Genomic DNA, 144179 nt, shown 5'->3' on the forward strand with positions numbered 1-144179 from the left:
TGGGGGTGAAAATGATGTAAACACATTATTTATGTATGAAATAAATGTTAAAAAAAATAAAGTATGGACACAGTCATGAAACAGAAATCCTATTTGAATGACAGCATCTGTGAATTAGAATATATGATAAAAATTCACAATAGATGCCAGCCATTCCAAATGAGAAGTTGGTTGCTGAAGAAACAAACACTGAACTTCTTAGTCTTTTACGGAATGTTGCTAATACGGCAAAACTATGTTAATTACTTTCATGGACTTGGGCATGCAGAAAATACACAATCACTTTAGAATGCGCTTAAAACTTTGAGATGGCAGCACTTGTTTATTTGATAAGGTTTTTTCCTGAAGGCAATTTTTCCCTGAAGCTTATTTTTTAAGTGACTTGGACTAAGGGAAGGAAATTGTTTTCTTTTATGTCATGTGCTCACACATGGAATAAACTAATTAAATCTTACAGTGTATGCTCTTGTTCATTTATAAATAGCCAATAAGGAAGGATTTGAAAATGTGATTAAATGAAAATGTCATCTCAAGAATTAATCTTCAGTATATTTAATTTAAACATACTTAATCTATTGAACTTTGAATTCTTCTAACTCATTTTCATTACATGTTCATAAAGTGTTATTATTATTCACATGTGTGTGGGAGGGGGAGGGAGGGAGAGAGAAGGAGAGAGAGAGAGAGAGAGAGAGAGAGAGAGAGAGAGAGAGAGAGAGATGACACGATTGTGAGTATGCCTGCCATGATGCTTGTGTACAGGTCAGAGAAAAATTTTGTGAAATCAGTTCTCTCCTTTGACCTTCTCATGGGTCCTTGGGGTTCAACTCATTTTACTATGCTTGCATGCAATTACCTTGACTCATTGAATCACTTTGCCAGCCCTCACATTCATGTATTTTAAAAAGTTGAGTACTACAAGATTTTAGCAAGAAATAAAAGAAGAATCAGCTTCATTAATTCAAATATTTTCCTCCCCAAAGATACAATGACAGATATATATCACTTCTTCAGAACCTTTCAGTATTTTAAAGTAGAAAAGATAAAGATGTTCTCTCTATTTCACTGCCCACCTACACACCTCCCTTCTCCACCATCCCACCATATTCATTAGACTTTTGTCTGTCATTTGGTTTGCACATTATAATGACTCAGTGCATCCTATTCCCATACATCATTTTATTTTTTCTTATGGTTAGTCATGGTCTTGTATTTGATTGCTTAGCTTTGGTATTCTTGCTAAACTAACCTATTTCCCAATTATCTTCAAGTTGTATGCATTTCTCAAGACATTAGGACAATTTCATAAGTCCAGATAAGTTGCTTCAGAGTCTTTTGAGTTGCTGCAATCTGGCTCATTAGCCATTCCCACTTGCATTAACAATCTATTGTCACAATTTAGGGCCTTAAAATAGCACACATTGATCATTTCTCACTTTTCCTCAGTCAGGAATTCAGGCACAGCAGAGTTGAGTTCTCAATTCAGAATCTCACTGGGATGAAATCAAGGTGCTAGCCAGGGCTCAGTTCTCAACTAAGCACTGTGTCTTCTGGCAAGTTACAGGTTCTTGGAGGGATACAGTTCATTTAGTTGTGATTGTGGGGTTGAGGTCCTAAACTTCTGTAGATTACCACCCTCTATTCCCTCACAGACCTTCCTAGCCCTATAAGTTGCTATCTGCTCCTTGAAGGTGAGTAGGATGAAATCTTTGATGCCCAACTTCTTCCCTTAGCATACTTTGTAAAAAACAAAACATAACAACAATAAAACATATTAGAGTCTAAGAATAGGCTCATACAGTATTTTTCAGTTTACTTCATTTGTTTTGAATTGCTTTAATTATCAAAATGGATGTGACTTTGAGTTTTGTGGTTATATATTATTCCTCTGGGAGAGAAGTCAAGCTAAAAGATTTTCTGGTTACTGGCTCAAGAACATGCTATTTTGGAGAAAGGTTCTACTTTTGTGTTGAAAGAATAGGAGATTAGGTTCTGGACCCCTTCCAGAGTTATATGGATCAGATTTGACAGAGGGAGACCCCCTGAAGGACTAGAAAAATTCAAGAGAATCAAACAGCTAACAATTCTTTGTGCCATCCTTTACATGGAATAAATGGAGACTTATGATTGCTTATTATTAAAATTGGCTCATAAAAATGACAGCTGTCTTTTATATGTTCAAAGAAGGAGCAGAATTTCATCCTTAGCTAGTCTGTGCACCCTGCACAGACTAACATAATCCATGTAGATATCTTGTTGGTACTTAAAATATGTTTTGAGATTTGTATATTGTAGAAGGTACAGCTTTGTCGAGATTCATCCTAAATGATGTTCAATTGACCTTCTTAGACTCCCTGTGCATTGAATTCCAGGTCTTCTTGATTCATTCAACCTTTCAGATAGATCCAGTCAGACCTTCAGTCAAACCCTGGGCCTTCTCAGCATCAGTGACTGGATAACAATTGCTGGCTTGCCTTTTTTAAGGAGATTCTGTGCACAGCAATTGTGCTAGTTGGCAAATTCTAAAATAATAAGGCTGAGTATGTGCTTTTTATCCTTGGATTCAAATGTCTCAGGTGTGGCTGGTAAGGAAGCTCCTGGAAAAGGCCACCAGTTGACCATTGGTGGACTTAAGCCGGGAGGAATGGAGAAGTCAGGAGTAGGACCCTGGCAGTCAATCTTGGAGCCAAGCCAGGAGTGAGAGCTGTGGTCCCAGGCAAAGGAGGAATCATGATTTTTAAAATTGTATGCAACAAACAAGCAAACACCACATTCATTTGATTAGGTCAGGCCAGAAAAGATAATCTACTCTTAAAAAAAAACCTTAAAGTCAATTTATGTAAGACTTATCCTCAAAACTTCTTCATCACTACTGTACCAATCAATCTTGGAAGTGCTATCCTATCAAATTCACAGGCCTCACCCATACTTAGGGAGGGTATTATACAGCCGCATATACCAGGTAGTGGAATATTGGAATCCATTTAGCCACTATATCTAATAACTATAAACCACTCAGAGAGTCCATCTTTGATACTATCATAGGTATTCACTGAGTCTTTCTCCGAACTTGGAGTCCTAGTTTCAAAATTTCATGCTTATTTTTTTGGTTCACAACATGAGTTTGTATAGCTTGTCCTCCAATGGTTTCTTAAAGTGTTTATTTTTTGTTTTATTAGACATTGAATAAGGAATTGTTAGTTTGAAGTTGTTATTTTCTCTTCAGAATTCTGAACACTTCACTCTCCACTAGCCTGCACTATTGATACTAAATCTGTTACCTAATCGTTGATGTTTTTCATGAAACTAGTTTTTTTCCCCCTGAGGGTTTATAGACTGTATTTCCCTAACCCAGCTTTGTGAATTCTTTTGGTACTTTGCCTTGGAGGTTGTCTCCTTCATTTATTGTTCTTGGAACTTATCAACTTCCTTCACTCAAGACATTCATATTCTTCATAACTTCTAGAAAATAAACTGTTAAAGAATTATTTTATTGGTGATTTCCTTCCTTAGACATTCTTTGTCTTGTATTCATATGAGTTCTAATTAATTTACATTCTACATGTGTCTATTTTTTCAAAATAATATCTTTTCTACTCTATCTTCTTAACAGTAGATTCACTATTTTACTTTTTAGCAAGTTTTTGGTTTGGTTTTTTGAGACAGAATCTCTCTCTGTAGCCTTGTCTGTCCTTGAACTCACTATGTAGACAAGGGAGACTTCAAACTCATAGACATCTGCCTGTCTCTGTCTTCTGACTGCATGGTATTAAGTAGCACCATACCAGTTCTAATTTTGATGTTTTTAATCTTTGAGAAATCCATATATGTATGCAATGAAATATGTTCCTGTCCACTTCTCATTTTTTCCCTTTAATTTCCCCATGTCAACTCAACATATCCTCTAGCACATTGTGATATTTCGATTTCTAAAATTTTATGTTCACTAAATGCTTTTAAAATATATTATTTTTATTCTATGTATATATGTGAGTGCCTACATATACATTTGTACAGCACATGTATGTCTGGTATTTATGGAGACCTGATGAGGGCTTTGGATTCCTGGGAACTGGAATTCCATATGGTTATGGACCACTTGATATGGAAACTGAATTGAGATTCTCTAGAAGAGTAGCAAGTATTCTTAAATGTTGAACCATCTCTATAGGCCCTTCACCAAATGTTTCTCTTTTGTAATCTCTACTTCTTATTTGAGATTTTTATTTTATCTCTTTATTATGAAGTTTTATTCCAATTTTTATTGACATTTCATATTAGATTTTTTTCCCACAAAATCTCAGGTGTCCTTTGGTGCTTAGATGTGGAGCACTAAAGAGATGACATGAGGTTGGGGGTAGATAGAGCCTGTTAGCGATATACTCGTTAAGATGGTATGTGATAAGCCTCTTATTTGATTTGTCTTTACCTAATTTATCCTAGAAGTCAGGTTCTACAGTGAAAATGGTTTTGACATCATGCATAGAAGGTATATCTCTTAACTAAAAACATTCTTGAGCCATATGAGAGAAGACTGAACATATCAAATACTATATGAGTAGTTCCCCATATTAGCCCCCATGTCTTCTGTTTGGTGCCTCTGTTTTATGTTAGAAAAGATGACTGAAAATATCATATAGAATGTACTATATGAACTATATAGAAGTTCCTCATATTAGTCCCCATAGTGTCTGTTTGATGCTTTTGTTTTAGCTAAGCCCAGTACTGTTATACTCAGAGATGATCTTATGTTTATGGAGTTGACTTCAAGTCTCCTGTTAGAATGGTGGATGAATGTCTATACACATGCCTAAATTTAGAATGAAGATGTGAGGGACTAAATTTTAAAATATCCTAAAATATGTAAAATTCTTCTGCCTAATACAGCCTCCTCTTTTAGAATATTCTGTACATTAGGATATTTCTTTTTTCCAACTTTTTTTATTGGATATTATATTTACATTTCAGATTTTATCCCCTTACCCACATTCCCACCACCACCCAGGAACCTCTTATCCCATCGCCCTCCTCATGCTTCTATGAGGATGTGCCCTGACCTACCCCCCACTCCCACCTCCCCACCCTTGAGTTCAGCATTCATGGGACCAAGGATCTCCTCTCCCACCTATGCCCAACAAGGCCATCCTCCTCTACATGTACAGATGGAGTCATGGGTCCCTCCCTATGTGTTCCTAGGCTGGTGATTTAGATCCTGGGGAGCTCTGGTTGGTTGGTATTGTTGTTCTCCTCATGGGGCCACAAACCCTTTCTGTTCCTTCAGTCTTCTCCCTTACTTCTCCATTGGGAAACCCTTGATGAGTTCAGTGTTTAGCTGTGAGCATCTGCCTCTGAATATGTAAGACTCTGGCAGACTTCTAAGGAGACAGCTATATCAAGCTCTTGTCAGCATGCACTTCCTGACATCCACATCAGCATCTACCTTCGGTAACTGCACATGAGATAGATACCCAGGTGGAATGGTCTCCAGACAGCACCTCTTTCACTTTCTGCCCCACACTTTTTCTCCATATATGCTCTTTTGAGTATTTTGTTACTCCTTCTAAGTAAGACCAAGGAATCCACACTTGGTCTTCCTTCTTCATGAGCTTCATGTGGTCTGCGAGTTGAGTCTTGACTATTCCAAGCTTTTGGGCTAATATCCGCTTATCAGTGATTAAATGCCATGTGTGTTCTTTTGTGATTGGGTTAACTCACTCAAGATGATGTTTTCTAGTTCCATCCATTTACCTACAAATTTCTCAAATTCATTATTTTTAATAGCTGAGTAATACTCCATTGTGTAAATGTACCACATTTTTTGTATCCATTCCTCTGTTTTAGGACATCTGGGTTCTTTCCAACTTCTGGATATTATAAATAAGGCTGCTATGAACATAGTGGAGCATATGTACTTGTTATATGTTGGAGCATCTGCTGGGTATATGCCCAGGAGTACTATAGCTGGATTCTCAGGTAATTTTATATCCAATTTTCTGAGGAACCACCAGACTGATTTCCAGAGTGGTTGTATCAGCTTGCAATGTCACCAACAATGGAGCAGTGTTCCTCTTTCTCCACATCCTAACCAGCATCTACTATCAGCTGAGTTTTTGATTTTAGCCATTCTGACTGGTGTGAGGTAGTATCTCACGGTTGTTTTGATTTGCATTTCCCTGATGACTAAGGATGTTGAGCATTTCTTAAGGTGCTTTTTGGCCATTCGAGTTTCCTCAGTTGATAATTCTTTGTTTAGCTCTGTACCCCATTTTTAATAGGGTTATTTGGTTGTCTGGAGTATAATTTCTTGAGTTCTTTGTATATATTGGATATTAGCCCTCTATCGGATATAGGATTGATAATGATCTTTTCCAAATCTGTTGGTTGCCATTTTGTCTTATTGACAGTGTCCTTTGCCTTACAGAAGCTTTGCAATTTGATGAAGTCCCATCTGTCAATTCTTGATCTTAGAGCATAAGCCATTGGTGTTCTGTTCAGGAACTTTTCCCCTGTGCCTAGGTATTCCAGGGTTTTCCCCACCTTCTCTTCTAACAGTTTCAGTGTATCAGGTTTTATGTGAAGGTCCTTTATCCACTTGGACTTGAGCTTTGTACAAGGAGATAAGAATGGATTGATTTGAATCCTTCTACATGCCAGTTGAACCAGCACCATTTACTGAAAATGCTGTCTTTTTCCACTGGATGGCTTTAGCTCCTTTGTCAAAGATCAAGTGATCATAGGTGTGTGCATTCATTTCTGTATCTTCAATTCTATTCCATTAATCTTCCTGCCTGTCTCTGTACCAATACCATGCAGTTTTTATCACTATTGCTCTATAGTACAGTTTGAGGTCAGGGATGGTGATTCCCCCAGAAGTTCTTCTATTGTTGAGAATAGTTCTCACTATCCTGGGTTTTTTTGTTATTCCAAATGAATTTGCAAATTGCTCTTTCTATCTCTATGAAGAATTGATTTGGAATTTTGATAGTGTTTGCATTGAATCTGTAGATTACGTTTGGCAAGATGGCCATTTTTACTAAATTAATTTTGCCAAGCCAGGAGCATGGGAGATCTTTCCATCTTCTGAGATCTTCTTCAATTTCTTTCTTCAGAGACTTGAAGTTCTTGTCATACAGATCTTTCACTTGCTTGATTAGATTCACTCCAAGGTATTTTATGTTATTTATGACTATTGTGAAGTCTGTAATTTCCCTAATTTCTTTCTCAGCCTGTCTATCCTTTGAGTAGAGGAAGGCTACTGATTTGTTTGAGTTGATTTTATATCCAGCCACTTTGCTGAAGTTGTTTATCAGGTTTAGGAGTTCTCTCGTGGAAGTTTTAGGGTTACTTAAGTATACTATTATATCATCTGCAAAAAGTGAAATTTTGACTTATTCCTTTCCTATTTGTAACCCTTTGACATCCTTTTGTTGTCTAATTAATTGCTCTGGCTAGGACTTCCAGTACTATGTTCAATAGGTAGGGTGAGAGTGGGCAGCCTTGTCTAGTTCCTGATCTTAGTGGGATTGCTTCAAGTTTCTCTCCATTTAGTTTGAAGTTGGCTACTGGCTTGCTGTATATTACTTTTACAATGTTTACGTATGGGCCCTGAATTCCTGATCTTTCCAAGACTTTTAACATGAAGGGATGTTGAATTTTGTCAAATGCTTTCTCAGCATCTAGTGTGATGATCACGTGGGGTTTTTTTGAGTTTATTTATGTAGTGGATTACATTGATGGATTTCCAAATATTGAACCATCCCTGCATTCCTGGGATAAAGCCTACTTGATTATGATGGATGATTGTTTTCATGTGTTCTGGGATTCTGTTTGTGAGAATTTTATTGAGTATTTTTTGCATCAATATTCATAAGAGAGACTGGTCTGTAGTTCTCTTTCTTTGTTGTGTCTTTGTGAGGTTTAGATATGAGCATAATTGTAGCTTCATAGAACAAAGTAGGTATTGTTCCTTCTGTTTCTATTCTGTGGAATAGTTTGAAGAGAATTGGTATTAGGTCTTCCTAGAAGGGCTGACAGAATTCTGTACTAAAATCATCTTTTCTGGAACTTTTTTTGGTGAGGAGACTTTTAATGACTGCTTCTATTTCTTTAGGGGTTATGGGACTGTTTAGATGGTATCTGTCTAGAAAACTGTCCATTTCATTTAGATTTTCTAATTTTGTTGAGTATAGGCCTTTGTAGTAGGGTGTTACGATTTTTTTTAATTTCCCTAGTTTCTGTTGTTATGTCTCCCTTTTCAGTTCGGATTTTATTAATTTGAATACTGTCTCTGTGTCCTTTGGTTAGTCTGGCTAAGGGTTTATCTATCTTTTTTATTTTCTCAGAAAAAACAGCTCCTGGTTTTGTTGATATTTTGTATAGTTCTTTTTATTTCTACTTGGTTGATTTCAGACCTGAGTTTGACTATTTCCTGCCTTTTACTCCTCTTGGGTATATTAGCTTCTTTTTGTTCTAACGCTTTCAGGTGTGCTGTCAATTTGTTAGTGTATGCTCTTTCCAGTTTCTTTTCATAGGCACTTAGAGCTATGAGATTTTCTCTTAGTACTGCTTTCATAGAGTCCCAAAAGTTTTGGTATGATGTGTCCTCATTTTCATTAAATTCTAAAAAGTTTTAATTTATTTCTTTATTTCTTCATTGACCAAGTCATCATTGAATAGAGCGTTGTTCAGTTTCCATGTGTATGTGGGCTTTCCATTGTTTTTGTTTTTATTGAAGACCAGCCTTAGTTCATGGTGATCTGATAGGGTGCATGGGATTACTTCCATTTTCTCCTATCTGCTGAAGTCTGTTTTGTGACCAATTATATGGTTTATTTTGGAGAAGGTACCATGAGGTGCTGAGAAAAAAGGTCTATTCTTTTGTTTTAAGCTGAAATGTTCTATAGATACCAGTTAAATCCATTTGGTTTATAACTTCTGTTAGTTTCATTGTGTCTCTGTTCAGTTTCTGTTTCCATGATCTGTCCATTGCTGGGAGTGGGGTGTTGAAATACCCCGCTATTATTGTGTGAGGTGCAATGTATGCTTTGAGATTTAGTAAAGTTTTTTTTTGTTTGTTTGTTTGTTTTTTTTGTTTTTTTTTTTTATGTATTTGGGTACCCTTGCATTTGGCGCATAGATGTTCAGAACTGAGAGTTCATCTTGGCAGATTTTTCCTTTGATGAGTATGAAGTGTCCTTCCTTATCTTTTTTGATTACTTTTGGTTGAAAGTCGATTTTATTTGATATTAGAATTGCTACTCCAGCTCATTTCTTGGGACCATTTGCTTGGAAGATTGTTTTCCATCCTTTTACTCTGAGGTAGTGTCTGTCTTTTTCACAGAGGTGTGTTTCCTGCATGCAGCAAAATTCTTTGTCCTGTTTATGTATCCAGTCTGATAGTCTATGTATTTTTATTGGAGAATTGAGTCCATTGATATTAAGAGATATTAAGGAAAAATGAATGTTGCTTCCTGTTATTTTTGTTATTAGAGGTGGAATTATGTTTGTGTAGCTATCTTCTTTTGGGGTTGTTGGAAGATTAATTTCTTGCTTTTTCTAGGTTGTAGTTTCTCTCCTTGTCTTGAAGTTTTCCATCAATTATCCTTTGAAGTGCTGAATTTGTGGTAAGATATAGTGTAAATTTGGATTTGTCATGGAATATCTTGGTTTCTCCATCAATAGTGATTGAGAGTTTTGTGGGTTATAGTAGTCTGGGCTGACATTTATGTTCTCTTAGGGTCTGTATGATATCAGTCCAGGATCTTCTGGCTTTTATAGTCTCTGGTGAGAAATCTGGTGTAATTCTTATAGGTCTGCCTTTATATGCTACTTTACCTTTTTCCCTTACTGCTTTTAATATTTTTTCTTTGCTTTGTACATTTGATGTTTTGATTATTATGTGACAGAAGGTATTTCTTTTCTGGTCTAGACTATTTGGAGTTCTGTAGGCTTCTTCTATATTTATGGACATCTCTTTCTGTAGGTTAGGAAAGTTTTCCTCTATAATTTTGTTAAAGATATTTACTGGCCCTTTAAGTTGGGAGTCTTCACCCTCATCTATACCTATTATCTTTAGGTTTGGCCTTCTCATTGTGTCCTGGATTTCCTGGATGTTTTGGGTTAGTAGCTTTTTGCATTTTGCATTTTCTTTGACAGTTGTGTCAATGTTTTCCATGGTATCTTCTGCACATGAGATTCTCTCTTCTATCTTTTGTATTCTTTTGGTGATACTTGTGTCTATGACTCCTGATATTTTTCCTAGGTTTTCTACCTCCAGGGTAGTCTACCTTTGTGATTTCTTTATTGTTTCTACTTCCATTTTTAGATCCTGCATGTTTTTGTTTAATTCCTTTAGCTGTTTGGTTGTGTTTTTTTTGCAATACTTTAAGGGATTTTTGTGTTTCCTCTTTAAGGGCTTCTATCTGTCTACCTGTGTTCTCCTCGAATTCTTTGAGAGTGTTATTTATGTCCGTCTTAAAGTCCTCTATCATCTTCATGAGAAGTGATTTTAATTCTGAATTCTCCTTTTTCTGGTGTGATGGGGTGTCCAGGGCTTGCTATGGTGGGAGAGCTGGGTTCTGATGATGTCGAGTACCTTTGGATTCTGTTGCTTATGTTCTTGTGCTCGCCTTTCACCATCTGGTTAACTATAGTGCTACCTGCACTCACTGTCTGACTGGAGCCTGCCTTTCCAGTTATCTTGCTTGTGTCTGAACTCCTCAGGTTCCAGAGATCTCTGTGATCTTGTAATCCTGAGCTCCAGATGCTCTGAGTACATTGGCTCCTCTAGGATGTCTCAGGATATGGTGTCTCCAAGGTAGCTAGGTGTCTGCTGCTCTGGGTACAGTGTCTCCTCTAGGATGTCTCAGGATAAGGTGTCCACTGCTCTGAGTGCAGTGGCTCCTCTAGGATGTCTCAGGATATGTGTGCCTGCTGCTCTGAGTTCAGTGTCTCCTCTAGGATGTCTCAGGGTATGTTGTCCACTGCTCTGGGTTCAGTGGCCCTTCTAGGATGTCTCGGGATATGGTGTCCACATGGGAGGAGACCAGCTGGGTGTCTGCTCCAGGCACCAGGCCCAGGCGAGGGGCGGAAGGGGAGTGGTATTCCGCATGGGCGGGATTTGAGTGTCTGCTGGGTCCTGAGCACTCCCTGCACCCAGTTATAGCTCTGGGGCAGGCATAGGGCAGTGGGTGAGTGGCCTTACCTGCTGCTCTGAGTTCAGTGGCCCCTCTAGGATATCTCGGGATATGGTGTCCACACAGGAGCAGACCAGCAGAGAAAGAGGAGGAGGAAGAAGCAGGAAGTTTCTATTGTTTATGTGTAAAACCAAACATTAGGACAACAAAAAAGAAGGAAGAAGAGGAGGAAGAGGACAAGAAGGAGGAGGAGAAGGAAGAGGAGGAAAAGGAGGAGAAAAAAGGAGAGGGATAGAGCAAGAGTGAGAGTGAGAGCAAGCACAAGAGCAAGACAGACAGACAGACAGGGAGAACAAACAGTTAACCTCTTGATCAGGCTAAGATGACCTTATGGCTTCATAGTTGAGAGAGAAGTGCTAATGAAATCATTGATTTATCAATTAGCTTTGATTTAGTTTAAAGTAATGGATGAAATCTAGACAATCACCAACAAGTTCAACCAGAACCCTTCTTCCTACCACCACCAAAATAAAAAGAATGACTAGTGTAAATGCATTTTCATTAGCATATTATTTACTAAAAGTGCACCATTAACATCTCCTGTGGCAAACATACCAACAAAACAATACAGGGCAATGCATAAACATGAGTGACAGGACAGGGTATTATTTTGGTTTCACTTCAAATAAATCATTTTGCATTACTTCTCTATTGAAGTAATTTATTGAAGACCAGCTCATTTGCTGTTTCTACTAAACATAAACCACATTATTAAGATGCACCACTATTTGTCTCCTAGCTACACTGAGCTATATATTTGTGGTAGCACTTCATTTTTTACTATCATTATTATACTTTAAACATTCATGCCCATGAACTTTTAGCAATTACATGTCTATTTTTTTTCTTTCAGGAACTGAGGATTCTGCTTAGAGAATCTTGACACATAGAATAATTTCACTTCCATTAGATATTATATGATAGGTATTTAATGACCCAATGCAAATTCAAGTTTTTTAGTTAATCACATGTCAAAAGCAGTACAAGAGTAGTTTTCAAACTCCATAGATGATGCATTTGCATCCAAAGTTGGAATAAAGCGGTTCAAGAAAATGCTGCTTGAAAAATGGCTTCCTAAAAAATTGACTTGGAGCTTTGGCTGTTCCAAAGATTTGAACTAACTAAGCAAGCTTTGTACAGTTAATTGAACAGTTGATTTTTCCCTTAATAAAATAATTTAATGATGGCCTCACATTTCTTGGGAATAAGAAACATGGCACATTTAATTCTAAAGTCAGACTTTGGCTAATGAAATGTCCTGGAAAATTTATTAGAAAAAGCAATTCCTAGAGGTTCCCTTAAAACTATAAAAGGTCTCACAGAACTAAGTAGGACTACATGGGTCTGACCAAGGACCTCTGCATATATGTTATAATTGTGTATTTGATCTTGTGAGACTTTTAAACATGAGAACAGGGTCTGTCTCTTTTGCTTGCTTTTGGGAGCCTTTTACTTCTACTGGCTTGTCTTATCCACCCTTGATTATGAGGGTTTGTACTTAGTCTTACTGTAACCTGTAATGCCATGGTTGGTGGATATTCTGGGAGAGGCCTCCTTATTCATTTGTTTGTTTGTTTGTTTGTTTGTGTTTATTGCAAACTGTGGATTAGATCTGAGGGAGAGAAAAATTGGGGGAGGAACTTGGAGGAGTGAAACAACGAGAAACTGCAATTGCAGTTAGGATATAATATATGACAAAAGAACAACCAATTTTAAAGATATGGGGCCGTACCTTATAATTTATACTTTATAGGGGGCAATGTTGAAAGAAGACCTCATTTGATAGCCCATGCTGGTCTAGAATGCACTGTATAACATAGGCTGGCCTCAAACTCATGGCAATATTTTTCTTACCATACCAGGCTTAGACTTTGCATTTTTCACAATGGCCCCATGTGAAACTAATTAGAAAGGATTAAATAATTCAGATAAATTTTTTCTAATTTGAATAATTTAATAAATAGTCCTAACCATATGTAAACATTCATTAACTCATTTAGTCCTCTACTAGTGAAAATATTATCGTCCAAGCAGTTTATTATAAACATTATAGATAAATACATAAATAAATATTATAAACAAGGAACCTAAAATCACAAAGAGGTCAAGAACTCAGAGGTGAACTTAGGTAGTCTGGCTCCAAAGTTTATATTCTTCAAGACGTAAATCACAATCATGAAAATAGTCTTTAGAACTACCAACTACAAGTTGTAAGTGCCTTTCTTTCTAAGCCCTTTCACTAGGAGTTACCATTGTAGATTCCATGTAACTGAACTATCTTACAAAGAAATAATGAATATATCACACCAAATCCCACAACCAAGAGAAAAACAATGCTATTCAACTGATCTTGCAATTTCCATCATGTTTCGAAATCATCTTTACAAGTTTTCTACCAGCACTGTTGGAAGCCTTCTTACGATATCATAGAGCTGGTAATAACCCACCCATTGGTTCTTGCCAATTGTGTGCCTGAGTGAGAGGGATGCCATTTCCCACATACCCACAACTAATGTCAAGGAGAGGTTCTTCTATAAGGGCTTATCATCTACCACCATAAAAATTATCATTCCTGTGCTTATCACTCTGACTCAGCAACCAGACCACATTTCTGGAGATAAAATCACTGTCTAGAACCAAACCTGTATCTTTCCTAGGCTTGATGTCCTCAGCTTCATACTTCAAAACACCTCATATCCAACAATGAGAGAATCTACTCCACATGGGTGCTTTACAGAGACAATGCTATATCCTAATATCTAGAAACAAGTTGATATTTCATGTAACTACACTTAAATTTACTTTTTTGTTTCTTTCTCTGAAGATGAGAACAAGTTCCAACTAAAAGTTTACATAGAAATAATTTATGATGTATTTGAATTACTCATTTTCAGCTTCTACCTTAAATATATTGCAACTGACAGATCTCACAAGCTGGCGTTAAAAGTTTAACTCCACAAACTGACTTTATATAAAATATTGATAAGCATTAGAGATGTATTACTGAAGGAAAGTTCATGATGGCCCTACTTGCTCATCATGGGTTACATTTGGAAAGCAGGCCCCATTCTTAGTTGATAGCATGAAATATGAATAGGTAACTGGAGAAATTTTTCATTTTTTAGACACTTGGCTCATACAAAATTAATTGATATTATATGTTTTTTTATTTTTTGCTCAACTCCATGTATTTACCATGGAAAATATCATAAAGAATTTCAATTATTCATTCTTAAATCAAAATTTGAAAAGAATGATAATAAGTCAAGGTCTTAAGATGAAACTAGAAAATATTATCATCTGAGGAGTTGGAGCTATGAAAGCACAAATTAAGTTCTACATGTCCAAGTTACTTAGCTTTTCACGGCTGCGGACAAGTTCATGCTCTTATTGCCAATATAGAACTGAGATATAAATAACACTAACTAAAAAAGTTGGTATCTTAAAATATGCTTTGAATCTTACAAAGGAATGAAACAGGTGCACACCATGTAGATTTTCCCAGATGTCTGATTTTATTTTGGAATTCAATGGCATCTGATAAGCTTAATATGGTGGTTTTAATATTCGCTATAATGTCAGGTAAGTAAAAGGGGGACTGGCTTTACTATGGTTGTTAAATGATTACACAGTTCGGTTTATATTCCCTGCCATACTCTATTAAAAAGTCAGTGGGAAATGACCAGATGACATGGGTATAAGTTGTAAGCTCAAACAATTAAATCCACTGGCTTGAAGAGTGTAACTTGGAGAGCTACAGATGTGGACCTCAGAGGTACACTAGGAAGGATAAAGTTGTTATATTAAAAGAATCATTCAGGGAGCCCTTTTGACAGATACTCTAGAGGGGAAAGGCAGAATGATAAAAACAAAGATCCTAGTAGTAGTAGTAAGTCAATTTGAAAGACTCAACTTCTCTCCTTGTACTTGAGTTTTAAATTCTATCTTAAGCTCACTCATTTTTCACTTCATATCTACTCAAGTGCCTGACTTTTGGTCAACAGAAAAAGACCTGTCTACCTAACCCATGCCCTCTCTATCATGCCTTCCCTTCTCAGCTTTGTCAAGATTTTCTCCCAACAGACCAATTTTCCCTTCCAGAAGTTTTCCAGGACAGGTTTGTTTTTACTTCCTGTTGGTCTATTTATGCTTTATGCTCCATTTTCTCCTCCAACTTCTAAATGAAGGTAAACATTTCAGCACCATTTTGAGACTTCTTTTTTTTTTAAATATTCATGCTTTTATAGTTATTTCACTAATCTTCCTGCTTCAAACTTTGACCAACTGCTTTACAGTGTTTCAAATTTATAAATTCCTTGTACACACACAGTCCCACTTTCCCACAAAATGACACACTACGCTTCCCTTTGCTGGTTGACTTAACCCCAAATTATCAACCCAACCTATATCACTTAAGATGTCCAGGTTCCCAAACTCAAGGTTTCTTTTGATATTTTCTTTTCATTCACCATCACACAGATTCTAAGTCTGTACAGTCTGTCTCTCCATGACTTCAATGTGTGTGCCATTCATCCAGTCCTTGCAGACTGACCTTCCTTTTTCTTGCCACCAAGACCTCATGCCCATAACAAATATATTCCCAGAGAAACACAGATCAAGGGGACTAGGTGATCAGATGACACTATTAATTTGTGAATGGATTATTCACATGCATGTTCCAGATGGCACAATCTAAGAAAACATGGAATGATTACGACTCTATAGAAAAGCACTTCAAAGTGTTCCAAAAGACTAAAATGAATGTTATATCTTAAACAGAAGCTAATTCATATGAGAAGAGTGATATTTACATGGATGGGAATCTTTGTAAAAAATAGACAAAGAAAGAGGAAAACCAGCAACTTCTTTGGTCTTTTAACTAGTCAATATACAGTAACAATATGATAGCACCATAAGCATGTGTACAGCAAAAGAAATGACCTAGAAAATTGTATCATGATATAAAACACAAGTACTTTTTGATACTTGTTTATATTTTAAAATATTTTGTATTTGTATAATAAAACTAATGTATGATTTTTAAATCAAAGCTCTCTCTCTGAAATTTTGGTGAAATATGTCAAATATTAACTGAGATAAATTATTTCAAATAATTAAGAAAAATCCATAAAAGGAGAAGATATTGAGATAGAACTTAACCATATATTTTCAAAACTACTATTGAACTCAAGGGGAACCTAAATAATCTAATAGCTTTTTTTTTTATTCAAGAAGTTTTCAAAATTCCAGATGTGTAGGAAAAAGATAATAAAATTATAATACCATTGTTATTTAAAAAACTTGAGTTCTCTTGCTAATAGTTAAGGATACTGATTTATTTAAAACATAACATGTTTCTGCTTCATAACAACATCTGTATTATTTTACATTTTTATTGGCAACTTCCACTGTACCCTGGTGATTTCTAGAAATCCTCATATTTCCCTGCTGCTCAGAGTTTCCAAAAAATAATAAACAAATGATTATTAACTATGATCTTTTTATTCTATGACCATGTACTCTATAAGAAGCATTTGAAAAGGCTGAGCTATTAATTTGAGGGGGGGAATTAGGTCCACAGCCCAGATCTCAACTGCAGAGATATTTTGTGAGGTAGGCTGACCATCTAGCATAGATAGTAAAACACCCAGCATAAATATATTGTACCCAAGAGAGAGCCTCAGCATCTGGACTTCCACTAATATTATACAGAGTCCTTGTGGAATGTCCATTGTTCACAGAGAAGCTGCTATTGTGGGCTGTGTTGCCTGTTGTTAAAAGACAGATCCAGGATTTCTTAGCTCAGGATGATTTAGATTCCCATGGAACATGGTAATGACTAGAGATACTTTTGGCTATCACATCTTGAGGATGATCTAGTGGGTAGAGCTAAAAAGTTCTATTAAAAAAGAATACAAAGCACAAGACAGCCCCTTCATCAAGGAATTTTCATGTCCAAAATGTCAGTAGTGCCCAGGTCAAGAAGCCCTATACCAAGTTCATAGTTCCATAAGTCGGTGCCTGGGCACTATGGACATTTTGCACAGAAATATCTTTTACCTAGAAAATTGAAACTACAGAGGAGTTGCTGGTAGCCTTCAGAAAAGATATGATTAAGGAGTTTTAAAATAGTGTAACTACTGGGCAATTGGCAGCTCCAGTCACTGCACATAGGTAAAAAGTAAGGTTCTTTCACTTATTTTACATTGTAGTATCTCACCCAGCCTGTTCACCCTGGAACTTACCTCATATCCCTAGAACATTTTACCACTCACCCTCTAACAAGACTTGCTCCCAAAGCCTTTAATCATATAGTAGTTTATATGATTCCTATAAAAAATTTTTAAAACGTTACCTAATGGAAATGGTTTTTCTTTCATTTTTTGCTTTGATCTGAATTCTTTTTTATTGATTATTTTATTTATTTACATTCCAAATGTCTCCCTTCCTGGTCTCCCCTCCATAAAACCTGTATCCCATCCCCCTTCCCCTTTGCCTCTAAGAGGATACTCCCTCACCCACCCACCCATCCACTCCCACATCACCCCTCTAGCATCCCCATTTGCTGGGGCAACAAGCCTCCAACAGGACCAAGGACCTCCCCTCCCACTGATGCTACATAAGGCCATCCTCTGCTACATATGATTTAGGAACCATGGACCCACCCATGTGTACTCTTTGGTTGGTGGTTTAGTCTCTATGAGCTCTGAGGGGTCTGGTTAGTTGATATTGTTGTTCTTCCTATGGGTTTGCAATCCCTTTCACCTTCCCCATCTCTTCCTTTGGAGACCTTGGGCTCAGTCCAATGGTTAGCTGTGAGCATCGTCATCTGTCTTACTCAGGTGCTGACAGAGCCTCTCAGAGGACAGCTATACTAGGCTCCTGTCTGAAAGCACATCTTGGCATCAGTAATAGTGTCTGATGTAGTGTCTGTGGATGGGATGGATCTCAAGGTGGGGCAGTCTCTGGATGACCTTTCCTTCAGTCTCTGCTCCATTTTTTGTCCCTGTGTTTCCTTTAGATAGGAACAATTCTGGGTTAAAATTTTTGACTTAAATGAGTGGCCCCTTCCCTGAAATTAGGGCCATGCCTATCTACTAGGAGTGATCTCTGTAGGTTTTATTTCCCCTCTGTTGATTATTTTGGCTAATGTCATTTCCACTGGGTCCTGGGAGCCTCTTGAATCCCTAGTATCTGGGACATTCTAGTGGTTTCCCCAGTTCACCACTCCCTACTGCTACATATTTCTATTCATTCTCCTGGCCCTCTGGACTTCTCTCTTGTCTCTTCCCATACCTGAACCTACCCCCCTCTGCACCCAGATTTTCCCTCTCCCAAATGGAGTTTTTCATTCAACCTTGATTCAAGCTGGATTAAAGAATCAGCTTGGCATTAGAGACTATTTGAGGATATTAGGGACCTTCCATGCACAAACGTATGTTAACAGAAACAGTGCTATGATCTCATCAAATTCTGTTTTCTTGTCATTGTGGGACCAATTTAATAAATGTCTTTGCCTACTCTTTGATGCAAGCAGGCCGTATCCCTGATTTTGTTCCACATGTGTATATCTTGCACTCTTATGCAGAATTCTTACCACTCCCACACACACATATCTTCATATACATTTTCCTTTATGCTTAGTTACAAATGATGTAATTGAATTCTGAAGCATCAAGTATAGTGTTGCAATATGAATGGAGCAGTTTGCCTGAAAGGTTGAATGTTGTAGGACCTTCTTCTATACCATATCAACTTTACTTACCTTACCTTACTTACCTTGTCATTTCAAATATTAATGCCTACCTTAATGTATTGAATCTAGCTGCTCTTAAATGACCTCATAAGAACAAGATTTATTAGCAATTTCCTAAACAGTTTAGAAACTCTAACTTTGTGAAACTACATATAACAGTATCCTAGAAAATTTGGGAATGAGAAAAGACTTCTCTGCATAGGCATAGCAAGCAGAGACAATTTAATTAAAGGCATAACCACTTAAAAATCAACAAACTGGCATCCGGTATTTAGCTATGGAAGCTATAAATGGGTCGTGTAATTGTATTCACTAATACACATTATACACACCACTGATTATGTGTTAATGTGTTGATTTTGTTTCAAAAACAAAATATACTGCCAGAATGCTCTGGGTAAACAGATGTTTGGCCAAAATGATGAACAATGTTTTGGAGGAGAGAAAGAAAATTTAAGCAAGATACAATAATATTTTCAACTTGAAAGAAAAAAATCCAAAAGGTATGAAGCTGGTTAGATAAATAGAGAAATTATATATACAGACAAGAACTTTAATAAGCACGTATTATAAAAGCCAACATAAGCCAAACATGTTGAATATTATCTTGCTTTCCAGATGCTTCTATTCCATATTTGGAAGTGAAAGTGATGAAGTGAAACAGGATGAAGTTGCTTTTTGCTATTAAGTGATTTTTTTCTATGTTGAGGGATTTGGCTACGCTTCAGTTCTCTGGAGAAACTCTATTAAAAGAAAACAACATATTTTTTTAAAATCTTTTAAACCACAAAGGGCTGAAATTTGAAGTAGTAAGAAATTTTGATTTAAAACCTAGAAACGCATCTGATTTTATTTTATTTTAAATTTTATCCTCAAGGAGCACATTACACATTTTAAGACATTCTTGAAGACAGCTTCCAAAAGTCTTTCAGTTCATAGGAGTATTTGCTACACTGCAACATTTTCATCTATTTACTAATGTCTGAATGAGACCAACACTTACGGTTAGTTCAATCTACTGTGTGTTGTGTATGTTTTGCTTATTTTGTTGCAACAGATACAGCTTTATATACCTTTTGTATGTATGAAATTCTCCATCATGTCAGGACAAAAGTGTATTAGATAGGCTAGCAATCTGTAGCTAAGCCGCTACACAGTCACACTCAAAAGTATGGCAGTAGATGTGTATGTCCTCTAAATATAGCATAGAGGTAAACTCTGTTCTCTTGATTTCCATGAAACTGCAAAAAATATGATGTATTTATTGTCATACTTGAAACATTATCATGCACTTTTCTAGTGGCTATGATTGTGACGTTAAACAAGTATTACTATGAACCAATCTAGTACATATAATTCTACACTTCTGATAACTAGAAAAATTCTCTAGGAACTAGATTCTGCCCTCATACACTTTAAATCTTGTTTGTCTTTACTACCTACAAGCATCATCAGCAATTATCCTGGAGCATACTTATGTATCAGTAGAGTTTCTGGTCCTAGGCCTTCAATCATGACACAAGGTATCTCATCACAAATGGGTAGTATTTCCAGAAGATTTCTCACTTCTCACACTGGACAAAACAACAAATGATAACATATACAATAGGCCTAGTTAAAAAAAATCAATTTGGTGGATGTCAAAATGTACTTCCTTGCTAGGTATTTTAAACTTTCGTCTGAGCATAAAGGCAAATGACAGTATTTACATACTGAACTCTCTTTGACCTCAGCCACATCCACCCCTCCCCAAAGCCTAGGTTATCACAAAAGTCTCATACCACAAAAAGAATTGAAATGGGGTCAAACTTTGGCTAAATTATCTCATTTATTTGAAGTTATACAAAGCATTTGAGACATCTCAGGATTCCTTCCACAATATCCTGGCAGAGAGATGTCCAATAGTATGTTCTCGATCTTAAGCCTCATCACAGTCACAGTGCTTCTACTTCTATATATCAGTATTCTTTGTTGGTGAAAATAATTGTATCATGGCAATTTGCTAACATGTAGATGTTAGAACATAAAAAAAAAATACTGTGCATTTATTTTGCGTCAATAGCTATCAGCTAGGACTTTGTCTTATTTCTTCTTCCCTACTATCTCTAAACCTAGGACATATTTCCAAGTAAACCAGAAGTGTACTATTTCACCAATAATTAAAATATATGCATATTTGTGGTTAAGTTTATATTTCCTTTTTAAAAAAATTTTGAGACAGTGTATCATTATGTTGCTCAGGCTAACCTGGCACTTCCTAGTTAGCCCAGACTTGCCTGGAACTTATAGTCCCAGCTTCCTGAATATTGGAAATAAAGCCATGAGAATACTGTGCCAGCTCTAAGTTTACATTTCTACTGTAAGGTTTTATGACAAATGTATCAGTAGTCATAATTAAAAATGAATATTTGTTTTGATTTCTGCAAGAAATCTTGCATTTATCTTCACTGTTTTCATAATAGAGCCTAACTATTCTATATCATTATTTTTTACTGTTTGCAAAAAATGAGATTTCATGTGAACTGACAATGACCCTCTTTGTTTGCAAAACTGTGAATGAAATTCTGCTCCATTCATTCTGCTTTTTTTCTCATTGTTAATAATAGTCATTGATCTATTGTGATACATACTAACATACAAATACACACAAAAGGAAACATGTGATTCTTCATCTTATTTCTCATTGCCCCAGCCTAAACCAAACTGGAATTTCTAATCATGAAGAAAAATGAACATATAAGGCATGGAGAAAAGAACTATGAAAATACACAAAAAAATTTATCTAAAATGCTATCTACTAAAGGAATCCAAGTAATACTTATTCCATAAGGCATGCTTAAAATTAAAAAAAAAAAAAGCTTGAAAAATCTCACCACTTGTGTTCAGTTGAAATTGAGAGAAAATTTAAGTTGATGTCTTTAGTTCATGAGGAAATTTATAAGATTTCACTAATCTTATTAAGAAAATAAAGCCTGTTGAGATACTATTCCTTGGGGAATTTTCATTTAGAGTCATAAATGTCCTAGCATAAGGTGAAAAAACGTAGTATATTAGTGAGAATATTGGTACGTGCCTTGGCTCAGGAATTGCTATAACATTAAACAGTATGATAAATTCTTTTATAACTGGGAAGTCCAGTCTGGGCTACAATCCAAGGGTTCTGGAGTAGCCTATTCTCATAGAACTTATGATCTATGAAACAGACAACTGTATAAGGAGACACAGCATGATATGACTGTTATTACCACTGAGGACTAACTGAGGCTTTCATAGTATAGAGTAACAGTGAAACCAGAACATCCTGGGACATGAAAATAAAGGTGAGATTCAGTATCCTTCTTGGTGTAATCTTGTTGTATTAAAGGCATTGCTCTGAGAAGTATGCAGAGATTTGGAGAACACAGCAAAAGCTGGTATAATGTTTAGATTGCAAAAGATGTTGTCACTGTGAATCAGGGTAATGTCTAGGAGGATGGTTACATGAGCAGAAATTGAGGAAGTGTTTTAGAATTAGTATCCATTGGGGTTTGGTGATCAACTTGTCTGTATTGGAAGAAGACGCGAAGAACTAACTTTATATCTCAGAATGAGCGATGCTAATATTATGAAACTAACAATACAGGTGAAGAAGCAAAGATATGTGCATATCTGTGAGGGATTGACTAGATTACGTTATTTAAAGTAGGAAGATCCACCTTAGATGTGAGCAATTACATTCCACAGTACCAATCGTTGGGTTCCAGACTGATTAATATGAGCTAAGAACCAGTCATTCCATCTCCTATCTAACCCCCTCCTCCCCATGCTTTCATCTCTCATCTCATCTCTTCTGTTACCCCTGTCTTTTTCCCATGACTGGCCCTGATCCTGATTGTACATTCAACATGACCAGATGTTTTAAGGTTTTGCTGCCATTACATCTCCTTAAATACACTATTTCTTATTCAATATACTTTTGTCAGGTATTTGGTAAAAGCAATGAAAGAAGGAACTAACACAGAATGAAAGGTGGCATTAACAATGGTTTGTGAATTAGGAAAGTGAGTTGAGCTGTGTGGTTTCTAGACATGCTCCTGGTTGGTGGCTCAGTCTCTGGAAGCTCTAGTCTTCCAATGGGGACACTCCCCATTTCAGCTTCTTTAATCCTTCCCCTAATTCAAACTTACAGGTCCCCAACTTCAGTCCACTGGTTGGATGTAAATATCTGCCTCTGTCTCAGTCAGATGCTCAGTCTGGCCTCTCAGAGGACAGCCATGCCAGGCTCCTGTCTGTAAGCACATCATAGCATAAGTAATGTCAGGCCTTGGTGCCTCCCCATGAGATGGAGGCTAAGTTGGGCTGATCATTGGACTGCCTATCCTTCAGTCTCTTCTCCATTTTTGTCCCTGCAGTTCTTTTCAACAGGAACAATTCTGAGTCAGAAATTTTGACTCTGGGTTACTAGCCCTGTCCCTCTGCTAAAGGTGGATGCTTTGAGTTCCCTTTCTCCAATGTTGGGCATTTTAGCTAAGGTCACCCCAATGAGTCCTGAGAGTCTCTCACCTCCTGGGTCTCTAGTACTTTCTAGAAGGTCCCTCTACCTCCCTCCCACCCCTAGGCTGTTTATTTCCATTCATTTTCTTGCTCTTCTCTCAATTTAATTTGAGGTTGGTTGTTGGTTTGCTATATATTGCTCTTATTATATTTAGGTATGTACCATGAATTAATTATCTATCCAGGACTTTTAACATGGAGGGGTGTTGTATTTTGTCAAAGGCTTTTTCAGCATCTAAGGAGACAATCATGAGTCAATCCTTTGAGTTTGTTTATGTAGTTTATTATGTTGATGGATTTTCGGAGATTGAACCATCCCTGCATCCCTGGGATGAAGTCTACTTGACTGTAATGAATGATGGATTTGATGTGTTCTTGGATTCTGTTAGTTGGAATTTTATTCACTATTTTTGCATCGATATTCATAAGCAAGATTGGTCTAAACTTCTCTTTATTTGTTGGGTCTTTGTGTGGTTTAGGTATCATAGTAATTGTGGCTTCATAGAATGAATTAGGTTGTGTTCGTTTTGTTTCTATTTTGTGGAATAATTAGAGGAGTATGGGTATTAGCTCTTCTTTGAAGGTCTGGTAGAATTCTGCACTAAAACCATCTGGCACTGGACTTTTTTTAGGGAGGGTTGGAAGGTTTTTGATGATTTATTTCTATTCCCTTAGGGGTTATGGGATTTCAGTTTAACTGATCTTGATTTAATTTTGGTACTGGTGTCTGTCTAGAAAGTCATCCATTTCCTATAGATTTTCCAGTTTTGTAGAGTATACACTTTTGTAGTAGGTTCTGATGATTTTGAATTTCTTCAATATCTGTTGTTCTGTCTCCCTTTTCATTTCTGATTTTGTTAATTTGGATAGTGTCTCTATGCCCTTTTGTTAGTTTGGCTAAGGGTTTATCTATCTTGTTGATTTTCTCAAAGAACCAGCTTTTGGTTTTCTTGATTCTTTGTATTGTTCTCTTTGTTTCTAACTGGTTGGTTTTAGCCCTGAGATTGACTATTTCCTGCCATCTACTCCTTTGAGGTGTGTTTGCTTCTTTCCACGCTAGAGCTTTCAAGTGTGTATGGGATCTCTCCAATTTCTTTGTGAAGGCACTTAGTGCTATGAATTTTCCTTTAAACACTGCTTTCATTGTGTCCTATATGTTTGGGTATGATGTGTCTTCATTGTCACTGAATTCTATAAAATCTATTTATTTCTTTGTTTCTTTCCTTACATAGTTATCATAGAACAGAGAGTTGTTCAGTTTCCATGAGTATTTGGGCTTTCTGGTTTTGTTGTTGTTTGTTGTTGTTAAAATCTAGCCTTAGTCTGTGGTGATCTGATAGAATGCATGGGATTTTGACAATCTTCTAGTGTTGAGGCTTGTTTTATGTCTGATTATATGGTCAGTTTAAGAGAAGGTATCATGAGGTGCTGAGAAGATGTATTCTCTTGTTTCGGGGTGAAATGTTCTGTAGATATCTGATTTGGTTCATAATTTGTTAGTTTCACTATGTCTCTGTTGAATTTCTGTTTCAGTGACCTGTCCATTGGTGAGAGTGGAATTTTGAAGTCTCTCACTATTATTGTGTGAGGTTCAATGTGTGTTTTGAGCTTTAGTAATGCTTAAGAATGTTTTTTCTTGCATTTGAGGCATAGATGTCCAGAATTGAGACTTCCTCTTGGTGGATATTTCCTCTCATGAATACTGAGTGTCCTTTTCCATCTCATTTTATAACTTTTGGTTGAGTCTATTTTATTGAATATTAGAATGTCAACTCCAGCTTGTTTCTTGGGACCATTTACTTGGAAAACTTTTTTCTGGCCTTTTACTCTAAAGTAGTGTCTGTTTTTGTCACCAAGTTGTGTTTCTTGTATGCAGCAAAATGCTGGATCCTGCGAGAGTATCCATATGTTAGCCTGTGTCTTTTTAGTAGGGAATGGAGTCCATTGATTATGAGAGATATTAAAGACAGATGATGGTTAGTTCTTGTTATTTTTGTTGCTGGAGGTGGTATTATGTGTATACGATTGTCTTATTTTGGGTTTGTTTTGAATTGAAATGTTTAATAACTTGGGCTTTTGGGGGGTGTGTAGTTACCTTCCTTGTATTAGATATTTATTCCAGTAAACTCCATAGAGCAGGATTAGTATAAAGATATGGTTTAAATTTGGTTTTGTCATGGAATACCTTCGTTTCTCCATCTACAGTGATTCAGAGTTTTGCTGGGTCTAGTATTCTGGGCTGGCATTTGTGATCTCATATGCTTTGGATGACATCTCTCCAGGATCTTTTGGCTTTTAGAGTCTCTGTTGAAAAGTCTGGTGTAATTCTGATAGGTCTGCCTTTATATGTCACTTGGCCTTTTTCCCTTATAGCTTTTAATATTCTTTCTTTGTTCCATAGGCTTCTTGTAAATTCATGGCCATTTCTTTCTTTGGGTTAGGGAAGATTTCTTCTACAATTTTGTTGAAGATACTTTCTGGCCCTTTGAGTTGGGTTTTTTCATTTTCTTCTATTCCTATTATTATTAGGTTTGATCTTTTCATTGTGTCTTGAATTTCCTGGATATTTTGGGTTAGGAGCTTTTTACACTTTGTATTTTCTTTGATCAATGTGTCATCATTATCTATGGTATCATCTGAGATTCTTTCTCTATTTCTTGTATTTTATTGGTAATGCTTGTGTCTGTAGCTTCTGATCTCTTTCCTAAGTTGTCCTTGTTGAGGGTTGTCCCCTTTGTGTTTTCTTTATTGTTTCTATTTTCATTTTTAGTTCTTGGACCACTTTGTTCAATTTCTTTACCTGCTTGATTGTATTTTCCTGTATTTCTTTTTAAGGGTTTATTTGTTTCTTCTTTAAGGGCTTCTACCTCTTTGCCTGTGTTTTCCTGTATAGTTTAAGGGAGTTCTTTATATCCTCCTTAAAGACCTCTATTATCGTCATGAGATGGGATTTTAGGTCATTATCTTGCTTTTCAGGAATGTTAGGGTATCCAGGGCTTGGTGGGAGAACTTAGTTCTGATGATACTAAATTGCATTGGGTTCTGTTGCTCATAGTCTTGTGTTTGCCTCTGGCCATCTGGTTCCCTCTGGTGTTAACTAGCCTGCGTGTCTCTGACTGGAACCAGTCTCCTTGTGTCCTGACTTAGAGCTGGTCTCATTGGAGGCAGGCAGGGTTGTCTCTGGTTAGGGTGGGCCTCCTGTGTCCCTGGTTAGCACAGGCCTCCTGTATCCTTGGTTACTGCACACCTCCTGTACCCTTGGCTACTGACAACCTCCAGGGAGGCTCACAGACTGTAGCATTTGAGCAGGTATCATGCCCACTGATCTGGCCTGGGTAGAGAAATGGGCTAGAAGGAAGATGGAGCTCAGGAATGGAGGTAGGAGGAAGTGGGTCCTGCATCAGCTGGGCCCTGTGGTTGTCCCAGATGGTATGAGTACTTATATGGGTGAGATTTTTACTGTGTTTTTAGTTTCTGCAGACCTCCTGGGAGGCAAGCAGGCTGTAGAGGATATTAGGCTGTGGAAGTGGGCCGCAAGGAAGGTAGAGCTGGGGGTGGGCAGGTAAGTCCGGAGTCAACTGGGCTATTTTGGTGTCCCAACTGGCATGGATATTTGGGTGAGAGTCTCACCTATGTCTTTGGTTTCTGTGGACCTCCTGGGAAATACACATGTTGTAGCTTTGGGCAGGTATTAGGCTGCTGATCTGGCCCAGGTAGAGAAGTGGACCAGCAGACTCTAGACTTTTTTGTTTGTTTGTTTGTTTTTGAGACAGGGTTTCTCTGTATAGCCGGGGCTGTCCTGAAACTCACTCTGTAGACCATGCTGACCTTGAACTCATAAATCTGCCTGTCTCTGCCTCCCATGTGCTGGGATTAAAGGCGTGAGCCACCACTGCCCGGCCTAGACATTTTTTTTTTTTTTTTTTGCTCAAATTAATTGTCCATAGACAGACAAACATCTCAAAATTAGAGATTAGGTCCACAGTTTATGAAATTCTTAAGAATATGTTTATATGGCATAATCACACCTATAATTTAATGGCAATCTTTGCTGTCTTATAACTAAGATACAAATACAACTTTATATGTTTAAATTATTAGCTGAATTACCTATGACTTGAGTTTATGTTTCTAAAGTACAAACTCTTAAGGCAGAATTACCACACTTAACTACCTTTTTTATATAAGCAAGGACTTTTTATACCTAAAATAAACAGAGGCATAGAGACATAAATCTATAAATCTCATGGGCTACTACTTTAAAAACCCACATATTTGCTCAAAAACCCAGAGAGCTTACCTAACAGACAGCAAGTCCTGGAATTTCTCTCTGAAAGTCATTTATTTTTGTCAATATTCTTTTTCAGTTTAAACACATTCATTCACATATATTTAAATTTCTTTAGATAGTTGTCTTTAAAGTCTTACTTCTGATCAATAGAGTCAATATCATTAATAAAACAGCAAAAAACGTTAAGGCAAGTTTTCTCCTTTTTTTTCTTCTTTTTTTTCTATTGTATATTTTATTTATTTACATTTCAGATGTCATTCCCTTTCCCCATTTTTCCTCCCTGGAACCCCCTATCCCATCTCCCCTCCTCCTTTTTGCTTTTATACCATTTTAATTACATGCAAGTATTAAGGTCAGTTCTAGGTTGAGGGACTAGCAATAAAATAGATGCAAATAGTCAAGGAACAAGGAAGGCAATTAACAAAATTCTGTGAACACTCCCATGATCACTGTTTCTAAGGGCTTATCAGGATGACCAAAATATCTGACCCAACTTCCCTGTTCTAGGCCAAAGTCATTTTCATGTCTGAAGCTGACTTCCCTGTTCTAGCCTAAAATTTATATTCCTGTCTAAAATTACTTCTTTGTTCTAACCTAATATTTAGATTCCTGCCTGAAATTACTTCTTTTTTTCTAACTTAATGTCAGATTCCTGCCTGAAGCCTACTTCCTTTTCCTTGGCCAATGTCATATTTCTGCCAAGCAGCCCATTTCCTTGTCCTTGGACCATGTTAGATTCTTGCCAAGCAGCCCCAAAGGCTAAGCCTGTCTTAGGTCATTCTGACAAGAATGTTTTCCTTAGCCATTATGGAATATGCATTATCAAAAGCTACTTTTGTTAATCATTTATCAAAAAATGTTACTAATGTGTTGAATGTACAAGAGGATTTAGATAGGCATTTGGAAGAATGGATTGATGCTCTTTATCCTGTTCAAATTACTGGAAGGAGGTTCAGAATTTAAGAGTAAGGAGCCATCTTGAGTGTCATGCCAAATACCACTAGATTCATGTTGGTCCTAAAATTTACAATGGTAGTCACTATAGATTGGAAAAAGTTTAAAGACACTTGCAGTGTGCATAATTCTAACACCTCTATGGATGTTTTAACTTTACCTAGTGAGCTTATTAATTTCAAGAATGCTGCTCTGCTGAGCCTTGATGCAGTAGATACTGCTGATAAAATTACCCATGGCCTGAGGTCAGTATTTCTATTTTGGTCAAGCTTAAAGAATGGCATATATAGCTTGATCATGCTAGCCCTTTTTGTCCTGGGAATACTTTTATTCCTGCCCATTGTGTTAAAGTTTGTCTTTAAGAACATCAACATGTTGGCAGCCAAAGTACATGGCTTGAACCTGAAAATGAACCCCCAGACAGAGTTATTAAATTAGCATGCTGGTAAGCCAAGGACAGGTAAGATTTTGCACAGATCCTTACCAACCTAAGACAGAAATGCATTGGTTTTGATAATGCAAGTTTTCTCTTTAACTCTACATTTCTTACACAAATATCACTCTAAATGTTAAAATATCTGATAATGTTTTATGAAGTATTTCCTAAAATATTCTCAATAATGTATTATGTATATAACACATATAACAACCTTCAGGATATCTCATTTATTTTAAATGTGTTTTCTCGTTTGGTCTCTGCTCCACTCTTTGTCCCTGTATTTCCTTTAGACAGGATCCGTTCTGAGTTAAAATTTTTGAGATGAGTGAGTGACTCCATCTTTCAACCAGGGTCCATGCCTAGCCTCTGGATATGTTTGCTATAGGTTCTCTCTCCCCTTTATTGTGTACTTCAGCTAATGGCATTCCCCCATTGGGTCTTGGGAGCCTCTTGCTTTCCTGGCATCTGGAACTTTCTAGTGGCTAGCCCCAGTTTCCCATCCCCCACTGCTACATACTTCTGATCAATTTCCTGACCCCTATGAACATCTCCTCCTACACCTGATCCTGCCCCCCTTTTATCCCCTCTTCTTTTTCTCTCCCTTCCAATTCCCTCTCTCCCTCTACCTCAAGTGATTAATTTGTTCCCCTTCTAAGTATCCACTGAAGCATACACACTTTGGTCTTCCTTCTTCTTGAACTCCATATGGTCTGCGGGTTGTATCATGGGCACTGTGAAATTTTAAGCTAATATCCACTTATCAGTGAGTACATACCATGTGTGTTCTTTTGGGTTTGGGTTACTTCACTCAGGATGATATGTTTTAGTTCCATCCATTTGCCTGTGAATTTCATGAAGTCATTGTTTTTAATAGCTTAGTAGTACTCCATTGTGTAAATGTACCACATTTTCTGTATCCATTCCTCTGTTGAGGTACATTTAGGTTGTTTTCCACTTGTTTTCTCTCAAAAGAGTCCTTAAGTTTTTGACAATGTAGGCTTTTCTAGCATAAATTTATTTTTATGGTAATAAGGCTTGAACTTAGGTGTTGAACATACAAAGCTACACCACTGAACTACATTCTAAATCCCTACACAATCACCTTTGACAAATACTTATTAAATAGCTACTTTTGTGGGTGGACATGCTAGTGTATGCCAATGCCTAGTATTGCATGAGCACATTTTCAAGAAGTAACACAACTGAAAAATAATGACTGTGGTAGCTTGAATAGGAATGCCCCCATAGACCCATGAATTTGAATGCTTGGCCCATAAGCAGTGACACTATTAGGAGGTATGGCCTTTCTAGAGTAAGTGTGGCCTTGTTGGAGAAAGTGTGTAACTGTGGGTGCAGGCTTTGAGGTCTCATATGCTCAAGGTACACCCAGCGTAGCATTCACTTCTACTGTCTACAGATCAAGATGTAGAACTCCAAGCTATTTCTCCAGCATCATTTCTGTCTGCATGACAGCATTCTTCCCACCATGACAAGAGTGGACTAAACCTCTGAACTCTAAGCCAGCTCAAATTGAAAGTTTTCCTTTATAAGAGTTGCTGTGGTCATGGTCTTTTTGCACAGCAATGGAAACCTTAAGACAATGATGACATTACATAACCTCAAGGCCAAACATGCAATCAGACATATTTTATCTTTCTAGTTTACTTAAGGGGACAACTAAGAACAAAAACACACTGTACAATGTTTGATCTCTGGTGAAGCATAGCAAGAATTGTCCATTTTCCAGGCTTTATAATCCATTCTCCACAGATTTGTGATTATCATCCTTAATAAATAGAAACTGTGCCCTGCCAATACTACAAGTCAAGTAATTTTATATCCCAGGCTGTTACTGAGTGCCCAGAAAGTTTAACATTATTTATATTTTCTATAAAATAATCTCGAGTTCCCACCAGGAGACAACTTTCTATTAAATGATGTAACTGCACTTTGGGATATAGATCCTATTAGTATATATCATATTAGTATATTATCCCTAATTTGAAAATCTCACTGCTAGTTTAAAACAAAGCTTCACTTTCTGCTCACTTAACTTACAAAAAGACATGTTGAACAAGTTAGTTATGTCAATACATGTCTGTTAAGCCCATGAGCTGCATTCCAAAAGGACTGAAAGAATTTTTTAAATGCTCTGCTTACACAGTTAGGATCACTGACCCAATTAAAAACATGCATGGACAGAGCTATAATAGTCTGTGATTTAAATGACAAATGTATAGAAAGGGCCCACACTGGGTGTTTCAATGTTTTAGGAGTGACGGCTTTCATTAGAGTATGTGTAATTCGCCAACAACTCAGAGTGATCTGTCTAGGAGACATTACTTGAAAACTCCCCAAAATAAGAAAGATAACGAACACATGGTTTCTCTAGAAGAAAGTGTATTTTTCTGTAGTTGTCTTGCAAGCTTGGGGTTAACAACTCTTACTCATTCTTATAAATGACCTTAGAACTTGCAGTTGGCAGCCTACAACCTACAAAAGTGCCATACCCCAAAAGACAGAACTCTGGCTCTCCTTTTACCATCCACTAAAACATCAAAGGAAGACCCACTTATTGAGTTTATTGCTTGGTTCTTGTCCCATCTCTTGCTTTCCTCAGCTTTACTTCCCATCTCCTGCCTTTATTCTATTACCTACTCTTTGAATACATTGGCTCCTTGGATACCTTGTACTGTGTCTTAAATATAATTTAAACTCATTCTGGTACTCATACTTGGGTCTGCCCCTCCACAGAGACTTTAGGCTCCATGAGTTCTCTGCTTAGCCAGTGTATTCACCTGACTTAACTTTGTTGGTCTGAAGTAGAACAGTCAAGAGTCGAAGATGTGCCCTGAAGGTATTCTATGCCAGTTGTAGATGTTTAATTCACCAATGGCTCCAAATCAAAGTTTTCATTTTGGATGATTCTATATATCTACAATAGATGCTCTGGACTGCTCCAAAGCACCTTCTCCCACAGGCCCTCCTCCTCTTGGGACAGTACAGGCTGATAGAAAAGAGGAAGGAAGTGTGACATATTGTAAACTAACTCTTTTCTAACATAATATTTTTATGTTGACTATTTTATTGATAGTAAGTACACTGTTGCTCTCTTCAGACATACCAGTCAGTGGGCCTAGGACAGGCCTTATTCAGTAAAGACAAGTTTCAGGAGTTCCAGGTCTCCACACATCACATCACCTGTCTTCACTGGACACCCTGCAGCATATGACATGACTATTGAGCTTGTAGGCTTTGAGCCAGTGCTTTCTGTCTCCCAACAGAGCAAGCAGCACAGGCTGTAACAGTGGAAGCTCCACATACTTCAGTCAGTCTACTGCATATCTCCCTGTCATAGAGCAGGCTGCCCATCAGGTAAGACCTATGCTTGCAGTCTGCTGGTTGAGATGTGCAAGCTAAGGATATAGAATTGTCATCCTCTGCTGCATGAAACCTCTCTTCTGCCATCTTTTTCTCCTGATTTTGTGAGTCCCCCCCCCCCCCGTTAAAAGAATCTTCCTATAAGACTTGCTTTTTTCTTTAAACTTGCTCTATAGCTACTAAGGGTTCTGAAGACTCCTGTTCCACCATCACATTACCCTTTGCAGCCTCAATGGGTATCTGAGAATCCTCAGAGCTCCATGGTGGGTGCTGCAGGCCACTACTTGTTGGCCAAAATGTAAACCAACTCTTAGTGCTTTGTCTAAAAGAGATAGTCACATTGCAGGTCTCGTCCAAAGTCACATGGCCATGTTTCTTGTAAAGGGAGTACAGGAGACAACTCCACTCAATTACTTGTAAAAAGAAGAGACATTCCTAAATAGTATTAACAATTCACTGGTGCCAACTATAAAACCCTAATTTTCTGAGCTTTTTGTTCATGACATTGGCTACCGACTATAATATTGGTCTATACTTGTGAATATTCAACACTCTCTGGAAAAGGCTTTAATTTTAAGTCAGACATAAAATCAATTGGATAAGAAATAAACCCTTAATACATAAATATTGTCTGCTAGAAATACTGTCAATAATAATATATCTTTATTGATAATAGTTAATGTTTCATTCATGAGGCTTTTGTTATGTACCAGTCACATCTCTAAATGCTTTACCTATATTTAATCATTCAATCATCCAGCACTATAATATAAATAACCATTTATTCCCATTTTACAGACAGACATTTTAGTTACTGTGATGTTTATAAAGTGGTAGAAGGCAATAGTTCTCATAGTTTAGTTATTTCTATTACCCTTTAGGTTATTATTTTTTCTCTGAATCTGTTGTCCACTTTATTTTTTGTCTTTTTATAGAATATTTCAAGATATGGATCATTGACACATGTTATTATTCAGGAATGTGATTTGCAAATACTTTCTCAAAGTTCATAGTTTGTTTTTTCATTCCTTAAACAATGCCTTTGGACGACCAATGTATTTTAATTTTTATTAAAGTCATGCTTTTAATGTCACATATATCAGTTTTTAAAAATATATTTGCATTTTCGTCAAGATTTTCAAGGGCTTAGTTGAATTAAACAAAACTATAACTACTAGCATGTAGTTCTATAATCAACTATGCAGTTAATTTTGTATAAGTATATAAGCTAAGTGGCTTCTTTTCTTGTGCAACAGCAGATGACAAAAAGGAAAAAATCAGTGACATCTTTGGAAGTTTATTTTCTCATAATATCATGTCAGGAATCTTTCTCTTTTCAATTTTATCTTGTTTTATTATTTATTTTTATTTTTGCCCTTTCAGTTATTATCATAAAAATATAATCACTTTAGTTCTTCTGGTAACTTCAGGGCTTCCATTGGATTATTGTGGGCACCACTTCAAGAAAGATCAGAAAGAAAAAAAAAAAGGTGCTAGACTTCAGCTTTTTGCTAGAATATAAGATATGAAGAGAGAACATTATTTTCACCTAACCACAGATACAATCTTGAAGAGGTACAAAATCAAGTTTTACAAAACTCCTGTGAGAATGGATTAAAAAAATAGACTTAAATGAACTAAGTTCCAGAAAGCTGCAAGTCATCAAAGGTAAAAAAAAAAGAGCTTCACCTGTCCCAGTTCAGAGCCGAATGGCAAGTAAGGAAAAAACTCTTTAAGCTTAAGGAGAAACTCTAATAAAACTGTTTAGGGGTCTGTTTAGGTGTGGCATGACCAATAAAATTACAAATGTGGACTGGAGAGATAGCTCAATCAATAAAGTGTTCGCTGTGAAAAACATGAAGACTGGAACTCACCTCCAGAACCTACATTTAAAAAGTCCATGGATGGTGGCATGTTCTTGCAACTCACATACTGGGAAACTGAGATAGACTCTTGGGGCTCACTTATTAGCCAACCTGTTCTACTTGGCAAGCTTCACGCCAGTGAGAGACCCTATCTCAAAAAATCAAGGTGGATGGAGGCTGATTAATGAGCCTTCAGGCTAATCTGTTTTCTATATGTACATGCACATGAACATATACACATACATGCACACATACACAATGCTGAGAATCTCAGCTACAGAACAAGCCTTTACTGACCCATCAGAACAAATTATTCATAGGTTGTCAATAATACACAAGGAATTGTGCCAAAATGTGTTGTGGGCAGAAATAGATTTTCTCTTTAGATAATTGGGATCTTTCCCATGTTCAAGTTCTCCAAAAGCAGAACTGAGAAAAATGTTACTGAGGCACACTGGATCCTGAGGCACTGCAGGCTTGTGGCTTGTCACATGAGCTAAGATAAACCTGTCTGTAACACTCCTAAAGTCGACAGTAAAACATAAGCACGAATGCCGTTTTCACAAATATAGATTACATGGAACACAAGTATACAACATAATCTCCTACCTCATTAGTTACAAGGAAAATACAAATTTAACAACATATTAAAGGCCAACAATATCAAATATTGTTAGAAGTTCAAAAAGTACCTGGAATTTGCAAACATTTTTTAGTCAGAGTATAAAGTAAGGCAAGCAGTTTCAGTAACTGTTGGGCAGTTTTCTGATTGTTAAACATTCATGTTTTCTCTTAGAGATGTTTTCTCTGAGTCAGAGACTTCACTCTTAGGTAATTATTTAAGATATATGAACAGTGATGCTCACAAAGCAATTTTTTTTGTAAATGATCAGAGAGCCATATCCTATTCATCACAGTACAATGCTGGGGATCATCCATATATGTTCAGAATTGTAGAACTGAATAAAACTGTGTAGGTTCATGTAATCAATTATTATGTAGACATTAAAAATATGATGAGCATAGAAGCCTGGATAGTCTCAGTACCTCTATGCTGATTGAAAGAATACAAGAGTACATATCCATAACCATAAATCCAGTTATATAAAGTACCGAGATGGGAAATTTCATAGGTGATACAAAAATCAAAATAGTGGTTGAATTGACCAGAAAGAAGTACAAGAGAGCTTTATGAAATGATAGAAATGACATTTTATTTTATTTTGATGGGTAACACACATAATTGTCCAAATGTATTTGAGACAAGGATCTGTGGTAATTTTGTTATAGATAAATAATACCTCAATATAAAAATACATTATCACAAATCACTAAGTCAGAATATTGAAAAAAGCTCTAATTTTAGGTCATGACACAGAGTAAGAAGCCAGGTTCTGCAGGCCACCCAGTGTTAATATTAAAAAATAAAATCATAGTTTACCGAATTTAACTGTTAAGTGAATACATAACAAGGCTGGGTATTACAAAGGCACAATTCCACACCCAACAAAAGAACCTCTCCTTTTATCTGTATCTACAGGGTTATCTCATACTGATTTGTTCAAACCTGTCCATGTGTCGTGTCACTGCTATAATCTCTCAATGTCAGACATAATTGCTTAGGGTCACTACCTAGAGCATTGGAGACCCACATGCAACACACTGACCTTATCAATTGACTGGCTTGCTAAGATTGTACCAGAGACGGCTCAATTGGTTCATTATTACCAATGCTGAAATGATGGACTCTCTGAAAGTTTCTGCAAACAGTGTCACTTAAGATTCCTTGGAATTTCAATGAAAACACTGTGGGTCACTAAGTGGGAAAAAAAAATCAAGTCTTCAAATGTTAACATTGAACTAGCACCTCCCATAATTTAGTGTGCATACAAATCACCAAGGAATCTTGACAAACCCCAGACTGTAATTCAGAAACTGGAATAGAGCTCAGTGTTCTGTGTTCTTAGTAGACTCCCAAGCTATGATAAGTTGCTACTACTTGGAGCATACTGTGAGTTTCAAGGAATTGGTATGGTATTTTTTTTCTTTATGACTATGTAGTCTCCAGAAATCACCTTTCTCCATGTGTCAATGTATAATCCAGATTTGGACAGTCGACAGTTTCAGTGTCAAAACATAAAAGCTGGTGTCCCAGTAGTTAGTAGAGGATCTTCATTGTCAACTTCATTATATTTAGAGTCAGAGAAGTAGGAGTTACCGCTTTCCATGTTTCCAAGGGTGTTTCCAGAAAGGTAGAGGGTACAGCCTGTGTATTTAAGCTGTAGCCTGCATGGGGGTGGTTCCATACAATGGACCAGAGTTGTGGACTGATTCAAAGGAGACAAAGAAAAAGTGGCTGAACATCAGCACTCATCTTTGATTCTTTCTTTTTTATTATTATATGTGCATTAGTGTTTCTGCCTATGTGTGTATATACAGACCATGTGCATACAGATGCCCACAGAAAGCAGAAGGGGTGTCATATCCACTGGAACTGGAATTACAGACAGCTGTGAGTCACCATGTAGTTACTGAAAAGAGCACTCAGTTCTTCTGTTGGAATAGCAATACTTTTACTAAGCCATCTCTCCAGTTCTCATTTCTACTTCTTTTTATTATTTAAAGATTATATACGCATAAATACATATGTATACACATAATATACATGTACATAATATACACATAAATATATGTGTATGTATATATAATGTTTGGCCTGAATGTAAGTGCATGCTTGCCTGGTACCCATGATGGTCCAAATAGGGTACCAGATCCTCTAGAACTGAAGTTACAACCAGGTATAAGCTGCAATGTGGGTTCTTGGAAGCAAACCTGAGCCTCTTACAAGGTAGAAAGTACTCCAAACCACATAGTCTTATCCCTAGCCCCTCACCTTTGCATCTTGATTGCAAATCCCATGTGAACTCCTGTTATGCTTTCCCACCATGGTGAACTGTATCCCCTCTATCCATGAGCCAGAACAAATCCTTCATTCCTTAAGTTGCTTTTGTGAGTCATTTAATCCAAGCAACAAGTGAAGTAATTAATCCATCATTTGAGGCTGAAAATCAGCATTTTGGAAAGCCAGTCTAGATTTTACTAAGTCACTATCAGTACATCTCTGCTCTATGTCCATCAATTTATGTATTATAAATGAACAACACATTAAGGGAAGATTGTTGACTTTCCAGAATTATCTGAGACCATACCAGTTGAACATCAGCCCACATATGCAAGCAGAAACAAACTGAGTGGCAGCTAAGTAACAATGCTGGTTCCAAAGACTCTGTTCAGAATGGTCTGAAATTGGCTTCCATATGTAGATGGTAAAAGTGTTTATTTCCCAATATTTCTGTTAGTTATACTGTTGGTTTTTTTAAAAAAAAACACTAGAAAATAAAACATTCTCCCTAAACTTACTTTTGTGCAATATCACTATAAAATGATAGGATTATAATGACAATATGATATTTGATACTTTTAGAAAAATATTTTGAAAGACTTAGCTCTTTATGTAAATTATAAAGCAACTAAAATACTGCCTCTGTGCAAAAATTCTAGGCCTTCATCTCAAGAAAAAAAATGCACTTTAATTGTTGAATGTAAGTAAAATAATTTAGAATATTTATAACTCCAACCATTATAACCAGTGAAACTTTGAGGAAAGAAAAGTACCATATAAATATATAAAAGCATAGAAAATAGTGTAATAATCTGATTAGATAGCGGGTGATTACTTTTTGGAGAAGAAAAAAGAGAGTGATTTGTGGCTTTGTGGAGTGTTTGTATTTTTTTTTGAGGTTGGCTAAAGTCTCATGCAACATTCAGCTTTATTCAGAGAATCAGGCAATGTATACTCTGAGAGTTAAGAAGAATCACATGACTAAAGTGTTCAATCACAAGGACAAGCCACACATGGCAAAAATATGTTGTCCAATGAAAGCATATTAATAACAGCAGATGAAGTAAATTCATTTCTATTCTTTATACCTGGGAGGATCACAGAAACACATTCCAAGAGGAATATTTATATTTTTGACAGAAAAATGTGTTCATCATAAATTTATAGGAAACAAACCAAGTACCTGTGCCAATCTAATATCTTGCAGGTGGTAGCATTTTTTCTCATTGCTTTAACCAAAACATGATAAGAAGTAACTTAAAGTGGGAAGGCTTATTTGGGATTACAGTCTAAGAAGATACAGTCCACTATGGTGGGGAAAGAAGCGTGGCTGGAGCATGTGACAACTGATCAATTTGGCTTCTGTAGCCAGGAAGCAAAGAAATGGAAAGAATTTCTTATGGTCAGCTCACTTTTTCCTGTTTATTCATTCATGGACCCCCAGTCCATGGAATGATACCATTCATATTCAGGGTAGATCTTGCCCTCTTAGCCAATGTTAATCTTCTCAGGAAATCTCTCTCTCTCTCTCTCTCTCTCTCTCTCTCTCTCTCTCTCTCTCTCTCTCTCTCTCTGTCTGTCTCTCTGTCTCTCTGTCTCTCTTTGTCTTTGTCTCTCTCTCTCTGTCTCTCTGTCTCTCTTTGTCTTTGTCTCTCTCTCTCTCTCTCTCTCTCTCTCTCTCTCTCTCACACACACACACACACACACACACAAACAAACACACACACAAAGTTGAGCTTCCTAAGTGATTTTAACTCAAGTCAGAAGTGATGATAAACCACTAAGTTTTAGATAGATAGATAGATAGATAGATAGATAGATAGATAGATATAGATATTATAATGTTTACAAAAACCTTCACATTTCTGCTAGTTACTTTCCTGGAACATTGACTCTCATGCACTGATATTAAGAAAATTTTATTTATTTTTGTCCACTGAAAACTAAATACAATTTAAATATTCAATTTTCAAGCAGTACTTACTTCAAAGAAACACTAAAAAGAAGTTGCAGAGATTTTTCAATATACCCATGAAAAATGATTTTCTTACAAGAAATGATGGGAACCCATGTGAATGAATGAAAGAACACACTTAGGAGAATTTTTATCATTGGTTGAAATTGAATTCTGATCCCTATTCTGTTGCCTGTACACATGTATGGTTTTTGTATATTATCATAATCGAGACACAGGATGATCAAAAAAAAATTTTTAACTCACACAATTGGAAATCCATAATAGTAACACCAAGAATCTTCCTTGGCTTTTCCTCTTGGTTGCAAGATAGCTTCTGCAATGCTAACCAAACACCATATCATGACAAGATAGCAGTCCACACTGATGAGGACTTTTTATTTATATATGTCACTAAGGAGGTTTAACTTCCTTAGCCTTCATAAATTTCTCCTTACACTGAATTGATTAGATCCAGTTTATATGTCCACTATCAAAACAGTCACTAGAAAAAAGGTGGAAAATTCACATGTGATCATGTTTCATTCTTTTAGGCTAGGCCTCCTTCCCTGAACACAGAAAAACTAGATTGCATGTAAACACAAGAAGAGGAAAATAAATTATCACTCAATGTCCAAACAGCTAAATATGCTAAAATTAGTAATTATGAATTAAAGTTGCATTTTATAAATAGAATCAAATGACATGCCTTCACAGTTACTTGTAATATAAGATGATATCACCAGTGTCAAGCACTGGGTTTCCCTAACTGTTCAATGAATACAAAATTTTTGTTTTACTTTTCTCTGCAATAACTGAAGCAGTTTCAATTGGAACAATCATTACACTAGAAGGAACAGAAAAGAGGTTTAGATGTGGTGTTCTCTCCACTCAAGAAGATTGATCCTCCTGAAGCAGTGGTTCCCAATCTTATGTGTGGATCCCAGCAACTGGGGTGCTAGGCAAGCCATAGATTTTTGGGATGACTCCTAATAGGTCTGAAGTAGGCTGCAAGAGCACACATTTCTAACAAGGGCTGCAGTATGCTGGGGACATTATTCAGAATAACTCTTCCAAAACCACTGCCCCAGAGTAATGCATAAGCCATGAGCATAATGGCATGAGCTTTGAGCATAATGCAGGAACCATAGGCTTAAATGATAGCATCACTTGCTCTCTGAATGCCCATCAGAGAACTCAGTCCAGCCAAATGACCTCAAAGACCAAATCTGTAAGATATATAGCATTTCTGAACTTTTAGATTGTCTCCAGGTAGCAGAGCTTCAGACAGAAAAGCTTCCTTCAGAGACAGATCCTCACAGGTAAGCTTGAGAGAACAGAAAGACCAGCTAGTCCAAGTAACTAGCTACCATAATTTCACCTGCCAACTCCCCAACAAAGGGAAAGTGAAATAGCATTCATTCACATTTGAAATGCTTTTACGGGCTTAAAAGTATTACAAGTAAACCATCATTCCTTTCTCTTGTGCCTGATAAAACCATTTAAACACAGACCCCAGGCACTTAGAGCTCTTTTACTTCTTTGCCAAAGGACAATTCTTCTTGATTGGTCTCTATCACAAAATCCAGAGCATGGCCCAGACAAACTGGCTAGACAGGTCTTTTGTCAACTGCTTTGCCAACAGTGGACCAAAGAACTGGACTGGAAACTTTTTCTGTAATTCAATGCAACATTTTTTTTCAAAACAATATTTTAATTTGCATAGCAAGCCAAATTCTCTCTCAGAGGAGGGATAGAACACATTCCATTGTGTAAGACAATACTCACTCATTCCCACATAGTGATGTCAGTGCTCAACAAGCAATGCTCTTTCTAACATTCTTTGTCTGGCTTGTAAAGTTCCTCTTATAAAATGTGAACCACTTCAGAATCAAGCACAATGTTGCAAATACTTCTGTTATCATTTTTGTAAAACCTAAAGAGACAAGGCTGTCACCAACTGCCTCGTTCACAACTATTTAATGACTTTTCCCTCTTGGTATGAATAGGATTTCTGAAATCTATCTTCACTTCCCAGGACTTTCTTCTCACAGGAATTCTGATTTGGTTAGTTTATTTTTGCCAGCTTTTAACAGCCATAAAGCAATCTCATTGTTTACTAAGATAAGAGAAGGCATGTCAAGGTTGTAAGACTGAAAGTTAGGAGGAATTCTGAGGTTAATGGAAAACACATTGGGCATTTCGTGAGGCGTACAGAGAAGATCAAGGACAAAACACACTCCAACATATAAATGATGGAACATGGCATGGCATAGCACAGCTTAGCATGGCCATTTTGACCATAAAATAAGAGCTTATTTTTTAATATTTCTCAAAAGCAGGGTAAAATGAAATAACTTATAAATCTCTATCTTCTGGTGTGCATATATACTGTGAAAAGTAAAAATAAAGAAAGAATATAGTCCAGGCATGGTGGCATGTGCACCCAGGACTCAGAAGCAGGTGAATCTCTGTGAACTTAATGGCAGCCTGTGCTACATAGTGAGTTCCAAGATAAGCAGAGCTATATAATAGAATTTGTCACAGAAATAAATAAATAAAAATATAAAACCCCCCAAAATAATGGACTTCTCAGTAAACTATACTCATGTGCTAATGTGTTCACTGGAAAGAGTTTTAAAAACTTAACAGTAAAGAAAATACAGCCCAATCTGCCTAAGTCAACTGTTCATGTTTAGTCATCTTGACTTAGCTAATTCTAAAACTAAAAAACCAACTGTACAACAAAATAAAAAATACCCTTAATTCTTTCCACGTTCATTTATTCCTTACTACTTAATTTTTAGTTAATCTTCCAAATATTTTATGATTTTTATCTCCAAGCCTTATAGAAATACTCCTGTATATTTCTCAAAGAACTGCATGACGCTGTTGCAAAATACTTAAAATTCTATAGTTTGGTTGTTTGCATTGAATGGTAATTTGGAGCCATTATATTTGGAGCCTATCTACCTAGATACAGATAGCTCTAGTATAATTGTAATGTTCTGATGGTGGTATAACATGTCATTCTAAGAAAATACTACAATTATCTTTTTTTCAGTTGATGAAGCCTTCGGATGTTTTCTATTTTTCAGGCTCACTATTACGGCTGTGCTTCTTGAGTCACTAAGGAAATTTTTTCTTGGGACTGTATCAAGGACAGTTATGTGGGTTCCTAACATTTGCACATTTTTAGCCCTTGAGATGTCCTCAAACTGTTCTCCCCAGAGGATAGTAATTATTGCTTTGAATAGGCCAGTGTGAAACTGGTATCTTTCATTCTTGTCAAATCTCCAACTCTACCTTTCATCTCCTGCAAGCATCCCTTAAAAACATGAAAAAATAAAAATTTGGCATAGACATAGAATAATATTATAGTGGTTATCTCTCTGTGAACCAAAATCCCCACTTCTTTAAACACTGCATCTATTTTCTATAGAAAACAGTCTTCATACATAACAGTTTTCTGGATCACCCAGACATAAAGGTGTATCACTCTGGCTTCAGTGTTCCATTCAGAGTCTGAGATCAGAACATATCCAAACAGAATTTTTTTCAGGGGACAATATGGATAAAAGGAGAGAAAAAAATCTCCCTTTTAAGAATGAACTTGAGGAATGAGGAATAAGTTTTGTTTCCCTGTTGCTGAGCATGAAGCCAGGTAGAGAAAAAGAACAATCAAGATTTATAGAAATTCTACTTTTAGGTATACATACCAAAAACCAAAAACCAAAAAAATCCATTTCAACATAATTTATTTACGTGCTCTTCCTGTTGCTCTTCTAAAATACTCTGACAAAAGCAGCCCAAAGAAGAAAAGAAGGAGAGATTGAGAGAAAGAAGAGAGGTCAGAAAAGTTTGTCTATTTGAGCTCAGAGTTTGAAAACATAGTACAGTATGCTGGTGAAATCCTGGTGACAGGAGATTCAGGCAGCTAGTCACATTTCATCTGTAGTCAAGAAGCAGAAAACAATGAATGCTACTGCTCAACTCGTTCATTTTTATTCAATCTGGGGACGTAATCACAGAGAATCATGTCACCCACATTTAGGTTGGGTTTCTCTACCTCAACCTAGTCAAGATAAACCCTTGCAAGGAAAAAAAGAGACTTGTTCTTCTAAATGAATCTAAATCATGTTACCAATAATAACCATCACATCTAGAACAGTCAAAAGATAGAAACCACAAATGCCCACCAATAGATCAACAAATTCACAAAAGTACCATAGACACATAATAGATTTTTATTCAATTAAATAAAGAAATAAAATACTGGCACCTTCTATAGTGTGAATGAATACTTTTTAATTATATTTAATTTTTTTCACAGTCCAGTCATTATCCCCCTCCCAACTGTTCCTCATCCCATTCCTCTTCCTAAGTCTCCAAAAGGATGTTCCCACATCCCCTGCCAGGCCTCCCCACTCCCTGGGGCCTTAAGTCTCTCAAGGGTTAGGTGCATCTTCTCTCACGGAGGTCATACCAGGCAATCATCTGCTGTGTATGTGTCAGGGGCCTTGGACCAGCTAGTGTATGCTGCCTGGTTGGTGGCTCAATGTCTGAAAGATCTCAGGGGTCCAGGTTAGTTGAGACTGCTGGTCTTACTATGGGGTCATCCTCCTCCTTAGCCTCTTTCAGTCTTTCCCTAACTCGACTACAGAGGTCCCTGGCTTCTCTCCATTGGTTGTGTGTAAGTATTTGCTTCTGTGTCAATCAGCTGTTTGTTGGGCCTCTTGGAGGGCAGCCATTCTAGGCCCCTGTCTTTAAGTATATCATATATACTTAAAGCATCAGTAATAATGTCACGCCTTCGAGCCTCACCTTGAGATGGGTCCCAATTTGGGCCAGTCAGTGGACCTTTTCTTCAGTCTCTTCTCACTCTTTGTCCCTGCAGTTCTTTTAGACAAGGACAATTCTGGGTCAGAGTTTTTGACAGTAAGATGACAATCTTATCCCTCCACTTGATGCCCTATTTTTCTACTGGAGGTAGATTCTACAAGTTCTCTCTCCCCAGTGTTGGGTATTTTATCTAAGGTCCCTCCCTTTAATCTTGAGATTCTCTCACCTCCTGGGTCTCTGGTGCATTCTAGAGGGTCTCCCCCCCACCTCCCAAGGTTGTATATTTCCATTCATACTGCTGGCCCTCAGAGCTTCACTCCTAGTCCCCCCAATACCTGATCATGTTCCCCTTTTCCCTGCCCCTACCCCTTCCCTCTCCCACCCAGTTTCCTCCATCCCTCTGCCTTCTGGTTTCTTCTCAAGTGGAATTGAATTGAAGCACCCTCACTTGAGCCCTATGGACTGTTAACCTTTTTGAGTTCTATGGATTGTATCCTGGGTAATCTGTGCTTTTTATTGGTTAATATCTACTTATTAGTGAGTACTTATTAGTGGTAATGCATGTGCTTTTGGGTCTGAGATACCTGACTCAGGATGATATTTGCTAGTTTCATCCATTTGCCTATAAAATTCAAGATGCCCTCATTCTTAATAGCTGAATAATATTTTATTGTGTAAATGAACCACATTTTCTGTATCCATTCTTCCATTGTGGGACATCTGGGTTGTTTCCAGCTTCTGGCTATCAAAAACAAGGCCACTATGAACATAGTGGAGCATGTACCCTTGTGGCATGGTGAGGCATCTTTTGGGTATATACCCAGGAGTGGTATAGCTGGATCTTCAGGTAGGTCTATTTCCAATTTTCTGAGGAACCTCCAGATTGATTTCCAGAGTGGTTTTACCAGCTAGCAATCCCACCAGCAATGGAGGGAGGAGTGTTCCTCTTTCTCTACATCCTAAACAATACATGTTGTCACCTGAGTTTTTAATCTTAGCCATTCTGATTGGTATAAGGTTGTATCTCAGGGTCGTTTTGATTTGTATTTACCTGATCACTAAGGACTTTGAACATTTCTTTAAATGCTTCTTGGCCATTCAAAATCCCTCTGTTGTGAATTCTCTATTTAGTTCTATGCCTTATTTTTTGATTGGGTTGTTTGGTTTTTTTGGAAGTTAGCTTCTTGAGTTCTTTTCTAAGCTACCTGAAATAAGCTAGGTTAAGCATTGCAATGTCATTCATTTTCTATATATATCACATAAGATAATGCATCCTTTGAGAGTTATATAGATTGTCTGACAAAAATTACAATGTCAGACATGTAAAATATCTCTTTGAGTTATTGGTCAGAGGTCTCCAAGTGACTTCTAAAACAACACAGGCTATTGCAATTGTCCTTGGTTGCCTCTTGATAGTTGAAGGTAATACCTTTTTACTAGAGACATTACGCACTTCAGACACATGACTTGGGGGAATAATGGGAGAAATGATCTCATTGCATCTAAAGTTCTTAGGAAGCTTGTCAGCTTCTTGCTGGCAGGTCCAGGCAAGGGGAGAGAGATCCCAGTCCCGCTGGGTCACTCTGGGGCTGAGCGGGATGGTGAGTGTTGACGGTCCAAAAGAAACACACAGAGCCAGGAGTCTTGTCAAAGCAGGAACTCAACTTTAATTTAACAACCTCTTGTTTATATAAACTTGGAGCATAGGAAGGAGGAGTTTTGGTGGGGTGAGATGCTGTAGGGGGCAGGGAAGGGTGACGGAAAGTGTGGGGTGACTGACAGGGCCAATGGCAAAGCTCTATATCAGCAACAGCTGAGCAGATGCAGGGCCAAACAGGTCCTGTTGAGTCACCCCAGTATGGAACTAAGACAGGTCTCAAACTCGAGCCAGGCTTAGACTCTCCCACAAGGCTGCAGAAACTCGAGAAAGGCTCAGGTTTGTACACAAGGCCCAAACCAGGGTCAAAATGGGGACCACCACAAGATGACAAGAAAAAAAGGCAAATTAAAAACCCTACTTAGCTGTAAAGCCTATGTACCACAATGATCAGAAGAGCAAAATATTCCCAAGTGTGCAGCAGTGTTACTTATATCTTGAGCATTACCAACATCACCTGATTGGTCTAAGGCTCATCCAATAGGAAAAATATCAAGCCTGCTACTGTAAACTTAGCCAACTATCTGCAGGTGCTAAAGACATAAAATAAAAGAAAACCAACTACTGCCACTTTCCTAAACAATATAATTCCCAACTGCTTTCTAAATATTTAGGTAAGTGCAGTGGAAACTTAAGGGTTCTTTGGAAAATTAGTTGCACTGGATGGTATTTTGGTGGGGCAAACATGTGAAGGAGTGTTTTCCTGAAGTAGACATAGGTGAAAGACTAAGACTCAGAACTAAGAACGTTTTGCTGAAGCAGATATAGGAGAAAAGATGATGCACTAAAGCAAGTATGTGAAAGGACATGTGATGAAGGATTTTTCACCAACAACTCTCATGTACTGGTCTGACTTACATGTTGGGATTACATAAAAAGAAGGTTTTGCTGCTGTGCCTCAGCTGCTTGCCACTTCCACCGACTTGGGCTGATTGGCAGAGTGGTGTCAGCTGAGACAGGTGCACCTGCTGAGGCAAGGCCCATGGAGGACATGTGATGGTTGGAGGGAGTATAAAAAGCAGTGACGGCGTTTGAGCTTGGCTTGCTTGTACAGCTGGTTGTGAAATGCTTGTTGGTCTTGCAACTTTGCTGATCTTGGCTTTGCTGAGAGATGCACAGACAAGAACTTCTTCTGGCATTCCTGTTGTCCCTGATCCTTCCTGCTGTCTTGTGCTGAGGCTAAGGCCTGGCTGTCTCTGTGAGATAGTGCTACTGCTACTGATTCGTGTTTGCTACCCTGACTACCATACTGGGCTGATGGTGTATCTAAGTGTTTGCAAGTGGATCAAATTGCTGTTGCTGACCTGTGAACTGCCGATTTCCAGACAACACAGATGGGATTTGCTCCAGAGAACCTTTCTAAACATGTCTACTTCTCTCATATCCTTTCTTTTCCACTACCTCTGGTGGGTGGTGGGCTAAAAAGGAGGTAAAAGCATTTTTAAAAACATCATTAAAAATACGCATTGAAAAATTAAAGTTACAGGTAACTCATCAAATAAACTTCATTAGCAGTAGACATACATCATTACAAAATTCACAAATGTTCAAAATGTAAACAACTGACCATAGGGCCATCTGCAACTGACACATCTACAAAACAGCACTCAAGGAACATCTCAAAAGATGGGGGAAAAGATTTTAAGATCCAGAGGACCAGGACATGTCATTTAACAGTGTCTTCCGTACACAACAGGGAGGCTGTGCCCATGAACTCGTAACAATATGGTTGCCTAAACAAGCTCTCCACAATAAATGAAAACATTAGTTGACATAGCAACATGAATCGAGGAAATTTCTCCAGGCCCCATCCACAGATGATGAGCTAGAGACAATTAGTGGCTGCTAAGAGACCTAGAATCAGTCATCTCTAGGGACAATCCCCCAATAGGTTATCCATTCCTATGTGTTAGCTCTAAATAGATATACATATGAGCAACACTAAATAGACCAAATAAATTATATTCATATGAAATATAATAAAGAAGAGGTCATGAACTATAATTAGAGGGGCACACAAAAAGTAGGAGTGGGGGATTGTGTAGAATAATGTAAACATAGTACTTACATATGAAATTCTAAAAAAACGAGTGGAACAAAAGCAAATAAAGGCAGATAATAATTCTCATCTTCATTTAATCTAATTTTTACTATCATGCTCCTAATGGGTTTGGGAGAAGAGCACGGGGAGAAAGGAAAGAGAAAGAACTCCCTTTTGATTTTTCTATATTTTTCTCAGATCTACAAATGTTACAGAATTCAGGAAGAAGGTACTTGTATTAATATTTGAAATGTGAGCTCTTCTGTATGGCATGTCTTCATACCCTGTTATTAGTATGATGCTGCATATTTCATAATGTCTTGCTTATGAAAATGAGGCATGAAAAGGATCCACATCAGCAATTTGAGGAAACAGCAGCATTTCTAAATTTAGCAAAAAAAAAAATTAATGAAAACATCGACAAATTAAAATTTTTTGAAGAGTTGTGAAGTTAGATGGGCAATTTTATCTTTTAATATGTCAATGAGAACAATCATAATTTGAATCCAACAGTCCTTTCTTGGAAATTATACATGTTACATCTAGCTAACTAGCCTATCATCTTTCTCATGTTTATGGTTTAGAATGAAACAAAATACGAATCCAGTCTATTTGCAGAGAGACAAGTCATAGGTTTAAATGTATTTATTGTAGAATTTCTTTAAGGATTTAAAATGAGTAGTGGACAACAAAATAGTAAGAGATCTCAAAATAAGCAATAATGTTATCAATAGAGATGTAGGAGTCTTGAGCCAGGGGGTGGTGGTATATGCCTTTAATAACAGTTCTCAGGACATAGAGGCATGTAGATCTCTGAGAATTCAAGACCAGCCTGGTCCACAGAGCAAGTTCTAGGACATCTTGGGCTACATGGAGAAACCCTGTCTTGAAAAACCAAAACTAAACCAAAAGAACAATAACAACACAAACAAAACTCCAAAATACAACCAAGAAATATACCAGTCTTCAGGACAAGTTAAAAAATAAAAGTGTCGGGTGAATTCAATGAAAAAAGATCTATCACTAACAGTTTACTTAGGTAACTTAGGTCAAAGCTTTCAGAGTGATCAAATTCAAAAGCAGACTAGGTAGAATATAATAAATATTAAGTCCTTGTTCCACATGAAGAGAAAACTGCAAAGAGAAGGTAGGAAATAAATACTGCCACATCATGGAAGTGGAAATATTTCCCTCAGGTTTCATTTGATTGGTTCTAAAATCGCCCTATAAAACTGTGAGGAGAGGAGGAAAAAGGAAGCTGAGGGTATTCCAGAAAAAGATCATTTTCAACACTCTTATGTTTCTAAGCATCATTTAGTGTAGTCCTTTTACATTTCCTCAAATTGCTGATGTGGGTCCTTTTCATGCCTCATTTTCATAAGCAAGACATTATGAAATATGCAGCATCATACTAATAACAGGGTATGGAGAAATACCACACAGAAGAGATCACATTTCAAATATTAGTACAAGAAGCTTCTTCCTGAATTGTTTAGCATTTCCAGTTCTGAGAAGGAACAGCTGGGATCATGTGCCATTGATATCGAAGGTTTTCCAAAAGGAGACAACACACATGGACTATAAGTCTATTCCTTGCTGTAACACAATCAGGAAAAAGAGCTGATACTTCTACTTCATACACATGTGAGTTTTCAGTGTTTCACCAATTGAATGAATAATGCCATAGTTAGAGGGAAAGATTATTTGGCAGAAACAAAGGAGGAAGGGAGAAGGAATAATTGACATAGAATGTCAATATCAAATGATATCAGTAAAGCTTCCGAGTTGGAGTTTTGAGGATAATTCCAAACAAATTCCCAGGCATTGGTTTGGAAAGTGTTTCTACAATCTGTGTTCTACTTTTATGGCATTCCAATGAATGGTCTCCTAAATTATAAACACTTTCTTCAAACTGAAGTCCCTGCAAATTGGCAACAATTGTAGCTTAATTGGATGAAAGAAAATCCGGCTAATATTGAAGAGAAGATATTTGTTCTGAAAATTTTGGAGGAAAATCTATTCTGTTTTAGTAAAATAAAAATAAGTAAATGAGCCATAGTTACAAATACTTCATTGTCTAAGGCAGATCTGTGATATGATCAAGGGCTCATTTACATAATGACATTTCCCTTGTAATCTGAGCTATAGTAATTAAAGATGTCATTGGAAGTTGGCGTTTTTTAATTAAATACCCATTTTGTCCAGCTGGTCTGTACTCTCAGCACTCAGGCAGCTGAGGCAGGAATATTGAAGAGTTTGATGTCAGCCTGGGCTACATAGTGAGACACTGTCTGAAAAAGTAAATATGTTTCATTTTAGGCTTTTTTGGTGGTGGGGGGGGTCTTTTCTAGACAACAGATTTTCCCAGGTAGTATGAAAAGCAACGGGTTTGTAGTAAAGTATTTTAATACTTATGTGTCATTATACTTTGTTCCCCACCCCAATGGTACCCCCATTCCCTTTGTCTCCTTGTTATCATTTTAATGAATACAGTGGTTAGTACTTAAAAATTGAAGTACTAGCTCTTCCTTTGCCACAAGTCCCGGAGGACGCTGTGCTAGGCTGGCCTTTAAACACTCAGCACAGCTGCCCCCGCACCTTCCCCTCCTGCCAATGCAGAGCCGGCCTGAGGTTGCACCCAGTGCACCCCCGCGCCTGCGCGCTGCAGGGCCCTGCCTGTGGGGGGCGTCGCTGGCCCCGGGAAGGGGGACTAGGGGGGGTAAAATCAGCACGTTGAATCAGGCCAGGGCAGTCCAGTCCTGCCACTGTGGCCTCTAGGGTGGAAGTCCTGTGCTTCCAGCTGCCTGCCACACAGCAGTGACGTTGGGGAACAAGAACCAGCTCCATGAACCAGTTCAGTGCAGAGGAGCGGGTTCTGCGATGTGATCATCGTGGCCAACAGCCTCAAATTCCACGGCCACAAGGTCATCCTGGCCACCTGCTCACCATTCCTCAGGGACCAGTTCTTTCTGAACCCCAGTTCTGAGCTGCAGGTCTCGCTGATGCACAGTGAGCATATTGTGGTAGACTTGCTCCTCTCTTCCACTGGAGCTTGCAGTCAGGGACATCATGAACTACCTGACAGCAGCCTCCTACCTGCAAATGGAACATGTGGTGGAGAAATGCCGCAATGCCCTTAGCCAGTTCATTGAGCCCAAAATAGGCCTTAAAGAAGATGGTGTCGGTGAACATGAGGTCATGAGCAGTGTCAGTGCCACCAAGTCCCTCCTCCCTCCAGCCAGGACCCTAAAGCCAGCTCCAAAACCCCCACCGCCACCTCCTCTACCTGCTCCTCTCCTGTGACCGGTGAAACTAGAGTTTCTGTTGGACAAGGACCTAGAGCTGAAGGCAGAAGAGGAGGACTACGAGGATGAGGATGTTTGACATCTGCATTGTCAAGGTGGAGTCTGCCCTCGAAGTGGCACACAGGCTCAACACCCCTGGAGGCCTAGCAGGGGGTCTGGGTATGGGGGCCTCTGTGACCAGCCACCTGGGAGAGCTGGCCCAGAGTAGCATGACCCCCAACACTGTCACCCCACCACCAGGTGTGGTGAAGTCCTGCTACAGCCTGTCAGAGGATGTGGAAGTGGAAGGCCTGTTGTTGATCCCAAGAGGCCGGGCCAGTGTGGGGGCCACCCCGAGCCTAGAGGAATCAGCAGTGGTAGTCATGGCTGCCCAGGGGGCGGGAGGCAGTCTCAGGGCAGGAGGTAGCCAGGGACCTCTGCCTGGGGGCTTTTCAAGTGGGAACCCCTTAACGAACATCAAATGCACCAAATGCCTTGAAGTGTTCCAGGGTACGGAGAAGCTAGTCTTCCACATGCGTGCACACTTCATCTTTATGTGCCAGCGTTGCAGAAAGCAGTTCAACCACAGCAGCAACCTCAATCGGCACATGAACATCCACCGCGTTGTCAAGTCACACTCAAGTGACATCTGCAGCAAGTGCTTTACTCAGAAGTCATTTTTGAAGAGGCACATAAACGATGTGGAGGAAGGGGGCAAAAAGCAAAGATGAAAGTTTTGGAGAATAGCTCTTTCCTGGCTAAAGCTTAAAGCTGCCTCAGAGGAGGATTCTAGCGTTTCTTGAGGTGGGCTAGGAGTGGGAGTTGTAGGGGGATTGCCAGGATATAGCTTACTTGCTCCTGCTCAAAATAGATCACAGGGAGAAGGGAGCGGAGGGTGACACATGTATGAAGTCCCAGAAAAAGAAGGGGAAGCCATTCTTGCATGCTGGGGAAGTGGGAAAGTAGGTACAAGGCTCACCGGAAATGAAAGAAAATATTATGTGCCAGGTAAGAGAACAGGACGGGCAACCTGGGTAGGTAATGTGACATTAGGTTACAGCAGTGAGATCAGTGAGTAGCAGAGAGGTGGGGGGCAGGGCACTTAGGAAAAAGGACACAAAGAGGGCTGGCTGTTGGGGGAGGGAGAGAAGACTTGTACAGTATTTTTAAAGAAAATATTTTTTAGGAATTTTTTTCTGGAGTTTGGGGTTTTAGTTTTAGTTTTCCACAAAAAAAAAAAAAAAAAAAAAAAAAAAAAAAAAACTGAAGTACTAAATTAAAGTATATAAATGAGCACCCTGCTATCCCTCTATTCCCCTCCTCCTACTTCTATGAGGATGTCCTGCCTTTCCCCTCCTGACCTATAGGCCATCAGTGCTTTATAAAACCAAGCAGAAGGTGATAGAGAATAATGTTTACAAACTATGATGAATGTACCTTGCTGAGCAACTAGAATAACGATACCAAAGTCCCAACAGTACTTAGTGCTCTGCTGGTACAGAAATCAATATCTGAAGACAACCTTTACATGGTATACAAGAAGATTATCCTAGAACATCATGGAAGACTATGGGACATGAGTTAAATACAGAAAGCTGCTCTCCAGAACTGCTTTTTTTTTTAACATTAAAATAACTGAACATTATTTTTTGGGGGAGGAAGTGTTTGAAGATAGAGTAGAATTTTCTACACATGGGGAAACATTCAATTAAGATATTTTAAAAGGTAGATGTTTATTTAATACTAGAAATTTATCACAGAATAGTAAGGATTTACACAATCCAAGGAGAAAAAGATCTAAATTTTTTTGACCTGGGTATTACTTCTTAAAAGGGTCTCCGAAATCTTGAGTAGAATTATCATACTCAGTAATGAAATTCTTGACTTCTTCAATACAGCGCTCACCAATCTCATGTAAGCTCTGCTTCAGTGCAAACTGAATAGACTTTTCTAAGGAGGGATCTTTTTCAATCAGCATTTTCACCACCATCCCGATCGTCTCACAGTCTTGTACGTAAACTTGCTGGATTTCTTTGACTTTTGATGTAATGGCTTCACAGCGGCTGCTAAGCTGGTTGTCTTTATACATTTCTGTGCCATCTGTTGTGTTTGACTGGGGTTCTTCTGTCTGGCCAGTCTGGCCAGTAAATACAGGTGACTGGGGTTCTTCTGTCTGGCCAGTCTGGCCAGTAAATACAGATGTCACGGATCCTGCCTCAAACTGAGAAATTTCATCCAAGTTATTTTTGTCCGACTTCTCTTGTGCCTTGTTAGCCCATTTGCTTTCAGCCTTTTCGGGTTCCTTCTCAGGTAGACTGCTCGGTTTGTCTAACACCTTGGATGAAGGAACCACTGATGAACGCGAGGGTGAAGTATATTTTGAAGTTTTTAAAGACTGGGTGTATCTCTTTTTATTTCTATTCTGAGACTGATGGTAGGAATGTGTCTTGCTTCGCTTAAGAGAATGGCTTTTATTACTGATGTTGGAGTCATATCTGCTGTGTGGGAAATTCTTATAGCCTGTAGTTGATCCTCTGAAGAAGGGAGAATCCCTTTCATGGGGAGACCGGCCTCTTGAATAATGAGAAGAATAAAAACGTTTTCTTCTAAAGCCATCTCTCATGATCTGGTAGTCAGGCTGCCAGCTTGTGGAATGATTATCTCTTGCCCATCTGTAGCCAGATTCATTTCCTCTATAAGATGGGCCATTCCTTCGATCATGAGAAAAACTACGGCTATCAACATGACTGTAATATCTATTGTAGCCTTCATCAGGTCTGGTTAACAGAGGTCTCTTGTTCGGCACATATGGTCTCTTGTTTGGCACATGTGGTCTCTTGTTCGGCACATGTGGTCTCTTGTCTGGCACAGGTGGTCTCTTGTCTGGCACAGGTGGTCTCTTGTCTGGCACAGGTGGTCTCTTGTCTGGCACAGGTGGTCTCTTGTCTGGCACAGGTGGTCTCTTGTCTGGCACAGGTGGTCTCTTGTCTGGCACAGGTGGTCTCTTGTCTGGCACAGGTGGTCTCTTGTCTGGCACAGGTGGTCTGTTGTCCAGAATAGGTGGTCTGTTGTCCAGAATAGGTGGTCTGTTGTCCAGAATAGGTGGTCTGTTGTCCAGAATAGGTGGTCTGTTGTCCAGAATAGGTGGTCTGTTGTCCAGAATAGGTGGTCTGTTGTCCAGAATAGGTGGTCTGTTGTCCAGAATAGGTGGTCTGTTGTCCAGAATAGGTGGTCTGTTGTCCAGAATAGATGGTGTCCTTTCCAGCACAGTTGGTGTCTTGTCCAGCACAGTTGGTGTCTTGTCCAGCACAGTTGGTGTCTTGTCCATCACAGGTAGTATCTTGTCTAATAGAGGTGGTCTCCTTGGCACAATATTAACTACTCTATGGTAGCCATAACTGGGATGGCTTCGGGGAGGCACTCGTTCTCTTGGAAGTCGTTCATAATCATATTGTCTTTCAGACCACACTTCAGCTCTTGTGTAAGCTACTATGTTCCATTGCTGCGCAGCCACCGCTGTCGCAGCCTCCCAGTATTGATCTTTAAAGAGGAAACAAAGATATACAGAAATATACAATTAAACAGGCCAATGAAATAAATAAAACTGTTCGATAACTGGAGCAGAAATAGAACCAATAAAGAAAACAAAAACTAGGGAATCCTAGAGATAGAAAACCTAGTGAAGATAACAAGAACAACAGATGCAAGCATCATCAAAATAAAAAGAAACAGAGAGAACTTCAAGTGTAGAAGATACAATAGATGAAATTAATACACCAGTCAAAAAAATGTTAAATCTAAAAATTTCCTGACATAAAAAAGGTAAAAAAGTCCCTGCTCCAAGGCCCTGAAAATATTCTCAACAAAATCACAGAAAACTTCCCCAACCCGAAGAGAAAGATGCCTAAAAACATACAAGAAACTTACATAACACCAGTTAGATTGGACCAGGAAAGAAAATCCTCCCACCACATAATAATCAAAACATAACTCTACAGAACAAAGAAAAATATTAAAAGCAGCAAAGGAAAAGGGCAGGTAATTTAACCAAGGCAGACCTATCAGAATTACACCTGGCTTTTCAGAGAAACTCTAAAAGCTTGAAGGGTCTGGAAAGATTTCTTGCAGCTTCTAAAAAAACCTACCTAGACTACTATAAAAAGCAAAATTCTCCATCACCATAGATGGAGAATTCAAGATTTCAAAACAAATCCGAATTCAAAAAATATATATCCACAAATCTAGCCCTACACAAAATACTAAAAGGAAAACTCCACCACAAGAAGGATAACCACACTCAAAGAAACACATGAAATAAGCAATACCATACTAGCAAAAACAAGGAAAGCAAGCTTGCGTGCATGTACCCACATGCCCTCCCCCCCACTACCAACATCAAAACAACAGGAAATAACAATCACTGACCATTAATAATATCTCTCAACATCAATGGACTCAATTCCCCAATAAAAAGACACAGGCTAAGCAAATGAATGGGAAAACAGGATCCATCATTCCGCTGCATAAGAAACACACATCAGCAACTAAGATAGATATTACCTCAGAGTAAAGGGGTGCAAATTTTTTTTCCAAGAAAATAGACCTGAAAGCAAGTCAGAGTAGCCTTTCAAATTGACATGTTATGTCTACAAAAACTACATAGAGAAATAATATTAACAGACATGAATGAAATGAATATAATAGACATCTATAGAATATTTCACCCAAAAACAAAAGAATATACTTTCTTTTTAGCATCTCATGAATCTTTTTCTAAAACTTAATATATAGTTGGTCACAAAGCAAGCCTTAATAGATACAAGAAAATTGAAATAACGCCTTGTATCTTATCAGAACACCATGAATTAAAGCTGGACTTCAACAAAAACAGAAACACTGGAAAGCCTACACACCCATGAAAACTAAAGAACTCTCTACTCAATGATCCCTGTGAAGAAATTAAGAAAGAAATTAAAGACCTTCTAGATAGAATTCAATGAAAATGAAAGCAAAACATACACAAATTTATGGAACACAATGAAACCAGTGCTAAGAAGAATGTTCATATCATTAAGTGCTTCCATAAAAAAAATTAGAAAGGTCTCATACCAGCAATTTAAAAGTACACCAAAAAGCTCTAGAAAACAAAAGAAGAAAGCATTCAAAAGAATAGTAGGACTCAGGGAATAATTAAGATCAGGGCTGAATTCAATCAGTTAGAAACAAAGAAAAAAATACAAAAAAAGCAATGAACCAAAGAGCTGTTTTTTTGACAAAAATCAACAACATAGACAAACCCTTAGCCAAGCTAATAGACAGAATCCAAATATACAAAATCAGAAAGAAAAAGGGAGACATAACAATAGACACTGAGGAAATTCAAAGAATTATTAGGTCTTACTTGAAAAGCCTATACTCCACAAAATTGGAAAATCTGAAAGAAATGGAGGATTTTCCAGACAGATACCAATTACCAAAATTAAATCAAGACCAGGCAAACTATTTAACTAGCCCTGTAACTCCTAAAGAAATAGAAGCAGAGATTAAAAGTCACCCAACCAAAAATCCCAGGGCCAGATGGTTTAGTGCAGAATTCTACTGGAGCAAATACCATTTCTCCTCAAACTACTCCACAAAATAGAAAACAGAAGTAATGCTGCCAATTCATTCTATGAGGCCACAGTCAGCCTGATAATAAAACCACACAAAGACTCAACGAAGAAAGACAACTTCAGACTGATTTCTTTTATGAATATTGAGCAAAAATACTCAATAATATACTTGCAAACTGAATCCAGGAACATATAAAAAACATCATTCATCATGGTCAAGTAGGCTTCATCCCAGGGATGCAGGGATAGTTCAATATACGAAAATCCATCAGTGTAATCCACAATATAAGCAAACAAACAAACAAACAAAATCACATTAGATGCTGAAAAGTCTTTGACAAAATCCAATACTGTTTCATGTTAAAAGTATTATAGAGATCAGGGATACAAGGAACATACCTAAACATAATCAAAGCAATATACAGCAATATACAGCAAGCCAATAGCCAACATCAAGCTAAATGAAGAAAAACATTTAAAAATTACAATAAAATCAGGGACAAAACAAGGCTGTCAACTGTCTCCCTATCTATTCAATATAGTACTTGAATATTTAGCCAGAGCAAGAAGACAACTAAAGGAGATGAATGAGATACAAATTGGAAAGGAAGTAGTCAAAGTATCTCTATTTGCAAACAATAGGCTAGTATACATAAGCAACCCCAAAAATTCTACCAGAGAATTCTTTTTTTTCTTTTTTTTCTTGGATATTTTATTTACACTTCAGATGCCATCCCCAGAGAATTTTTATAGCTGACAAACACCTTCAGCAAAGTGGCAGAATACAAAATTAACTCAAAGAAATCAGTAGGCCTCCTTTATTCAAATGATAAATATGCTGAGAAAGAAATTAGGGAAACACCCTTTACAATAGCCATGAAAAATATAAACTATCTTGGTGCAACTTTAACCAAGCAATTGAAAGATCTGTATGAAAAGAAATTCAAGTCCCTGGAGAAAGAAACTGAAGAAGATATCAGAAGATAAAAAGATCTCCCATGCTCATGAATAGGTAGGATTAACATAGTGAAAATGGCCATCTTACCAAAAGCAATTTACAGATTCAATGCAGTCCCCTTCAAAATCACAACACATTTTTATAGACCTTGAAAGAGCAATTCTCAACTTTATATGGAAAAACAAAAAACTCAGGATAGCCAAAACAATCCTGACCAATAAAAGAACTTCAGGAAGAATCACCATCACTGACCTCAAACTGTTATTACAGAGCAATATGGATAAAAATTGCATGGTATTGGTATAGAATAAGACATCTTGATCAATGGAATCAAATTGAAGAACAAAAAATAAACCCACATACCTATGGACACTTGATTTTTTGATAGTGAACCTAAAACCATACAATGAAAAAAATGAAAGCATCTTCAACAAATGGTTCTTGACTAACTGGATGTCTACATGTAGAAGAATGAAAATAGATCCATACTTATCAACCTGTACAAAACTCAAGATCAAGTGGCTCAAGGACCTCAACATAAAACTGGATACACTAAATCTCACAGAAAAGAAAATTGGAACTACCCTTGAACACATTGGTACATGAGACAAGTTCCTGAACACTGTTAATGATATTCTGTTATGCTTGCAGACAGGAGTCTATCCTGTCTGCCCTCTGAGAGGCTTCACCCAGCAGCTGACTCAAGACAGATGCAGACACCCACAGCCAAACATTGGATGGAGGTTGGAGACACTTATGGAAGAATAGGAGGAAGGACTGTGGGCCCCAGAGGGAATAGGAACTCCACAGGAAGACTAACAGAGCCACCTAACCTGAACCCTTGGGGCTCTCAGAGACTGAACCACCAAACAAAGAACACACAGCTGGACCTAGGCCTCTCTGCACATATGTAGCAGATGTTTAGCTTGGTCTCCATGTGGGTCCTGAACAACTGGAGCAGGGGCTATCCCAAAAGCTGTTGCCTGTACATGGGATATGTTCTTCTAGCTGGGTTGTCTTGTCTGGTCTCAGTGGGAGAGGAAGCACCTAGATTAGCAAAGACTTGAAGTGGTAGGGTGTCAGGGCGATACCCAGGAAGGCCCATACACTCAGAGGTAAAAGGGAGAGAGGATAGATGGAAGCATTGTGGGAGGGGGTGACCAGAAGGGGGGGCAGTAAGCAAAATATAGAGTGAATATGTTAAAAAAACAACTATATGAATACAAAGTATTACAATTCCTTTGAAATCCTACAGCTTTTCCTAGGAATTTGTTATTAATTTTATACAGTCTTTATAGACTCATTGTATTTTTATTTGAAAACTGGGAGTATATTACTCAATAATTTACTTTTATCATTTACTGATAAATTGTATACAATCTTCTGGTTGCATTATTACATTTAGTGATATATGCTTCATGACAGTGTTACTATAGTGATTAAATGCATCATAGTAAAATAGTTTGGTCAGAAATTTCTGCTTTCATAAGTACCTTATCAATTTCTAATAATTCTCTTCTATAAATGATGCAACAACCATTTTTCTTCTAGTTTGTACTAGTATATTTATTTCTCTAGAATCATGTCTCTAAATTAGGAACAAAAATAGATGTCCATGTTTAATTGGCTATCGATCAAATCAATACCATTTTATGCCTAGCTTAATGTAGTTATGTGTGTTCATGTATAAAAATATTTATAGATAAATACACACACATGGTTCAATTTATAAACACAACTTTCCTTTTTTTAGTAACTGAGGGAGTCAAGTAGCACTAAGCTCACTTAGAACCTAGATATAAGTTTCTTTGTTATTATTATTATTAATTATTTTATTTATTTACATCCCAAATGTTGCCTCCCTCCAGGTCCCCTCTCTCATGCTTTTCCCCCTACTCCCTCACTTTTGCCTCTGAGAAGGTGCCCCCTGGATATTCCCTCTCCCTAGGGCATCACGTCTTTACAGGATTAGGCGCATACACTTTTACTGAGGCCAGACAAGACAGTCCTCTGCTATATTTGTGTTGGGGCCTTGGATCAGCCCCCTGTATGCTCTTTGGTTGGTGGCTTAGTATTGAGAGCCCTCAAGGGTCCAGAGTAGTTGACACTGAGGATAACTGACTGAGAAAGATGCATATACTCACAGCTAAGCATTAGAGTGAGGTTGGGGACCCCTATGGAAGAGTTAGCGGAAGGATTGTAGGTTTCTAATATTATCGTCCCATAAAAAGATACAGAGAGCCTTGTACAAATGATTAAGCCTAGGTGTGGGATAGGACAGTTATAGAAGAAGTCTTTCATACTTATCATGCTCAGTAAGAAAGTACTAGTAATAAAAGCTAGTCATAATTATGACATCATATCACAGGGACATAGATGTTAATGGAAAGACCTCCTCCAAGTATCCATAGGTAAAACTGTTGAAGCAATAACATACAGGAAGCAGTTTTGGATTATAGCTCTAAGTAAAAAATATCTATGACTCCATACTGATATGAATAAATAATTGACTGAAAAGTAAGAGAACAAAAATCTCTTCCATGTAGAAAAATTCAAAAGAATTCATGTATATCAGTCATACTGTTCTTTTTTAGAGATAGAGAATAATTCCTCACTTCTTAAATGAGACTTGTACATAATAATTTCCTTCTCAATAGTATCTGGAGAGGTACAGAAAGAGTACCTATAGAGTGGAAAATATGACAAATACAATATAGCCTGATGGCCAAGCTCAACAGCAATACTGAAAGTTATATCAGTGATACTTATCACTGAATACTCACTATGTCCCAGGCTTCAGTACAGGACATTCATCTAGACCTTCTTTTAATCTTAATCACAACTATGAGTTTGGTATTTTCCATCAGTAATTAATTGCTATTTTTATTAAGATTTATTCCATCATTTAATTTCATAATAGTACTTACCCTGCTGATATGAATTATTTTATTTTGTAATATAAAACCAAGAAGTAGTTATGTTAATGGTGTTATAAAAAGATTTTCTAAGAAGAATAATTAGAAAACAAAAGTACAAAGCAGATATTATTTGACTTGATGATATTTAAAATATTTCATAAAGCTTAAAAATATACATCTTATAGCCTAGGAACAATGACTTTTCAGCAAAAATAAATCCTTAGGTTCCTTGACTTTGGCTTATAAGTCAGTTTTCCACTGCCAATCGCCATTTCTTAGAAAGATGTCCAGTTCCAAATTTGGTACAGGACTCTGTGATGCTATGTAGGAGTAAAATCAAAAAAAAATTTTCAAAGACAAACTGGATCACTTCAAAAGATACTAGGTAGGTCTTTAGTATATAAAAATATGATCATTCACAAGAATAATTGCAGTTAAACATCTCCATTTCATAAACAACCATTACAAAAGAAGATGTGATTGTTAAAATGAAAATGGTCCCCATAGGCTCATAGAATTTGGCACTATTAGGAGGCATGTCCATATTGGAGTTAAGAGAGGCCTTGTTGAAGAAAGTATGTTACTGGGAGTGGGCTTTAAGGTTTCAGAACCTCAAGCCAGGCCCAGTGGATCATTTGCTCTTCCTATTGCTTGGTAATCCAGATGTAAAATTCTCAGCTACCTTTCCAGCACCATGTCTGCCTGCATGCTGCCATGCATACTGTCATGGTGACAATAGACTTACCTCTGAACTGTAAGCCAGACCCAACTAAATGTTTTCTTTATAAGAGTTGCTATGCCCCAGTGTGGGGGAATTCGAGGGTGGGGAGGTGGAAGTGGGTGGGTGGGGGCACATCCTCATAGAAGCAGGAGAAGAGAGGATGAAATAGGGGGTTCCTGGGTGGGGGGATGGGGAAAGGACATAACATCTGAAATGTAAATAAAATATCAAAAAAGATAACTGAAAAAAAAGAGTTGCTATGGTCATGGTGTCTTTTCACACTAATAGAAACCCTAACTAAGATATAAGTAAAGAAAAAGAAAAAGAAATGATGGAAGGAAAGAAGGAGAGAAGGATCATTGCAAACCTCAGAGCAGATAAAGGTCAAGGATTTGTTTGAAGTAGTTCATTATATGTAAGTTTTCATGTCTGTATTGATTCTAAGCCAACACCTCTACCACGTATGAGACTTTCGGGGCAAAGCAATATTTAACAGAATTAAAAAGTGTGGAAAAGAGGAGGGAAGAAAAGCTATAAAGAAGCCTATTACCTATTAGTGGAGAGAAGAGGGGGAGGGTGAGAGAAAAAGAGAGAAATAAACAATGAAGTTACCTTATAATGAAATGACAATATCCCTATTAGACACCAGAGGCTAAGAAGTAAAACTTCCATGCTAGGAACAGATTATTTCTTTTGGGCATTGCCCAATGAGGTCCCATAGACTCCTAAACATTACAGAATTTTTCCAATGTTCATGGATGTTCTCCATACCTCGACAGTAATATCCAATCGCTGAGTGATCCATGTCCTTGAATCACATGGACATATCAAGTTGGTACTTAATATTGATAATTCATTTCTTCTGGCTATATTTCAGAGTCCTCCAATGTGCTGTTCCTGCTACTAAGGAGAAAAGCAATAGTTAGTCTTACACAGCTATAAATCCGATAAGGTACAACAACATCTTACCTAGCAAAACATGTCTGCTGGTGCAACAGTAGCAGAAATATGGAAGTAACCAACCAAATTTTTACTGGATTTAACTACCACTCCACAAGACTAAATTCATACCTGGCACCACTCTCAGGCCAAGAACCTAGGCTTGAAAAGTAATAGGCTCTAGGGAAAGAACCTACTTGTGTAATTCTGATAAGTGGACATAGTATTAAATCAACTGCTTATGACTTATTATTATATCCCTACATTAATGCAGCTCTTATTAGAGAATCTTCTACTTGCAATCAATGTTGATTAATAAAAAAAGATTTAGAACTGGCCAAAGAACAGAAAATAAGAAACTGCAGAATAGAATATTTATATCATATTCTCCCATCCCAAGGCTCAGGCAACATTTCAGAAGAAAGGGTGCAAAGACTGAGACTGTAAGAGCCAGAAGTAGTGGTGGGTAAATGCAAACAATAGTAGCCTTAGGACATAATAAGGCACCTCCACATATGAACTTACAGTGGCTATGACATCATACAAAAGCCCTAGGTAAACTAAAGCCAGACTATATTCCAGAATGGAGAGGGAAATGAACATGAACCCCTACATACAGAGCTATTAACAATTGATAGTTGCTGGGGGTGTAAGTTTTCTTTAAGTAAGTAGCCCAGTTGACTGGTAAAAGGCCACACATCCAAAAATCTGAGGAAAAATGTAAATTGGTCTTGATTGATGGGTTAAAAAAAACCCAAAAAACAAAATGAGTACACAAAGTTCTGTGGGTAGGGAATGGGAGTGGATCTAGGAGAATTTGTGTGGGCTGGGATGAATATAATTAAAACACATTGTACAAAATTCTCAAAAAAAAAACCCCTAATACAGATTTTTAATGAGGTAGTGAAGAAGCAACTATGGAAATCAAAACTTGAGTTTTTTATAGGGAAGAAGTTTTTCTAGTAATTAGCCCCATTAAGAGAAAAAAGTGTGACACACACATACACATGAATCTTTATCTCTATCTCTCTATCTCTATTGCTATCTCTATCCCAGTAGCAGACAAATAAAATGACCTATTAGAGAAACAAGTTGGGTCCCCTCATGGTAATAAAATCCAAATGTACGTGTAGGTATTGGTTCCCTCTGGAACTTGAGTAGGTCAATTGTGAACCACCTGGCATAGGTACTAGTAATTGATCTTGGGTCTGCTAGAACAGTATATGTTCATAACCTGTTAATCATCTCTCCAGTACACAAATGCTTTTACTTTTTGGTAAACTTGCTTTTAACATTCTAGACATAGCTAAATTTCTGTTCCTTTCCATAGTATGCCCTCCTCTCCAGGTATATCTAATAAAGACCTCATTGACTGTTCCATAAAGTGGTCCTGGCACTCTTGTGGTTACCTTCAGCCCTGTCATAAAATGTTATTCTAGCTTATAACTGTTATCATCAGTCTGCAACAACTATTTTCAGTTTGACCTCCTATAGGGACATGGGTCTTCTTATGACATCAAAGTACAAAGCTCTGTCGTGACCAGATAGTAGTTTTTAACCATAGTTTATATACCATGTGAGGCTAAAACAAAAGAGTCTATTGCAGAAGGAAAAATAAAGCATGACAGTGGCTACCATGTTGCAGAACTGAGTCTCCCTATCTTAACAGCTACGCATCCTGGTACGATTTAGGAGGCTTGTCTTCCCCATATACAAACTCTTCTGAAATCTTAAATGAGGAAACCAAAGTTTATCATTGATTATCAGCCTACAGTTTCCTGTGGTAAGGATGCATCTCTAGTATATATGGAAGAATTATTGTGTAGATGTGTAGATTGTATTATCATGGGTTACCTTTTTCATCACTGCCCCACTATCACTAAAGATCGATCATCCTCAAAAGGGATTCAAACATTTATCTCCACCAACAAAATAAACCACAGAGGTTCAATACTAGGTCATTTATCTCCCAAGGATCAAGTATCCCAGGACTGATTTCTGTAATTAAGAGCCAGAGTTAAAATTCCAAAGATTACTTTCATACTGATTCAAAAGTCTCAGTGAAAGGCAAGCTGTCCCCAAGCCTGTGACCTATGATGAAAAGATCACCCTTGATATGGAAGGAGAGGAGAATAAGGGGAGCCACCAAACATGATACCCTTTGCATTTCCAGAGTAACCACCAAGGGATAAAAGTTACACTTCAACTTTTCCTACCCATTCATATTGTTCAATTTGACCCGAGAATCCCATTTTATCCTTTGTTTCATCTTGAAAGCTTAGAAGGCACACTGATGTACTGTGACCTCAGGGTAGGGTAGAGTATAGACAGCCAAAGTATTCTCAGCTCTCATCTGAAAAAAAATCTACTAATTTCTTCCAGCCATCACAGGCTACCCACTGGATTGCTGTTTGTGTAAGATAGATAGTTCCCCCTTTCTCTTTCTCCCCCTCCCCTCTCTTTCCCTCCTCTTTCTCTCTGTCTTCTATTCTGCTCATCTGTCTACTGTTAACTTCATTCAGCTTTAACTTGATTCAGGATTCCAAGGAGGAGAGGCTCTGTTTAGTCTTTTATCTCTCACAGGCCTGGCCCATGGCCCTGAAGTACCTATGTGGACAGCATACTGCCTACCTTCATATGTAGAGCCTCCAGCAGTCATTAAAATATAATTGCAAGGATTTACACCTCTGTGTATGGCTGCCTTCTTGAGGCAAGTTCCCCTGTACTTGGGAGAAGCCTCTGGATTCTCAGACAGCAATGTCTGTGACATGACATGGCCTTTCATCTGACTCATTTTCCTGATGCTCTCAATATGATTCCATTTTGTGCTTACCTTATATTCAATATTCTCCCCTGAGACCTTGGTTAATAACTCTTTAACTTTGTTAAAATTCCTCTCGCCCTCAAGCCTTTTCTAGTTTTTTTTTTCCCTCTGCCTCTAGACCCCTGAGGAGAAACTGACCATTTTCCTGCACTGCTGCTTATCAAAGGATTCATTACACAGTTTAGATTGCATGTCTAGGAAAATCTGTTACCTTCATTAACCTTATTTCATTTTAAGAGATAATCCCATGTCTTTATACTCCAAATGAGAATAGTGCTGAGATCAGAACAGAGGTGCTCAACAAACAACTGAGTGACTTCATTATGAAAGTTAGCATTATTTCATAGCCTAAATGAACTCAGCCAAGACTTCATGCTGGACAGTCCTTCTGGTTGAGCACAATATTGTGTCTAAAAGTGCACTGGGATATAACTGTGAATCATTAGGTTATGCTGCCTTGATTAATCAATGGCTCATATATGATAGATGTCTTGGATACAAAATCCTAGCACACAGCAGCAACAAGCTCTTTTTGAAAACATACTTCAACAAGGAAGGGTAGCTAGTTAGACCCTGGCAGCTACAGACGATAATTCTGTTATGCTTCATAGCCTCCAAATTCCTATCTTGCTTCTAAGTGATCAGGAATTTCAAGTCTCCAAGGAAAGCATATAGCATGAGAAAAGTTTGTCAGGAAACTACGGGGACCTGGGGCCAGAGTTTGGAAAACACTTATGCAGCTGAGGCTATTTTCAAGAAGTTTTGACTGTATAAATTCCTATTTGTCATAGTTACTGCATATCAGTCTAAGACAGTTATTATATTTTCTTCCTATAAGCATCCATGGTGTTCTGCATCTGGTACATTTGCCAAATTGTAGATTTGTTCCTATTTCTATACATCTGTTAAAAGAATGTGTGTTCCATCTCATCAGGGAGTTACTTTAAGCCACAGGTTGCTAATTCCAAATGAATAGAACCAGTGATTAATCTGGGAGATATCACTATTCATGTAACAGATGTCCAATATGATGAGTTACACATTTGTTCCATGTTTACACTAGAATATAAAAAGAAGATTCAAGTATTTTGTAAAAGAAAAGAATAAGAAAAATGAGGGTGAGAAGGTAGGGAGTTACAAAATACTTGAAAATGTTTATTCAGGTGCCAAGTTAGATGCGACAGAGACTAGCAGTATGTCTGGAAGGTGGCAGATAAAGAGTTGAGAGGTTGAGAGCTAGGGGAGAGAGGGAGAAACAGGAATCTGTATTCCTGGCTTCATTTCAGGGTGTGGATATTAACTCAGTCCATCTCACGTGGCTAACAGAAGCACTAATGCCAAAACCGGCAATTTCATCAGCAGCAGTTACACAGAAGATGGGATTTCAGAGGAAGGCACGAGAAAAGGGAGAATGATGCATGTGATTCTATTCAAATAATTAAAAACAAAGTTGGCAGTCTATCTTCCTGTCAAGAATAATAAATATCAGACTATGGACTTGGAAAGAGAAGTGCAAGTGGCTTCCTGCTGCTCTATATAACTTTGGTCCAATACAAACTTCAGAGTTGACTTTTCACACACAAAAATATCCATTTTAAATGATCTCCATATATGTTTTTCTAGTTAACTCTGTGAGTGGAAGAATAGATTAAGAGGCTACCAGCCTAAGGTAAATGGTATAAGAGGCCATATGTCTGGGCCACACTAAAGCTATTCACTTGAATGGTAAACATAAAGTATTTATACACCCAAGTTTCTTCTTTATAGCTGACAAGGGTTTCTTATATTGTTTTTTTTATTTCTCATTATTTGCATCTTGTTCTCATAAGCTCAGGAACTAAAGTGCACCCTTAAAAAATAGATGGTAGACAGACCAGATGTATTCATAGACAGGCCAAAATTTTAATGAATGAAGATGGACTGAAATTAATGAATAAGATGTTCACAGAGATATATATTATTAACCAATGTGTTCATTATCCTATGTATATACTGTACTCATTGACAGTTTTTATCATCAGTGTGACCAATTAAAGAAGCAAAGGTCTATTTCGGCTCATGGTTCCAGTGGAGTCAGTACATGATTAATTTCCATATGTACATGGACAGAATGTCCTGGTGTACAGGATGTACAGAGAGATAAAAGACTGAGAATATAGTATAACTTTGAAGGCATGAAGGCAATGACTAAACTTTTCTTGCTAGGACTCAACACCCCACATTTCTACCACTTTCCAAGCAAATGATACAGGTAGATAACCAAGCATGCAATAAACAAGCCTGTGCAGCATATCACAACATTCTGTCTTGGGTCTTAAAAGGCCTATGGCTATTTCAGTGCAAAATGTATTCAGTCTATTTCTAAGAGCCCCCAAAGTCTTAAAAGTTCCAACATTGTTCAAAAGCTAGTCCAGTCTTTTCTGAGTCTTAAAGCAAACTTCTAGCTGTAAGGCTCTGTTAAAATAAAAAAATTAGGTTAAGTTCTCTAATGGCACAATGAAAAAGCATTCACATTAGAAAAGAAAAAAAAAAGAAAGCACCCCCCCAAAAGAACAAAAACAAACAAACAAACAAGCAAACAAAAAACAAAACCAGGTTGACCTAATAGAGTAGTTTCAGCTTGCATGCATATTGAAATATCAGATGGCATAAGGCTAAGAACCAGGGTTACCAATTTGGAGAGACAGATGCTGACTATCTGTGTGGCACAACAATGGGGGTTAATGATCAAAAGCAGTACAGGAAACTACTCCGAATTGCCAAACATCTCTGATAAACCTTTCACTGAGTGTTTTAGCAGGCACAAGCAGAGTAGGTTTCTCAAGACCTCCCTAAAAGGCCTCCTAACCCACATGTAGCTAAATCTCAGTGAACATGAGATTTCATTTCTCACTAGAAAAAAATAGTTTGCATTGTCCTCATTGGAAAACTCAAGGCCATAAAGGAAAGGGGACTAAAGGCATACTGTATCCCTATTCTCTCTAAGCACTCTTAGAGGTAGATTGTAGTGATACATGATTGACAATAGACAACATAATAGCATCCATGTATAGTATGTTATTTTAAAGGTGCTTATAAAGTGAATAGTATCATACTTCTATCCTACTTGATGCAATTATTTCTCACACATCCAGAATTCATTTTTCCCCGACTTCAGGCAAGATTACAAAATCTATTAGGTTTCCTATAACCTTTTAGTGTTTTACTTGTCTTTCAGTTTATCACAATAACTCATTGCTATCCTTCAATTTAACTGTTAAATATTGGGTTAATTTGCCCCTCATAATGCATAATAGGCAAAAGTAAAGAGAACAAATCTTATGAATATAAATATGCATGTCCTTACCCAAACAAGGAAGAAAATATAAATGGATATTGATATTCATTCATCTACCCACATTTCAACAATGGATTGGGTGTCAATGCTTAGAGTTTATAACTGTCTTGTCCAGTATTCATAGAGATTACAAACATACACAATACCCCAGTAGGGTCATCATCCATTTAGAATATCAAACTCATATCTACCACAACCATCAGTAAGTCACCCCTCTGTACAGTGTTTCAGTTCAGGATTCTCCAATATTATGAATCCATAACAGAGACCAAAGTTACTCCAAGTCACTCACTACTTGGTATCCTCTTAAGACTCGAGAAGCAAGCAGATTAGATATAAAAGTGGCAAAGAGGTGAGCAAAACCCATCCATGTTGTGTTATCTTATCTATGTTTTCTTTCCATTTCCCACCCACGTCATATTTTAACCTTTAAAACTAAATGTCAGACCTTCTGGTGGGCATAAAATTTAACTTTACCTTCAATTGATATCTCTTTCTCTTTCCCTGCCCGCTTCCCTCTCCCCTTCCCTTATTCCCACTCCAATAGAGTTTACAGAGAATATCTTTAGTTTAATTATACCTAAAAGGCATGCATTAACTTTCTTTGATCTAAGTTGGGTAGCTCAGTTGATTACAGACTAGGGTTGGTAGATTTAGAGTCTTCATGAACACATTTTGTTTTGGACTGAGGAAAAGCCTATTTTCAGAGACTTCAAAGTCTTTTCCCTTGCAGCCAGTTAGTTCACAAGGTGTGGTGCTTGTCAATGGCAAGCATAGTCTGTATGATGGTTCAGTGCAATCTTTCCCCTATTCCTAAAAAACCAGTAGAGAGCATTTTTCCTTTAATGACAAATTATAAATGGTAAAGAAACATGAAATTCTTTTTTAGTAAAAAGAGGAAATATAATCAAGATGTTAATACAATTTATATAAGCTTAATTAAAACACTATCAAAACATTCTAGAAAGTGGTAACTATTTTATAAAAACTCTTTTATCTTGCATGCAGGTGTACATCACACACATATACACACATCTAGCTATAGTCCTTCTTGATTATCTAAGTAGTCAACTAGAGCTTCACACACTTCCCTTCAACCAATCAGCCAGTTATTTACTTCCCCTGGAGATGCCATTTTCAATTTTTTAAAAGATAAACATGGCATTTTCTCTTGATACTTTATTTTGAGATTTCAAGTTTCAGAAATTTTACAAGAATGGCAAAATAAAATTCCATATGCCCACAATCACTCCTTGATAATATTTTGTTTCTTTCCCACCACTCTCTCTTTTGCTCTCTTACATATTTTGGAGTAAGCTGAGGCTGACACCACAGTCCTAAATAGTACAGCAGGTATTTCTTAGGACTGTCACCTCATCACCAAATTTCACAGCAAAGAATTTGATACCAACAAAGCAACAGTACTTAATATCATGTTAAATAGTTATTTAAATGTTAAATATTTAAATGCCACAGTGTTAAAGCATTTATTCATCCAAATTTTGTTCTTTATAACTGCTTTTTAAATAAAATCACCCAGGATTCAATAAAGTGTTACTTATGTTTTGACACTAAGTGATGGAATCTTAGAGGCCATCTTTGTACTCTGCTTACCACAAAGAACATAATTTCTCCCTGCTAATACTCTGCCATGAAATCTGTTTTGTCTAATGTAGTAATTCCAGTTTTCTTTTGATTAGTTCTATTTTTTTAATCCATTCACTGTGACACTCCTTATAACCTTTAGATTTGAAGCAAGTCAATTGCAGGCAGCATATAGATGGAATTTGTATTTATATCCACTCTATTAAACTCTGATGGTTTCCTGAGTATCCATCAATAGATAAGTTGGTAAAATATATAATATTTAAATCTCTGCTTTGAGGAGCATAGACTGCTCTTGCAGAGGACTCAAGTGTGTCTTCCACTAACCCTGCCAGTGGCTCACAACTCTGTGAGGAGCAGAGGAATTCCTAAGTGTGTGAAGTCCTGAGTTTATTGTTTATTGTTAACATGAGCCAGCAGTGTTCAGTACCCTAGTCTCAGATCCGTGGAAAAATGTCAAAGCCTCCCCATCCCTCAATGGGAAAGCTTGGAGTGATGGCAAAGCCTTCTCTGATCTGAGTTAGAATGTTGCCTGTCTGTGCAAATAAATAAATAAATAAATAAGGTCCACCATAGCTTTCTCTCCCTGAATATTAATGGACTGAAGACTGTTATCCTTTAGAAATTAGCTAAACTTGACTTTTTGTTCATCGGTATATGTTGAACCTGCCTCCTTATATAATACCTCTTTTACTTGTTTATATCTGTCTGCAATAACCCCACCTTTCTGCTCACCTGTATATAATGAACACACAGAGCTTACAAATGCTGCAGTTTCTTCATAATAGAGCCCACTCTGCTCAAACCCAGGTTTTCTCTGTGTCTGTTATTTCTTCATGCCCTAACTGCCCCAAGTCAGATCCATCCCTGGAACTATACTGTATGCAATACAACTTTCTATAACTCTGGCTACAGGGGAACTGATACTACTGTCCTCTCACTTTTGCAGTCAACTTTACTCATATGTGTATATGTACACATAGGCACACATACAGATGCATAATTAAAAATAAAATGAAATCTTTAAAATAAAGTTTTTGCTTTTTGTTGGACTACGTAGACTATTTATGTTGAATATAATTATTAGTGTGATTTGGTTGAAGAATATCATCTTGTTATTTGCTTTCTATTTGTCCCTCTAGTCTTTATTTTCTTTCACCAGCATTTTGGTTATTTGCTGTGATTTTATTTTATTGCCTTAATTGGTATATTGACTAAAATGTGTTCCTTTAAGATTTGTATGTTACATTTGTGACCAATCTAATCTAAAAGATATTATAGCATTACTTGTACAGCATATAAAACTTCCAATATTACATTTCCATTTTTGCCTTGAATTCTTTGATGATGAAACAATGTGATACATTTATTTTTTCCTGTAATACACATTTGAAACTGTAACTATTTTTCTTTAAATATTTGATCTCTAAAAATACTTAAATAGTAAGAAAAACTTATATTTATTCATATAGTGATCATTTCCAATTGCATTTTTCCTTTGTGAATTTGTAATTACAATTGGCATAAGCTTCCCTCTACCTGAAAGATTATATTTAACTTTTATTATTGTGTGAGGACACTGGAGATAAGTTGTTTCAGATTTTGTAAGTTTGAAAAAATAATTTAAAAGTCCTCATTGGGTATAGAATTCAAAGTAAAGTTCTTTGTTTCCTTCATACTTTACGGATTACAATTCATTATTTTATTGTTCACATTCTTTGAAGTAAGAGCCATCACTGGTAGTTTTGTTCATATGTATATGTTATTTTCTCTAGAACCATTAATAAATTTTTCTGTAACAGGTATATAGATAGTATAATCTTAGTGTCATTTTCTTCATATTTCTTAAACTTTGACTTTACTAACTACTTAGATTTATATGATTACTGTTTCATCAAAATTATAAATATTTTGGTCATTTTTATTGAAACATTTTCCCTGTGATCTCCCCATTTGGGAACTCCAGTTATACAAATAGGTTTGGCTACACGTATTAACCCAGATCATTGACATTCTGTTCACTAAAAATAGTTTTTCCTCCCTCTTTCATTTTATATCAATTCTATCATTATGTCTTCACATTTATTAATCTTTACTCTTCAGTATCTACTCTGCAATTTCTCAGCAGTCTATTTTGAACACAAATATTGTAGCTGTATTATCAAGATGCTTTAATGAAGCCTTTCTGTATGCTCCATGTTACTGTTTAACTATTTGATTTTCTTGTCTTATGCTTAAGATCTATTAGGCAGGACCAGAGCTGTATTTAATTTAGGAATAACTATGCACCACTGCAGAGGCAAGACCCTCCTGAATAGTGTACCCAAAACTCTTTGAGGAATGAAGTTTTCCAGATTTTCATGATTTAAACAGACCCCATTTCCATCCTTGTGTAAGTGACACATACTACTTTTTGTACATTTTCAGACGATTCTTCCTTTGGACCTGGGCAGCTTCCTCTGCTGCACACACTAAATAATACTGTATTGAATAATCTACAGATCTCTAGTGTTCTTTCCCTTGGAAATGCTCTCTTTCGCAGGAATGTCAGCACCATTTCCTCAATTCAAGCAGTTCATTGCACAAAACTGCACTGTACCTTGATTCTCCTTCCTGAATAGTGGCCTGGAAACTCTCTCAAAGCAGTAAGCTTGAAAAATCATAGGGCTTCCACAAGTCACTTCCCATCTCTCAAGAATCACTGTCTTAAATTGTCTTATATCAGTTTCTCATAAACCACTGCCTGATATATTTTATGCAAGATTTTTTTTTATTATTTCTGACAAGAGTCTAAATCTGGTCCAGGCTATTCTACATTAGTCTGAAGTACAAGTCTACCATTTCTTATCTTATTTTATTTTAAACAAGAAACACAGGAAATCTTTTGAGCATCTTTACTGCACAGTCATATTTTAACCTACTTAATATTGACCAGTACACTTTAAGAAAAAACTATAACTACATTTTAAAATGTCTATTAGTCAGACTTTTTTAACTGTTGAGTGGTTCTTTCATTAATTAGTTAGAATGATGAAATTTTGCTATAACACTTCACATAATCCCATGCTGAATGAGAAATAATATCTTGATAAAAAAGTCAATTACAAATAAATTATAAATGTGTACTACAAAAATTATGCATGTGTACTATACAACTATAAAAAAACAAGGATACTGTGAATTGATTTAATATACAAGATCCTCAAAATAAATAGTCTAGCTGCCACATAACTTTTGGTTTCTATTTCAAAAGAGGCTGAATTCACTACAAATAGCATCATTGAATTTAAGAGGTGGGAGCTAAATAAATTCAAATATTTCTGGATTTCTCAGCTTTCTTCCCTCAAGCCTCTTCAAGTCACTGCTGCCAAAGTCAATCTTCCTCTTTCATTTTTAGCCCAAGACATATCTTGTTTAGAGTCTATCTTTGGCATAACTGTCTACACTCCAAGTCTTCTTTATCATCTGGTTTGATTGCATGGAATGAACCAGCCCTCTAGTATAAGCATGTTTAGGAAAATAAATAAAACAATGAAATTCATGATCTGACAAAACATTACTGTTACTGATACCATCTTAGAATAATAGTTATACAGTGAAGACTTTTGTCCATCTCAAATGCAGATCTGATTTCATTTAAGCAGTGTGGAGTACATACAAACATAACAAATAAAATGCTATGGTATGGCTAGATGTGATTTTTACCTACTAGAAGAGAGTGATTCATCAGAGGTATCTGGATTCCACATTTGCTCTGTAATTCTGTGATAGCATTATTATGTTATTTGACATTTGAAAGCATCAATTTCCTCATTGGTAAAATGTAGATAATTAAAACTTTTTAAAGAACAATTATCCAAATTTGGGATGTAGTAGAACTGTGTGATCTTTAAAAATCTTATCAAGGCAGTATTTGTCCTACCTAAAAATTACTCAATTATTTAGAATATATACTCATGATTTGACTTTCTGCTTTATGTCTAATTAGAATTCAGATGTTCTGGATCAATGCAAATTCACATTTCTAACCAGTAGAAAAGCAAATTCTGAAAGGCTGTCATTTTGTTGCTCTGCAAGATACTAATAAATTTTTACTGCTTCTTCAAAATCTTTTTGCCAAAACTTTTATTCATCAAAATGCCTAAAATCCCAAATTCCTCAAAACACTCCTAAAATTAGTTTAATCCCTCATAGTTATCATCCTTAATGAGCTGGATAAATGTCTGACATGTGTTTGTGTTCAATTTAGATTTGTAGAATGTTTATATTTTTAACTCCTTCCCCAAGTATCTATGAGGTTCTATATCTATAAATTTGACAAACTATGAGTTTTTAAAAATGTATGTATACTGAAAACACACGGATGTTTTGTCATTAGGCTCTAAACAACACAATTGATATAACAATTTTAACATTTTTAGGTATTATTAGGTAAATACATGGTTGAAAATATAGGGAAGCATGTATGTTTGCTACATGCAAACGTGACACTATTTGATATCAGAGATGAATACCCACAGATTTTGACATCCATGGGAATTTTGGAGCCAATCTCCCATGACTATAGAGAAATCTATTTATATACATATGAGGTTGTCTAGAATCATACGTCTGAGAATATCAAAACCTTTTCTGAACCACACATATTATTTCTTGCTTTTAAAAAATTCATCTTACTTTCCTTTGGTTCCCTGGGAGTGAACAACAGCTCAGTGTTTTTAAACTGAATTTACCTCCCGACATTCTTTGGCTTGCCTTTTCAAATAAGTACAGTAAGTTCCTGCATTGTATACTTCAATGTTTGATACATTTCAAAACTATTTGATGACCCAGGCTCTCTGTGTTTCATGTACTATGAAGAATAAAGCCAAGTTCCACTTAGTTCTCTTGTACATGGAAAGTTTGAGCCCCGGTACTTCTATTTTTTTTCCCCTGTGGATGCTTTTTAAAAGAAATTAGCTTCAGACATTGGTGTGGAAATAAATTGCTTCTGAAATTCTGTTTCAATATTTATTCAATTATTCAATTGATTCCTTTGCACCAAAGCTTATTTTATTCCTTTGCTACTTTCTATAAAACAAATTTAGAATAAGAAATCTAAAATCCACTGAGTTCTTTTTGAGGATTTATAAACTGAAAAAGTTATCTGAACATAATCAGCATCAAAATGCTAATTAGATACGCTCATTAATTTACTTAAGTATAACATCAAATTGTTTCAATCCATTTATAAACATGAGAGAGACTGCTGTGGTAATCCTGGTGGAAATGTTTACAATGTCTGAAATTTAACAGACACTAGGGAGACAACATAAGTATGTGGCACAATATGGTAGTCCTGAGTTTAAACCAGGGCTTGAATCTGCTGTTTGCTGTCAAACTTTGGAAGAGTTCATTAACCTTTCTGTGCCTCAATGTTTTCATATATTTACAATCAAAGGTAGCCATGAGGATGAATAAAAATGCATTCCATCTGGCAAATCTTAGTTAGGGATAGTCAACAATGGACCTGACCAAACTGTCAATGTCGTTAGAAACAAAGAAAGTCTAAAAACTGTCACCACTGAGAAAAGCCTAAGGAGACATGATAATCAAGAATAATGTGGCATATTAGATGGAGTTTCTGTTAGTTACGAGCAAAATATTCAAGAGAACAGCAAAGGGTTAGGAAAAGTTTTCTTGGCTCACATCTTCAGAACTGTCAGCTCATAGTCTTGTTTCCATTGTGTCTGGTCTTGTGATAAAACTAAACACCATGGTACTGGGAAGAAGCCAAATTCTAGTCATCTTCTGGTGACCAGGAAGCAGAGAAAGCAAACACAACTAGGGACAAGGCACAACCTCTGAAAGAAAGTCCCAGTGACCTCCTTTGCCCACTAGGCCCCACTTCCTAAAATTTCCCAAAGTAGTGACATCATCTAGGGATCAAGAGTTCTCAGAATAGTCTCTAAGGAACCCTGCATGCTACAACTATAATGAGGGTCTAACAACAGAAAGAGACTATCAGGTAAGAATATATAGAAACCCAGGTGTAGTATGAATAGTACATCAAAAACGTTACTGCAGGCTGGGAAACATGAACTGCATTTGATTTGCACATGTGAAAGCCCAAGTTACATCCCCAGCGTTACAAAATAACAAAGCAATAATTAAAAAGTAACAAATTTAGGTATTTCTTGAAACACATGCACTATAGTAATGTAAGTAATTAGCAATAAAGGAAAAATTGTGTAAGCATAAAGTACCTCTCTGTATATCTGTATCTTTCCTGTAAACTATTATGCAACCAAAATCTTTTACGAAAATAAAATGCTTTGAATAGTAATACCCAGCTCAGAACTACAAACTCAATGACAAGTGTTAGGATTGTTATAAACTGTACACTACAGATGACACAGACATCATATCCATTTATTGATTCAAGGTGTTCAGAAGATGCTGGGAGCTTGAAAGTCATAGAGTTTAGAGTAGAGCAAAGAGACTGGAAGGGAAGTTGAGGGAAGCATGTTGACTGTCACCTTGTCTGTAGCCTGTAAGCCTTTTACTTCTGCCATGTGACCCTGTCAGTTTCCTTCCTAGCATTGTTCACATTTTGTAAGGATTTTACTTATTTTTAATTCTTTGTTTAAAGTCCAACTTTCCCGGCCATTGCTTTGCACATCAGTTCCATGGCAGTATAGACTGCATCTGTTGTCATTTTTTTTTTTTTTTTACATTTTATTGGGGTTTTTTAGTGACTTTACTTTTTTTGGCTTTCACGTGCATTGGTGTTTTGCCTACATGTATGTCTCTGTAAGGATGTCCCGTCCCCTGGAACTGGAGTTACAGACTGTTGTGAGCTGTCATATGGGCACTGGGAATTGAACACAGGTCCCTTGGATGGGCAAGCAGTGCTCCTTAACAAGTGAGCCATCTCTCCAGCCCTGCTGTTCTCATTTCTTTGTCCACCTTACCTGCTCACAGCACTGGCATCACATAGAAGCTATGTGAATTTATCAACTGCATAAATGACCAGAAAAGGCAGAGAGAAAATGCTCTATTTGTACTACAGCTGGAATCTTGTTATTGTCACTTGTCATGTATGTTTACTCATCCTGGTCTTCTTCATGTTTCCCTGCCTCTCAAAAGAATAGAAGAAAGCAAGCAAGCAAGCAAGCAAGCAAGCAAATAAGTGCGCACATCACTCTATTACCAACAATCAAGCCTTAGCATAAAAGAGACTGCATCATTTAGACCCAGGATTACTGTCCTCCATAGTAGACAATATTTGCAAATACAAGTTATAGCTTAAGTAGAAATATCTTAGTAATTATTTCTATTATATCACACCACATGCTTTCTATTTAATTTAAGTCTAAGAATTTTGTTATTAAGGTAGGGCAGCTGTTTTTTATTATTTGTTATAGCCAGGAACTGGAAGCAACTTAGATGTTCCTCAACTGAAGAATGGATAAAGAAAATGTAGTAAATCTACACAATGGAATACTATTCAGCTATTAAAAATAAAGACATAATGAAATTTGCAGGCAAATGGATGGAACTAGAAAATATTATCTTGAGTGAGGTAAGCCAGACCCAGAAAGACATACTTGATGTGTAGTTACTTACATATTAGCCATAAAGTACAGGATAACTATGCTCCAATCTACAGACCCAAAGAAACTAAGTAATAAGGGCTCAAGGGAGGATGCATAAATCTCACTCAGAAGGGAAAACAAGATAGTCACTGGAAATGGATGGAGGGAACAATTAGGTGGGAGAGAGTATGAGGAGAGGAACCCAGATGTGAGTGTGGGTTGGGCAGTGGAGAAAGGCTGTGAGTGAGAATGGAAATTCATGGGGGACATTTCTAGGACTAGCTAAAACAATTTTTTAAAAGAAGAAAATGTAAAAAATAAAAAAAAATGGTGGCATGAGAATCCATAGTTATTGAAGGATTGTATTCATTTATAGGAGGTGCTAAAACTGAGTGTATCAAAGACAGAAATGTATCATCTCAAGAGTTGTAGGAGCCCAAAGTCTAAGAACAAGGCATAAGAAAAGTTTCTTTCTGGTAAAGGCTGACTCTTTAATTTTTTATTGGATATTTTATTTATTTAAATTTCAAATGTTATCCCTTTCCCAGTTTCCCCTCCACAAACCTTTATGAGGGTGTCCTCACCCACCCACCCACTCCCACCTCACCACCCTGGCATTCCCCTACAAGCTCAAAATATCCTTAAATGGTCTTTTCTCTGTGTCCACAGAGAGTGACAGACACAAAGAATGTCTGTTAGCACTGTCTCTGGTATCATTTAATGTAAATTAACTACTTACAGACCAACTCAAAATCCAGTCACCTTAAGGGTTATTCCTTTGGCATGTAAAGTGGAATGGGGACACAGGGTGGCCATTTCTAGAAATGTTCTCTGACAAGGGGCAAGAAGATTAACTTGAGGAGAAGAGGCGAGCTAACCATTATACAAAGACCAAAAAAGTAAAACCTCCCTGCCAAATGTAGGGGCTATTTTTATTTGTAAATATGCTTTCATTAAAGCAAAACCATATTGATTTATTGTGTTACTCTGTGCCTGTTCTTTCGAAACAATGAGAGAATTGGGTAGCTTCCTCAGAGACAATGGGCCCAAAAGCTCAAAAGATTTAATCACCCTGCAAAGAAATGGGGAGGCAGTTTGTGAAGTAAATCAATGTATGATTGTCTCTTTTATCCTCAAGATAATGTGATGAACTCAGTGCCCTGCTCACTTCACTGATATGGAACAACATCCACACACAGCTGGCAGGAGAACTCAGAGCAACAACTTAATGATCTGAAAGGTTGCCCCTTCTGGCCCCTCACAGGAGGCCTATGGCTTTTCTCCTAGGGCTCTGAACTGTATGTGATTGCTGCTGTCAAGCCTGAGGCCTGAGAAAGGCATCTGCTCTACATGATAAATTCTTACAGTTATCCTAGCCTTGAAGGTCAACTACTGTCACTCAAGCCAGCACATCCTACTGTCATCTTCACACATTATCACATTCACACCTTTATCAGCAGGAACTATAATTACTATAGGTCCTGAATTTCTTGAAAATTTGTTTCATTTCCTTTTGTGCTTTATGCCAGGGCATGTGTTTTACATGACTAGGATTTACACAGAAATCAGAGCACTTACATTAAGGGAGCCTTGCAAATAATTATGTAGACCTTAAGGGATTTCCATGGATCAGGCTGAGACTCTTAGCCCCAAATGTTACTGTTGGTCATTTTCATTATTGCATAGCACGTTCCCTTCTTAGCACTCAGTACTGAAATCACAGTACTTTGTGATAAAAGTGTAGGGATAAAAGTGGCATGTGGCCACAATGAAGGTTTCTATTTATAAGCATTGCTAACAAACAAATCTTTCCAAGACCTTTTTTAGATTAGTAGAGGAATTTCTCAAATTATTTATATAAAACTCAGAACCTTCTAATTAGGCCTAAGGAAGCCAAACTGTGATTTTATTATTAACTAATGGATTATTCATTAGACAGCAAGTTTATCTTCCTGTCCATACAGCCCCAAGTGTTTAATCTTGATTGTCATCCTGTTTAGATTGTGAGGCACCTAGGAGATTAGTAAAGTGAATATCTGGGTGTGTGTTTTCACGCACAGTATTAACTAGGAGGATGAGAGTAGTCCTGATTGTAGACAGCACCACTCCATAGACTGGGGCCCAAATGAAATAAAGGGAGAAAAGAGAAATAGAGCTAGCAAAAGCATTCTCTTTCTGCTGCCTGGCAGCTATGATGTGACCTGATCTTCTCTGCCTTGCCTTCCCCATTATTATGCATGGAAACCTCTAAAATCAAAAGCCAAAAATAAATACTTCTTCAATTAAATCATTGTTAAAGGTGTTTTATCATACCAACAAAATTCTCAACACAGAGACAAAGTCTTTTCCTACGGATACCAGGTGCTCCAGTCTAGCCAGAATCAGTTCCTGTGAGAAGCATCTTCTGTCATTTCATGTAACACTTAATGGATTATCAATCACAATGCTCACATTTTACTATTTCTATTGCCCTTAATATTCCATAAATGCAGTAACTGATCTGGCAGGGAAAAAACCTGGCATGGTTAGTGAAGTATGCAGACTGCTGGGAAAGAGGCCCCTGTGTAGAGTGGCATTGAGCAGATACAGACAGAACTGGATTCAGCTGTTCCTGAGACATTATCCACAGATAGACAGTCAGGGATATGAATGGAAAATTCCCTTTCTCTTTTTAAAGGTACTCTAGCTGAATTCTTTAAATAAACCCAAAATGTCTTCACTTGTATAACATAGTATAAGTTATCTAAATATCCTATAGCAATATGTAAAAACAGATTCTAAAACATAAAATACTAAGCACAGGATCCATGGGCCCTCAGCCACTATCTTTGAATCCCTAGATCATCTTATGCCTGGACACTAAGAAATAAAGATCCAGGGCTGCACAGAAAACGCCATAATATCTTGAATCTATGCATGCACAATATTACATTCTGGACTTCATTCTATATCTGTCTGTGTTTGATCCCTTCTTGGAGTAGAATCAGGACAAATCTTTGTGCTGACATTTTCCTCATCAAAATCTTAAAGAAAATAAGACCAAGCACGATTATTGATTGGCCTTCTGACACTGATGTTGTTGGATTGAGTATGCTGGCCAAAACGTGGTACCAGGGCTAGACCGAGATTATGATACCAGTCCTCAGAACCACTGAGTAAATTAGGAAGGCAAAATCAAGTTTTGTGTCAAGTAGGCAAAAAATATTCCTGCAGTAAAGATGCATATTTTAAAACATTTGTTTATGCATGTGTGTGAGCCTGAGTGTTTGCTCTTCATGATATACAGATGCAGACCAGAAGACAACTTTCAAGAGTTGGATTGCTCCTATTCTGTGGGTCTTGGGGATTGAATGCAAGTTGTTGGACTTGGCAGCAAGTGCCTTTAACCATGTAGTCACCTCACCAATCCCCTGATTTTTTCTTTGTTTTCCCTGGGATATTGTTCTGAATCTATCTAAATCCCCCTTATTGGAAATTATAAGTGTCCCTTGAAGTGTTAACTATCACTCAGACTTCCTTGAGATAAACTCTGCCACTTTCTCAGCTTCCCCAGAAAAGTTACCAACTGAGGCCCACCCACAGAAAGCAAAGCTCTGATCCAAGTGCCTGAGAGCTATCTTAAAGCCACTTAAACTGAATTCACATGTATTTTCAAGCACCCTTCTGTATTCTCTTACTTCTTTGCAGTTTAACATGAGTTCCCTTGTTTCAGACTGAAGGGAATTGAAGGAAATTCTTAAAACACTCAGGAAAAGCAAGGGCTGTGTGTGTGTGTGTGTGTGTGTCTGTGTGTTGAAGGTGGTCTGCCAAGGTGCTAATTGCTAATTCTAGCCCTGGTACGTTTCTCCCCCACCTCCACCCCCAGGACTCTGCTTCTCATCCAGGAATTTCCCTGTGCTTGGTGGTTCACACATCCAAATTCCAACTTCGAATAAATAAACAAGCTGAAGTGCTTACTTGACTGAAGATTAGCAGAGCAGTTTCTGAACTTTCATCGCCCCCCAGTGGCAATTTCATCAGTGTCTTTGTTGATTTTCTTACTGCTAAAATTTAGGTTATAGTTCTCTGTCTCCCTAAACTTGTCCTTTCTCTTTCTAATTTTCACACTGGACATGATGAAATGTTTGTGTGGTGGTGTGTCAGTAATGTGGATGACCACTTGTTTAATAATGAGTGGATCAGATGTAGTATCTACTTTCATGGTTTGCAATGTGAAAGAATTTTAATCTGGACTCTATTGTGAAACTCAAGCCTCAGTAAAGAATCAAAAAAAACATTGTCAAATCATTAAGTCCTTAAAACTATCATTAGTAGGGAACCTCTAAGGCCACAATGTATAGAGTAGAAACGCAAGATATACCTGCTGTAATTACTCAGTTTCTTCTTTGAAAGACAAAACATACATTGTATAGAAATATAAATCATGAACTATGTGTTGAGCAAGAAGAGAGTGTTTTGTGTGCAGTCTACCCAGAAAACACTTTTATGGCATAAGAAACTCACAAACTCATGTTAAATAAAATAATGAGTTTTTATAGGGATGGAACTTGTGAATTCCAGAAACCCATGGAAAACAATCTCAGAATAAAAGGCTTATCTTTGGCTATAAAAATAGAAAGTCTTTACCATCCAGCCCACAATATGCTTGATATTTAAGTATATTTTTCCAATACAGTAAATCCCCTTGGTTCACCACCTGCTATGCTCTACTCCCATACCCTGCATAAATAACAAAGTTGTAGTCTTTCAAATAGTTCTAACCAAGCTCTAAACATCTGCCTGCATACCAAGTAATCTGGTCAATGCTAAATCCCAAGGGGAAGCATGTGTATTTTATCTTCCTTTATTCTAATCTTGACACCTTTCCTGCTAGAATATTCTGCTTCTGAGGTTATCTACTTTCCTCTTTGGAAATAATTTTTATTGTTGTTGTTATGCTGTTGAGATGGAATCTTACTATGACCTGGAAGAAGAAAATTTTCTCCTTCTCCATGCTATCTTAAATACCCTTTAACTAAATGGCCCTCCTTTCTCTTCACTTGTGTTCACTCCCTATGAGCTGGTTGCTTGCTCAGCCTCTTGACTTATAGTTGTTTTTATTTAGCTCTTGGATTAAAGATGTGTGCTAGGGCTGAGCCACACCACACTTACTTGTCTACAGTAAACCAAAAGCTGTAGGATCAAAGACTGAGCAACAATTAGAAACAGATTCTTTCAGTTCACAATCTCATGGTTCACAATGTGATCAAATATCCTGCAATAGAGCCACTAAGTTGTTCACTCATTATGGTTAAAACCCTAAAATAAAACTGAAAAAGGCATGTACATAGTGCATAGATATAAATATATTCAGTTTAAAGACCCAAATGCATAAAATAAACAGATCTATTTAAATGCAAATTTAAACTCACCCACAAATGAGTGAGTGAAATTTTTTTATACACTACCATATATTTATAAATAAACTATAATAGATGAAGACATGTGATGCAGTGTCCGTCTTGCTACCTGGAGAATGAATGGGCTGCAGGGACCATCATCCATGCATACCCTGGCTTCAGAGAATAGAACCACATCTAGCATATGACAAGAGCACAGAAGAGGTTCGTCTCCCAGTCTGCCCACTACATTTACATTTTCCAGCCCCCATAATGGCTTAAGCCAATTCCCTAAAGTTTATTTTAAAATACTTGCATACACATTTGCATATACACATATACATATTCACACACATAAATGGTTCCAAAGAATCTGAAACAGTTGATAAAGCAGAGATCTGGAGATAAGAGAATGTTCCTAAGATAACTCCATGGACCATGCCTCCCAATAGCATTGTTACCTCAACTTCAGGAGTACCTAGACAAGAACTATTGGCAAAATAGCAGAGAGCTTCCAGAACAGAGGGCTTCGAAGCTAAGATGTCTTAGCATTTCTTGTAGTCAGCTCATATATTATAATTTGTAATATGTTATTTTGGGTATAAAGTATTATATTACTATCACTACAGTATGTGTGTGTGAGAGAGGTGATGGCAAGCAGGATACACAGAGAGAGGACATTTACTATATTTTTATTATATTTTCCAAATATTTGTACCAATAACTCTTCATTTAGATTTTGAATATCAACATGTTTTACTGCACAGAGGATCTGCACAATAGAATAATATCACAAACATCTGTACCTACTAAGATTCAAGCCTTAAAAATATGAATTTCAATATCCCCCAAAGTTCATTTCTTAGGAAACCACATTTCATGTGGTGGTGGCAAAGAATATCTTGTCATCTTGTCTTCTGCAGCTTCAGTCCTTCAAACTCACTTTAGAGTGAGGCCAAACCACTGAAGTGCCTTTTCTTCTTACCTCTATAGCAGATTTTACCTTACTTTTTCAATTTTCCTGCCACTTTCATATCTTTTTTTCCAGTTTATTAATTCATAACACTTACAAAAAGAAATAAAAGCATCAGATTAAAAGGAATATATTTAGGTTAGCTGGTGATATATTTTCTTCCTAGTAGGGAAACCAAACTAAAGTCACAAGTTCTTTGGTAATATCGAATTAAAGCAAAGCAGACCTAAAGCCTTGAAGGATGGTGCCATCCACTTTTGTGGCTTTAGCATCTCACCATATCTAATGACTTAAAGTTTCCTTATCTTCAACCAGCTGGGTTTTTTTTTTTTTTGTAAGAAACCTTTCCTACCAGTTGGGGCAGTTATTAGGGCAGAAATGAGGGGCAGGCAGGGTGGAGGCTGAGCCTTCTTTTTGGCCCACAGTTGGCACTGCTAGGAATAACCCGTGTTTAGTCAGTTAAAAAATGTTATGTGATCCATAAACATCTTTTTTTTCTCACTATGTAGCCTAGCTTGCTTGGTACTCACTATATAACCTAGACCAGGATGGCCTTGTACACATACATACCTCTGTGTCCTGTATGCCAAGATAAAAGGCTTGTTCTCACCATACAAGGTAATAAATATCTCTTATCAAGGGTCTTTCACAGTGGTCAGGAATCTAGGAAAACAAGTTGTAGAAAGTTATTTAGATTCTGGAATGATAATTGTTTAGGAAACTCTCATCATTTAACAAAGCTGAAGGAACTTTTCAAAGTACCATGGTCATGGCTAACAGACACATAAAACCAGATACTTCTTTGTTACAAGACCCTTTCTGTACAAATCTGTAGTGGGGCCTGAATGTATTTGAAATAGGTCCAAACAGATAGAAATCTCTTCATAAACCAAAGCTTCACTATCAGTCTACCCCCATCAATATCAAATAATGTTTAGAATCAAATGGATTACTTAGAATATCTCTTTATATGAATTGTATTGTTAGTTAGTTGATCTTTAAGTTATTCAAATACAAATTCCCAAAGGACAAAGCCTTTTCTTAGCACTTCTGTATTCAGAGCAGTTTCTACAATACCTGCCTGGTATGACACATGTTCTCTATGACTGTTATCGAATTAGTGATATTGTCCTTACACTCAAGCCATACCAATTTTCTGTCCTCAGGCCAGTGATCCTGTCAGAGACCTCCTACTTACTCTGATCTTGGAAAACTTTAGAATTTCAGAACCAAGAAAGGTGAGGGACTTCTAATCAATTATATTTAAAAGGGAAAACTGTGGGAGATAACCAGAAATGGTCATGAACAGTAGAGTGAGAGAGGGCAAAATGTAAGAGAATGTAAGGATTATTGTGACACAAGAAAGAATTCTGAGGAGGGTTATAGAAAGGTTTAGAAAGAGCAGAGGGGGGCTTGGAAAAGAATAATATATTCTAAAAATGGGGACAAAGTATAGAATGACAGAAGAATTATAGACCACACAAGAAATTTTTGTGTGTGTTGGCTAAGATCTTTTTTTGTTATTTTTTCTTACACTCTAGATTTTATTCGCCCCCCCCAAGTCCACCCTCCCACTGTTCCACATCCCATACCTCCTCCCCACACCCCTGTCTCCATGTCCCTACCCCACCAGACCTCTACTCCCTGGGGCCCCCAGTCTCTTGAGAGTTAGGTACATGTCTCTGACTGAACCCAGACCAGCAGTCCTCTGCTATATATGTGTTGGGAGCCTTATATCAGCTGGTGTATGCTGACTGGTTGGTGGTCCAGTGTTTGAGAGATCGTGGGGGTCCAGATTGAGACTGCTGGTCCTCCTACAGGGTCTCCCTCCTCCTCAGCTTCTTCCAGCCTTTTCCTAATTCAACCACAGGGGTCAGCAGCTTCTGCCCACTGTTGGGGTGCAAATATCTGCATCTGACTCTTTCAGTTGCTTATTGGATGATAGGTCCCTTTTTGTGAGCACTCCATAGCCTTAGTAATAGTGTCAGGTTTTGGGACCTCCCCTTGAGCTGGATCCCACTTTGGGCCTGTTGCTAAATCTTCTTTTCCTCAGGCTCCCCTGCATTTCCATCCCTGTAGTTCTTTCAGATATGAACAATTCTGGGTCAGAGTTCTGACTGTGGGATGCCCTGTCTTCCTGCTGGAGGTGGATTCTATAATTTCCCTCTCCCTACTGTCGGGCATTTCATCTAAGGTCCCTCCATTGAGTCCTGAGTCTCTGACCTCCCAGGTCTCTGGTGCATTCTGGAGGGTACCCTCAACCTGCTGAGGTTGCCTGTTTCCATTCTTTTTGCTGGCCCTCAGGGCTTCAGTCCTTTTCCCTCACCCAATACCAGGTCAGGTTCCCCACTCCTCCCCTGTCCCCCATCCACTTTCCCTTTTAGGTCCCTCCCTCACCACTTGTGATTACCTTCTTCTCCCTCCCAAGTGGGACTGAGGCATCCTCACTTGGGCCCCTCAGCTTGTTGACCTTTTTGAGTTCTGTGGACTATATCTTGGGTATTCTGAACATTTTTTGGCTAACATCCACTTATTAGTGCGTAAATACAATGCATGTCCTTTTGGGTATGAGTTACCTCACTCAGGATGATATTTTCTAGTTCCATCCATTTGTCTGTAAAACTCAAAAGGTCCTCATTCTTAATAGCTGAGTAGTATTCCACTGTGTAAATGAACCACATTTTCTGTATCCATTTTGTTGTAGGATATCTGGGTTGTTTCCAGCTATCACAAATAAGGTCGCTGTGAACATAGTAGAACATGTGCCCTTATGGCATGGTGGAGCATCTTTTGGATATATTCCCAAGAGTGGTATTGCTGGGTCTTCAGGAAGACCTATTTCCAATTTTATGAGGAACCTCCAGATTGATTTCCAGAGTGGTTGTACCAGTTTGTAATCCCACCAACAATGGAGGAGTGTTCCTCTTTCTCCACATCCTTGCCAACATGTGTTGTCACCTGAGGTTTTGATCTTAGGCATTCTGATTGGTGTAAGGTGGAATCTCAGGGTCGTTTTGATTTGCATTTCTCTGATCACTAAGGACTTTGAACATTTCATTTTTTAAAATTTTTATTGGATATTTTATTTACATTTCAGATGTTATTCTCTTTCTGCAACCCCCCCACCCAGAGTGGTTGTATCAGCTTGCAATCCTACCAACAGTGGAAGAGTGTTCCTCTTTAGAAACTGAAGGTGGCTACCTGGAGACTATTCCACCTGAGTATCCATCCCATGTGCAGTCACCTCTATCCCAACCCCCCTCCTCCTGCTTCTATGAGGATGTGCGCCCATCAACCCACCCACTCCCACCTCCCCACCCTCAATTAGCCCACACTGGGGCATGCAGCATTCACAGGACCAAGGACCTCCTCTCCCACCTATGCCCAACAAGGCCTTCCTCCCCTACATATATAGCTGGAGCCATGGGTCCCTCCCTATGTGCTCCCAGGCTGATGGTTTAGACTTTGGAAGTTCTGGTTGGTTGGTATTTTTGGTCTCCCCATGGGGTTACAAACCCCTTCAGCTCCTTCAGTCTTCTAACTTCTCCATTGGGAACCCCATAATCAGATCAATGGCTAGCTGCGAGCATCTGCCTCCATATACGTCAGGCTCTGGCAGACCTCTAAGGAGACAGCTATATCAGGCTCCTGTCAGCATGCACTTCCTGGCATCCACATCAGTGTCTGCCTTTGGTGACTGCATACAGGATGCATACCCAGGTGGAACAGTCTCCAGACAGCCCCTCCTTCAGTTTCTAAGGGGGAACACTCCTTCATTGTTGGTGGGATTACAAGTTGGTACAACCACTCTGGAAATCAGTCTGGCAGTTCCTCAGAAAATTGGACATAGCATTACCTGAGGACCTAGCTATACCACTCCTGGGCATATACCCAGAAGATGTTCCAACATATAACAAGGACATATGCTCCACTATGTTCATAGCAGCCTTATATATAATAGCCAGAAGCTGGAAAGAACCAAGATGTCCTTCGACAGAGGAATGGATACAGAATATGTGGTACATTTACACAATGGAGTATTACTCAGCTATTAAAAACAATTAATTCATGAAATTATTAGGCAAATGGATGGAACTAGAAAATATCATCCTGAGTGTGATAACTGAATCACAAAAGAACACACATGGTATGCACTCACTGATAATTGAATATTAGCCCAAAAGCTTGCAATACCCAAGATACAACTCACAGACCATATAACGCTCATGAAGAAGGAAGACCAAAGTATGTGTGCTTCGGTCCTTCTTAGAAGGAGTAACAGAATACTCATGGAGCAAATATGGACACAAAGTGTGGGACAGAAACTGAATATTTCTTTAGCCATTGAGATTTCTCTGTTATGAATTCTCAGTTTAGTTCTATACCCCATTTTTTGATTGAGTTGTTTGGTTTTTTTGGTGGTTAGCTTCTTGAATTCTTTATATATTTTGGATATTAACCCTCAATCGGATGTGGGGTTAGTGAAGATTTTTTTTCCCAATTAGTATGTTGCCAATTTGTCTTATTGACTATGCCCTTTGCCTTACAGAAGCTTTCCAGTTTCGTGAGGTCCCATTTATCAATTCTTGATCTTAAGAGCATGAGCCATTGGAGTTCTGTTTAGGAAATTTCCCCCTGTACCAACGAGTTCAAGGCTCTTTCCCACTTCCTATTTTATTAGATTCAGTGTATCTGGTTTTATGTTGAGGTCCTTGATTCACTTGGACTTGAGCTTTGTGTAATGTATAAATATGGGTCTATGTTCATTTTTCTACATACAGCCAGCCACTTAGACCAGCACAATTTATTGAAGATGCTTTCTTTTTTTCATTGTATATGTTTGGTGTCTTTGTCAAAGATCAAGTGTCCGTAAGTGAGAACACACAAGAAAAATTTTTAAAAATGTAAACATATGTTATAACACAAGTATATAATATATATTGTCCAATACAACATTGTTACCTGTGAAATCATATATATACAAACATCAAAAACAGATTTGACAGGCTAGATTTATATATTTGTGCATATATAAATATTATACACATTACATATACCTTAGGGCAGTAGTTCCCAACCTATGGCTCATAATCCCCACAGGGTTCATATAGCAGATATTTACATTATTATTTATAACAGTAGCAAAATTATAGCTATGAAGTGGCAACAAAAATAATTTTATGCTTAGGAGGGTCACCACAACACGAGGATCTGCATTAAAGGGTTGCAGCATTGAGAAGGTGAGAGCTGCTGCCTTAAAAGTTGTGCCACTTGGACTGACAATGTTCTCCACAAGAAACAAAGACTAGCAAAAGCCCTAGAACCAAAGACAAAAATTCTTTCAAAGGGTTGGTCAGGGTGGTCCAAGGGAATTGTGAGACAACATAGGTTGTCAATATAGTCCTTGGTTGTCTCTCAGAGGTTAAACATCCACTCCTATTGCTGAAAATACCACACATTTAGGACACAAGACTCAGATGGTTTGAACTGGATTAAACCTGAAAGCCTCCTTCCTGAGGTTTAGCTTCCATGGTACCAACAAATACTATGCAAACTGCCAAGGGAGGGAAGCCATTAAGCATCCTATCAAGCTGCAACATCTATGATACCTGACAATTACTAGTATGGTAATATGTGCATAAACATGCAGCAACTGGCTCTCACATGTCAGTAACAACCAACAGCTATCTAACTGGACTTAAGGTGTGCTCAACAGGAGGGAAAGAAGTTCTCGTACTGAAGATCTAGCTATCTTCCTGGAACTAGTGAGGTCATGAAGCTTAGAATCCACTATTACCACTTTTCTAGAGCAGCACTAAGTATTGCAGGAGATTTGATCACATTGTGACCCCTGAAATTGTGTTATTTACTGAAAACAATCGTTTCTAGTTGTAGTGTGGTTCACCCTTAGCATACAGCTTTAATCTGTCTGACTGGAATACTGATGTGCCCTTAGAACATACCTTTAATCCCAAATAATTAAGGTAAAGTTAGTTTGTAGAAGAAAGCACCCTTGTTTGAAAGTAATGTCTAATTGAGAGGAAGACAGTGATAAATCCCAGAAAGATTTGACAGAATAGGATATGCCCAACTCTCACAAGGACAGGAAAGGCTATTTAAGAGATCACAGAGAGAAAAAAAAAGAGGAGGCAGTTTTACAGGGACAATAACAGAGAGACAGGTTGCAGGTTGAGAACATGCCAGACTCAGGTGATGACAGAATGAGCCCAAGAATAACAAGGAGCCAAAAGATTAGAACATATTGTCATAATATGGGGCGAAGCAGGGCAATTCAGTCAGAAGATAAGGGAGAAGCCAGATTGAATCAGTCAGCTGGGAGAGGAGTTTGAGCCAGAATAGTTGCATTGAACCAGCCAGCCAGAGTCTAGAAAGAACTAGGAAAGGGTGAGCTTATTCAGCACAAGTCTCAGATGCTGAAAACATTCTACGACTAAATTAGATTGTGTGGAGGCTAGAAGCTTCCAGGACTAGGTCTAGATTAAGAGACTGAGGCAGTAAGCCTCAGAGATGACAATTACTACAGAAGAATAAAAGTTACATTTACAACTAAGTCCTTACTACATTGGAATATCCTTTTACTCACAGATGAGTGTAGCAACCACTTATTATCAAAGAAGCCTCTCTTTACAGCAAATGCAGACCATCACAGAAAACTACAACTGGACACAATGCAGAGACCAATGGATTTCAGCGAGCCCAACTGACAAATCTACATCACAGCTCCTGTATGGATCAGAGAATATCACTGAATGGGGGCATAACAGTATAAGATCCAGAATACCAGGAAGTCTGCTGTGAATCCTTTCTCCTAGAAATGTCTTCATAAACAAGACCTAAACAATGGACTAATGGCAATAGCAATAATTATGTTAACACAGAAGGGAGGCATTTCCATGAGGTCCCACCCTCGACAAAGAGTTATAGGCAACTAATGACTATAGGAGAGTGGCATAAGGTTCCTTACTGGTTATCTCATACAAAGTGGTTAGCTCTGAAGCCATATACACTTAAACAACAAAAATAGCTTCAGCAGGTTGTATTTATGAATTTCTGCATATATATATACCTACACCTACATATATGTATACATATCCATATATACATTTAATATATGGATATGTAACATACATATATGAATACAACAATAAGAAAAAGAAGCTATCAATCTGAGAATGGGGGTATGGGAGGGCTTGGAGAAACTGAAAGGGGCTGGGAGAACGAAAGGGAGGTGAAAAAGTGATGCAATTTTATTTTAGTTTAATATATGGCTTAAAAACACCTAAAAGATGGGGAATTATGAGAAAGAATAAAGACTATGTAAGAAGCAGAGGAACTATGAAAAAAGAACTACAAAAAAAGAGTTTCAAGAGAGAAAATAGTGAAGAGTACTGAATATTATAAAAGAACAATCAGAGAGAATGAGAAATTGTAGATGAAAATGTAATTCTGATAAGAGAATTAAGAATTAGGAAAATGGCTGGGGAGATGACTTAACAGCTAGAGAACTCATAACTTTTACAGAAGCCCCACCTTTTGTTTCTAGCACCTACAACAGTTTGTAAGTATAACTTTTATTTGCCTGAAGAAAATGTCATCTCCAGGACTTACTGCCTGTGTCTACTCTAACCTAGGTCTACTCCTGGAAGCTTCTAGCCTCCATAAAATCTAAGCCTAGAATGTTTTCAGCCTCTGAGACTTACTGCTGAATAAACTCACTTTCTGATTTCTGGCTGGCTGGTTCAACTCAGCTGTTCTGGCTCAAACAAGCTGACTGATTCAGTCTGGTTTCTTTTTCTCATCTGATGTTTTGCTCTGTTTGGCCCCAAGTGAACTCTGGCAACATGTTCTCATCTTCTGGCTCCTTCTCATTCTCTTGCTTGTTCTGTCTTTACCTGTGACTAGCTTGTTCTCTTTTCAATCTGTCTATGTAAAACTCTCCTGGTAAAACTGCCTTCTTCTCCCTCTCTGTGCTACTCTACTCTCCTCAACTGTACCATCCAGCTTTGCACAAACTGTACTGTATTCTTCTTCCTGTACTGTCAGGTCAGTCTCTCCCCCCCCCCCATACTGTCTATCTCTCCCTTAAGGAGCTTCCCTTTTCCTGTCCTCTTAAGAGTTGGGCATATTCCATTCTGTCAAATCTTTCTCTAATGTGTCATTTTGTCTGCCACTCAATTAGGCATCACTTTTAAACATGGGTGCTTCCTTCTACAAACTAACTTTACCTTCATTGTTTGGGATTAAATGTATGTACTAAGGGCATGTCTGTATTCCAACCAGAGGGATTAAATATATGTGTTAAAGGCTGAACCATACCCTGAACTAGAAACAGGTTCAAATATCCTTTAACAACAGGTAGCTCACATATGCCTGCCATTCCAGCTCCAGGAGATCAACATTCTCTCTAGTTTCCTCAGGCAGCTGCACTCATATGCACATAGCCACACACACAACAAGAAAGACAATACATAACTAAAATAAATCCTTTCTTAAAAGAAAGAAAACAAGTTTTAAGAGGCATAAAGCATTATGGGAAAGACACAACTGTGGGCAAGTTAGGGAAATACAATAGATAAAGAATGGTGAGAGCCTTGAGAAGCTGAGAGGAATGCAGAGTGGACAGTGGAATAAGGACCTATTGAGGAAAGACAGTGAAGGTAGGCAATTGTAGAAAAGAATACAGTATTACGGGAGCACAGAACTAAGAGAGAAAATGGGAAACAAAGAAAGGACAATTTTGTATTAGAATACAGAAGTGTCAGTGAATGAAAAGTTATGAGACAGAGGGCAGAATTGTCAAAGTACTGAGGGAAAGGAATTCTGAAATAGAGAAAGTAGTGGGTGAGCCAGGGATCTATGGGAAACAGTGAACTGTGGAGAGACACAAAGAACTGTGAGAGAAAAAGGACATTCGTCAATTAAAACAGGGCACTTTAGGAGAGACAAATTTTGAGAGGCATGAAGTGTCAAGGCATTGTAGGAATTATGTAGAAAATCCACAGAATTGTGGGACACATGGAACATTGTCTTCTAAGACTAATTCTAATATTCATAATACAAAAATACAAGGAGCTAGACAAGAATACAATTATATTGAAATATAGCCATCAGCAAAGTTTTTACAAAAATTTGTGATTATTGAGGGCTGGTTCCCCAGGGAAATATACTGTATGCTTACATAATAAAGGTTTAGTTGCTTTTTGATACAGTTTCAAGGCCTTGTCTACAAGACACACTCTTCCCATTCTTAAGAAAGGTGGTTAAATATATCTACTCTCTAAACATTTTATTAGCCTTTCATTCTTTGGACTAGTATACACCTGTCCCAGTCACTTCATGGTCAGATACTACACTCCTAAATACAAATCCAAGGGCAGTTGAAAATATCCAAATTATCCAATCCAAAATATGCTGACCCTTTCTCATCCATTCTTTTCCCAGATACCAAAATGGAAGCTCTTGTGCACAGACAGAGCCTTTCTGTCCCCTTGCCGCCTTGTGGTCAATAATTCTGAAGCTTCCACATATTATAGCTCTCCCCTGCTATGGCTTAGTGTGTATTTCCTCTCTGGGGTTGTGTGAGTATGAGCTACCATATTTACGATAACTGTCTTGGTTTGCTTTCCATTGCTGCAATAATCATAAAAAAAGCAACTTCCATTAGAAAGGGACTTACAACAAAGTCAGGACAGGAATTCAAAGCAGAAACCTGAAGCCTCCAAGGAACTCAATCAAAAGCCATGGAGGTATACTACATACTGGTTCGCTTAGTCCCATGGCTCACTTTGCTTGCTTCCTTATACAAGCTAGCGCCACGTGCTCATGGGTGGTACAGTCCACTGGGCTGGGTCTTCCCACAATCAACCATTAATCAAGAAAATGCCCGCCGGGCTGTGGTGGCGCACGCCTTTAATCCCAGTACTTGGGAGGCAGAGGCAGGTGGATTTCTGAGTTCGAGGCCAGCCTGGTCTACAGAGTGAGTTCCAGGACAGCCAGGGCTACACAGAGAAATCCTGTCTCGAAAAACCAAAAAACAACAACAAAAAAAAAAAACCAAAAAACCAAAAACAAAAAACCAAAAAAAAAAAAAAAAAAAAAAAAAAAAAAAAACCCCAAAAAAAAACCCAAAAAAAAAAAAAAAAAAAAGAAGAAGAAAATGCCCTAACAGGCTAGTCTGATGAAGGCAATGACTCTTGTGTCACGTTAACAAAAATCTAACCAGCACGATAACCACCTCCTATACCCTACACAAATACTATAAAAACTTATACAGTCTGAAATATAATACTTATATGAAAGCTGTAAATTCCATGATTGTATGGAGTACGCTCACAATGGTTGCTATGGTTCCTGAAAGGGCTAGGAACAGGAATTTTAAGTGTGTATATTGAATTATAGCACTCTAGTTCACAAATAAGCACAAATATTACTTGTTGATTAAAAAAAATACATATTGACCTTTCAAGAACCTAAGGAGATGACTGTGAAAAACACGACAATTTGACAACCCCGCCCCCCACCCCCAAAGCGAAGCCCTCTGTTACCTAAAACGCAAACGGCAGTCTCTCACACGGAGAAGCTCATCACACGGATGAGTTAAAAACACGGTCCAGCCCGCAGAGGCGGAGGCGGAGGCGGAGAGGAGGCGCGGCCCGCTATAGGCCTCCGAGCGGAAGAGGTGGGACGGAGCCTCTCTCACTGACGACCGCTCCTTTCCTCAGCTCGCGGCTTCCGGAAGTCCCGCCTTCGGGAAAGGAAGTAACGGCGCACGAGAAAGGCGACTGTGACCCGGGCGTTCGCTGTGACGCGTGTGGAAAAGCAGCTGGTGAGGTCAGCGGCTGCCGAGTGTGTTCGGTTTGACTCGGTCGCGGTCGCGCGGAACAGTCGAGCGGAGACTCGAGGACAGAATGGCGTCCAGGAGCCATTGAACTGTGGAGACCGCAATGACTCTTGTGTCACGTTAACGAAAATCTAACCAGCACGATCACCACCTCCTATACCCTACACAAATACTATTAAAAACTTATTTTACACAGTCTGAAATATAATACTTATATGAAAGCTGTAAACTCCATGATTGTACGGAGTACGCTCACAACGGTTGCTATGGTTCCTGAAAGGACTAGGAACAGGAATTTTAAGTGTGTATATTGAATTATAGCACTCTAGTTCACAAATAAGCACAAATATTACTTGTTGATTAAAAAAAAAATACATATTGACCTTTCAAGAACCTAAGGAGATGACTGTGGAAAAACACGACAATTTGACAACCCCGCCCCCCACACCCCCAAAGCGAAGCCCTCTGTTACCTAAAACGCAAACGGCAGTCTCTCACACGGAGAAGCTCATCACACGGATGAGTTAAAAACACGGTCCAGCCCGCAGAGGCGGAGGCGGAGGCGGAGGCGGAGGCGGAGAGGAGGCGCGGCCCGCTATAGGCCTCCGAGCGGAAGAGGTGGGACGGAGCCTCTCTCACTGACGACCGCTCCTTTCCTCAGCTCGCGGCTTCCGGAAGTCCCGCCTTCGGGAAAGGAAGTAGCTGCGCACGAGAAAGCCGGCTGTGACCCGGGCGTTCGCTGTGACCCTGCGTGTGGAATCGCAGCGGTGGCTGCCGAGTGTGTTCGGTTTGACTCGGTCGCGGTCGCGCGGGGACTCGGGGACAGAACGGCGTCCAGGAGCCATTGAACTGTGGAGACCGCGGACCGATACTAGGTGGCACGCGCGTAGACAGGTAGGCAAGACTGGTGGCTTCCTGCCTTTCACTGCGTCTTGCCTCCCATTTTGGTGAAACACCTTTTTATGACCCTTCCTATTTTCCCTGAGGCTCCGTCCTCTGCGGGCAGGGGTTAGAGTCTAGTTCAGCAGGTTTCTCCTCAGGGCCCGTGTCACCACCCCTTGGACACCACCATGAAGTCTACACCCATGTTCACAACGTGGTTTCATCTTACCTGTTTCCAGTCTCTCTGCAATAGAAAGCAAACCAAGTAGTGGCATAGGTTTCATGGTATTTCCCCCAAAGGAGGTACTAATTTAAAACTGCCCCCCAAACAGGTGTCCTACCTCATACTTTCCCATGGGATGGGGAAGAAGAGTGAGGGCCAGCCAGGTTCAGAATAACAAGGGGATATCAGCTGTTTAGCTTGCACATTTTAATCTGATTCCTTGCTTTGGCAGTTGGGAATTTTAGATTACAAGTGAACCCTGTGATTCCCGCCATGGGCTCCTCAGCATCTTCTCCTGCTACTTCAGTAAACACCTCAGATGCTTCAGATCATCAGCCAGCTTCACCCGCTTCAGGATGCCCAATGCATGAAGGGCAAAGGAAAGGTAATTTGCCTGTCTGGTAAATTAAAAGAAAGATAATGGTTCTAGAGCAATGGTTCTCAACCTTCTTAATACTGGGACCCTTTAACCCAGGTTTTCATGTTATGGTGACTCTCAGCTATAAAATTATTTTCATTTTTACTTCATTACTGTAACTTTGCTATTGTTAGGAATCATAATGGAAATATTTTTGGAGCTAGTGGGTTGCTAGAGGGGTCAACCCAGAAGTTGAGAGCCACAGTTCTAAAGGAAGAGGCTTGTAAGGCACTCTGGGACTGGTCCTAATTTTGCTGCTCATTAGATATTAGCATGAACAATTTCCATATGACTCACAGTCTGTCATCTGTATGTGTAGTATAATTTTCACAGGATTATGATGTTGATTAGCTGAGATCATAATGAAAACATAGCAATTCTTCTATAAATCAACCTCGTCTCTTTACCTGTCCCTGCATCATTGGCTCTCAGCCATGCATGAGAAGAGCCATCATTCAATACATATTTTGGGTTTTCACAACTGAGAGGAAACGATACTGCTGACATATAGTGGGGTGGTATTTAAAGATAGTGCTAAAATAGACATCATACAGCCTCAGACATGGAGTCTTTGGTCCATATATTGTAAGAATGCCAGAGCTGAATAAACCTCAGTCTAACTGTTTCAATAAACTAACTACTCCCATATCTGTTATGGTCTTCATCTAAGTCAAAATAAGCCTTCACCAAGTGAATTTATAGACCATTATGTCAGTGCTGGGTTGAAAAGGAAAAGTTCTTTAGTACATGTATGCTTTAGATAGTTCAGACTGTGGCAGTGTGGTATGCTTACTGCATGTGCATGTTTACTGTATGCTTATGCTTCCTTCCAGTGTTACCATCCCTCTTTCTCTCTGTTAGCCAACCTTCTCCAGGAAGTCAGCACTTACCCTGTGACAAGCATTGCTAGGTTTTGTTTCTTCACTGAGAGAGAAGTAGCAATGCACATCATAGACAAAAATCCTTTGCCTAGTAGAGTTTACATTATCATTTCTATAAACCAGTGTGGACATTTTCTGACTGTTTCATAGTCAAGGGAACAAACTAAGGCTCAGAGTAATTTATGTACTTCAAGTCATGTAGCTAGTAAGTGCCAGAGTTGGTGAAAATTCTGTGGCCTTGGACAAGGACAGATTCCTTGGTCTCCTAGTATTTCTCCTAGAAGCTGAGACAAATTGGGCAAAGCATGTCAGTCTTTGCTCTGAGCTTCTGACCTTAAGTAATTCTTTTCATGATTTATATTTTATCTGTTTTAGAGAGTTGTCATCCTGGTTTATTTGCTTTAGTAAGAATGTGAGTATTTATAGGAGACTAAAGGGCTTCCTGGTTCTATGATATACAAACTGTAACAATATTTTCCTTCTAATAGACATCTGGGATGGATGCTCTTTGAAGATTGGTGGTTTTAGTGATGCAGAGGGAGATATAGCAGCTGTGTTCTCCCAAAGTGAACAGCTGCATGCAGTCTTGGGAAATAAGGCCTTGTTGAAGAGACCAAAGGAGTGAATAGAAATTTTTATATAATAGCATTCATGATATTCTTTATTTCCTCCTGGTCCCTGGAACAAGGAAGGATTTCATGACAGAAGTGGCTTTTTATTCTGGGACACAGATTTTTAAGTACCTTCCAATGACTTAGACAAGCTTCTCAGTCCCTACACCTGCCTGGATTAGTACCCCAGGAGCTTGGGCATTAACCTGGGATTGACTCGAGGATGAGACTATCGTGGGACATTTTCTTTAAAAATTGCCTTTTCTTGGTGCATTTTATCTGCTGACAAGGACTAGCTCCTCAGATGAGTGGTAAAATTTTTTGTGGCTCACTGGAGTCTTGGGAAAAAAACATGAGTAGAGTGGGATTCACATTTTTCTTTGAGTGTATATAAAATCTGCTGCTTTACTGCTCCTGAATTCAGTATTTGAAGGACCATATCGATAGAAGCTTAGATAGTGGCTGCTACCTCATTGGGGCTGGACTTGTATGGAACTGATGACTGGAAGTGAGAGAGACCTAGTGAACCATGGTTAGCTGTCTCTTCGAGGTTTTTTTTTCTCTTTTTTTTCTTTAAGGGAAAGTACATTTATAGTATCTTTAGGATTTTAGAAAGTTAACTAGCTTAGTTCTTGCTGTCTTTAAGTAGAAGAAATTTAGTTTTCCAATTGTGTTGGTCAGAACTTCAGCTCTTTAAGGCCCCAACTAAGAGGACCTCCTTCCACTGGATCTTAGTATGGTATGATATGGTATTTAACAGTGACAGTGTTTGAATACTTGATTATTTCAGGCTGTCCAGTGACTGCAGCAACATCTGGTCATCTGACCAGTGAGAGCAAGGCACACTCTGTACCTGCTCACCAAGACCGGGCCTATGAATTTGTGGAATGCCCTGTTACTAGTGCTACAACTAAGGATAAGGAGAACCTCGATCCTTCAAACCTGATGCCACCACCTAATCAAACACCATCCCCAGATCAGCCATTTACATTGTCTACTTCAAGAGAGGAGTCATCAATTCCAAGAGCTGACTCTGAGAAAAAGTGGGTTTACCCTTCTGAGCAGATGTTCTGGAATGCCATGTTACGGAAAGGGTGAGTGAACATTATTTAGAAGATAATTTGCTTGCCACACTTATCTCAGAATTAAATGTTAAAGAGTTTTTGTTTATCCTTTAAAATGCACAGTAATTTTTTAGTGACTTAAACAGTTTATAATAGAATTTTCATTTCTCAGAATAGAAGTTCAAGACCAGTATTTAAGGTTAGGATTTTCTAGAAAAATAGGACTAATAGAGCATGGGGTTGAGGGGTGATCAGGAAGACATTTGTTATAAGAAAGTGGTTCCCATTATTATTTAAGGCAGCAGCAAGTCTCAAGATCTACAACCAGCAAGTGGCCAGTGAGTTGAGTAGTCAGACTGAGGCCCCGAGAACCAGGGACCTCAATAGAAGTCCTGGCCTGAAAAATTGGGAAGCTTGAAATCCAGAAAGACCTGATGTTTACGTTCAGGTTGAAAATAGGTGAAGCCTAATATTATAGCTCCAACAAACATGTAGGAATTCTGTTTGCTGATGGAAAGGACAGCAGCCCTTTTGTTAATACTTAGACCTGTAACTGATTGGATGAGATTTACCTGTATCTCACAGCATTTGTATTTTTACAAATATAAAAATGAAACACTTACATAAAATACCTAGGAAAAATTGGCAAATCGTTTATCAATGCTACTAAATGAATAATGCCTCCTTAAAAATAGATGGTTGTGTAAGGATGGCTTTTGGGGATTCCATGAACTGAGATTAACATGAATTTTCAATTTTTAATTTTAGTATATGCAGGCTTTTATAAAAGTGTGCCGGAGATGCTGGGGAGCCAAACCCATGAAATTACCTGCTGTTCTAGGAAAGCCTGGTCAGACAAGGTTAATAAAGGTCATTCACTATCTCAGGAACTTGTCCCAGGAACTTAAAGAACGTCTGGTATTTCCTGGGAGCTGGTTACTACAGTGGGATGGTCTTAGGCAATGAGTATATGATAGTGTGATAGCCTTAAGCAATGTTCCTTGCTTAAACTTCCCGTTTTGCCATGTCTTTATAACCTGCTGCCTGAAATTAAAGTTTAAGTGCTTCTTTTTGTCTCTTGTCCCTTCATTTTTCCGCTCCCTCCCCCTTAGGTCTTCATTGAATTCCCTGCAGGCCAGGGCAAAAGTGTATATTTTATGTATGCATTGAATAACTTTGACTTTAGTCAATAATATTTGTCAAGTTTTACTACATATTCTTTCTTAGGTGGAAGTGGAAGGATGATGATATTAGTCAGAAAGATATGTACAATATCATTAGAATTCACAATCAGAATAATGAGCAAGCTTGGAAGGAGATTTTGAAATGGGAAGCTCTTCACGCTCAGTAAGTATATTTAAATTCTTTTTAAAAAAATGACCCAGCATCATCTTTACTTCATATTAGCCTTCCAACAGTGTTAGCATTTAAATAATATTTTATTACTCATTTGTGTAGCAGTGATCATCCTTGTAGGAGAGACTACACGTTCTTACTCCTTGAGCTCATAGTGCAGATTGCAAAGAATATTGAACAAAGATTGCTTAGGTCATGGTCATAAATGGCTGCTGCCTAGTTATGGGCTAGAGTTTTCTGGAGGCTTAGTCATATACCTATCTGGCAAGGGGTTCCTGCTCACAGCCTCTGAATGTGACTGTTTATGTTGCCTCATGTATCACAGTGGGTGGGTTCCAGAAGCTGAGTTCTCAAAAGCACCAGACAGAATCTCAGTCTCCTTTTCTGACCTAGCTAGGTGACTCAAGTATTCCAAGCCTGGTCAGATTTAAGGAGGGCATTGAGACCTCATCTCTCAGTGGAAGAAGTATGGTAGGTCAGTCAATAAAGGTAGAAGTAAAACTAAATTGTTTTATGATCCACGGGAGATAGGAAAGAACCTTTTATTCCTTCAGCAGTATTTGGAAACCCTGTAAGGTTTGATCTGTCTTCACATGAGCCCCCTTTCTCAGAGAGAATAGGTCAATTGATAGAGCAGTATTTTTTCATATCACATGGCAGGTTTGTTGCAACTCTATATGCTGGGCTCACTTACAGGATATCTGTCCCAGGTTTGGTGTTTATGGAATGATGTAATACTGCTGGTTTTAGATCTCCTCTTCCAGAAGTGGATGAATGTGGAGTATCTTTATAAAGAACTAGGTCCTATCATAATCTGGTTTATATTTCAAATTCCTTCTAATGCATGAGTAATAAGTTTCTTGGAGAAAAACCGTGTACTATTTTATTTTTAAGGTGGTCTGTTTGTTTTTGGTATTTGCATGAACACTTATTTCAGTATTAGCATTACTTGAGTGTCACTAGCTGGATTGTAGGTGTAGGATGGGTGTACTTTTCCTTTCAGTAACCTGTGACCTAAAGGAAAGACCTGGCTGGCTAACTCAGAGCTGTAAGTAGCCATCATAACCTAGGTTAAAAATATACTTCAATTAAGGCCACCTATTCTTTACTTGTAGTTTGATTTTAAAAGCAAATAAATAAGAGCAACAGGCATTTCAGCTTGTCAGTTTCAACACCATTGGTTATTTTACAGATTTCTGGTAAAATTAGCTAGGTCCTAAAAGACCTCACTAATGTCTCCAAAAGAAAAGTTACATAGGTTGAGTTCATTGGTTTGTCTGTGACCCTCTTGAAAAGAGATACTAGAAAGTTCATAGTCAGACTCTGTTGTACTCTGGATATGGAATCTTTTCTCCCTTACATGATAGGAGTATAGCTTATCTTTTGAATGAAAGCAGCTGGCAAGATAGTGGCTCCTATCTTTTTCTTTTCCTTTTATTGTATATTTTCTTTATTACATTTCAAATGTTATCCCCTTGGACTGAGCATGGGATCTCTGATAGAGGAGCTGTAAAAGGGACTGAAGGAGCTGAGGGGGGTTGTAGCCCCATGGGGGTGCAATAGTGTCAATCTGCCACACCCCCGGAGCTCCCGGGGACTGGACCACCAACCAAAGTGTACACACGGAGGGACACAAGGCTCCGGCCACACATGTGACAGAGGATGGCCTTGTTGGACATAAGTGGGAGGAGCGGCCCTTGGTCCTGTGAGGGTTCAAAGCCCCAGTGTATGGGAGTGCCAGGGTGGGAAGGCAGGAGTGAGTGAGTGAGTGAGTGGGTGGGTGGGTGGGTGGGGGAGCACCCTCATAGAGGCAGGGGGAGGTGGATACCATAGGGGTTTTCTCGAGGGCAATTTGTGTCTTTCAGGGGTAGCCTTTGTGTACCCCAGTGCCAGTAGAAGACAGTCCCCTAAGGGACTTCAGCTAAGGTCTCTAATTAGAATTCTACCAGTGTTCAGATAACTTAAAAAAGCAAGTTCAGCACTACTTACAACTAGTTCCTTGGAGTCAACCCCCATTTTTTCTTCCAGTAAGTCTGTTAATTGTTTCTAATGAAGCAATAAAGGATTCAATAATATTCTTGGATTGTTCCAGGACATCCAAGGGCAACAAAAGTCAGGGATACTGAAAGTGTCTTATAATTTCATTGCATTTGCATACAGTATGTGTATATCTTCCTACATATTTTGGACAGTTATTTATAATGACTACAAACAGTTTAAATGTCTTATAAATATTTGATATACTGTTTTAAGGAACAATGAAAAGGAATAAAAATCAGATATGCTCAGTGCATGTGCAGAGTTTTATGTTTGTTACCACTTTGTTTTTGAGACATTGTCCTGTAACCCAGGCTGACCTCTGTATAACCTAAAGGTAACCTTGAACTTGTGATCCTCCTTACCTTCACCTTACAAGTGCTAAAACTACGTATGTATATCACAATACTTGATTTATGTGGTACTAAGCATTGAACTCAGAGCTTTATGTCTGGCAGGCAAGTACCATACCATAAACTGAGCTATATTCCCCAGTTCTCAGATACAGTGTTTTTCCAAGTACTTGTCAAATGAAAGAAAATGTTTTTAATAGACTATTCTCATTTGGGCATTTTCAGTGAGTGTCCCTGTGGCCCATCATTGGTCCGATTTGGAGGCAAAGCAAGAGAGTATTCACCAAGAGCAAGAATTCGTTCCTGGATGGGGTAAGTATCAGTGTAAAATTACTGTTAACATTCCTTAAGCCATGGTCAGCATTCCTATCACCAAAAAACAGAGTGAAAAAAAGCAATTCTATCTTCCAAACTTCCAGTATCCAGCCTATTTTTTTTTTTATCTCCTTGAGTTTACTCACAGATGGGCAGGATTATAAGGATTGGCTTGCTAGCTTTGTGCTTCACTCTCCCAAGGATTGAATTGTCCTCTTTTCCTTGTCTTTAGAACTGTCCTTTTTACTCCTCTTGTGGTCTTTATCTTGTCTTATAGTGTAATAGGGCAGTTTAGTACATTTGATTTTTCTAGCTTCCTACCTAGCTTGGCCTGGGTTGCTTGACCATGAACTTATCCTTTATAGACAGATGATCTGACATAGACATATCATAGTTCTTAATTACCATATTCTCTAAGTACCATGGACTGATTCACTAAGTCTCATCCCCTCTGCTACATATTTGCATATAAGAGCAGGCATATGAGTATGTGCTCTTTTTCATTCTATCTTTCTGCTTACACCAAGACAGAATACAGACCTGCCTTTTAGCACTGTTTTCATTACAGGTATGAATTGCCCTTTGACCGCCATGACTGGATCATCAATCGTTGTGGCACAGAAGTTAGGTATGTGATTGATTACTATGATGGTGGTGAGGTCAACAAGGACTACCAGTTCACTATCCTGGATGTTCGTCCTGCCTTTGATTCATTGTCAGCAGTATGGGACAGAATGAAGGTTGCTTGGTGGCGCTGGACTTCATAACCACTATTTTGTTTGTTATGAAAAAAGTGAAACTGTTTTCCTGAGAAAGTTGTTAAGTTAATTTCCCCAAACTAAATGCACTCATAATGTCACTGAGGGTACTTTTGAAGTGAGTGGTCATACTTGATCTTGTATTTAGCAAAGATGCCATGCTCCATTAAATTTTGAATCATATTTTCCATTGCAGATAATAGGTCAGTTTATTTTTTTTCCCTGTTTGGTATAAGTGGGAAGCAGTCCCTTAGTTTTCCTATTGACTGCAGTATTTCATGGTATTTTCTGTAGACATCTTAATTTCTGAAAAAGAGGTTTTAAAAAAGCATAAAATGTTTTTATCTTTACTGTTTCCTCAGGAGTATTTGAGATTTAAAACCTGAAAGTGTGTGACACTTTTACCTGCCAAATAATTTAACTATATTCATTATAAGCACTTAGTCTTGTTTTAAAAGTAACTAGGATCTCTAACAATCCCTGTGTTGTAAGTAGCAAATACACACGTATATACTGAATGTGCTCTGCAAGACTGGCGTGTTTAAATGGAATTTCAGATTTGACTTGATAGAAATTTCAACTCAATACATATAAATTTCAAAATAATTGGTTTTTTATTTCTGTTCAAGTTTGTAACAATTAATGTAAAGCTGATCACACCATCCCTGAAAGTTAACAAATTATCTTACATTATCTCAGCCCATTCCATCTTCCCACTAGGAGCTTGCCATCAGTAGTGTAATGTAAACCTTGAGAGCCTGGCTTCAGTCACAGTGCCAGCAGTGTTCCTTTGACAAATAAGATGATATTTGGCTAAGTGTTAGAATTCACAAAAAGTGCATTTTTCTCAGATGTGGAATGTTTACATCAATTCACCATCGTTTTGATGTTTGTTTTAAGCAAGTGCTAAGTTTGCTGTTGAAAACTGGTTTATTTTCTGGGCAGTTAGTAGCACAAGTCTTTAACCCCAGCACTCCATGGAGCTCTGAGTTTGAGGCCAGTTTGGTTTACAGATTGAGTTCCATGACAGCCAGGAAAATCCTCTCTCTAAAACCCAAAAGAAAAAGAAAAGAAAACTAGTTGTATAGCTATACTGGTTATATATCAACATGGTTATATAGCAACTGGTTATATAGCAACATGTTAGAAATACCTTTTTTCTTAAGTGTTGATAATATGAAAAAATTTTAATTCATCGTAAATACTGTAGTATTAAGTTAGTGGACAGAGTTGGTGTTTTTGAGTTATTTGATGTAGATTTCTTTGTTGTATGATTCTTTAAAAATCCAACATGTGAAAATATTTGTATTTTTAAAATAAAGCTAACAGTTAAAAGGTTCTGAAACTTCTTAGAGTGATTTTGTAGTTACTTAGTTTTTGAGACACTGTCTTCACTAAATGCAGCAGTCATCTCATCTGTTAATCACATAATTTTAGACTGCATAAGAATGTCATTACTGTTGGCCCTTTTCAGGTCCCAACTGGATTAGGACTGGAAACTAAAAATTAAACTGTATGGAAGGATTCACTGTTACAGTCACAGGGTTTTGTGAAAGTCAACTGTCATGTAAACTGAATTATAAGATCAACAATTTTATTCACCCTTTTACCAATTATAGAAAAGATAGTTCCTGAGTACTCAGAGTTGCTTTGTGGCTAGATTATACTTAAGTCTGTCTAAGGAATAAAACTTCACTGATCTGATGTTTTTTTATATAACTTGAAATTCATTTTAAATCATCTCTAACATTTTATTAAGTGTTTTATCTGTGGAAATGGCATCATTCAGAATCAGAGTATTGGCAGAAAAGATATCTGCAAACCAGGTTACATATTATCATTTAGTATTCCTATGAATTCATTAGCTGCTATTGTGTGATAATTGCTTTTCACTCTGCATCACACCCAGGACAGAAGATGGCAAATGATCATCCCCTACCTACAGAAACACACTCTTTCAGAGCCTAGTCTGTAAGCAGAATCATAGGACTGTAGAATTTGTATTTTAAAAAACTCTCTAAGGTAATGATGGGGTGTGGGGATACGTATAAGTACATTTCAGTAATATTTAGCTACTGTGATGATTAGTCTAGTCAGGTTGACAGAATTCAAAATGACATGGGAAATGGAACTCAGGGTATGCCTGTGGGGGACTATCTTGATTACATTAATTGAGGTGGGACTATTCAGCCATCATGGGCTGCACCATTGGTATCCTGTGCCACATAAAATGAAGAAAGTGAGCTGAGATGAACACTAGAAACCATGTATTCACCTCTCTGTTTCTGGATTGTGGGTATAAGGTGACCCATATCAGGATCTTGCTGCTTTGACTTCCCTACCATAATGAATTTCCTTGAATTGTGACCCCAAACCCTTTCTCAAGTTGCTTTATCAGACTGTTTTATCACAGCAACAGGAAGAGAAACAGTTGCCAATTTGTTTGGTCCCTGGTGTGTTTATCCTCTAGCGGAGTAACTGCTCCCTATTGAAAGTGAAGTGCTCTGTATTTATTTCCTTTCTTGTCCTTGTCATGACTGTCAGACTGTTGAGGCCCACACTCTGCCTCAACATTTTTGGGGCTAAGTGCTCTGGTCAAGAGAGAGAGTGGGGCTGGAGGGGTAATCGACTCGAAGAATGGAGACAAGACAGGGTGTGTGGTCAGGTCTTAATTCTCTTCCAGTCCGGTCCCCGTCTCTCTTCCGTCTCTCTCTATTGAAAAGAAATCTGGGGTATTTGTCAACACAAGTAGGAGAACACAGGTGAAAACACTTTACCATGTGCACCATACAGCTGAGGTCACTAAACAGCAAAACAAGCTATGTGGGATAAACAGTATATTTATCAGAGTGTGCTTCAGCTGTTATAGGCTTTTGAAAACCAAATCTTTCATCGGGGTATATGGTTCCAGATGGCTGCAAAGTTGATCTAGCCGCTTTCTACTAAAGTCGGCTCCCAACATCAAACCATGCTCAATCATTGGTATTGCTAAAGGTTTGAGGCTCTTTGTGATTAAGAGGGCATACCCTGAAGACTGGTGGCTTGTTCAAGTGTTCTCTTAACTTGCTTAGTGACATTTTTGTTTTGGACCCCCATTTTCATGGTTATAAAATGAGGAAAAAATGAGCAGACAGAGTTGTGCAAATTCTGTGAGGTGATCTGCATGCTTTTGGTGCAGAATCCTGGGTAGAGAGATCCTAACAACCATCCACACAATTGACAGTGACCATCACAGAGAGATTCTGAAGCAAGGCTAGAAGTCAGAGTGCTGAGACACTCCACAGGAAGAATCTGGAAAGATCAGGAGCTTCTTCTGATTTGTGTCAATTTTAAGTATTACCAGGTACTTTAAGTATTGCAATAGATGCTAAGCAGCCTCATGTTATCTAAAAAAAGGCTAAAGGGAATAGCTTTTTCAAGAATACATAGACATAAATTAATATTTAGTTAACTTAATATGCAAGTCCTACTGGACTAACATAATTAAGTGCCTGGATTTCCTAATCTAAAATGTTAACAATGTACAACCCAGAAACCACCTTCATAAATAGAAATTAGATAAGGCCTATTAGAGAGCCATCAAGAATGTTGTCATGAAGCTGGCAACAACTAGGGAGGTAATCAGAAAAAATTCAAGTTCTTTTACAGCTTTCCAGGGGTTTCTTAAAAATTCTTGCTACAAAAGTGGACTGGAATTAAAGATGGTGTATCCTGTGTGTTGGTCATGTAAACAATAAATGATTGCTGGCACCTGTCAGGCAGGAAAGCCTTGCAGAAGGACTAGCTTTATGAATGATGAGCTTTATGGACTTTCAGTTAAAATCTAACATGTAATCATTTTACAATTTCATTTTAGCTGTTTTTTTTTTTTTTTTTAAAGCAGGGTATGGAATTGTTTAAGGAAAGTGGTGTGTGAAGGCGTTCTTGGAGATTTGCTGCCTCTCTCATCTCTTCTGTGTTTGCTTTACCCAAGGCACTTAAAAGTTCTACATGTAGATCAGACTTCCCTTGGAAGTCTTGGTAAAATGCAGATGACTGGGTTTCCACAGAGGGTCCTTCATCTTGTAGGCCAGGAACAGCTGAGACTTTATGTTTCACCAAGCTCCCAGAAGATACTGATACTATTGGTCCAGTCACCATGTGGACCTCATTTTTCCTTGGCACCTTTTGGACATCCACTCATTACTAACTTTGCAACAGTGTTTGTAGTTACTGCAAATTCCTGTGGTCATGGTCAAGTAGGAGATGGAAAAGCAAAGGTTAAATGGAAATACAAATTTCCCATTTTGCTTATTATTCATTTCTGCCCCAAAGCCTCTCTTTTTTCCATTCTGAATGGTGCTTCATTTTTCCAAGTTCTGTTTTAATAGCAAAAAAACTTTTCCTTGGAAAGTTGATCTCCCATGACTTCTGTAGGTGGGCAGGATTACAGTGGTTAAAAGCAGTGTCCCAGACTGACTGAGAAAGTCCCTGTTGTGCTCTGTGCTGCTTCTATGTGGATTGGTGGTGGCCACACCCTTGAGCAGGTGAGGTGTTTGCTCTGAGTTATCTCTGATATATGACCTTTGCTCACCATGTTAGTTTGCCAGGTGGCCATAAGTCACAGATGGAATAGCTTAAACAACAGAAATTTATTCTCATGTTTCTGGAGGCCAAAAGTCCAACACCAAGGGTCATGTTCCCTCATGCAAAAGATTTGATCCATATCCTGCTTTTAGCTTCTGGATATTCCTTGGCTTGTAGAAGGATAACACCTGTCTTCATGTGTTGTTTCTCTCCCTCTTCTCCCCTCCCCATTTCACTCTGTCCCTCCCTTGCCCCTTCTCTCCTTTCTCTTGTACTCACTTGCTTTTTCATGCTCCCTCCATCTCAAGCACTCCTCTCCTCTCATGCTCCCCTGTTCCCTTATATGCCCCCCTCTAGTGCTTGATTGCTTGCTTGTGCTCTCCCCCTCCCACCCATTCACTCACTTGTGCCTCCCCATCCCCATGCACTCTTTTTTTATTAGCAGTTCTATTAGAGTCAAGCCTCTTCCAAATGCCTCCATTCTAACTTGGTCATCCTCAAATGACCTGGTTCCAAAGAAGTTTCCATATGTAGGCGCTAGGGGGTTAGTAGAAAACCATCTTGGAGAAGGACAACACAATTCAGTCTATAATACACTGACAAAATTTATCCAGGAGCAGCTAGTCTTGGCATCTAAGCACTGCCACTTCTGAATTACCCCAGTGTGTTAGTTTGAATACTTGCTTCAGCCATGACATTGTGATCTAATACTGGTCCCTGGCAAGCTTCATCCTTTCTGTCCAGCTAGGTATGCCCCTGGTCACCACAGTTTCTGTATCTCTATAGACAGGATAGCCAGCATAGTGTATCAGGGATGGAATTCTTTTGGTGGGTAGGCTCAGTGGCTTGCCTACCCTGGAGTATTCATGATTTGAGGTCAATAAGGCACTAGAAATAGACTTGCCATGTTTCCTTTCTACAAGGAAAAAAACCTTTCTAATTCCAGTCCTAATTTCATTACCGTCTAACAGAACACATTAATCTTTTCTTGTGTGGAGACAGCATCTTTGCCCCAACCCTTAATGGAAACACCTGAGGGGGTCTGACTTCCATATCACTGCTAAATCTATACCAAGAATGAGTTCACTCCCCAGTTGTATAGAAACTAAACCATAGGATCTGGTTGCAGAAAGGAGGGGCTGTGGACTGAGATTATAGCTCAGTTAGGAAGGTCCTTGCTTAACCTGGATGACACCTTAGGTTCAGTGCCCAGCACTGCATAAACTTAGCATAGTACCACAAGCCTGTAATCCCAGCACATGGGAAGTGAGAACAGATTGGCTACATATCAAGGTCCAGATTAGCCTGGGATATACTAGACCTAGTGGTAGAGGCAAAGATAGAGAGAGTACACTTCAATGAAGACCAATTGACAACTGACAGACATGCTCAAATTTGTCCCATTTGGTTGGTAGCAAGGGAACTGATGTGGCAAGGTGAGAAGCTGTTGATTGTAACTAGGTGGCACTTAAGGTTGATTCTTATTTATCCTATAATTGTTCACACTCTTATTCTATTCTCGATCCCTAAGGCTTCTGTTCTAGTTTCTGAGGTTTTACTTATCAGAGACTTTGGCTCCACAAGACTCTTTCAAGTTATTTTAGGCCAAGTCCTGGTATTTTGTACCTGGGCTCTAAAATAAAACTGGAATGTTTTTTTTTTTTTTTTTTTTTTTTTTTAATGACTGGGGAGGTTTCTGGTTTTGGCTCAGTTTCAACACTGTACTTTGCTCTCTGAACTAGGTGAGTATCTTAATCTGGTCAGGGTGCTATAACTAAGCACCGTGGGTGGGAGATACATGCCTCAAACAATTCAGATAATTTTCTACCAATTCTGGAGGCTGTCAGTCAGAGATCAAGGTAGGTATGATTCATTCAGTGGCTAGTAAGGGCCTTCTGTTTCATGGGTGACAGTTCTTATGATTCTCAAATGTAGAATGAGCAAAAGAATATGGGGGTCTTCTCTATCATATTCTAACCACCTCTTAAAAGTTCTATAACAAACCCTTGACAAGATAGCTCCCTAGTGTGATAGTAGCATGGATGTGGGAAGAACCAGCCATATTCTGATTGGAGCGAAGGGCACTAGATAGAACCCTCATCTGATACTATTAAAGTGGCCAAAAACCTGAGGCAAGATAGGTCATAGGTTCTAGGGGCAAACCCAATACTATAATTCGGCTAGATGGGGCTAAATGGGCATACTATTAAAATTATTTTTAATGATTTACTCCCCTGGATCAAAGCCTTTCTGAGTTCTGCTCTGAGAAGCTTTGCCTTGCAGTAGATGGCAATTAACACAGAGATCTTCAAGTGGTTCATGTGCTCAGAATAAGAGAACATAGATTAATCAGCCCTAAAAGAGACATACGTATTCCCATCTTCCCAGGGATCAGGAATCTGTGCAAAAGGGGAAATAGAAAGATTGTAAGAGTCAAGGGTGGAGAATGAAATCAAGGAAAAAAATTTCCCAGACACAACAGTGGAGTTATGTATGAACCCACAGTAATGTTTGTTTGCTTAGTTTTTGAGACAGGGTTTCTCTGTGTAGCCCTGGCTGTCCTGGAACTCACTCTGTAGACCAGGCTGGCCTTGAACTCAGAAATCGGGCTGCCTCTGCCTCCCAAGTGCTGGGATTAAAGGCATTCGCCACCACTGCCCAGCTGAACCCACAATATTTGTGACTGCATACACAAGACCTGTGTAAGCTCCAGCCAGCAAAGAGTCCCAGCATAGTGTGTGGAAGGTGGCCATGGATCACACCACTAGCTGGGGCCCTATACTCTTTCGATGTCTGTTAGGAGAGAGAGAGAGAGAGAGAGAGAGAGAGAGAGAGAGAGAGAGAGAGAGAGAGAGAGGGGAAGGAGGAGGAGGAGGGGAGGGAAGAGGAGGGGAAGGGGGGAGGGGGAGAGAGGAGAGGAAAGGAAAAGAAAAGAAAGAAGAGAGAGAATATGAGAATGTGAATGTGTGAGTGTCAGAGCTCTGTTAGGCTGACTACACACTAGAGCAGGCCCTACCCCAAGACTAGCTGGCAATACAAATTGGATTTGATGGGGAAACAAAAATAAAAAAAGAAGTAATGAAGGATGGAAAGGCTCGTTATAGGAGAAATTGGGGAATGTAAATATCAAAGTACATTGTATCAAATTCTCAAAGAATCAATAAAAATACTGTTTAAAGTCCCATAACGTTAGGGTTGTAAATTTGGAAAAGATAAACACCGTAGACTGTAGCAGCAAAACAAAACATTAAAATTAATGAACTGGGACTCCAAAGTCAGTCTGCTAAAATACACACGGCAAAGCTTAGGAATGGGAAAGAGGAAGACTGGAAGGCTGTAAGTGGGATTGGTTTTGTATATTAGGAATTGAATGTGCACTCTGCGATAGAACAGAGAACCTTTTTAGCTTGCCTTTCAGGTGGGAAAGGGTCTTGAGGAAGAGTCAGGTACCTGGACTCCCACTCTCCACTGAACTAGCTTGTGAAACAGTCTCAGGTCAAGACCCTTTTACCTCCCTAGCCCTTGGGGGGTTTACCGATACACCAAGTGGCGACTGTTCTCTTTAGCCAACAGAGAAGGTGACCACTTGCAGAGTCCAGTGACAAATGACAATAGAGGTGGAGCTTGTTGAAGAGACATACCATTTTAAGATAACAATACCACAGTCCAAATGAGCTAAATAACTGAGAAACTGCAAAGTCAGGGAGTATACTATGATTGCAAACATAGTATCCCTTGTTTTTGACAAGTTTCCCTAGCTATTTGTTTCACTTCCAGGAACACTCTTTACTGTGGATCTGTTTGACTTTGGAATGCAGGCAACATTTTATCATAGTCATGCCTCTCTAACTTTTCACTCCAGAAAAGAGGTGTGTGTGTGTGTGTGTGTGTGTATGATGAATTCACCAATTTATTCATTTTGCCCAACAATTTATTTTTTGTGTACCTTTGGGATATGTTTGTGTGACTTACCAGCATCTACTGCCTTTACAACAGTACTGTTCACAAGAGTGGCTATTGTCTTGATTTAGATATCCCAAGAGATGTATTTAGACTTCTTTTACATCATTGAAACCCAGGAGCCCGGGACTGGAATTCATGATCACACGGCCCTAGTAAATATAGATTGGCTACAGATCTTTAGATATAACCATCAACCAATCATTTTGTCTACTGAATTGGTAACAGAGCTGTCATCCTTTTTGTAATTAAAAGAAAATCTGAAAACAATGCTAGCTTATTAGCAAGCCATTCTATCTGCTACAGGAACTTGACACTTGGGAAGATGTCAACAAATGTCTATTCCCTCCTTAGAAGTTCCCAGTGACAAATCAAAGTACAATTCCATTGAAGACCAGAATTGTTGGTGAACCAAAGTGGTTTTTGGGCTTACAGGGCATGGATGAGGGGCTACTTCTATTGTATACGTGGCACCCCCCAAAACAGCTGCACCATTAGAAAGACTCACTTCATTTATTGATAACTTCCCCATAGCTGTGTAGGCAGAGTTACCCACTTAGCTATCTTACTAGATCTTAAGATATTTTAGGAGCAGAAAGGCATCATGGGCTGCTCTCTTTCACTGTGTCATACAACACAGAGATGGAGTGACGAGTCTTTGTATGGCAGCGGTACTTAGAAGACAGTGTCTCTATGCTTGGCAATCCCTTCTACATCCTTTTTGTTTAGAAACTGTATACTTGTATCTGCATTTACAAGGAGGCGATGGTCTTGCATGGGTTCCTATTGTGCGTAGCAAGTGACTTGATTAAAAGTAACATGCCTATATCCAGAAAACATTTATCAAATGAGTCCCAAATTGATGTCCTGTCTCTGCCCAGTATAAAAGGTATAAAACTTACAAATCCCCTAACCTAACATAAAAAAAGCCTCCAGCTAAAGCTACAGACAATACAGTAACATGTAGTAATGCTTATCAAGGTGTCTGAATCCTCCGCAAAGAACCAGAAGGAGCTTCTATTGGGGTGTTTGTGTAAAGAGAAATTTTAAGCTAATTATTTTCAGAAAATATCATTGTGTCCTGTATGTAGAAGAGGGAGTTTCCTCTACATAATCAGAGTATGGATGCCTACATTCCAGAGGCAAGAGGCTGAATGGTGAACAAGACTGAACTATGGAGGGTGCTATTGCCATGGAGTTGATTTTTGTTTGTAGGCCAGAGGAGAAGGTAAGTCCTTACTGGCAGCGACTGCCTTTGTCAGAACGATATAGAGAGTAGTTGGTGGTAGTGGAGAGGTAAGAGGAGAGGTAGAGATGTCAGGCTGGTACAGTTATCCAAGAGGGATGGGTAAGAATCAGAGTAAGACAATGAAGAAGGATGCATGTGCACCAGAAGGCAAATGAGCCCTGGGTATGATGCATAGTGGGCATTTTGACAGTCAATTTGACTAGGTGAAAGATTTATACAATCTGAAGAGAAATAGGAGTGTTATTAACTGGATTTAGAATCACCCAGGAGACGCTTGGTAACACCTCTGGGTATGTATCTGAGGGCATTACCAGAATAAATTCACTGAGCAGGAAGGACCTACCCTGAACGTGAGTGCCACCAGTTCATGAAATGGGAGAGCCAAGCAGAAGAAAGAGGGACAGGAGAAAGCTAGTGTGGTGTGGCACCAGCATTCCAGTTTCTGCTGCCAAGGTGTGAGGAGGCCTGTCCACATAACCTTCAGACTACTCTCCACCATGCCTTCCCTGCATAGTGGAGTGTTGTCACTGAAATCATAGACTCAAATGGGTCTTTTCTCTCTTAAATTTTGTGTGTGAAGTGTTTCATCACAGTGATGAGAAACATGCCCAATACACCAGGGGAGGCCTCAGAAACACAGAAGTTCCCTAGCCAAAGATGTGAGGAGATATAAAGTGAAATCGGGGTTCAGCATATCAGGAGAGACATAGAGCTTGCCCTTTAGGACTGTTGAGGCACTGCGGGACATTCAGTGAGAGTTTTAAGCAGGGCTTTGGAAGCCAAGTGTGATATGAAGGCTAGAGATTAAAGTTGCACTATTTAGCAAATATATGTCAGATAAACAAAGACTTTCTTTTTAATAAGCCTATCTCATACAGTACTTTAGCGGATGAACCATTATTTTAGTATAAGTATACCCCAGATTTTACATGAGACATAGTGAGACTAACATGTGATCTCTTGTTAAGCCCTCAAATTGAATAGACACTGTATCTTATTTGGTATTTGTACTTGAGAAGTATTAAGGTCAAGTGTCCTATATCCTCAACCCAACTGGCTCCATCCAGATAGGAGATAGCAAGGGCATGTGCTTGGTTAGTGCTAAATGTGACACAGCTGCAGCAAACTAGGATAACTTGGTCACTGTAGACTAAAGGGATACTAGCTGGCTCGAACTGACTGAAGGGTTGATTGACCCTTCTACCCCTATGGTGGATTGAGGGCTGTGTGAGGTGGGTATCCTGAATGCCAGTTCAAAATGTCCAGGCTGCCATCCTTGATTAGAACTTTCCTTTGGCTTGTAGGTGGTTCTTGGTTGTTTCATTTTGCTTTTTTTTTTTTTTTTTTTTTGGCTTGAAGAACATTGCTGCTGTTTTATAATTCTGTCTGGTCAAGACATCCTGTTTTCATCTCTGTGTGACTCTTCTGCAGACAACTCCTTTCTTCTTAGTTCAGTGAAATCCACCTCCTGCTGTTTGCTTATCAGACCAAGAGACAGCATGGGCCTCAACTTTGTTCCAGTATCTCTTTGTATTCAATCCCAGCACTGTTTCTCTGCCAAGCAGATGTGTATTAAAATGTGCAGAAGAAAAGAAGCAAGCTGAATTTATTTATAAATGTCCTCAATTTGCACAGCCCCCATTGGCATATGATGGTTGTCTTTTGTCTATCAAAACCCACAACAAACATATGTTAATAGCTACTTAGAGTGAGCAAGACAAATGTGTGTTTGGCTGTTTGTCTCATCACCATTCTGGCCCTTTAGCCAGAGATCCAAAACCAAAGAGATTAAGTATGCACAGACATGGAGGCATCTTATCCTGAGGATCGCTTTCCTCATGAGGAATGAGTGACGTGAATATCCTAGTAAAAGTGTTTTGTCAAATTTGACATTGGTTTTTCTTGTTAGGCATCGTATCACAAATTATACAGTATTAAAAATGGCCTTAATTTCTACATAGGTTTGGGGGGGTTGGGGTCTCCTGTGTTTTAAGTTAGTTAAAAAATATTTTCCATTTGTTTTTATGATCTGTGTAATGGTGTTTATGTTGGGGGGATCTGTGGGTCACAGCACATATAACAAAGCTCAAAGGACAACCGTGGGTATCAGTCATTGCTGTTCACCTTGTTGGAGATATCTCTCTTGTTCACCCCTACATTGGCCAGATTAGCTGGCCCATGTACTTTCAGACATTCTCGTGTGTGCACTTCCCATCTTCCTATAGGGTCACTGGGTATAGACATCTGTGCTGCTATGTCCAGCTTTTATGTGGGGCCTGGCACTTTACCCACCGAACCATCTTTGGAGGGCTAATGCGTGTTTTACAATAATAGCACATTTGCAATGTGATACAGAGAAGAAACAAAATCTTCCCAAAGTAAAAGATGTGGGCACAGAGCTTGAATGGGGAAAGAAATTAGAGGGCATGGATATAAAGCTGTTTTCTCTACTGTCAAATTTAGATCTAGTAAGTGGATATACCTTCCATATATATATGTGTGTGTGTGTGTGTGTGTGTGTGTGTGTGTGTGTATAATTTAATTCATTTGATTTAAAAGATTTAAATCACACAATAAATATGGTGGGAAGGAGGTCCAGAATATCAGGAGGTTCAGAAGAGGAGAAAGAATTTGTCAAATTCAAGGGACTGGGATAAAGGTGAGTGGCATAGAAAAGCCACTTGAGTGCTACAAGCAAATAGCATTCACTGTGGGTCTTCTATATACCTGTGGTTGAGTGGGTCCATAAGGCAGCACTGAGGGCTTCAGACAAATCCTTCATGTTCTCAGTCAATATCAGAAGTGTTGAGCCTAGTGACAGACCAAAGATCACCCAACTAGTTCCTAAGTACAAGCCACTACAGTCCTTATCGAGAGCCAATCAGGCATGGGAGACCTATGGAATAGACATAACTTTCATCATTGACTGTGTTGACTGACACTTGCCCAAGAGGCATGAACCCTGAGTTTCTATCAGGTGTGAAATCACTTTCTAAGTGACAAGAAAACCACACTTTCCTTGCAACAGATCATTGTAGGTTTCTACATATTTCAGTATCAGTGATTTGATATCCCCAAGCCCCAAGCTACCAGCTGCTTTAAAATCTAGCTCTCTAACTGTATGTGTGTATTTATGGAATTGCCAACAGGTAATATATTTGAACTTGTGAGTAGTGAATTTTCTATGTGAAATGGGATGTGAGTTCCTTCATTAGATTTAAAGACTGACAGCAAAACTCTTTGCTTAACATTTTATTCATCATGGCACAAGATAGAATTTTAAGAAACACCACTGAAGAATTTCATTGTCAACATGAAAATTAAGAGCTGACAAATTTTTGCCTAACATTTTATTCATCATGGCACAAGATAGAATTTTAAGAAACACCACTGAAGAATTTCATTGCCAACATGAAAATTTAGAGCTGACAAATTTTTGCCTAACATTTTATTCATCATGGCACAAGATAGAATTTTAAGAAACACCACTGAAGAATTTCATTGCCAACATGAAAATTTAGAGCTGACAAATTTTTGCCTAACATTTTATTCATCATGGCACAAGATAGAATTTTAAGAAACACCACTGAAGAATTTCATTGCCAACATGAAAATTAAGAGCTGACAAATTTTTGCCTAACATTTTATTCATCATGGCACAAGATAGAATTTTAAGAAACACCACTGAAGAATTTCATTGCCAACATGAAAATTTAGAGCTGACAAATTTTTGCCTAACATTTTATTCATCATGGCACAAGATAGAATTTTAAGAAACACCACTGAAGAATTTCATTGCCAACATGAAAATTAAGAGCTGACAAATTTTTGCCTAACATTTTATTCATCATGGCACAAGATAGAATTTTAAGAAACACTACTGAAGAATTTCATTGCCAACATGAAAATTAAGAGTATCACTATATATATATATATATATATATATATATATATATATATATATATATATCCCTCTTTGTATATAATACACTGACCTTTCTGATTTGAAAAACAAAACAATGGAAAATACTGAAGCAAACTGCCACCTGCTGGTCAAAAGTGGGTTTGCAGTTGTAACACTTGAAATTGTTGAAGTACTGTATACTGTAGTAACACATACATTACAATACACATAATATTACTGAAGATACTGAGGACACATTTCCTCAGCTTTTGGTACAATGTAAGCGCAAAGATGTAGCTTTTTTGCTCCCCCCAATAGGATTTACTTTACAAGGGGTTGCTTGTAATTCGGCTAATATTGATAAAAGGGCAGATGGAGGAAAATGATGTATAATTTGAACGTGTATTTAGATTTTAAAACTTTTTAAATTGGATTTCAGTTGGTTGTTTTGAAAAATACATAAAAGTAATCCATTATAAATATATATTATAAGTGGCCTATATAAAATTAAACTTCACCTAAAATGGGATGAAAGCTCTCTTAAGTACTCTTTGGCACCAACTTTCTCTGATTTGATTCACTGAGTCCTTTCTAAACAGACTCTAAAAATATATTTCATCATGTATCAAATTTAATATTTCCTTAAAACATACTCTCTATGAAAAAGCATTCAGTGACTAACTTTTGTGTCTCAATACTGTATAAAAATATGGCTTCTCATTTTCTCTTTCGTTTGGTTAGTATTTCCTTAGGCATTGAAGGGAGGGCTGTCCCCAGTTAAAAAGTGATGGCAAAAAGCACAGATACCCGCTTGTGCATATTCCAGAGCATATAGAATCTGTTTGCTTAATATATCTTATAGTGTAATGTAAGTGCAGTGATTTTTTAAATTGTTCTGTCTTCTCTGTGAACATACCATATTGATATACATAATTTGTTACAGAATATACAATAGTCAGAATTGAAGACACATAAATACAATTAAGCTATAACGAAGCAAGAGTTTGATCTTACATAGAGTCAATGTGGGTTGTTTTGAGATTGGGGATTATCTTGTTTGTTTGTTTGTTTGTTTGTTTTTCCTAATGCTGGCTATGCAATAAAATTTACCATATATGGCAAGGGTAGAAGTGAGTATATAATGTGGACTTTCTCTTGTGTTGTTTTTTTTTAAGGTGTGGAAAAACAAAAAGAAAAACAAGGAAGTGTCCAATTGTCCTTAGGCAAGTTTTCCGGGTCTGGGCCAGAAGATGTTTTTTGAAAGGGTAGGCTCCAGCTGCTGGCGGGCTTATACTAGGGTTTCCGGGAGGGCATCGGGGTTATCAGTCGACAGAAGCTCCCATATCTGCCACCGCTCTCGCTGCCAGTCGAGCCAGCTGGCTTCCCCTAAGTTCTGCTTGTCCTGCTCACTGGCTGAGAGGGAGTAGGCGCTGCTCAGTTTTTTTGGCCTGGTCTGATGTTCCCCTGAGGCCTGCTGGCCTCCTTCTTCCACAGCTGTTTCTGAACCTTCTTCATGCCTCTGGAGCCTCCACAGGGGAGGCTCCAGTGGCTGCTGGGCCGAGGTTGTGGCAGGCTTCCCTGATCCAGGGTAGGGAGGAGGGGGGCGCCTGTCATCTCTACCAGTCTCCTGAGGTCTCTGGTACACAGGTTGGGCCTGGCTTTGCAGCCAGGCCACATCCTCCTTGCTCTCGGCCAGGTTTCCTGTGCTGTTTAGGGACAAAAATGGCTCAGACCTGGCTGCAGGCCGCCTGGCCCCCCTGCTGCTGTCCTGCATGTAGGGAGTGCTGCAGACACGTGACACCGGAAGGTGGACACAGCACTGCTCCACGGTTGCCGCTGTCTGAGTCCTCCGAATTACCTGAGTGCCACTGTCCAGCCCAGTCGGGCTCCCTTGACACCGAGGCCAATTCAGGGATAGGTTCCCTTGAGAAAGGGAACAGGGCCTCGGTCGGAGGGAGCTGCTTTCAAAAATGTCACCATAGGAACCTGGAACCAGAAAGGCAAGATCTGGGGTTAGGTTGGACACCTGCCTTGGGGATTACCTGCCTTGGGGATTAGCTGCTGCTTCTTTTCTTTTAAACTACTTCCTTCTATAGCTGAAAATGTGCGGCATGCTCTCAGCTATTAACTATCTGAAAAGGAAATCTCCCTAGCAAGAGTTATGGCAGGTTTTTTCTGATAGCAGTACCGTTTATGTGGCCACTCCACACACATACAGACTTAGCTTAGCTACCAAGCTACATAAACTGCAATGACAACCTAGGCTTTAGGAAAAGAGTAGCAGTGACTTACTATCCAAGCTTAGCATACTGAGGGAGAAAGCCCAAAGAGCTAGTGTCCGTTTCTTCTTCTCTTTTCAATATTTTTTGAATAATGGCTGGCAAGCAGTTACCTTAAGAATAGCAAGGAAGAGATAGGGAAAATACATTTTTAAAGTAAAGGCAATGAAGTTTAAAAATGGCACTTCACCTGTCATTCCTGGGTCTTTGGATCCACTTTTTAATGTTGAATGCCAAGTTCCCCAGATATTGAAAGGCTCCTCTGACATATCTAGGAAAGACAAAGGGGTCCACAACAGAGAAAGTTAAGAATGAAACCAATAAATATTATTACATTTCTTTGGCATAAAATATCCCATTCAAGGCTTTCTAGATGCAAAACAATACTATTCGGATCTGTTTTTCAAGAAAGTTATTGTGTTGGGGATAGACCAAAAGTGCTCTTTCTATAAAATGTTTCTGAGAAACAGAATTAATATACAGCAAGTATGTGTCATGATCCCCAGAACACAGAACTTCTAAGGATGAACTTTGCATATACCCTTGGTTCTAGAAGTTAAGTGTCTCTCCTGGAGGACCCGCACAAGTCTGATATCATCAACAGGGTAAGGGGGAGACAAAAGGAAAGATGCTGCTATGTTGGTAGCTTCAGAGATAAAAGAAAAGGCCATGAAACTAGGCTTGCAGAAGCTAGAAAGGGGCTGGAAATGGATTGTTCCCCAGATCCTCCAGAACAGGCAGTTCTGTGCATCCATGTGATTTCCGACTTCCCAAACCATAAGAGGGCTAACCTGTGTGTGGCTTTATTGTGAGTGATAACAGTAGTAGGACACTCACACAAGCAAGCAGTTGGTAGTGGCCACATGGAGTCCAGCTACAGGAACACAGATATACAGAGGAAATAGTGTAGGATTCTGAACTTCCCTTGGGGATACTGCCCTACTACCACCAATGGATTCGTTCCTGTATATGTTTCTTTCTCCTCCCTTCTCCCAATAGGTAGAGAGCCACTGCCTTAGAGAGTATTAGAAGATCATAAGACAGATTGAGCCATTCAAAATAAGAAGAGACCATAAGTGCCTACAAGATTACACAGCACAAATTAGCCAGGGCTTATCCATGGTAAGTGTTGCAAAAACAACTGCTTGTAGATTCACTAATGTACCAATCCCATTCTTAGTTATCCTATCAGGAGTCCATGAGCCTCTGTGGAACTCAGTTATTCCTTAGACATCCTGCTAACTGGAAGTGGCAGAACATCATTGTGACACCCAGGCTAATGTTTTTTTGTCCCTGGATGCTGATATTGTCTGGTTTTAGTACACTGCATTGTTATATGGTTGATTCAGCACCTTTTCTTTAGGAAAGTGACAGAAATAATTGAGTGACATCTGACACTAGCAAATAGGCATTGCAAATCCACTAGCAGGGACACAGAAGCTCCTCTGGATTCTGCAAAGGTCATTTGGGAAAGTGAATGGCTCTTTGGGGCATGTGCTCACTTCACAGGTATTTGAGACTCAGAAGTTGAAGGGACCTTCTAAGTCAGTGCCTTGGGGTTACCATCCCTTTCTCCCATCTTTTGTATTTAGCAGATACTCAGTAAATGTTCTTTGAATTACAGAAACAACAAACAAGGGCCGGATGAAGAAGGTTCAATATGGCCCACCCATGTTATGTCCACAGGCAGGTGATTAAGTAATTGGGCTGTCACAGCCAGGCTTCAGTTACCTTTTCCAAGCCTTGGTCCAGGAGAACTTTCTCTTGACTTCGACTTTGGCGATGGCAAGTGGCCCACCAGTGTATACTGCTCTGGCACTTTATAAAGCTTCTCCGAGCCCCCCCGGGCCCTGTCGTCTTGCATAGCCAGCAGGGAGCGCTCAGATAGTACTGGGGAGTTGTTGTCATAAGGGGAGATGTCTCCACTGGAGGCTTTGTTGGAATCTGTAGATGAATGCCTCCCTCCCATGGAAAAGGAAACTTCTGACTGAAGCATGTCAGGGCTCCTGGCATAAGATAATACAAGTGTGTAAGTATGATCGGATTCAGGCATTACACAATTGCCAGTGGAATATTTCGAAGACATGGACATGGAGGCTGAAATAAAAAAGACCTTTTGAGCAATGAATCCAACAAACACATCCCCATCAATAATGTGAAAACGTTTTCCATAAATGATCACAAGATGGCAGGAAAAACCAACAAATGTAACAAGCCATGGCAACTGGTGAAGGATGGGACGGAGAAAATAAAGTTCTGCTGTCGTTGCCAATGTTCAACCAGCAGAGGGCAGCAAATCCTCACAAATGTTACAAAACAAAGGACAGCGAGAACGGTGGACATGAAGCCACACACATGCCTGTGTTCCACGATGATGCCCACTGGCAGACAGGAATAAAGCCTAAGAGGTTTAACAAAAACTGGGCATAAACACAGATGGATCCCTGTCACCACCTTGCATCGCTCAAGTGCCTCATGGACTGATGCCTGATTAAATTTAAGCGTTAAAGCCTGGGGAATCACTATTAAGCAAGAAAAAGATGACTCTCTTTTTCTTTTCTTTACTTTTTTTTTTTTTTAAACTTTCCCCAGTCTCCTGAATTAAAAATAATTCAGACAGGGAGAATTCTGGGTTAAAGGAAATTCAGGGACAAAAATGGAGCAGAGGCTGAAGGAAAGGCAATCCAGAGATGGCCCCACTGTGCGATCCATTCTATCTGCAAACACCAAACACTGGCACTATTGTTGATGCCAAGATGTGCAGACAGAAGCCTAGTATGGCTGTCATCTAAGAGGCTCTACCAGCACCTGACTAAGACAGATGCAGATACTCACAGACAACCATCGGACTGAGCACCGGGTCCCCAATGGAAAAGTTAGGGGAACAGCTGAAGGGGACTGCAACCCCATAGGAAGAACAACAATATCAACTAACCGAACCTCTCAGAGCTCCCAGGGACTAAACCACCAACCAAAAAGTATACATGGAGGGACTCATGGCTCCAGCCACATATGTAGCAGAGGATGGCCTTATCTGGCATCTAAGGGAGGGGAGGCCCTTGGTCCTGTGAAGGCTCGATGCTCCAGAGAAGGAGGATACTAGAGGGGTGAGGTAGGAGTAAGTGTGTGGGTGGGAGAGCACCCTCTTAGAGGCAAAGGGGAGGAGGCTGGGGTAGGAGATATGTGGAGAGAAGACCAGGAAGGAGGATAACATTTGAAATGTAAACAAATAAATGATTAATAAATAAAAATAAAAGTCTCACAAAAAATAATAATCCAGACTTACACTTCATTGTGGCTTTAGGGAAAACTTTTTCTTTTCCCTCTGCACACTTAACAAATAAATGTATACTTCCTGTGATGAAGACAATGATGCTGCTGGTAGAAATGTCTGTTTATGAAGTGGTGGCTAAAGCAGTAAATAAAATTACTGTCATAAAGAACCAAGTGTATGTACATACACAGAACATGACTTTGCAAGGCATTAATACTTCTGCACTTTAATCTATAGCATTATCTCACATACTATTAGCATCCGCACTTATGAGTTGTCATAGCAACAGAAATAGCAGTGAAAATGTAAATGGAACAGGAAAATGAGAATACCAGGAATGTCAGGACTGAGCAAAGTCTTACCTGAAACCATCTTTATTTTCTACCTTCCTCAAAACAGTGGCCCTGACATCTTAAAGGGAAATGATCAAAGGTTGATTAAGCGTTTCACAATGTGCTTCTGCCTCCCCACACCCCTACCTTATTTGCTTCTCTTTACTGGTCTTTGGTTTCCATTTGTTGCAATTTTCAAAACAAATCCTTTGTGGTCTCAAAATAGGTAAACATACACAGAGCAATCCTCTCCCAGCCAAATGGTTTTTGGCATGCAAAAAGGAAGGAAGTGGATCCATGGGGGCCCTAGTTTTATCTCAGGTTTCCAACAAGGGTTAGTACCCAGGGGAAAAACATCCTGGCATTTATGAATGCCATGCTTGTCAGAGGCAGCCTGGACTCTGGTTCTTTTGCTGAGGATATTTCCTATCCACATAGAATAACTAAGATCTTTGCTTATCTCCTTTTTGAACTAGTATCACACAATCTTATAGGCAGTAGCTAAGGAAAGCCATGGGGGTGATTTTCCAGACTTGTAGGCTGCCAGTGAATTTGAAGGAAAATAAAATCAAGAATAAGCTAACAGCTTTTGCTGGAAAGGGGGGAGGAAACTAACCACTGTATCTAATTAAAGGGAAAAAAATCTTCTTAATTCTAGGTAGGGAATCACAAATTCATAAAATAGGTAGTTGCCTATTGTCGCGGGATGTGGCTCTTCTTGGGAAAGGTTTATTATGAACACTAAACAAAGTGACTGTATTAAACTGGTTCAATTCAGAACCAGAAAGGCTGCAGATCTGATTATTGGGCTGATTTTAATAGTTTCCCTTTCTTAGGTGACATTTTCTTTTCAGTCATTAATGAAAATGTCTTAGCTCTAGCCCATAAGACTAAATCATGGTTGTATATCTAGTGTTGGGAAACCATAGCCTTATTGTATGGTAGAGTCTTAAGTCATTGCCCAATTCATGAACCCACCTGAAACAATGTGTAGTTTGGAGTTTGCCTCCTTTTACTGGTGGAATGGTGAGGTGGAGGTGGTTCATAGACACCACAGTAATTTCGGCTTATATGTTGCACATTTCTTCTTACCAGAAATGTAGAATACAAACATCCAGGGCAATGGACTAAATGTACATTCAGCCAGGAGTTATGAGCATAAATGAGAGACCTCTGGGAAGAAAATTTTCTCTCAAGACTCCATATTGGGAGCATTTAAGATTTGTATTGAAGGGGCAGATTTTTATATTTACCCAGTGTTAAGGACAAGCTCTGTAATAAATAATGCATGTATCTCTGCTATGAGGGCTAGAAGGCTCAAAGGACATGGAACCCTGTGTGAGTTGTTGCATGGATGTTTATGGGGTGTCTTGTATTTTGCACCCTAAACTCAGCTTCCCACTCTTCTTACTGTTTTCCTTCTCCCTCCCTCTCACATTACTTCCCATGACACTGATCCACTACACATACTTTTTCAAGATGCTTCAGACACTTCTAATGGAGCTGGCATACAGAGGGAATTATACTTACATTAGTTGTTGGGAAAATGCAGAACAGACAATGTCATGTTTAGTAGTTTCGTGAAAGGGAAACAAAACAAGGGCAATCAAGAATAATTGAAACATGAACTCCCATCGCTCTGCTAGTGTTTCTTCTATTCTCATTGCTCGAATTTGATCTCCCAGATCAAAAGGAGAGAGGGGCTTTGTCCCTTTCATCTTTCCTCCACATTGACTTTGCAAAAGTTCATTTAGCAGCTGTGAAATGAGAATGTACTCTCCCTGATAGCACTGCATCACCATCATTTGGAAACGTGCATTTGCAAGCTCCACTCTGGACTTTGAACTGGCTGAATCAGTCATGGAGCCAGCTGCAAACTAAGCACGTGAGACACCAGGCTAAACAACATGAGAGATTTCAACGTGGCAAGAAGAGGTTGCTACAACAAACAGGAGATCCATTTGAGTGCCAGTTGAAGCCTTTGGGTAGGGTCAGCAGATTGTGTCTATAGAAGATTCAGATACATGAAGGCGTTTAAGGGTCTCTTATAATCAAACCTTCATTTCCATCCCAATCCACATATATGATTGTGGGATAAAGATCTGCTAAGAGCTGAGAGAGTACCAATCAAGATCAAGTGTAATGTTAACTCAAATAGAACTGAATATATAATTGTGACCTCGGAATGGATATGCCTTAACTAGAGAAAGCAGGGGAGTATGCCCATCCTAGCCAACATTTAAGCCTCCTCTAGCCTCCATGTGCAGGACTCAAAAAAATGTAATGAAGTCTGGTCGTGGGGAAGTAGGAATTAGGGAAAGTGGTTGAAGATAAATTTTGGATATAGAGGCACATAGATTGTTTTATAGTTGAGGTCTCCAGGTAGCTAATGTCATAGCCAGGAACACAGAGATGGTACCATCTAATGACAGATGATGCTTTCCCTTTTTGATTACCCCCACTGCCTATATTCCAGCTATGAAAATGGGTACAATATGGGTACACACGGGAAGCAGCTTGAAAAATATGTGGCATGCTGCTTTGAACTGTAATAAGACTAACAGCTATTCAAGAAGGACTTGCACTAAGCTAGTCTGGAATGTTTTTGCCCCTGACCTAAGATTAGAAATAATCAAGAAAAACAGGTAGTTGATTAAAATACCTTATTTGTCTAGTAGTCCAGGTAGTAAGGTTTGGACTCCCTGCAAAATTTATTAAGCACATGTACTTGGTGTGGTAGTTAATACTAAAAATCTATACTTTTAATTTATAGTTAATGGCCACTTAAAATATTTAAAACATCTTGTTCATTTTGTTTTCTCAGCAGAGGTGAGAGAAGTGTAACCAAGTTTGCTTATGAACCCATGTCAAAAGAATTCCCAGATGGAGACAGATAGCCTGCTCTTCAGAGTCTCTGAAATAAGCCTCACATGTGTTCTTTCTGATTTGCATATAGGACCCCCACCTTTCAGAAGACTGTTCTAAGTAAGCATTAAGATATTTGAGTACTTGCTTATAAAAATGACTGGCTTTAATGAGGGTAACAGTCACTGAGGCATTGTCTCTAAAGCTTGGTGTGGTCTTCCTGTATTTTTGGATCTTAACAGAATGTTGGCTGGTTAAGTTGCTAAGTCCTGTGGTTTTGAGTCCAACTCTGTCTAGTTCCTTTACATTGATCAAGAGTAGGATTATTGAGTAGATGGGCTTGCCAGACAGCATGGGTTTGTCTCTAAACAAGGAGGGTAACTTGTTAGATTCTTAAACCCCAGCACCCTCCCCAGCATGCATGGCCAGTCCTAGCTAACCAAACATGAGATGGGCATGGAGAGTGAATCAACATTCTCACCCATAGCTGCTCTCTCCAGGTCAGTGTGTAAAGTCGCTGGCAGGGCACTTTGAGCAAGCCTGCACTGCGGCCGGAAATACAGAACTGGTTCTGTGAATAAATGAAGAACTCCAATTCAACTCTTAATGTTACTGGCCCAGCCCATTGCTGAGCAATGTAGCTGAGAGAGACAAAGATCTCAAAGGTATGTTATCTTTGTCCTTGGCTCAATCACTCAATCGATAAACATCTGTCTGCAGGAATGCAAAGTTTGTAATCATCTTGTGCACTATTAATTGCACCAGAAAGTAATCCATTGTCACAGTAGCCCTGGAATTATGGAGATTCCCACATTAGTCATGCACAGGGCTGCAAAGGTTCCCTTAGGTAAACTCCTGAAGGATAAAACACCTCTCCAAAGAGATGCTGATGTCAATCTCACCTCTGCTCCAGATGGCAAAACCAGTACAAAATGTAGGCAGAAATTACAACCTATGATATAACAGCCCACAGCGTGATAAAAGACGCCTTTAATTGTGAGCATTGATACATTAGAATTAATGATTCAAATTGTACTACTTTGATAAACTGAACTGAAAATACCACTTGAACTACAAGAAACGCATCATGCTTTCATAGTACAGAAAGTTGATTTCTGATAGGGGTGGACTTCTAGCTATAAAGAACAAAGATCATTAGTTCCTAAATTTTGGCGGGGGGGGGGGCAAATAGAGGTCTTCATCCATAATCCTGATGCACTGGTCACAGGTGTTCTTATTTTTTTCTTTTATAATTTCAATAAAAACTTTTGTGAAGGTCACTAACAGACTTTATTACATTGAAATTTAAAGATAGATACTATGGTTTTGTATTTGTATCTACTTTTGTATCTATTTGTATGAGTTTTCATTTGTATCCACTTTCTCCCCCAAAAAATACAGTTAAATTTGTTTCCATATGTGGGTAGGAACAAAGGTTCTGTCAAGTATGGTTGCATTTCTATTATATTTCTGGGGCAACTATGAGAATTGATAGAAAAAAGGAAATTTTTCTTTATTGTGTTTTTGTTTGTTTATTGTTTTGAGACAAGGTCTCATACAATCAATGGTGGCTTCAAACTTAACTATATAGGCAGGGCTGGCCTCAAAGCTCCTGATCCTCTTGCTCCCAACTCCATGGTGAGATTACATGCCTGGCTCCTTAGGTCTTCTGAAGCCCACATTTGAAAATTACAAAAAGTATTATTAAAATTAGTTTTCATGCCATAGATAATCCATAGCTCCACTGGGTTCCATCTCCCCAGTTGTAGATTTATGGATCATGTTCACACCGGATTCTGTTCAGTTAGATCAAGCATTTCCTGTGCAGAGTTCCAGTGGTCTGAAACACCTTAGTGAAAAAAGAAAACTATGTGCTTCAATATTAATTATTTTTATATAAGAGTCGTTTCTCTCCCTAGAACATTACAGAAGCAAAAAATTACTAAAAAAAAAAAAAAAAAAATGGAAAACCAGGTAGATTGGAACCTTTAATGCTGAATTAAGTTTCAATGCCTCGTGTGTACACAACAATGATATCATTATCTAATCTCAGGTTAACTTAACTAAAAATCATTTCAAATTGTCACTCTTGGTCAACAGAAAACTGTCACACTTAGTAATTGAGTAAAAAAGAGACAAAGGGGAGGTTGTGACAACATGATTGATGGGTTGCCTCCATTTAGGACAGACCCACACATCTTACCATCAGCTTGGTATCTTGGGTGGTTGAGTTAGGTATTGGTATTTAGAAAATGTTTCTCCCTTGCTTCCCATCATCTAGTGGGAATCAAATTTGATTTAAAAAAATATTGTATCACAATGGTGTGTTTGTGACTGAGTTATTTCCTTAAATTTTGTGCCTAGATACTTATTTCTTTTGCCTCACCCTAGTCCTGACCCTGCTATAACTCTTTTGTTTAGCTTTAGAGGTCTTCCTTCAACCTGCATGGTCCTCTTAGAGTAACATTCCATCCTCCTCCTCTATATTCTAACAATCAAAGAGAGGGGAGTCTGTTTTAGGGACTTCTGAAGAAAAGAGCACATAATTCTAGCAAGTACTCGAGACAAGCTGTTAAAAAGCGGGAAGCCCAACAACTTTGGTACTGGAAATCTCTTCTAATCTTTTTGGCATCCCACTTTGGTTGAAGCTAAACACTGAGGTGCATGAGCACTCGAAAAGACAATAAAATCTCTTTGCTCTCACCCAATTCGGATGTTGTACACAAAAGGGAAAACCCCAAACAAAACAAAGCACCAAGTTTCCAAATATTACAAAAATATTTGTGCTTTCAAAACAGAAATAATAATAACAATAAATTATCTTATTCTGTGCTTTACATTCTTTTGAAAATTCATTTTGTTTCCCCTACCTAATTAAATCTTGGGGCATTTCCACATGGCCATACAGGAATCTCAAGCTTGACTTATATATGTGAACTGGGGAATGGGGGCTTCAGGGGAAAGAAAGTCAAAAGTCTCCAGTGAATACAGAGCTATGCTTTTAGAACTGATGCTTTTAGAACTCTTTCTCAACGGCTATATATTGTGGTCATCTGTTATCTCATAGATATCTTCACAATGCCTCTTATACAAGCAAGTAGTTGTAAATGAACTATATGGTGAAATTCAGAGTAACCCAACAGTAACTTTAATCTCCAGTTAACAGATAAGAAAACGGAGTCAGAGACTCATCAATGAACATACCTTATAGCACAAAACTAATAGCAATAGAGTTGAATTTGGACATAAGGAGATAATCTGTCACAACTTGAAGCTTGCCAGCAGTGTCATAAATTACACAGACATACCTGATTGGTGGTTAATTGACACGAGTACCACTGTAGACAGCACCATCTGTCAGTTTGGGGGTACTGTGATTTATAATCACTATAAATCCATAATTATAGTGATATTTTGTCTCTGCATTCCTTTATCACTACTTTCTGATTTTAATGTCATCCCACCTACCTCAGCCTACTATTTTAGGATACACCTGCCTATGTTCATTATTGTATCTCCAGATAGATGGCAACTATGCTGTTTTGATGAAGTCCAGGACTTCATCTGAACGATCTGAACACCCAGACCCAGTCACATCTTTACTGAGGTTCCAAGAGCACTGCATATTCTTCCTTTCCCAGAAGCCATTGTGAGCCTGCAAATCACACCTTTTTCTTTTCTACAAACCCCAAGTGGATATATAAGCCAGAATATTTGTGCCGCTCCTTTATCAACCCAAGGACACATGTTGAAGGTAAAACTCACAGCACCCAAGTTTCCATGGGACTTTAAATTTAGAGACTCCAAGTTGTACATCTCAGTTAGTTCTTTGGAGTTTGGGCTACTTATTAGACTCGCATGGGGAGCTTTGGAAATCCCAATACCTGGATTGCAACCCAGAACAAATTAGCAAACACCATGGTTATGAGACTCACAGCTGTTCTTCACAATCTCCAGGTCTTTGGAATGAGCAGGTAAGTCTGAGACTATTAGGTCTAAGTACTGGTCATCTGGAGTTCTGTTACATACTGAATAATATACCTCTCCCATCAGGTCCGAATGCACATAAAGTCAAGAAAATTCCTTGGCACTTTAAGCTTCCTATACTTCAAATGTAAATCATGGGCCAGTAGCAACAATATCACAGGGAAGATTGTTGGAAATACAGAATCTGAATCTTCTCCAATCCAACTGGCTCACAAGCACCTTCTCATGGTTTGAAGTGCTCCATATATACCAGAAGTTTGGGAAGCATATGTTTATAGCCCAAAGTGACCACCTCAGATCACTGCTCTAGCCTCAGAAGACCACTAAAATGAATGATTTGCACAAATATCTATATTTTACTTCATGGCATTAGTGGTGGCCGTCTGGACTGTTCTTTGCCTGTGCCTAGAGGAAAACAAACAAAAAGAAAAACAGAAAAATAATCGTCCTTCTCTTCTCTTCCCTAAAGAGTCACTCATACAAGGATTGGGAACAAAAGAGGACAGAACAATACACAGCTCAGTGTGGGCTTAATATGTGCACTTGGTTCTTCCTAAGAGCAGAGAAGGAAAGATTCTGTTCTTACCTTGGCATTTATATACCAAAAGCATTCGTGAAAACCATATTGCATTCATGTCAATGGTTCTTTTGAAAATCTAATGTTCCTATCTAAATACCACCAGACAAAGGAAGAAATTTGGTCAGTCAACAGTCCTTTTTTTTACAGGCTAATATTTTTTAGATCTCCTACCATGTAGCAACAAAATGTTATAAATGAAGAGTTACAAATAGAAACAGCACCGTTTTGTTTTCTTGCCCACAGTAGAGAAACAAGCAAGATTATCAAAATGCTGGTAGCATATGGTTTGTTAGGAAGAAATGAGAATCTACACCTTAATGGGAGTTAGAAATCTGGGGAAAAAAATCAAGTGCAGTTCCTATTCTCTGATATGAAAACAAGACCCTGAAATGCAGGACTATTTGTTCTCCTTATAGATTTATATTTACTTGTGCTTCTTGGAACTTGAATCCAAGCAGAACATCATACTTGAACCAGAAATTTCCTTGATATTAATTGGCCCAGAAATTGATTTTTCTTACAGTGCATTTTTCTTACAGTGATCTGATTATAAGCCCTTCCCTATACTGCTGGAATGGGAGGAAGAAGCTGAATTGAGCTGGGCTATTAGTGTATTGTCCTGGGAAGAAGGAGAGTAAACAATGTAGAATTACTTTTCATTAAATCTCCTGAAATAGTATCATTTTATTATCACCTGAAATAATTCGAAAGGAAAAGTAATCAAATTAGCCTTGAGAAAAAGCTGAAAATGTCTCATTTCTAAGTTATATCCAAATAAACCCTATCTTTAAAAGAAATCTATGACTGAAAAAGAAAATAAACGATATAAATTAGGCTAAGGCATGTCATTGGTTTTAGGATTAAGATCACTTTTGAAGTCAATAGACCATGGGCAAATGTGTCCTAGACTCATGGATTAAAAGCATAGCACAGTGGTATTCTCAAGAGAGAACAGAATCAACTCTTCCTGTCCTAACTTTAAGGCTGGATGTTTGTATGGTGATGGTGCTCCTGGCTGGTCTACCAGTATCTGGGCTTTACCAGATGTTTAGCATCTCCAAACATTCTGCCTCTGTAGCAGCTGCTGGGATTAAACGTAAAATCTGAACAAGAAACCCATTTCTGTGCTCCTATCAAGGCACCATGGTGGCGCATAATAACTTACAGCATGCCTTGCATTTTCCTTACGGCAAACTTGGATAGTGTGCATTTTCCTGGAGACAATACAAGCTATACATAATGACAGGGCTAGAAAAGTACACACTTCTCATGGCAAATGGGCACTTAGGTCTCAGCAAAGGTTGCTCTTGCGGTTTGGAAATGGATGGCTCCTACCTGTAAAGTTGCACAAGGAAGACCTCCCAACCCCCAGAAAGCCTACAGGGCATTAAGGATTCATCAAGGCTCTTAACAGACATGCCCAGGTTTTTGACATTGTATTGTTACAAAGACAAAATTTTATAACGTTTTCATAAGTTTGTGATTTCATATCGGGCTGAATTCTTAGCTATTCTGAGGCACAGACAGCCTGAGGACACAAGTTGGACATGCCTGCTAGAATCATTTGTTTACATTATCTTCCTTTGAGCTTCTTGCCAGTGATTCAGCACTTTTCCCCACTGTGAACACAATCAGAACTTTCCAGAGGTGCTAGAGAAAGTTGACAGCAAACAAGAAATATCTGGGAAAGTGACTTGGATTTGGTTAGTCAATAAGACTAAAATAATTTCTGCTTAGGTAAATTGATCAGAACTTTAAAAAAAAAATGTCAAAATCCTACTCGTGTCTCTCTGCACTCAAATATGGCTACCTTTCAAGTTCTTTAGATATGGAATGAAAAACTAAAATCCCCAATGTGGCTCTAGAAGCTGAAAAACATGTATACTCACGAGGATTGGGAAGCCTTTCTTCTGAGCAAGTAGTCCACAACATCCGGATCTGTCTCCAGAAGGCTAATCAGGACTTCGTTCTGGAGATCTGGGGGAACCTGGAAGAGCCAAATGTTGAGGCATAAGCGAAAACCTGCCAAAGCTGCAGAGCACGGCCTCAGTAACTTTATGTCGCTACACACCAAGGCTTCAAATCCCCGAGAAAGCTCGCTTACTTACTGGTTTAAACCAAAGCCTATCCCAACCCACACAGCATGTCAAATTCTCAGGATATCATACTCCATCCAAAATGTCATACGTCTGGAAATCCTGTCTAGTCATTTGGATGCTTGTGCTGCACAGACTAGATTTTCCTGGCTTTGAGTAAACAAACCATCGTGGGTAAGAGGAATGGTGTTCATGATTTATAGCTAAGTGAGGACACTTTTGAGAGTTTGTGTGTTGAATTATGCTGAGAGAATGGGAATAAATTATGATTGTCTGGAGATGTTCTGGAACATACAGTCAGATGATTAAGTTTTCATGTCATGGAGCCACAGTCCTTAAGTTCTAGGTCTACCATTTTAGTTTTAGGACTTTTATCATTGTACATTAACAAGGACCCATTGGCCACAGTTTACCCATCTGTAAAATGGGAATAGCAGTAATACCCTAAACAGTTGTTAATGTAAATAAATGACTCATTTTGTATTGACAGTTTGCAACAATACATGGTCAATGATAAACACTCCAAAAAAAAAAAAAAAAAAAAAAACCAATCCTGGCATCCTCTCTACACAGGCTATGATGATTCAACGTCTGCCCTTCCTCAATTTTGTTTCCAACCCCATACTGAATATTTCTCTCATCATTATTTCATGGGCACCAACAGGAACATTATACACGAGTACCACCACACTTCTTCCAGCCTAATCCACAATGTATTCAAAGACAGTCTTAAATCAGTCATGTGGAAATGTTCTATGGAACATGATTGAACCCAGCTCTGACTTTCAGTTTTCTACTCCGTAGACCCCACTAGCTCAAGCAGAAGCAACTCAGACCACTGGGAGAAAATACATTTCTCACATGCAAACGCTGAGAGAAGAGCTTTCTAAACCACAGGGACAAGTCTTCTGAGACTAAGTGGTTGGAGGAAGAATTTTCCTTCTGCCTCTTGCACTACTCAATTGTTCTTGAGTTTAGAGAAGCTGGAAACAATCTTATTAACAAAAACAGAGATGAGAAAGGAAGAGAATGCCTTCCTTCTCTCATAAATCTGGTCCTCCTACTTCATCCTGAATCCTCATGAATGAAATTGCCAAATTCTAGCCACATAGCTCAAAATTTCCAAGGTAAATTCAAGCCTATGTCTTGTCCACTCCAAGTCATAGCCAGGAGGTCAGCTTGACTTCCTGTGTTTGTTACTTCTTCCCTTCCCTTCCATTCCAACTACAGTGTCTAAAGTTCAAGCCTTCATTACCCCTTTGTAGTATTCATCTGTTAGCCATTAGCACCCTCCATTCTCCTCCTCTTAGAAAAATTATATCCTAATCCTCTCCGGAGGACCAGCTACTCTCCAACCCTTGGCTGAAGGGTGAAGTGTACCTTAATTTAAGTTGACCAACCATTCCATTCCCTGGGCAGCACATTTGCCTAGGAAATAGGCATGTAGCTCTACTAGAGGCAACACAAAACCATGAGACAAGAGACAGAGCCTCCAGCCTCATATAGCCTGAGTATTATGCTGACATTTCAACAAATAATGGCTGGGGTGGAGGATAGATCTCAATAGCATTTGTATTATGGTTGAAGCTATGCCCAATGTCAATTCAACTTTTGACTCTCCAGTGAGCTGAACCCTCAAATTCTATAAACTAGTTTGTTTCTAAAGGAAAAGGAACATATATACAGTTGATGGGCCTTTCACATGGTAGCTTGCTAACTTGAACCCAATTTCCTTAAAATATGCATCAAAGTTCTCCACATGGTTGGAAGATATTGACTCAAAGCTCTTTTTATCCCTACAGTTGAAACTACATCTTGCTGAAACAACATCTGGTTTATTCTCCTAAGCAGGAACTTCCCCATCTTCACCTCTAGCACTGGTTCAGATATCCTCTGGTTCAGAACCACTATGATTCTCTCTCGGACACTCTCCCATGTCCATTCTTTTCACTCATTGCATGGATATTTGGTCAATGCTTACAGAGTAAACACCAGGAAAAGGATTTTAAGGATTCAGCTACAAACCAAACAGAACAAGAATCACTGTCTTTATGGATCTGGCAACAAACCTAGGGAAATGGGCATTGAACAAATACACAAGGGGAGCATTACATGAGTCCAGTAGAGAATAGCAAACAATGGTGACAAGAAATGCAGAAAGAGATGTAGTATTAAATGGGATGATCATATCACGGGAAAATGACACTTTAGGCAGAACAAGTAAACTTGGAGAATATTATACCAGGCAGAAGGAAGAAATTAATGTCAAAAGTCTTGAGTCTGGAACAGCGAGCCTCTAGCAAGACTGCAAGAGTGAGGAAGAAGTGGGTGGTAGGGGGAAGCAGGTAGCCAGGGCCAGATGTTGCAGAATCCTTTTGATCATGATTCAGACGTCTGCTTTTGTTCAAAGTGAGTGGGGAGCTACTAGAGTTCTTGTTCTGATGACTAACGCAATTGTTATCAGTCTGGCTTCTCAGTGGAAAGTATATTGAATGGAAAGCCAGGGTTGAAGCAAGAAAAATTAACAGGGTCAACTGATGAGTTCCAACCAGTGATACTGGTGCTGAACCAGGACGGCAAAATGATGAGAAATATTAAGATCTTAAACATGATGGAGACAATGGTGACAATTTAAGTTAATTTAGTGGAAAGGATGATAATGAGAGATAGACAGAAAAGATGGTTTCATGTTTTATGGCTTGGGTAACAAGATGGAGAAGGTATTGATTGAATTTGAGATGCTAAGTGAGGAGAAGGTTGGGTGAAGTTCAGGAGTTTGGCTTTGATATGATAATGTTGTTAGGTCTGTGAGATATCCAAATGGAAGTATCTAGCAGAGAGGCAGAAATGAGGACTTGGAATTCAGTTTATAGGTCCTGTCTGAGCATAGAAATATGAAAGACATTTACAGATGACATTTAAAGCTCTATGATAAAAACAATGATCTGAGAATTAAAATGGAATGAAAGGAAAAAGTGTGGGTATTCTAGAAGAATGATCAGATTGCATTCTTTTACTGTATTAGATAAATTAAGCAATTAAAACCCCACCATTTTAAGTGCATGTTCCACTTAGTATGATCAAAGAGACATATATAATTATATCCATTTTAAAAGTAATTCATAAGGGTGAAATGAGAAATGTTTGTATTTGTTGATGTTTTTATATTCATGTATTTGATGTGTATGAGTGTGCACATGGAGGGAAGAGGACAAGTTGTGGGAGCTGGTTGTCTCCTTCCACAATGTGGGTAATCAGACTTGTGTTAGAAGCACTTTTACTCACTGAGCCATCCTGTTGGACCCAAGAGAGAGAATTTTTTGAAGAAAAAAAAAAAAGAATAGCATCTGGGCATTGTGGCATGTATTTGTAAGGCTGATGGAGAAGGCCTAAAGTATGAGGCCACATGCAGGCTACATATTAAAACCCCAAGTCAAGGGAGCAGAGGGTAGGGTTCTTTAGTGGAAGAGAGCTTGCTTTGAATGGGCAAGACCCAGGTTTCATTCCCAGCACTGGAAAAAAAGATGAGCAAAGCAAAAATAATATAAGCTGGAAATGTATATCTTGAGCTGATTTTTATAAAAAAAAAAAAAAACCCACATCTTAGGGGCAAATTAGGAAAATGCTCACATATTCATGCAGTTAATTCAATTTAAAATTTATTATGCTTAGATATGTAATACATAGTTTTGTTCCAGGCACCAATCTGTTCCCACTGAAAAATAAACATGAGTCCATGCATGTCCTTGGAGTGATACAAGTACTGCAGTCCCGAGTTCCTGAGACTATATGGTTTGTCTAATGACTAATTAACAGTGTGGAGAATCAGAATAACCTGAACTATCATAATAGGTTACAGGAAGTGTCATTATTTAAAAGATACCATGCAGTACATTTAGTTGAACTATCCTGCGTTTTTGAGCCTTTACTCATTCAACTAGGCTTGACTGCCAAGAGATTATAATTGTTGAGGGTTATTTTATGTAGTAGACGTGACTTTTTCTTGGTAACAAATGCACATAAAATGGGACAGAGCTATAAATTTATATATAGTGTCTTTCTGAAAGTCCCAAGTTAGTCTTTTGGCTTGGAGAAAGGACTTACATATACATACAATGATACAGTTAAGGATGTGGCTCTATAACTTACAGAGTTGACAGTATTTTCTTATGTAGTCTACAAAACTAACGTGCATACATAGAATTTATTAACTGCATTGTTTCCTTTAAATCCCATTTATTTTTGTTATAGAGTGATTTAAAGAACATTCTAGAACTCATAAGAAAGGAACATTTTTTTTTCTTGAGATGAATGATGGAAAAAAATGGATCCAGTGGGGGAAAAGGGTAAAGAAATGGAATTGATGTCCTGAATGGAGTTTCAAATGTTCACATCATAAGCTGCAACTGGCATTCTTTCCAGTGACTTCTCATGTTCTACATTTGTATCTTTCATTTACTATCACTTAAAAAGTATATTTACACTACAGGCTCAATTTAATTGGATAAACATTAATTTGCCACTAATTTAGGGAGTTCATAGGGAAGCAAAACCCCAGTAAACAAACTAGCAGTCAACTGCAGATTCAAAGAACAGTGTGATACCTAGCCTTCTCACTCTTGGAAAGGTATGCACAAGTGTTTCCTAGCAGTTTTTTTAATTGGGCTTTTGTTTATCTATTAAGTCCCTTAATTAATAGTAAATGAATGTTCATACAAGCCGGTCACTTCTGCCCACTACCACAGGGATGGAGTTGCTGTCTAAGAAGTATCTGACTCCACAGCCCTTGAGGTCTGGTTCTGATCGTGCTGCTTATAATTAAGGCAAACGGAGACATGTCAAGTGTCTTCCTGTGCTTGCACCTGCAGTCTGGCGTGTTTGCCCTACTGGTCCCATTTTCCTTTAGAACAAGTTACCACAAAGGTTAACACATCTGAAAATGCCATATTTATTGAAGGGAGGGCTAGTAGTGAAAAGGCTTCATGAGAAAAAATATATACATAGGCGCTAAAGACATATGAAAAGATAAATGTGAATGTCATGAAGGATAATATCATAGTTCTACAAACTGCACTGAACTTGAAGCAGGTCCTTGTACTCTCCCAACTTAGGTAGGGTATTCATGGCGATGATAAAACACTATTACCAAATTGGAAGGAAAAGGGTTGTTCTGGTATACAGCTCTCAGATCATAGCATCACTGAGGAAAGTTAGGGCAGGAATTCACAGATGGCACTTAAAGGCAGGAACTGAAGCAGAAGCCATGGAGGAGTGCTGCTCACTGTCTTCCTAGTCAGATTGCATGTAAAACTCACGCCCACCTGCCCAAAAGTGGCATTTTTCCAGTTGGACTGGGCCCTCCCACATCAATTATTAATAAAAAAAAAAATGCCCCACAGGCCATCCCATAGGCCAGACTGATGGGGATGCTTTCTCAAAGAGGTTTCTTCTTCCCAAAAGACCATAATGTGTGTCAAGTGGACAAAAATTTAACCATGTCAGACCTCATGACTTCTTACTGGAACATCCTGAGAAAACAAGGTCTCTTGAAGGCAGGGATAGTCTCAGATGTAGACTTGGACTGTGGTAGGCTCTGCTAGTTACTCTTGCTTAACAGGAGGGGAAGATCTTATGTGTAATCCTGATAAACAACCCCAAGGCACCAAGCTTCTGGAAAAGGTTTTCCTTTATATTGAAAAGGGATACAGGAGAAAAAAATTCTTCATCAAACAACTCTATATGTTGAAATGAAAACAAAAAACAAACAGAAACCCAACTAGTTCAAAATAATCCTTCACTTAATTCATTGTTTGCCATCAAAATCTCGATTGGATTTTAGTCAAGGATTGGATAATTTTAGCCATTTTCTAGGGGTACCATTTATGGCTGTGTTTATCTAGAGACTCAACTCCTTAGATTTTAATGTGTTCTTTCAAAGCATAATGTTATTCCAAAAATCAAAAGAACTTTGTACTCCCTCGCTTCAGAGGAAAAAAAAATGTAAACACTGCCCATATGAAGGAATAAAACTGTCACAATTAAAATCTACCCTATCAAATTAAAAATGAAACCTTGAATGATTGCCTAGAGTCTAACTGCTGTGAGGTAGTTTATTCCATAAACCACCAAGAGGGAAAAAGTTTTCTCCATAACAAACCATTAGGTGCTCCCTGAACAGCAGTTCCCAGGACCCAGCCCTACCATATATGCCACAGCAATCCAGCCCTTTGCACTTGACCAAGAAGAATGCTTTGGCATTTCAAATTCTTAACACTCCCCAGCAAAAGTAAATGCCACTGGGAGTCATGATTGGTACATTTTAGCTAACAAGCTGAAAGAAATCACTTCGGCTGTTAACGATTGCAAAAGCTCAAATAAGGCCAAAATCAATGTGAAACCTTTTGTGTGATTCCGTTGTGACAAGTGGTTCATTATTTTAGGAGGATCTGGGTGTAGGTGTAGGTTCAGGAGAAATTCATTTTGATAAATATTTCTTTGCTTTTGTTTTTTGAAAACAGGTTCTCTGGCTCTATGTACCTCAGACCTGGAACTCACTATATTGCCCAAGGTTTCCTCAAACTCATAGGAATCCTCCTGTCTCTGTCTCCTGAATATTGACATTAAAGGTATGATCCATAATACTCATAATACAATAATTCATTGACTTCAATGAATATTTCTAGAAGGTTTTCTTTGGGGGGGTGGGTAATTGAAGGACCTTAGTAAACAAATAGTGAAAGACCCAAAGAGTTTGTTCAAGGATGATGCAAGTAAAAAAAAATAACATAATAAAGGAAGAAAAATTAGCTTCAAGGCAAGAGGTGAAAGGCAATAGAAAAAGCTCAGGAATAATGGTTTGTTATCTACCTGGATATGATGTCAATAGAAAACGTGTTGTGTCTTTGCAGACAAGGACAGGTGAGCAAAGCACCAGCAGGAACTCAGACTGGCTGCTGGACATACCTGCTGGCTTAAAGATGAAATGGGAAGATGCTCTGACTAGCTTGGAGGTTTGGAGATTGTTAAAGATCTCCTGGCTCCACTCTTTCTTTGTCAACAATAAGCCTCTGTATCCAAGATTCTGAATCAAAGTTCTTCTGTTACTTTTTCCCTGTGGCAAGGCATCATGCTTTGGAAATAAACTACATAGTCATGGCATTGCTTAGACGCACAAACTTGTCTTACTCCTTATGGAATGCTGGTAATATCTTGAGAAACCAATGTTGTGCATATCTCAACCTGGGACATAGAACTGGTGGGTATTTTTAATCTCTTGGTATGAAAACAGAAAGCATTTACAATGAGAGGGATGCATTGCCTGGGGTGGTTTCTTGTTTGATAACTTGGAAGACAGCCTTTGAATGACACACAAAGAGACTGAAGAGAAATTCAATCCACATCGGGGAATGCAAAGAACACAAAGCACAATTTGTCTCTCAGCTGATCTTGTGGGAACCTCACCACAGCTTCTGACCTTTTTTAAACTAAATTTTTTTTCATAAAATATATTTAAAAATATGGATCACTTCATACATTTGCATGTCTTCTGACCTTCGCTGCCAGTCGTGCACATATAAAATTTCCCAAGTGCACTTATTGCCTCTCCAGCTTGGGCTGACAAGCAATGCAATGAGAATATAGTTTTCCACATCACCACCACACCCAGGACATCTCCAGTGCATCTTCTCTTCCTTGCCCTTTCCTGAAACAGTCTTCATTCCATGTAATATCAGCCCTTAGCCCAAGCCTATAGCTTTCTCCACTCCACTCTGAAACTCTCATTAATTCTAAGAGTAAGGAGTTATTTTCACTGGGATCCCTACCATCTCTCACAGAAGCATCAGCTTGCAGTCCAGGTAGCATGTCAATGATTTCCTCCGTTGATGCTTTTTACTTGCGATACCAACAAGCCTTTCTGCAAACAAATCATTCTAATCTTCTATTTCTAGTGTTTTCAGAAAGTACCATTTTATGTTAACCAATTTTTAAATAGCTGTTGACAGACATGGAGAGTCATGATTTAGAAGTATAGGAATTGTGGGGGTAGGGCACTGGACCAAAACAGTAATAAAAATACATTTTCTTTTCCTGGCAGTAGAGTCACAGTAGTCAAGACATAATTACTGAATGCTATCTTCTGCCAAGTACTTTCTAGATGCTGTGGGTGTCAGTGTAAAGAACAACCTGAAATCCCTCTTTTCATCGGGTGTAATAGTGTATGCCTGAATTCTTAGCACTGGAAGGGATGAGGCAGAAGAAATGTAAACTTAGGGCTAGCCTGGTGTACACAGGGATACTATGTATTAACAAGCAAAACAATACATGCCATTATAAAATTTGTATTCTATTTGGTTTCAATGTTCCCCATAAATAAGTTAATTATGGAATGGCTTTAAAAGCTGTCAATGTAGCCAGGTGGTGGTGGTGTAAACCTTTAATACCAGCACTAAGGAGGCAGAGGCAGGAGTATCTCTGTGAATTCAAGGCCAGCCTGGTCTACAGGGAGTTCCCAGACAGCTAAGACTACACAGAAAAACACTGTCTCAAAACAACAACAACAACAACAACAACAAAAGTTATCAATGCTATGGAAAGAAAAATAAAAGAAGCATAGGGAAGGGAATAGAAGTATGTATACATGATAGTAGGTGACAGCATTATTTGCAATGGCCAGTTGGCTTTTTTCTAAGGCAGCACCTGAATGCGTATGATAAACAGGTACCATGTTACTTAAGTGTCATAATACCAGTAGTTGGAATTTTGAGCCCAGTATGCCAGTCTTGTGCTACATGCCTTTTCTAATTTCAAAACAGTCATGTAAAGTAGGCCTTTTAATCTCACTTTTGTAGAGAAGATGAAGGCTTAAAGAAATTAAACATAAGGTCAGAGGTTGAGACACACACACACAGACACACATGCAGCAGCATATTTCTCCCACTACATTTTACAATAAATTAGGTAATTTGGGAGGAGCTAATGTTGGAGGAAGAGGAGAAGGAAGAGGAACTAAAAGAAGAGAGCCAGGAACTAAAAGTAGGAGCCATGAAGAACGACGTGTGGGTCCAGAAAAATCCTGGGTAATGATTTATATCTTAAGGTTAGATATTGGAAAGCAACTGAAATTGTGCGGGCAAATTGTTAATTGAGCATTTTTAAATAAATAAAGCCATTGGATAATAATTAAGCATTAGAGTCTCATTTCTACCAGATACCGCATGGATGGTGAGATGGTCTAGGCTCAGCCAAGTTTTGTGGAGACAGCGTGGTAGACTAGCCACCATGATGGCATCTTGTGGGTGCTAGAGCTGGTGTTTCTAGCTGGCCACTTCCATCTGTAGAGCACTTGGCTTCAGGCTGCAGAACATGGCTGCCTGAGCTAAACAAAGCCACCACCACTTAGATAGTCAGCCCCCACAAGTGCCATTTTAAATATTAACCTCAACACACACACACACACACACACACACACACACACACACACACACACATACACACACACACACACACACACACACACACACACACACACACAAATAGCTCAGAGCAATCTGAATTTTGATAACTAACCCTAAAGGTCTTTCCACTCAATCTGTATTTCCCAATATGTGGTTTCCCTAGGCATGATAGGAATCTAGTTAATATCTCCTGAAGGAATTCATTAGAAAGTGCTGATTCCTGGGCCCTGTGCTATTCGATTCTATCTTCTGGAAAGTAGCCTAGGAATCTGAATGTCTAACAAGATTCCTGCAAACTCTGCTGTACAGTGAAGTTTGAGCACTACTGTTACAATCTTTGCCTTACTCTTTGTGAGGAGGCATGCTGAGATAGAGTCTTAAACAGTAACCTGGGCTGGCATGGAATTCACTCTATAATGCAGACGGGCCCCTAGCACTCTAAGAATGTTTTTGCCTCAGTCTCCTGGGCAGTAGTATTATAAACATAAGCTACTGCATCACACTTTGCCTGTGACCTTGAAGATCGTCAGCAGGATCTATTCCCAAAGACTTACAAACAAGTGGCTAATCTGACTCCAACACACACACACACACACACACACACACACACACACACACACCAACCAAACATAACCCCATGTTCTTATGGTTTGAGGGGGCAGAATCCAAGACCAGTACATACAGGGTAAGAACTCTGTCACTTAGATATAGCCCCAGATGCTAGTCAATTCTTAAATCACAATATCCTCTGAATTTAGGTGTTTCTTTAATACTGTGATCCAAAGCCATGTTCTTTCTTGCCTTTTCCTATTTCCCATTAACTAAGATTCTGGTCACATAAGAAATAATCTCAGCATTAGAAATGAAGGACATTCAGAACAACATTTTGATCATTGGTAGGTTTCTTGAAGTCTCTAGATTCTTGCCACCAGTTCTATGGAATGACTGCTTGCAGGGTGCTTTGTGCTTTTAAGGAAAAGGTCACAGCTCTGTTTGCTAATAAACCTTCATTTCTAATGTCAATACTAGCAGTTTATCCTTTTTCTAACTCATAAACCTTGCCAGGGACTATGAAGAGTCAGCTAACAGGTTCTGTCTGTGTAGCTTCATCACTATTTGGAGTAGCAATTATTCTAAAAGAATTTAAAAAATGAAAATACCAGACAAAATTGCACACATATACAGTTGGATATTTATCCACTCATATGTATGAACTTCCATAATCCTTGGTATAACTGAAAGGATTCTGAAAGACAATGCATGGCAAGAGAATTTTTAAAATGTGATGAAATTAAATTTTTTTTTAGGTTTTTAAGAAATATAAAAAGAGAAGTCAGTTCTGGAACACTGACCCACACAGATGTTAGACTAAAAATGGATCATGGCTAGCATTCATTTAACACTGGTTCATGATAACTAAAGTAAAAGAAATCAAAGATGAGGTCATGTAACTAACAGCAGAGACAGGACTGCAGTCAAGTTTTCTGGTTCGGCTTTATTTTTACAGACGCTGATTTGGGATCTATCTCCTTCTCCCCTTCCATTTCTTCCACTGTCTTTTTTTTTTTTTTTAAAGCATAGTTCTGACAGTCTATCTAAGGAGATCAGACATGATTATACCAATAGTTAACTTACGTTAAGAAAAAGTAGACTTAATTCTTGCGTGCCCAAACTTTTCCCACATGTAGGAGTAAGGACTTGTGAGAAAGAAATCATACATCACACAGCTACTGTCAAGTCATTCATGAATCTAATAAGTGTTTATCTTATTTCTACCATGCCATTGGCACAGCAGTAATAACTACATGAACCAGAAAATATTACATCTTAGTGAAGATAAACACAGCAAATGAGAAAACTTATCTATGTTCTCCATTAGTAGTGGGACCTTCTAAGGAGAAAAAGAACAGAGGGTGACTATTAAGTCAGGGTGGTCT

At 38.5% G+C, this 144179-nt stretch overlaps 3 protein-coding genes, 1 long non-coding RNA gene and 1 pseudogene across 7 annotated transcripts in view; 3 read left to right on the forward strand and 2 right to left on the reverse strand.

The window, feature by feature from the left end:
• Window positions 1–50655: 50655 nt before the first annotated feature.
• On the forward strand, window positions 50656–51825 carry LOC117694295 (zinc finger and BTB domain-containing protein 12-like; annotated as a pseudogene).
• Window positions 51826–52808: 983 nt separating this feature from the next.
• On the reverse strand, window positions 52809–95456 carry LOC117694336 (periphilin-1-like). 2 transcript variants are annotated; one of them, XM_034485175.2, is made up of 5 exons: window positions 95270–95456; window positions 94502–94886; window positions 84507–84599; window positions 62075–62206; window positions 52809–54634 (listed from the first exon to the last, which is right to left on the reverse strand). In XM_034485175.2, exons 4-5 carry the CDS (start codon window positions 62106–62108, stop codon window positions 52914–52916), a joined length of 1755 nt encoding a protein of 584 aa, XP_034341066.1. In that variant the 5' UTR covers window positions 62109–62206; window positions 84507–84599; window positions 94502–94886; window positions 95270–95456; the 3' UTR covers window positions 52809–52913. The 2 variants fall into 2 exon arrangements, with proteins under 2 accessions (XP_034341066.1, XP_076774478.1); XM_076918363.1 differs by lacking the exon at window positions 95270–95456 and having other exon boundaries at window positions 62075–62203; window positions 94502–94642.
• A 29-nt stretch (window positions 95457–95485) lies between these two features.
• On the forward strand, window positions 95486–105034 carry Hccs (holocytochrome c synthase). Its single transcript, XM_034485177.2, has 6 exons — window positions 95486–95691; window positions 96135–96287; window positions 98603–98906; window positions 100104–100223; window positions 102848–102934; window positions 103506–105034. The coding sequence occupies exons 2-6, from the start codon at window positions 96176–96178 to the stop codon at window positions 103702–103704; spliced, it is 822 nt and encodes a 273-aa protein (XP_034341068.1). The 5' UTR covers window positions 95486–95691; window positions 96135–96175; the 3' UTR covers window positions 103705–105034.
• An 11673-nt stretch (window positions 105035–116707) lies between these two features.
• Arhgap6 (Rho GTPase activating protein 6) overlaps window positions 116708–144179 on the reverse strand; it is a 486900-nt gene continuing 459428 nt past the window's right edge. For all 3 annotated transcript variants that reach the window (XM_034486136.2, XM_076918888.1, XM_076918889.1), the window contains exons 10-13: window positions 132581–132678; window positions 121385–121659; window positions 119844–119924; window positions 116708–119360 (exon numbers count right to left, since the gene is read on the reverse strand). In XM_034486136.2, the coding sequence (XP_034342027.1) occupies window positions 118663–119360; window positions 119844–119924; window positions 121385–121659; window positions 132581–132678 (1152 nt within the window). In that variant the 3' untranslated portion in view covers window positions 116708–118662. The remainder of the gene's footprint in view (window positions 119361–119843; window positions 119925–121384; window positions 121660–132580; window positions 132679–144179) is intronic.
• On the forward strand, window positions 138188–139945 carry LOC143435582 (uncharacterized). The gene is made up of 2 exons (XR_013106037.1): window positions 138188–139413; window positions 139696–139945. It is a non-coding gene; the product is annotated as an uncharacterized LOC143435582 (long non-coding RNA).

Source organism: Arvicanthis niloticus, chromosome X (assembly GCF_011762505.2).
Source record: "Arvicanthis niloticus isolate mArvNil1 chromosome X, mArvNil1.pat.X, whole genome shotgun sequence".
NCBI lineage: Eukaryota > Metazoa > Chordata > Mammalia > Rodentia > Muridae > Arvicanthis > Arvicanthis niloticus.

What these genes read in the sequence shown, in the direction of transcription:
- Hccs (XM_034485177.2), top strand. Translation starts at nt 96,176, where the DNA reads ATGGGCTCCTCAGCATCTTCTCCTGCTACTTCAGTAAACACCTCAGAT. An exon ending in TGGGAAGCTCTTCACGCTCA is followed by an intron (nt 100,224 to 102,847) that starts GTAAGTATATTT and finishes GGGCATTTTCAG; the next exon opens with TGAGTGTCCCTGTGGCCCAT. An exon ending in AGAATTCGTTCCTGGATGGG is followed by an intron (nt 102,935 to 103,505) that starts GTAAGTATCAGT and finishes TTTTCATTACAG; the next exon opens with GTATGAATTGCCCTTTGACC.
- LOC117694336 (XM_034485175.2), bottom strand. Translation starts at nt 62,108, where the DNA reads ATGGATCACTCAGCGATTGGATATTACTGTCGAG. An exon ending in GATTGGATATTACTGTCGAG is followed by an intron (nt 54,635 to 62,074) that starts GTATGGAGAACA and finishes TCCTCTTTAAAG; the next exon opens with ATCAATACTGGGAGGCTGCG.